At 45.5% G+C, this 144,179-nt stretch overlaps 1 protein-coding gene across 1 annotated transcript; it reads right to left on the bottom strand.

The window, feature by feature from the left end:
• Window positions 1-47,906: 47,906 nt before the first annotated feature.
• LOC148537882 (uncharacterized) lies at window positions 47,907-121,486 on the bottom strand. The gene is made up of 6 exons (XM_088460171.1): window positions 121,410-121,486; window positions 92,683-92,851; window positions 79,878-79,931; window positions 59,088-60,417; window positions 51,774-53,063; window positions 47,907-47,923 (listed from the first exon to the last, which is right to left on the bottom strand). The coding sequence occupies exons 1-5, from the start codon at window positions 121,434-121,436 to the stop codon at window positions 51,803-51,805; spliced, it is 2,841 nt and encodes a 946-aa protein (XP_088316297.1). The 5' UTR covers window positions 121,437-121,486; the 3' UTR covers window positions 47,907-47,923; window positions 51,774-51,802.
• Between the last annotated feature and the right edge of the window lie 22,693 nt (window positions 121,487-144,179).

Here is a 144,179-nt window from a genome sequence, read left to right as displayed (position 1 = left end):
TAAGCCCCGCCCCCTTAACGGAGACCCGCGATTGCCGCGGGTATTCTCCTAATTCTGCCCACTTCACTAGGAAGTTGGCAGAATGCGGGAGAAATGCCTACCCTTCCGGGGGGTTACCCGAAAAATCGGGAGCCTCCCGCGAAAACCGGGAGGGTAGGCATGTATGGTACAACAGTGTCTATGGTGCTTTACAACGTGAACAACAGTGTCTACAGTAATGTACAGCATGAACAACAGTGTCTGCCGTGCTTTACAACATAAACAACAGTTTCTAAGGTGACATACAATATGAACAATGGTTTATAAAACATGCGGTTCAGTGGTGGGTCCTGGGTGGGGCTTCAGCGCTGTCCAAAATTCAAATAGGGGAGCCACACCAACTGCCAGTGAGTCCTGGCCAACTATGTTTGGCAACATTTGAAATGGCAGTTGGTGTGGCTCCCCCTATTTTAATTGTGTACTGCGCTGCAGCCTCACCTCTGGAGCCGCCACTGATAGGGTCTAAGGTGATGTACAACATGAACAACAGTAGGGACACCGATAGGTAACATTCTAACTTGCCGCGGACGCCGGAGCAATTCATCATTGCTCCAGCAAAATCAGGTGCCGCCGCGAGCGGCTTCACTGCTCCTCTCGTGATAGGTTAGCTGGAACGCAGCTAACCTATCATGCTGCTCTACAAAATATATATTGGTTAATCTTACTGAAAACAGGTCACCGTGTTAGAACCAATAGGATCTTAGCGGCCCGATATATACAAATAAACTAGAAGTTTTAACTGGATTTTTGGATCCTGATTAAGTTTTAAAGTAAGTTTTTTTTATTATTATTCATTATGAAGTTTGCCTCCTGTTTTATACTATCAGATAAAATCTTATTTATAATGTATATTTTCTTTCTAGGCATAAATTGTATGTGATTATGGACAGCTGAATGTATTCAACGTTAATGAATAGCCCTACTTAAGGGATATTTCTGATACTATTACACACCTTGAAAAAGCTGTAAGCTAGCAGCAAAACGTGTTTGTGGCTTATACCTGGCACAAAGGCAATTTTGATGAGAAGCTTCTCTTATCGACCAAACTATTGTCTGGAGTTGGGATTTTCAGCATCATATTTCCAGGACTGTGGCTTGCAGGATCCATTGGTCTGCGTTGAACTCCTTGCGATTTGGGAGCACCGATAATTGGGATCCTTGTTTACTTCACCACAAGCCGGTAACATTACCTCACTAGCTGGATCTATACCCACAGGACTTTGCTATATGCACATGAACTGTCTTATTATAGTGCCAAGGTTTCATTTAAGAACAATTATATCCCTTTTTCATGTCTATTGATTTTTTATGTCTATTATGATCTTTTTATATCATGATTTATTATTGTTTTTACTTATTCTGTGGCTTGTTATTAAATAAACAATTTTAATAATTGACATTTAGTGCTGCATGTCGGTTTGTGTATTTGTATAGAGAGACTGAGTATCTCCTATCTCTAGCAACAGCTGGGATAAAACAACACATAGCATCGCCCTATTAACTATTTATAGTTATTCTCTAGATTTGATATCTACCCAGACTCGTGACCAAGGGTGAGAGCACAACTGGATACATTGATCTAATTGGGCGGCATGCGAATAGAATTTTTTAGGACCTCATTAAAATAATGGAAGCTGATAGACCTAATATATCAGCTTCCCTTGTGGAAAACGACAATTCTGCAACTTTAGTCGTTACAGAATATAACTGTGGTGAAAAGAGAATTAGGAATTACTTAAATATTAGGGTCATATTGAGGATGGACCCAATACTGAGAAAGTTTGAAACCCCCCCAAAAATAGATAAGTTAGCTTCAGTGCGTCCTGTACTGCTGCCGCCTCTCCGCCTGAACGCATGCCGTCCTGATGAGTGGGTGGAAGCGCCATGATTGGGGCAACAAACAGTGGCTAGAGCACCCTAGGGATGCTCTGAGCATCTGTACAGGCTGCGTGGCTAGAGCATATGACGAATGTTGCAGCTGGCACTGCCGCACCGATGCTGGCTGCTGGGTGCTGTTCCATGCACCCTGCTAGCCACATGTAGGGGCGGAGTGGCTGCGATGGTGCGCCTCCCTTATGGACCTGAGATACGTTCTTGAAAAGGCTAGAGATCTAAATGACACTATAGCGTCCAGCATGTTAAAAAATATAAAGGACCATAAAAAAGATCCGTTTGGGAAGACAATGCTGGAATGGTTTATATGTACTCACTTTAATGTCTCTCAGCCAGTACGCATCAATAACAAAACTCTAATTCTAATTCTGAAATATATAATATACATCACTTTATGAATTGCCTGATTATGTCTATAGTATACCTACTGAAATGATTTGTCTCCTACAATATATAGGTAAAACTAAGAAGTTATAAATACAAAATCATGCAAGAAACATTTAAAATAAAGTGCATAATCATTATTTTCTAAAAATCAGAGATAACTGTTGCGGTTCCTCCATCTTACATTCGGGGGATGTGTAATATTTGTGAGTACAACTTGAAAACTGGTTTTTCGCAGGATATCCCACAAATATAGTTTGATAAATAGGCCCCAAAGCCTGTATTTCAACCCAAACCAAAGAGAGAGGATATAAATATTCTAATATGGGGCAAGTAAGGATAGGAAGAAATCCTCTATAATCAACTATTAAAAAATAATTATGCTATTACACCAAGCAGTGATTTATAAATATAATTTAATTTGTTTTAGTATGATCAATAATCACTGTACACATTTTATTTATCCTGGCAAAGCAACACTACAGTATTTCTGTATTGCATCTATACATAACTTAAGCCGCAAACATGCCTTGCTTGTATTAAGGAGCCTGACTATTTTCTCTGTATGGTACTAATTGTTAATGGTAGTGCTTGTCTGTACATAACCTCCTAATTCTGCAGAATGTTCTCGTGTTGGTGCTGAGTGTGGCTGACCTTTTAATGCTACTACAACCCATAATTACTGCACATTTGCGGATGCTGAGCTCAGACAGACCCCGGCTAAGATATATATGTACTCATAAGAACACACATCTCACACTGTTCCAATTGCAGTACTTATTGCTCTCCAAATAACTATTTACATCGCTCCTACAAATATTCAGAATTATGTACTCCCTCCGGATATTATCTATACCAATAAGAGAGTGTGAGACAACCAGTGCTATTTATAACGGATGACTAATTATGTACCCTGTTGGAAATATATATTAATTGGTGCAATAGTTTTGTGCCATATAATCAAAAGGTATACTACGTAATGGAAAACACGATAATACTTTTGATGATAGCTGAATCAGTATGATAGTTGTAATATGAAAAATTAATCACAACAATAGCAACAGTAAATAATTCAACACCTACAGCACTATTATTAATTGTCACAAACCTATACTTGTCTTGGTATTTGTATTGCAGAGATCAGTTAAAAAGCATGTTTAGATAACTATATATATATTTTATATATATGTATATATATATATATATATATATATATATATCATTCTGGGACTGTGAGCAGCCACAGAGGAGAGAAGACCGGGACATGGAGGAGCAGCTTGCCACCTGAGCCTGGAGGGGCACAGAAGATGAGTCGCTGTGGGGGAAGGTGAGTCGCTGAGGGGGAGAGGGGGCATTACAGTGTGGCATAATGTGTAAAGAGCATTACTGTGTGTAGCATAATGTGTATAGAAAGGGGGGCCCTTTACTGCACACCCTGAATATATATATAATGGGAGGTGCTACCTGTGGAGACTCTTGTTGCAAACATAAGAAAAGAAAGTACAAGTGCACAACTCCAACATTACTAATTATATATAATACATTATGCAATAAAATTTTGCAATACATAGAGGTTTTAGCATAATCATGGCCATGGTTATGGGCCTACCCACCGCGCCCAGGTAACTCTGAGGGTAGGTCCCTAACTTACTGGGGTTGAAATCTAGAGCACAGGACACCCCCAAACAGGCACAGCTGAGCCACCCCAGGGCATCACTCTAATGAGAGAAGGTGAAGTGTAAGAAAGTGTAAGATAGATAAGAGCAGCAACTGCTGCATATATAAGGTGAAAAGTACGTATATATATATATATATATATATATATTAAACAAACAATAAAGGTGCTAAAAGTGCAAAAAGGAAAATGCGTTTATAATGCGATGCCCTGCAGCAGCCCAACCAAAGCAATCCAGGGGACCCATGCCCCAAGAAATCAATCCATAGCTGCACTGCAGTATACAAATTTTTAGGACTTACCTAGGATTGTGCCTTGTACTAAGGTGCAGTCAAAATTCCAGAATCCCTGCTTAAAACCAATGGGGGAGGGGTGCTAATCTAGGCTGAAGGCGTCTCAAACCTTCATGTGTGTATGGGAGCACACTAAACAGAGTATATAGAAAGGGGGGCCCTAGACTGCACATCCTGAATATACATATAATGGGAGCTGCTACCTGTGGAGGCCATTGTTGCAAACATAAGAAAAGAAAGTACAAGAGCACAACTCCAGCATTACTAATTATATATAATACATTATGCAATAGAATTTTGCAATACATTGTCATCACAGTGATGCCCTGGGGTGGCTCAGCTGGGCCTGTGTGGGGGTGTCCTGTGCTCTGGATTTCAACCCCAGTAGGTTAGGGACCTACCCTCAGAGGTTACCTGGGCACGGTGGGTAGGCCCATAACCATGGCCATGATTATGCTAAAACCTTTATGTATTGCAAAATTCTATTGCATAATGTATTATATATAATTAGTAATGTTGGAGTTGTGCACTTGTACTTTCTTTTCTTATGTTTGTAGCATAATGTGTAAAGAGCATTACTTTGTGGCATTATGTGTAAAGAGCATTACAGTGTGGCATAATGTGTAAAGGGCATTGCAGTGTGGCATAATGTGTAAATGGCATTACAGTGAGACATAACGTGTAAAGGGAATGTTTTTGTGTGGCATTATGTGAAACTTGCAACAATGCAAAAAAAAGCATTCCTATAATGGTACACTCATAGACAGAAAAATATTGTGCTAGATTCCGATTAATCAATATCCATACTTTTCCCATATTAATCAATGACCCATATTGATACTAAAATTAGGAAGTTTGGGACATCATCTTAATGACATCAATTGGAACCAAAATGAAAAGAATACTAATGTTGAAGGGTATTGTTAGGCTGGACACATGAATTACATCAACCCATATATTGAAAATTTACTGAAACATAACTTTTATTTTATCCCTAAAATCGGAACAGCAAAATATTACTATTTTTTATGTTTATTTTCATTTAAGTTTTCTAAAAACATCATGTAGAAGTGAAATAAAATATTGCCACCTCAAATCCACTATTGTGCTTTATTTGTTACTCTTTCAATTGTGACTGATGTAGTCAATCCAATGGGTGTCTCCTGACTAGCAGACCCATATATATATAGAGCTTCATGCGTTTATTTGAATCAGTATAGATATTAGTGAATTATAAGAAGATTCAATGTCCCTCCTTATCATTACAAATCTCTGAGATTATGAGTATATTATTCGCACTTGAGCTATTATGAGTAGCACTATTGAAATGTGGAAGACCTTCTGACCATAATATTGGTTATCTTAATATAACCCAAATTATTACAAGTATGTCTGATGCCTATGTAGTTTTGTGGGCACACAATAGCAATTATCACCTAATTAGGAATCTCAGCAAATCCCAAAAGTATATTATGTGACAGGCAGATCAAGATACTAATCGTTTATTTAGAAATTTAAGCAGATCCCAGGATAATTAGCAAAACAGTTGATCAAAGTTTTAATAGATAATTGTGGCCATTCCTCCATTTATTAGTAAATAGCAGCATATGTTGGATTGTAAACAGATTAGGAATAATGGCAAATCTCACATTAATATTGAAGCGCAATGCTTCATGGCTGTACCGCTGTTATAGTGATAACTTCTCCATATATTATTAGCTGTTATTCAGTAATCAGTATGCTATGTTGCTATATCCTACTGTATCTTTCACTTCTATTGCCAGATTCTATTTAAACAATTGTAGCAATTAATAACATTCCTCAGTGTTACCCATGGGATAACAATGTGTCCAATCTCAGATTCACATTTAGGAATTTATGCAAATCACATGTATTCCCTAAGGGATTTTCAACTCAACACAGTATAGGTCTAACAATGATTGAATAATAATACACAGGATTAATATGTTTATTGCTGGCTCTCATAGAGCTTTTATTTCAAAAGTATTTTATACTGGTGCACTGTCTCCTCTTAATGACTGTTGGTTTGAAACCACACTCATACATGTATCATCACTAGTCAGCCAATACATAAACCGATGTATCCCTTCTCATTCCGATGTATCCCGTATCATTCATTTAGCTGCATGTGCAGACGGTCATACACGGCTGATATTAGATATGGGTCTAAGTGCATATCAGACACCGATTTCAATATAATAGATATCGGTGGTTAATACATATTTGTACTGCATGCATCCTGATGTGCTGATCCGATTTTAGGGATTAAATAAAAGTGATATTTTAGTAATTTTTCCATATATGAGTCGATGTATGTATGTCCAGCCTAACAATATCCTTCAACATTAGTATTCTTTTCATTTTTGCTCCTACAACTGATGTCATTAAGATGATGTCCCAAACTTCCTAATTTTAGTATCAATATGGGTCACTGATTAATATGGGAAAAAGTAAGGATATTGATTAATCGGAATCTAGCACAAAGGCCCTCATTCAGACATTCGCGAGCGGCTGTCCGCTCGCAAGTGGGTCGATGGTCTGCACTGCGCATGCGCACGATGGAGGGAGCTCCGTCGTGCGCATGCGCGAGACGCGACGAGCAAAGGACTTTCCTTTGCTCGTAGTGTCTCATCAAAGGGGGCGTGCTGTCGATGTTGCTTGACAGCACGCCCCCTTTGGTGGGCGTGCCGGGGGCGTGCCTGCCAGACGGAGGCGTTCCCAAGGGAACGCCTACCGTCTGAAGCCGGCCCCACTGACATCACTAGTGATGTCAGTGGGAGTGATTTTGGCTCTGATAGAGTTAAAAAAACACTCCTGGCCTTGCGGTTGAAAAACTCAACCGCAGGCTTCTGCTCGCAGTTTCGATGGTCGCGATGGTCAAGACCATCGCGACCATCATCCTGCACGCTTGTATATGCTGTGGGTGGTGATATTAATGGAGGTGGGCCCTGATTCAGAGCGAGCGCTCTGGTCAGAGCGTCCGGCTCTGAATCAGGGCCAATATTTCTTCGTCTACGAGTGCACCATTATAGGAATACTTTTTTCTTTTGTTGCAAGATTAACATATATTCCTGGTGGCATCTCCCCACTACAAATTAGTCCTATTAAATTGATTTAGATATGGGGAAAAATAGACATTGATTCATTACTTTTGGTCTGTGCAGATAATCCCTCTCTTTTTCGTCTTGTGTGTCATTATATGTAAAGGGCATTACAGTGTGGCATAATGTGAAAAAGGGCATTACTGTATGTGGCATAACGTGTAAGGGGCATTACTGCGTGGCATAATGTGTTATAAGGAGCACTACTACAATGTGGCATAATGTGTATAAGGAGTACTATGTGGCATAACGTGAATGGGACCTGTGTGGCATAACGTACAAACTCTGGCGGAGCCATATTCACAAACTGTACTGCTGTTCTCAATCTCTCCCAGTCTCCCAGAAAGCTGGTGGTCCTGGGCGTGACGTCGTCGCACATGGCATTCTGGGAGCGGCTGCGGGAGAGGATGGAGCACTGCAGCAACGCATCCACTTTCTGCTGGACATGCCCCTAGAGTGAACAACGGGGGTGTCACAAAGCCACACACTCTTTTTGGGAGCAGGCGGCATGCCAGAAGAATACCCTCTTTGATTTTTGACTGTTTTTTGGGGAGGAGGGGGGGTGGGTGGGCAAATGGGAATTCCGCCCTGAGCTCCACAAGGACTAGAACCGGCCCTGTGTGTATCAATCTTAAGTCATGCAGAGTCATATCGGATGAATAATTTTCCTTAGCCATTGTTTCTAGATTAAAAACACAGAATAAAGTGGAGGGACGTGTCTGACCGGGTAAGGGTGACAGGCCAAAATTTGTTATATCTTCCTTACCTGAAGATGTTATTCAGATTCTTTTTCTGAAGATGTTGCTGTTCAGGACCTTATTGGAAGATGTAACCCAAAGTCCTTATCAGTAGTCGTTATCCAAAGTCACTTGAATAAAAAAGGAACTACTCAGAGTGTATTAATGTAAGACACAATTTCACCAGAAAATGGCTGCCAGTAGCTGGACATCCTTTATATAGGGCTGTGACCTGCATTGTGACATCACAATGCATACAGAAAGCAGCTAGAGATGGCCGTAGCTCAGATAATCTTTGGGTCCAATCTGCCACATTTATATAACATCAGTAAATGTTTGTGAAGGTTGGTGAATTCCTGGTAAATCTTTGATCTTCATCAGTGAATCTTGCATGGGGATTTGGGCTTTGCAGATGGAAGGCTGTATCCCTCTGCTGTGCCTACAGATGTTGCGTGCTGGTGCAGGTGCAAAGAATGATCATCAAGCTGGGTCTAGTACACAAATGGATTGCAGAAGGGAAAATCAAGACAAGCCACATGCAGGTATATTTAAGGATACTGCCTTTGAACCTCTATATACCCCTGCCTATACCTTCTAATATCCTTCTTATAAACCTCTAAGGATGACGCTAATTTGCGTACGCAGTCATCCAGTAAATAAAGACTCCAGACTTAGAACATGTGGTTCCAAAGCACAAAGTATTAGTCAAGTAAAAGTACAGCAGTTACACGCTATGATCCTCATATAATCTTAGCGCAAAGAGATTATACAGACCTAAGTACAATTATACATACGCAGCGCTCTCTGGTCCAGATGTTAGGCATCAGCAAGAAACCCCTCGTCAATCAGCATTCTGCACAAAGACTAGGAACCCAGGGTCAGAGCATATTTATACCCCCCAGGAATAAACAACACAATAGAGAAGTTTGTTGCTAATACCATTGGTCGTAACGGAGAGGGCATATGTTACAAGGCATTTAACAGGTTGATTCAAATAGACACAACCCAGCCTCTAACAACTGGGGGTCTCTGGTTTCCTGCCTCATGCAACATTCTGACAGTTGTTCATATAATGTACATTTTGTTGCTTGAAGTCTCTGCGGTCCATAAGTTGAGAATGCATGATGCGATCTCCACACCGATGGTACCGGAATACTGTTGAAAGAGTATGCATCAGTACAATACCAATCACGGCTTACTTATCATGTATAAAACCTTAGTTACCAAATAATCTTTATTTTACAGCATTTATGCTAAATTAACAAACTTAAATCTTATACTTTAAAGCTTATTAAACCTTTTATGTGAATATGTAATGTGTAAGTATGCGGGGTGTGATGTAAAGACGCTAGTTAACTTGGGGCAGATGCATACGCATGAAGCTAATAAACAGAGTTTTCATACAGGATCTTATGCATTCGCTAATATGCGATTAGTTACCAGCGCAATTGTGCGTATTAATATGTGTATGAGAAATGGTGCACTTAAATCTCACTTAAACTAAGTGAACACCTAGCAGTGTGGAATGCTGAGCCTTATAGTTCCACACCCCCCCTCTCTCAGCAGCCCCCACCCTTCCCAGGCTCAAAAGTACAGTCCTTTGTTCTCCCAGGTTCTTGTGTAAATGCAAATTAGCACAGCTACAAGACCCAAACCTCAGATAACACTCTTGGCTTTGAAGGTATTTTATTGTAGGAAGCCTGCTAATGTAAGGTGCTACAAACGACCCTCTTGCTGTATTCGAGCAGGGCCACCTAGAGTGAGAGCAGACGTTATGTCCAGGAAGCTTGTCTACACAAGCTAGTTGTCACATGGCCATTTGCTCTGTTCAACTAATGCAATCCAATTTTGACATACTGTACAGCCATTTCTGAAATATATCCTTTAGGGGAATTATAATAATATACACTTTATCCAGAGCACCCAAACTACTTAAAGTCATGAAATGGGCTTTTGGTGAATCGCTATAACTTATGGCGATGGTCACAGATGCAATCGCATGATGCTAATAGTAATATCACCACATGTACTAAAGTGTGAGTTTATCTAAAATGGCGCTTAGGCGGCCATTTGCAAAATGGCATCTTGCGATCTCATTTCCAAGATGGCGTCTTGCGGCCAGTCGCAGGATGGTGTTGCTGTGATTCAATTTTAAACTAATCTTGTCTAAGCCAATAATCCAGCTTCGACAGCCCACCCTTTGATAGCGAACAACATGCTATCACAATCTGATTTTAAAATATAATTTAGGCTTTCATTTATATACTATTTAGTGTTTGTCAAAGCTGGATAATTGGCTGAGACAAGACCAGTTTAAAATTGTATTGCAGTGACGCCATCTTGCGACTGGCCGCAAGACGCCATTTTAGAAAATGAGATCGCAAGACGCCATTTTGCGAATGGCCGCCTAAGCGCCATTTTAGATAAACTCACACTTTAGTATATGTGGCAATATTACTATTAGCAACATGCAATTGCATCTTTCACCATTTCTCATACACACATTAATACGCACAATTGCGCTGTTAACTAGTTGCATATTAGAGAATGCATAAGACTTTGTATGAAATCGCTGTTTTATTAGCACGCATCTGCCCCAAGTTAACTAGCGTCCTTATATCAAACCCCGCACACTCACACATTACAAATTCACAGATAAGGTTTAATAAGCTTTAAAATACATGATTTAAGTTGGTTCAGTTAGTATAAATGCTGTGAAATAAAGATATTTGATAACTAGGGTTTTATACATGCTAAGAAAGCCGTGTTTGGTTTCGTACTGATGCGTACTCTTTCAACAGAATTCCTGTACTATCGGTGTGGAGATCGCATCATGCATTCTCAACTTATGGACCGCAGAGACTTCAAGCAACAAAATGTATAACTGTTAGGATTTTGCATGGGGGCGGGAGGGCAGAGATCCCCAGTTGTTAGAGGCTGGGTGAGTCTATTTGAACCAGCCTGTTAAACTCTCTGTAACAGATGCTTCCTCCCTGGGAACCAATGACATCAGCAACAAACTTCTCTATTGTCCAGTCCATTCTGGGGGGTATAAATATGTGTGCTCAAACACTGGGTTTTTAGTCTTCTTGCTGAATGCTGAATGATGAATGGGTTTCTTGCTGATGCCTAACATCTGGACCAGAAAGCGCTGCATATGTATACTGTACTTGGTGTCTGTATAATTCCTTTGCGTCTAATTGTGTCTGAATCAATACCGTGTAACTGACTGTACTTTTTACTTGAATAATACTTTGTGCTTTGGAACCACAAATTAGCGTCATCCTTAGAGGTTTATAGGTAGGATTTTAGAAGGTACAGGCAGGGGTATATAGAGGTTCAATTTCAATATCGTTAGTTGGGGGCTCGTGGTAGTGAGGTCACTTACCTACTCACACGGCACATACGGCTATCGATATCCCAGCAAAGGGTGGAGTGGCCACATGCAGGGTTTTCCTGTAACTGCTTTGTGCTGAAAGATCGCTATCCGTTTTCGTGTGAGCAAAAGAAGCTGACTAGAATCCAGGGACAAGAAAGGAAAAAGTCTGTTTTCCTTTGTTGATAGAACCTAATGTTTAAAAGGGGTGCCGCAGTATTGAGTATGCGGTTGAGTCGCAGTTTTGCGCACAGTAAAGACGCACTTTTGCGTACGCAGCTAAAAGGTCATTATACGGTTGTGTGGTACTCGCATTATTGTGTATGCGGCTGGTCGCAGAATAGCGTATACGAACTTCCGGTTCAGCTGCCACGTGTTTAAACAAAGCCGTTGAGGTCTACATTTTTCAATTGTTATCAATATCTGGGTTAACATTTGTTTCTCTGCGCAGGATAAAAGTGTGTAACAGTGAATATTTGTTGGACAAAGTTAAGGGTATCGTATGATCCTTAAGGGCTAGGTGCAAGGGTTAGTCTAGCCACTCGGTAAGTAGCTTTACCGTTCTATACACAGTAGCAGGTGTACATGTTGTCTTTGTTGTAGAGAGGTGTGTGGAAGTGGCCGACATAAACTTCCATAGGTGTGGAAGTTGCCTTACTAAATCTTATCCGGGTGTGGAAGTTGCCTTTTTCAAATCTTATCCAGATGTGTGGGCGCCGCTGACTTAAATCGTCCACAGGTAAGTGAAAGTATCTTGATTGTCTTTCCCCAGTTTAAATCTTTATTGAAAAGCGTAGGATTTTGTCTCAGAATGGGAGCCATGCAAACAGTAGAGATGTTAGACAATGATGTGCTGCTAATGGAGGCGCCGATCGGATCGGCCCGTCGTATTATGCATACTAAGTACGGTACTTATGCAATAAGGTATTGTGATGTATGGTTTAAAATGACGATGAAGAGTGTTAGACCATTTCCCAGAATTGGTAGTTTTGATAAGGATGTATTAGATAATGTCCGGGATCACATCAGTCTGATGCGCTCCCGAGAGAAAATGCTCAAATATTGTGAATGTTTAAAATTGTGGCAGCATGAAGGGGATGCGTGGCTTAAAAATGTGCAAGCGACGCAAACTAGCATTGCGAGCGCATTGCCAGAGAATGCATCCGCAACGCTGAATTGCAATACGGGCGAGCTGCTAATTGGCGTGCACATGCAGCAAGGTAGCATTGTGGAGAGTATTGCCAGCAGTTCACGCTCACCTCCCCCACCTTATGTGGATGGAGGTGCAAGTACAGTTACCAAAAATACCCATAAAAATGTAACAAGCAATTTGTACCCCCTCTTAAGCAACCATAAAGAAAATGTTTATGATGTGTATGATGAGCCTATTGTAATGTCTGCCATTTCCCATGCTGTGCAAATGATAGATGCTGCATCACCACAATCACGAGTGGTGCCACCAACTCCATCGGTAACAGCAAGGGAAGTGTTAACACCCTCTGCACCCGTAGAGGAAGTTGTTCATACCATACGTAGCAGCAGCAGATTAAACCCCCAGCCAGGTAACCAGGTCAGAGGTAGCAATGCTACCGGTCTGCATCCCATTCGGACGATAACTGTTCCGAATGGAAATGCAGATGCGAACGGTGTAGTGCCCATGAGGGAAGTAGTAATGCATTGTCCATGGACAAGAGCAGAACTAAATTCCATCATAAATGATTTCCCCGATCCCAAAAAGGAACTAGCCAAATGTCAAAGATTTTTGAGAAATTTGGGTAGTTCTCATGAACCAACTAATAAAGATTGGCGTGTGGTGTTAAGGGCCTGTCTGCCACGCAATACCAACGTGACAAAATTTATCACGGATTGTGTATTGGATGGTGATGTTCCCTTAACAGACCAAGTAAACCAAGGTAACATTTCCCGCATTGTGACTCAATTGGGTATATATTTTCCAGTAGTAGTTAACTGGAACAAAATTTTCACAATTAAGCAAAAGGAGAGTGAAACTGCAGAAGACTATTGCGACCGGGCTCTGAAGGCTATCACCCAGTACACTGGGATAGAAGACATTAAAGATAGCACTCACCACAGGGGAATGATAGTCACGGTACTCATGGACGACCTGAAGGAGAACTTAAAAACTCGGGTTCAGACCTCACAGCCTGGCTGGAGGGGACTCACAATAGATAACCTCATAGAGTCCGCCATAGAACATGATAAAAACATCTCAAAAAAGAGGGAGATCCAGAGCGAAAAACTAATGGCTGGCAGTAGCCAACAGACACATTCGCACCTGGACACACTTACACCTGCCCTCACTAATCCCACACAACAACAAACACAGCTCTATTCCACTAACCCATTACAACCACAAGTCCCATACTCATATCCCCCACAATACCCTTACCCTCCCTATCCTTACCCATATCCACCACCTTTACCTTCTGCTCAAACCTCACAACAACACATGTTTTCACCTGATCCACGGACATGTTTTAATTGTAAACAAACAGGACACTTAAGTAGAAATTGTACAGTAAAACGAGTAGGAACCCCAAAATCAGGGAAGACCTGGATATCCCCATAAGGGATATGCACAGAGACCAGCAAATGTCCAGCAGGCACCAGCTCCAATTGTGGCCGTAAATGCTTTATTGGAGAATGGTAGCCAACGCTAGGGGTCAGGTCATACCTGTAGTCTACAGATAGTCAGGTTAACGGGAAGTACTAGGGAAGAACTGGTCATGATGGTTGATGTAGCCGGTACTGCATATCCTTTTCTTGTAGACACAGGGGCGACCAGGTCAGTGATGAAATCTCCCGTTAATTTACAGGAGACCAACGAGACAATACCAACAATGGGGGTAACAGGTAAAGTGGAACATTATCCTTTAACAAAGTCCACAGAGGTTACTATTGGGCCGTTGCATACCAGGCATTCTTTCCTTCTGGCTGCTGCAGCTCCTACTAACCTGCTGGGTAGAGACTTGTTATGTAAGATGGGATGTGTTATATACTGCACCCCTGATGGTGTATTTTTAGATATCCCAGAGAGAGTTGCACACAAGGTGAGGGATGTATTGAACACTCCCCAAAGGATAATGTATCACTCTACAAGTTTAAATGAAAATCCATCCCAGGTAGATGAAATGTTGTCCCAAATTCCAGATTCCCTTTGGACTAAGGATGGACAGGACACTGGATTAATGGCAAACGTAAGCCCTGTGATGGTAAATTTAAAAGGCGGTAGGCAAGCTCCAAAAATTCCCCAGTACCCACTAAAACAGGAGTTAGAATTAGGGGTGTTTCCAATAATTGAGCGATTATTGCAACAGGGAATTTTAGTTCGTACAGCTAGTGTAGCCAACAGTCCCATTTTTCCAGTAAAGAAGAGTGGTGGGAGGGGTTATAGGTTGGTACAAGACCTTAGAGGTGTTAATAAGGTAGTAGAGAGCCAATTCCTGATGATACTAAACTTTTGTTGCTTCATTTCTCGCATACAGGACACAAGGTGGCTAAGGACAAACTACAGCCGTGCCAATCCAGAGTAAAATATTTGGGACACTGCCTAACCCAGGGGTTACGACATCTTACAAATGATAGAATCCAAGCCATACAAAACATGACACTGCCGCAGAATCAACAGCAAATTCGTACCTTCTTGGGAATGTGTGGATATTGCAGAATGTGGATCCAAGGTTTTTCTATTTTGGCTTTGCCTTTACAGGAATTAGTCTCTGCCTCAAAGCCCGATCGTGTCATACACACAGAGGAATCAGAGCAGGCTTTCCTTAATCTTAAGTATAGTCTGACAAAAGTTCCTGCATTGGGAATACCTGATTATGAAAAACCTTTTGATTTGTATTGTACGGAAGCCGATGGTTGTGCTGCAGGTGTCCTTACACACAAACATGGTGATGCCAGTAGGCCCGTAGCATACTACAGTGCCCAATTGGACACAGTAGCAAGATCACTCCCCACTTGTCTGAGAAGTGTAGCAGCTACCGCTCTATTGGTGAGTAGAAGTGAGGACGTATTACTGGCCCATGATATGATTGTCTACACTCCCCATGCTGTATCTGCTCTGTTGAACTCAGCTCAAACCAGTCACGTCTCTTTGGCTAGGGTTACCAAATGGAAACTAGCCCTAATCACACCCGCAAACATCACGTTAAACGTTGCAGCACGCTGAACCCAGCAACGTATTTACCATATGTACAACATGATGTACAAAGGGTGGAGGGAGGTGAGTTCTGCCGGACATAATGATACAATAGTGCGTATGACATATCTGAATCAGACCTTTACTGCTAGACCTGACATAAATTACACACCTTTAGAGAATGTGGATGTGAATTTTTATACGGATGGGAGTTGTCATAGACAAACAGACACAGGTGAATTATGTACAGGTTATGCTGTTGAAAATGACACAGACATCATAGAAGCTAAACCTCTTGGTCCTCCTCACTCAGCCCAGGTGGCAGAGTTAGTAGCACTGACTAGAGCATGTGATCTGGCAGCAGGCAAATCTGCTAACATTTACACTGACTCGAGGTATGCGTTCGGGGTGGTACACGATTTTGGGGCTCTATGGCATCTGAGAAATTTTATGACAGCAGCAGGCACACCAGTTGCACATTCCCGACACATAAAACATCTTTTAGAAGCAATCCAACTGCCCAAAGCGGTGGCAGTAATTAAATATAAAGCCCATACATGTGAGGATGACCCGGTGTCACTAGGCAACAACAAGGCCGAAGAAGCTGCAAAATGGGCAGCAGGGTTGAAAATGTTTTCTTCGACTGAAAAAATTATGTCTTTCCAAACAATTGATATGCTGAAATTAATTGAGATGCAAAATTTGTGTTCAATTCAGGAAAAATCCATTTGGAAGTGCAAGGGATGTGGGCAAGGGTCCTTCGGGCTCTGGTGGGACGGACAAGGTAAACCAGAAGCCCCCAAGGCATATTACCCCAGCCTGGCTGAGGCAGCACACAGTCTGACTCATCTGGGAAAACAAGGTATGTGCAAGTTGGTGAGGGCATTCTGGTGTGCACCAGGGTTTTCTTCACAAGCAGAAAAGATAGCAATGTCCTGTCTGACCTGCTTGAGGAAGAACATAGGGAAAGCGATCCCTACTGAACCGTCCCACATTCCACCAACTGATGGACCTTTCCAGGTGATACAAATTGATTTCATCCAATTACCACCCTGCAGGAACCTTAAGTATGTATAAGTGTGCACCTATGTATTTTCTAACTGGGTTGAGGCCTACCCAGTGGCCACTAATACTGCTGCGTTTACTGCCAAGAAAATAGTTCAGGAATTTGTATGCAGGTACGGTATCCCTAGAATCATTGAAAGTGACAGGAGTACTCATTTCACAGGTGATGTTTTTCAAAATATGTGTAAGCTGATGGGTATTAATAGCGGACTTCACACCCCCTACCGACCGCAAGCCAGTGCCAAGGTAGAGAGGATGTACGGGACTATTAAAAATAAGCTAAGTAAAATCATGGCAGAGACTGGACTAGGATGGCCAGAAGCATTACCTTTGGTTCTACATAGCATAAGGACCACTCCTAGACCTCCTCTGAATCTGTCCCCATCTGAAATATTGTTCGGTAGACAACCTAATTTGATTATAAGACCGCAGGAAGACCTGAAAGGTAACAACGAGGTAACTGTAAAGTATCTGATATCAATGAGTAAGCAGTTAAAGCAACAGCAGCAGAAACTGAAATTGTTGTCCCATGATATGCCTGAAACTATCTGCCATAATGTTGAACCAGGAGAATATGTTGTGATCAGAAATTTCTTGCATTCAGGTTGTTTGACTGATCGGTGGGAAGGTCCGTACCAGGTGCTGCTGACGAGTACTACATCTTTGAAGGTGGCCGAGAGATATACATGGGTCCATTCCACTCACTTCAAAAAGGTCAATCAACTGGTGGAGACAAAGCTGATAGTGTGGACCTGTCTCTCGCGAGCTTGTTCCGGGAGGATTGAACAGGTTGTAGTAAGATACCTGAACTAAAAGAAATCTGCAGGTCTTGCTGTGACAATGGACGGGTCTGCTGTGTTCATTTTCATATTCTCTTTTAGAATGTTCACCATCTTGGTCGGTTCGGGAGTATCCAGTTTCTGTGATGGGAGACCGATTGAGGAAATGGGAGCTGATGGTAGTGCTGATGGAGTGGAGTCAGGAGGAGTGCAATGCCAATCAGGGGAGTGTCTGACCAATCCTAGTACTGTTACTGTTAAGAGAGCTATCATTCCGGATACTCAGGGAAAGTGTGGAGGTTTATCGTCTGAAGATTCCTGTATTTGTGAGCTTTGTAGGTCCCTAGTTGATGAGAACTGTATCCAACGGTGCCAACCTAAATATAGCCCGTACTGGGGTGGGTATCCTTTAGAGGATTATCATAGTATGATAGGTAAAGTGTTAAACCAAACTGATTGCTGGGTGTGTTCACATGTGCCACAGGGACAGCATAATGTAGGGTTGGTGCCATTCCCGCTGAATATCACGGAAATTCTAGAATTACAGAAAGGGAAAACATTGGATGGAAAATTCCTAACATCCAAACCACCTCATTTCAAACTCTATCAATTCCAAGTAGATAGATCGCTTTTGTGTTTAAACTAGGGATATGCAGGCTCGGATAGGTTCGAGTTTGCACGTGGAGTTCGGATTTTTCCCTCCAAAAAAACGGAACTCAGAAAGAGGCAAAACGTCATCTTGCATGGATGAACATCATCATTCCTGGACTTTTGTCCAGGAATGATGATGTTCGTCCATGCAAGATGACGTTTTGCCTCTTTCTGAGTTCCGTTTTTTTGGAGGGAAAAATCCGAACTCCACGTGCAAACTCGAACCTATCCGAGCCTGCACATCCCTAGTTTAAACATAACCAACCCCAATAAACCCGGGAGTTGGGAAGTGACGGGGAATAATCAGACGATGACCTTCTCACAAAGAGCTGATAATGAGTCCATAAACCATGATCTGTTACAATCCATTAAGTCTGGTGGGAAACATTTTAGGTATCGGTATACATTGAGTTCCACCAAAGAAATTATTGGTAAGGTGCCAAATGGTTATTGTGCTAAAATAATACAGCCAGAAACTTGCATGTACCAGATAGAAGACCCAGAAATAGGATTGTTTGCAAGGGAAATGTGCTTAATGATAATGATGCATACCATTCCTTATGTTCTCCCTGATAATGTATATTTCATATGTGGAAGAAAAGCGTATAAATGGCTCTCCCCGAGTTCCGAAGGTTTGTGTTACCTGGGAAGAGTAGTCCCAGAAGTTATGTCCCTCACACATGTTGAAATGCTTGGTATACATAAAAACACACTATCACCATATCTTCACACGCAATATGAACACAGAGCCAAGAGAAATATGATACCTGGTGATGTGTATAAAGCCGCTCAGTTAATTAGTGAGACAATTGGCTTTCAAGTTTTAGTGGCACTGGATCCCACCAGGATTTTAGATATATTCAGGAACTTGCTAAATTGATAGATAATATCACCGAGATGTACGATGACACATTCAGGTATACAGGGAGAGAACTGCAAGCGTACAAGAAAGAACTGGTGCAACACAGGCTAGTGTTGAATTATTTAATTGCTATTACTGGAGGGTATTGCGTAACGTTAGCCACCCAATTTGGAGTAAAATGTTGCACCTATATCACCAATGATACCAGCGACCCTAAGGAGGTGATAGACCGGAAGATGGATGAAATCCTGCAGCTAAAGTGGGAATTTCGTAAGAACCATAATGCTTCAGTGGCTGAAGTAGGGGAAAAGATAGAAGGATGGGTGTCATGGCTGAACCCAGTGAAATGGTTCTCAGGTCTAGGGGAATGGGTCCAGGAAGTGATCGCCAGCATAGGCAAATTCTTGATCCTTACACTAATTGTCATCATAATAATTGGCATATGCGTCCGATGAGTTTCTATTGTGTTGAAGTGTGGAAAATGTAAGAATAGAATAAAATGAAAGAATGAAATTATGATGGTGGCCAGTATGAATACCGAGGTAAATGCAGAACTGCATTACAACCCTGAGCTAGGAAATACCATCATTTAATGTACTATATTTAGACATGCATAGAATGCATTATTGAAATGTTATTTTTAAAACACCTCAGATAATGTAAAGTCTCAATTCCCCTTCAAGACTGCTTTTATAAGACTGGTGCATTCCCACACCTTTCACATGATCCTCCAAGATCCGCGGTGTGCGTATAATAGTAGTTTTATGTCCTCACCCAGAGACACATTATTGATGGATTAAGAACCACCTTGTGCCATCCCATAATAACACGAAATAATATGTAAATGTAAGCCTAAGATAAAATTCCAATAACAGATTGTGATAGCATGTTGTTTGCTATCAAAGGGTGGACTGTCAAAGCTGGATAATTGGCTGAGACAAGACCAGTTTAAAATTGTATCGCAGTGACGCCATCTTGCCACTGGCCGCAAGACGCCATTTTAGAAAATGAGATCGCAAGACGCCATTTTGCGAATGGCCGCCTAAGCGCCATTTTAGATAAACTTACACTTTAGTACATGTGGCGATATTACTATTAGCAACATGCGATTGCACCTTTCACCATTTCTCATACACACATTAATACGCACAATTGCGCTGTTAACTAGTCGCATATTAGAGAATGCATAGGACTTTGTATGAAATCGCTGTTTTATTAGCATGCATCTGCCCCAAATTAACTAGCGTCCTTATATCAAACCCCGCATACTCACACATTACAAATTCACACATAAGGTTTAATAAGCTTTAAAGTATAAGATTTAAGTTGGTTCAGTTAGTATAAATGCTGTGAAATAAAGATATTTGATAACTAGGGTTTTATACATGCTAAGAAAGCCGTGTTTGGTTTTGTACTGATGCGTACTCTTTCAACAGAATTCCGGTACTATCGGTGTGGAGATCGCATCATGCATTCTCAACTTATGGACCGCAGAGACTTCAAGCAACAAAATGTATAACTGTTAGGATTTTGCATGGGGGCGGGAGGGCAGAGACCCCCAGTTGTTAGAGGCTGGGTGAGTTTATTTGAACCAGCCTGTTAAACTCTCTGTAACAGATGCTTCCTCCCTGGGAACCAATGACATCAGCAACAAACCTTCTCTATTGTCCGGTCCATTCTGGGGGGGTATAAATATGTGTGCTCAAACACTGGGTTTTTAGTCTTCTTTCTGAATGATGACGGGGTTTCTTGCTGATGCCTAACATCTGGACCAGAAAGCGCTGCGTATGTATACTGTACTTGGGGTCTGTATAATTCCTTTGCGTCTAATTGTGTCTGGATCAATAGCGTGTAACTGACTGTACTTTTTACTTGAATAATACTTTGTGCTTCGGAACCACACGTTCCAAGTCTGGAGTCTTTTATTTACTGTGTGACTGCGTACGCAAATTAGCGTCATCCTTAGAGGTTTATAGGTAGGATTTTAGAAGGTACAGGCAGGGGTATATAGAGGTTCAATTTCAATATCATTATGTTGTTATGGGATGGCACAAGGTGATTCTTAATCAATAAATAATGTGTCTCTAAGTGGGGACATAAAACTACTATTATACGCACACCGCAGATCTTGGAAGATCATGTGAAAGGTGTGGGGATACACCAGTCTTATAAAGGCAGTCTTGAAGGGGAATTGAGACTTTACATTATCTGAGCTGTTTTTAAAAATAACATTTCAATAATACATTCTATGCATGTCTAAATATAATACATTAAATGATGGTATTTCCTAGTTCAGGGTTGTAATGCAGTTCTGTATTTACCTCGGTATTCATACTGACCACCATCATAATTTCGTTCTTTTGTTTTACTCTATTTTTACATTTTCCACACTTCAACACAATAGGAGCACACCGGACACATATGCCAATTATTATGATGACAATCAGTATAAGGATTAAGAATTTGCCTATACTGGCGATCATTTCCTGGATCCATTCACCTAGACCTGAGTACCATTTCACTGAGTTCAGCCATGAAACCCATCCTTCTATCTTCTCCCTTACTTCAGCCACTGAAGTGTTATGGTTCTTACAAAACTCCCATTTTAGCTGCAGAATTTCATCCATCTTCCGGTCTATCACCTCCTTGGGGTCGCTGGTATCATTGGTGACATAGGTGCAACATTTTACTCCAAATTGGGTGGCCAATGTAACGCAATACCCTCCAGTAACAGCAGTTAAATAGTTTAACACTAGCATGTGTTGCACCAGTTCTTTCTTGTACGCTTGCAATTATCTCCCTGTATACCTGAATGTGTCATCGTACATCTCAGTGATATTATCTATCAATTTAGCAAGTTCCTGAGTATATCTAAAGTTTAATGTACCCCGAGCGATCCTGGTGGGATCCAATGCGACTAAAACTTGAAAGCCAGTTGTCTCACTAATTAACTGAGTGGCTTTGTGCACGTCACCAGGTATCATATTTCATTTGCCTCTGTGTTCATATTGTGTGTGAAGATATGGTGATGGTGTGTTTTTATGTATACCAAGCATTTCAACATGTGTGAGGGTCATAACTTCTGGGACTACTCTTCCCAGGTAACACAAACCTTCGGAACTCGGGGAGAGCCACTTATACGCTCTTCTTCCACATATAAAATATACATTATCAGGGAGAACATAAGGAATGGTATGCATCATTATCATTAAGCACATTTCCCTTGCAAACAATCCTATTTTTGGGTCTTCCATCTGGTACATGCAAGTTTCTGGCTGTATTATTTTAGCACAATAACCATCTGGCACCTTACCAATAATTTCTTTGGTGGAACTCAATGTATACCGATACCTAAAATGTTTCCCAATAGATTTAATTGAGCGTAACAGATCATGGTTTATGGACTCATTATCAGCTCTTTGTGAGAAGGTCATCGTCTGATTATTCCCCGTCACTTCCCAACTCCCGAGTTTTATTTAAACACAAAAGTGATCTATCTACTTGGAATTGATATAGTTTGAAATGAGGTGGTTTGGATAAGAGAAATTTTCCATCCAATGTTTTCCCTTTTTGTAATTATAAAATTTCCATGATATTCAGCGGAAATGGCACCAACCCTACATTATGCTGTCCCTGTGGCACATGTGAACACACCCAGAAATCAGTTTGATTTAACACTTTGCCTACCATGCTATGATAATCCTCTAAAGGATACCCACCCCAGTACGGGTTAAATTTAGGTTGGCACCGTTGGATACAGTTCTCATCAACTAGGGACCTACAAAGCTCACAAATACAGGAATCTTCAGACGATAAACCTCCACACCGTCCCCGAGTATCCGAAATAACAGCTCTCTTAACAATAACAGTACTAAGATTTGTCAGACACTCCCCTGATTGGCATTGCACTCCTCCTGACTCCACTCCATCAGCACTACCATCAGCTCCCATTTCCTCAATCGGTCTCCCATCACAGAAACTGGATATTCCCGAACCGACCAGGATGGTGAACACTTTAAAAGAGAATATGAAAATGAACACAGCAGGCCCGTCCATTGTCACAACAAGACCTGCAAATTTCTTAGTTCAGGTATCTCACTACGACCTTTTCAATCCTCCCGGAATAAGCTCGCGAGCAACAGGTCCACGCTATCAGCCTTGTCTCCGACTTGCTTCTCCACCAGTTGATTGACCTTTTTGCAGTGAGTGGAATGGACCCAGGTATCTCTCTCAGCCACCTTCAAAGATGTAGTACTTGTCAGCAGCACCTGGTACGGAACTTCCCACCGATCAGTCAAACAACCTGAACGGAAGAAATTTCTGATCATAACATATTCTCCTGGTTCAACTTCATGACAGTTAGTTTCAGGCATATCATGGGACAACAATTTCAGTTTCTGCTGCTGTTGCTTTAACTGCTTACTCATTGATATCAGATACTTTACAGTTACTTCGTTGTTACCCTTCAAGTCTTCCTGGGGACTTATAATCAAATGAGGTTGTCTACTGAACAGTATTTCAAATGGGGATAGATTTAGAGGGGGTCTAGGAGTGGTCCTTATGCTATGTAGGACCAAAGGTAATGCTTCTGACCATCCTAGTCCAGTCTCTGCCATGATTTTACTTAACTTATTTTTATTAGTCCCTTTCATCCTCTCTACCTTGGCACTGGCTTGCGGTCGGTAGGGGATGTGAAGTCGGCTATTAATACCCATCAGCTTACACATAGTTTGAAAAACATCACCTGTGAAATGAGTACCCCTGTCATTGTCAATGATTTTAGGGATACCATACCTGCATACAAATTTCTGAACTATTTTTTTGGCAGTAAACGCAGCAGTATTAGTGGCCGCTGGGTAGGCCTCAACCCAGTTAGAAAATACGTCTGTGCACACTAATACATACTTAAGGTTCCTGCAGGGTGGTAATTGGATGAAATCAATTTGTATCACCTGGAAAGGTCCATCAGTCGGTGGAATGTGGGATGGTTCGGTAGGGATCGCTTTCCCTATGTTCTTCCTCAAGCAGGTCAGACAGGACATTGCGATCTTTTCTGCTTGTGAAGAAAAACCTGGTGTGCACCAGTATGCTCTCACCAGCTTGCACATACCTTGTTTTCCCAGATGAGTCAGACTGTGTGCTGCCTCAGCCAGACTTGGGTAATATGCCTTGTGGGCTACTGGTTTACCTTGTCTGTCCCTCCAGAGCCCGGAGGACTCTTGCCCACATCCCTTGGACTTCCAAATGGACTTTTCCTGAATTGAAAACAAATTTTGCATCTCAATTAATTTCAGCATATCAATGGTTTGGAAAGACATAATTTTTTCAGTGGGATAAAACATTTTTAACCCTGCTGCCCATTTTGCAGCTTCATCGGCTCTGTTGGTGCCCAGTGACACCGGATCATCCTCACATGTATGGGCTTTACATATAATTACTGCCACCGCTTTGGGCAGTTGGATTGCTTCTAAAAGATGTTTTATGTGTCGGGAATGTGCAACTGGTATGCCTGCTGCTGTCACAAAATTTCTCAGACGCCATAGAGCCCCAAAATCGTGCACCACCCCAAACGCATACCTCGAGTCAGTGTAGATGTTAGCAGATTTGACTGCTGCCAGTTCACATGCTCTAGTTAGTGCTACTAACTCTGCCACCTGGGCTGAGTGAGGAGGACCAAGAGGTTTAGCTTCTATGATGTCTGTGTCATTTACAACAGCATAACCTGTACATAATTCACCTGTGTCTGTTTGTCTATGACAACTCCCATCCATATAAAAAGTCACATCCACATTCTCTAAAGGTGTTTCGTGTATGTCAGGTCTAGCAGTATAGGTCTGATTCAGATATTCCATACAATCGTGCGTATCATTATGTCCGCTGAACTCACCTCCCGCCAGCAACTCGCCTCCCTCCACCCCTTGTACATCATGTTGTACATATGGTAAATACATTGCTGGGTTCAGCGTGCTACAACGTTTAACAGTGATGTTTGTGGGTGCGATTAGAGCTAGTTCCCATTTAGTAAACCTAGCCAAAGAGACGTGTCTGTTCAACAGTGCAGATACAGCATTGGGAGTGTAGACAATCATATCATGACCCAATACTACGTCCCCACTTTTACTCACCAATAAAGCGGTAGCTGCTACACTTCTCAAACAAGTGGGAAGTGATCTTGCCACAGTGTCCAATTGGGCACTGTAGTATGCTACGGGCCTACTGGCAACACCGTATTTTTGTGTAAGGAAACCTGCAGCACAACCATCGGCTTCCATACAATACAAATCAAATGGTTTTTCATAATCAGGTATTTCCAATACAGGAGCTTTTGTCAGACTATCCTTAAGATTAAGAAAAGCCTGCTTTGTTTCCTCTGTGTGTATGACACGATCGGGCTTTGAGGAAGAGACTAATTCCTGTAAAGGCAAGGCCAAAATAGAAAAACCTGGGATCCACATTCTACAGTATCCACATATTCCCAAAAAGGTACGAATTTGCTGTTGGCAGTGTCATGTTCTGTATGGCCTGGATTCTATCATTTGTAAGATGTCATAACCCCTGGGTTAGGCAGTGTCCCAAATATTTTACTCTGGATTGGCACGGCTGTAGATTGTCCTTAGCCACCTTGTGTCCTGTATGCGAGAAATGAAGCAACAAAAGTTTAGTATCATTCAAATATGACATAAACGAGTCAGAACATAGCAATAAATCATCCACATATTGAATTAGAACAGATCCATTGGCAGGTTGAAAAGATTGTAAACAGTCGTGCAATGCCTGGGAGAAGATACTGGGGCTGTCTATGAAACCTTGGGCAACCGTGTCCATGTGTATTGTACACCTCTGTATGTAAATTCGAATAGATACTGACAGTCAGGGTGGAGTGGCACTGAGAAGAAAGCAGAACAGAGGTCAATGACAGTGAAATGGGTTGCATTCGGTGGGATCTGCATCAGGATGACAGCTGGATTTGGCACTACAGGGAATTGGCTCTCTACTACCTTATTAACATCTCTAAGGTCTTGGACCAGCCTATAACCCCTCCCACCACTCTTCTTCACCGGGAAGATGGGACTGTTGGCTACACTAGCTGTACGAACTAAAATTCCCTGTTGCAATAATCGCTCAATTATTGGAAAAACCCCTAATTCTACCTCCTGTTTTAGTGGGTACTGGGGAATTTTTGGAGCTTGCCTACCGCTTTTTAAATTTACCATTACAGGGCTTACGTTTGCCATTAATCCAGTGTCCTGTCCATCCTTAGTCCAAAGGGAATCTGGAATTTGGGACAACATTTCATCTACCTGTGATGGATTTTCATTTAAACTTGTAGAGTGATACATTATCCTTTGGGGAGTGTCCAACATATCCCGCACCTCGTGTGCAGCTCTCTCTGGGATATCTAAAAATACACCATCAGGGGTGCAATATATAACACATCCCATCTTACATAACAAGTCTCTACCCAGCAGGTTAGTAGGAGTCGCAGCAGCCAGAAGTAAAGAATGCCTGGTATGCAACGGCCCAATAATAACCTCTGTGGACTTTGTTAAAGGATAATGTTCCACTTAACCTGTAACACCCATTGTTGGTACTGTCTCGTTGGTCACCTGTAAATTAACGGGAGATTTTATCACCGACCTGGTCGCCCCTGTGTCTACAAGAAAAGGATATTCAGTACCAGCTACATCAACCACCATGACCGGTTCATCCCTAGTACTTCCCGTTAACCTGATTATCTGTAGACTACAGGTATGACCTGACCCCTAGCGTTGGCTACCATTCTCCAATAAAGCATTTACGGCCACAATTGGAGCTGGTGCCTGCTGGACATTTGCTGGTCTCTGTGCATATCCCTTATGGGGATGTCCAGGTCTTCCCTGATTTGGGGTTCCTACTCTTTTATACTGTACAGTTTCTTCTCAAGTGTCCTGTTTGTTTACAATTAAAACATGTTCGTGGATCGGGTGAAAACATGTGTTGTTGTGAGGTTTGAGCAGAGGGTAAAGGTGGTGGATATGGGTAAGAATAGGGAGGGTAAGCGTATTGTGGGGGATATGAGGTTTGTGAGTAGTATGGGACCTGTGGTTGTATAGGGTTTGTGGAATAGAGCTGTGTTTGTTGTTGCGTGGGGTTAGTGAGGGCATATAACTGTTCAGTTGTAAGTGTGTGTGCAGATGCGAGTGTGTCTGTTGGCTGTGATGTTACCATCATTCCCTCCAGAGCTTGTATACTGACAGCCATTCATTTTTTGCTCTGTGTCTCTCTCTTCTTTGAGATGTTTTTATCATGTTCTATGGCAGATTCTATGAGGGTATCTATTGTGACTCCCCTCCAGCCAGGCTGTGAGGTCTGAACCCGAGTCTTTAAATTCTCTTTCAGACCGTCCATGAGTACCGTGACTATCATTCCCCTGTGGTGAGTGCTATCTTTAATATCTTCTAACCCAGTTTACTGGGTGATTGCCTGCAGAGCCCGGTCGCAATAATCTTCTGCAGATTCACTCTCCTTTCACTCAATGGTGAAAGTTTTGTTCCAGTTAACTACTACCGGAAAATATATACCCAATTGAGTTACAATGCGGGAAATGTTACCTTGGTTTACTTGGTCTGTTAAGGGAACGTCACCATCCAATACACAGTCCGTGATAAATTTTGTCACGTCGGTATTGCGTGGTAGACAGGCCCTTAACACCACACGCCAATCTTTATTAGTTGGCTAATGAGAACTACCCAAATTTCTCAAAAATCTTTGACATTTGGCTAGTTCCTTTTTGGGATCGGGGAAATCATTTATGATGGAATTTAGTTCTGCTCTTGTCCAGAGACAATGTATTACTACTTCCCTCGTGGGCACTACACCGTTCGCATCTGCATTTCCATTCGGAACGGTTATTGTCCGAATGGGATGCAGACCGGCAGCGCTGCTACCTTTGACCTTGTTACATGGCTGGGGGTTTAATCTTTTGCTGTTACGTATGGTATTAACAACTTCCTCTACGGGTGCAGAGGGATTAGCACTTCCCTTGCTCTTACCGATGGAGATGGCGGCACCACTTGTGATTGTGGTGATGCAGCATCTATCATTTGCACAGCATATGAAATGGCAGACATTACAATAGGCTCATCATCCACATCATAAACATTTTCTTTTTGGTTGCTTAAGAGAGGGTACAAATTGCTTGTTACATTTTTATGGGTATTTTTGGTAACTGTACTTGCACCTCCATCCACATAAGGTTGGGGTGGTGAGCGTGAACTGCTGGCAATACTCTCCACAACACTACCTTGCTGCACGTGCGTGCCATTTTGCGGCTCGCCCGTATTGCAATTCAGCGTCGGGAATGTATTCTCTGGCAATGCGCTCGCAACGTTAGTTTGCGTCACTTGCACATTTTTAAGCCACGCATCCCCTTCATGCTGCCACAACTTTAAACATTCATAATATTTGACCTTTTTCTCTTGGGAGCGCATCAGACTGATTTGATCCCGGACATTATCTAGTACATTTTTATCAAAACTACCAATTCTGGGAAACGGTCTAACACTCTTCATCGTCATTTTAAACCATACATCATTGTCTAACATCTCTATTGTTTGCATGGCTCCCATTCTGAGACATCTCCTATGCTTTTCAATAAAGATTTAAACTGGTGAAAGACAATCAAGATACTTTCACTTACCTGTGGACGATTTAAACGGCAGCGCCCACACACCTGGATAAGATTTGAAAAAGGCAACTTCCACACCCGGATAAGATTTAGTAAGGCAACTTCCACAATGGAAGTTTAAGTAGGCTACTTCCACGCACCTCTCTACAACAAAGACAACATATACACCTGCTACTGTGTATAGAACGGTAAGCTGCTTACCGAGCGACTAGCACTTAGCCCTTAAAGTTCATACGGTACCTCTAGCTGTAGGGAACAAGATACCCCTACCAACAAATACTCACTGTTACACACTTTTTCCTGCGCAGAAAAATACACGTTAACCCAGATATTGATAACAATTGAAAAATGTAAACCTCAATGGCTTTATTTAAACACGTGGCAGCACAACCGGAAGTACGTATACGCTATTGTGCTACCAGTCACATTCAAAATAATGCGACTACCACACAACCGTATGACAACTTTTTAGCTGCGTACGCAAAAGTGCGTCTTTACTGTGTGCAAAACTGCGACTCAGCCACGTGCTCAATACTGCGGCACCCCTTTAAACGTTAGGTTCTATAAACAAAGGAAAACAAACTTTTTCCTCTCTAATCCCTGGATTCTAGTCAGCTTCCTTGGCTCAAACGAAAACGGATAGCGATCTTTCAGCACAAAGCGGTTGCAGGTAAACCCTGCATGTGACCACTCCACCCTTTGCTTAGATATCGATAACCATATGTGCTGTGTGAGTAGGTACGTGACTTCACGATGAGCCCCCAACTAAGGATACTGCCTTTGAACCTCTATATACCCCTGCCTATACCTTCTAATATCCTTCCTATAAACCTCTAAGGATGACGCTAATTTGTGTACGCAGTCATCCAGTACATAAAGACTCCAGACTTAGAACATGTGGTTCCAAAGCACAAAGTATTATTCAAGTAAAAGTACAGCAGTTACACGCTATGATCCTCATATAATCTTAGCGCAAAGAGATTATACAGACCCAAGTACAATTATACATACACAGCGCTCTCTGGTCCAGATGTTAGGCATCAGCAAGAAACCCCTCGTCAATCAGCATTTAGCACAAAGACTAGGAACCCAGGGTCAGAGCATATTTATACCCCCCAGAAATAAATAACACAATAGAGAAGTTTGTTGCTAATACCATTGGTCGTAACGGAGAGGGCATATGTTACAAGGCATTTAACAGGTTGATTCAAATAGACACAACCCAGCCTCTATCAACTGGGGGTCTCTGGTTTCCTGCCTCATGCAACATCCTGACAGTTGTTCATATAATGTACATTTTGTTGCTTGAAGTCTCTGCGGTCCATAAGTTGAGAATGCATGATGCGATCTCCACACCAATGGTACCGGAATACTGTTGAAAGAGTACGCATCAGTACAATACCAATCACGGCTTACTTATCATGTATAAAACCTTAGTTTCCAAATAATCTTTATTTCACAGCATTTATGCTAAATGAACAAACTTAAATCTTATACTTTAAAGCTTATTAAACCTTTTATGTGAATATGTAATGTGTAAGCATGCGGGGTGTGATGTAAAGATGCTAGTTAACTTGGGGCAGATGCGTGCGCATGAAGCTAATAAACAGCGTTTTCATACAGGATCTTATGCATTCGCTAATATGCGATTAGTTACCAGCGTAATTGTGCGTATTAATGTGTGTATGAGAAATAGTGCACTTAAATCTCACTTAAACTAAGTGAACACCTAGCAGTGTGGAATGCTGAGCCTTATAGTTCCACACGCCCCCCTCTCTCAGCAGCCCCCACCCTTCCCAGGCTCAAAAGTACAGTCCTTTGTTCTCCCAGGTTCTTGTGTAAATGCAAATTAGCACAGCTACAAGACCCAAACCTCAGATAACACTCTTGGCTTTGAAGGTATTTTATTGTAGGAAGCCTGCTAATGTAAGGTGCTACAAACAACCCTCCTGCTGTATTCGAGCAGGGCCACCTGGAGTGAGAGCAGACGTTATGTCCAGGAAACTTGTCTACACAAGCTAGTTGTCACGTGGCCATTTGCTCTCTAATGCAATCCAATTTTGACATACTGTACAGCCATTTCTGAAATATATCCTTTAGGGGAATTATAATAATATACACTTTATCCAGAGCACCCAAACTATGTAAAGTCATGAAATGGGCTTTTGGTGAATCGCTGTAACTTATGGCGATGGTCACAGATGCAATCGCATGATGCTAATAGTAATATCGCCACATGTACTAAAGTGTGAGTTTATCTAAAATGTCGCTTAGGCGGCCATTCTTGCGATCTCATTTCCAAGATGGCGTCTTGCGGCCAGTCGCAAGATGGTGTCGCTGCGATTCAATTTTAAACTGATCTTGTCTCAGCGAATAATCCAGCTTTGACATATTGAAAGAGCTTAGTAGTTTCCCAAAAGAGGTGGTGTAGATAGAACAGTGATTCCCAACCTCGGTCCTCAAGGCACACTAACAGTCCTGGTTTTAGTGATATCCAGGCTTGAGCACAGATGGTTAAATCAAAATAACTGAGGTACTAATTAAGTCACATGTGCTCCTGTATGGCTATCCTTAAAACCTGGACTGTTAGTGTGCCTTGAGGACCATGGTTGGAAACCCCTGAGATAGAAGAAAAGCAGTACCTAGGACAGAGCCTTGTGGTTCTCCAAATGACAGAGGAAGCAGAGAGGTTGTGAATCAAGTGAAGTGAACTCTGAAAGAGAGATTTGATAATTATTCTGAGAATCAGGATAAGACAGTGGGGCCTAATAATCATACTAAATAATATATGGAGATAATTAGGTTTAGAACTCGCATGGAGTTCTACCTAATTACCAGAGGATTTCATCATTCCTCCTCTCCATTCCCGAAAAGCAGACATTTTTGTGATGACAGCTTTTAGGAAAATATATACTTTTCCTTGCCTGCTTCTTTCTTACCGCAGCTGGAATCATTGCTGTGCATGCGCCTCTTCTATTCAGAGAAGCAGCGCAACACTGACTACAGCTGCGTTAATAGAATATATATATAGCCTTTTAAGTTAACATGTTTTTTTATTTGCTAACAAAACATCACACAGGCCGTTCTATGTTCTCCCCGCCGCTGCATACTGCTGACGGGAAGCAACTCCCCTCTGTCTGTTCCCTGGTGGCACTTGTAAGTGCTTTTTCAATTATTAAGTTTACTTACAAGTGTCACCGGGAAAGAGAGGGGAGAACCTGCCCATTAACAGTAACATGCACCGGCCGGAAGAACACACAAGTACTGCCGGTGCTGGAGAAGGGAGCTGGAGGGGCACGGAGGAGGGTGTCGGAAGGACACGGAATTGAGAGCCGGAGGGGCACGGAGGAGGGTGCCGGAAAGACACAGAGGAGGGAGCTGGAGAGGCACAGTGGAGGGAGCTGAAGGACATGGAAGAGGGAGCCAGAGGGACACGGTGGAGGGAGCCAAAGAAGAAACCCAGAGTAGGAGCCGGAGGGACCTGGAGGATTGAGTCAGCAGAGGGACCAGTAGGAGAACACAATGGAGGAGAACCTGCTCACGCTGAAAGCAGGTACTGTATGTCCCTTTCCTACACAAGCTGATGTGTAGACGGCAGCTTGTAAACACTAACGGGGGCTGTATGGCATCTGAGGATGGCATACAGGAACACCATCAAATTCCACAAACACTTAATTTTGGGAATTTGATGAATAGCCTAATTTCTACATCCCCATGCTAAAGTATGGTGAGTGTGGAAATTAACACAGACGAACTTAACTAGGAGATTTCAGTGACATCTCCTGCGTTAAGTGTGTTAATGAATATAAGAAAGAAGTAAATTAAGGAAAAAACACTATGAAAAATTATATTTAAGTTTTGATGAATAGGCCCCAGTGTCCTCAAGATCTAGGGATTGTAGCTTTTGTATGAGAAGAGAGTGGTCAACAATGTAAAATCATCAGGTTTGCTTACAACTCTGAATCAGGTTCTAAAGGCTGGAAATAAGATACATCATGACAGGCCTTATTCCCCATTAATGTGATCTTGCAATCAACAAAATTCAAGTAAAAACCACACTAATTTTTTCAGGAAGAAAATGAAAATAAAAAAGAAACCAGTGTATTGCAGGTTTGTGTAGTTCACTTATTTTTCTTAAATGTCTATTTGTGTTTCTCTTGAATTGACATGATTCGTCTTGAACTAAGGATTTAAGTCCCAAAAACCTACAATATCAATAAGGATGTGTAAACAATTTATATATCCACTTTACAGATCCAGCCCCGGACTTTTCATAGCCAGTCCTGGTTGTCTAAGTACAGGGAAAAATTGCGTAAGGTTCCACTGTACTTAGTACAACCAGCACTGGGCTCTGAGAACCAGTGCTGGTTCTGGAATTACAGGGGAAAAAATTGCGTAGGGCCCCCCTTTAATTACCAGAACCAGTACCAGACCCTTTCTAGCGGGGGGGGCTGATGCCACAGCCAGGGGAGCCCTATCACCGGGCCCCCCAGCTGCAGCATCAGCCCTGACCACTTGTCAGCCCAAGCCAGGGATCCCTGGGGAGTTGAAGACCCCCCAATAAAGGGGTCCCCCTCTCCAGGGCACCCTTAGCCTAGGCTGATAGCCCAGGGATATCCCCGTCACCCCTGGGCAGTGGGTGGTGGGTTGATAGTGTAGGTGTAGCGTGTTTGAATTAGTTTAAAATATTGTCTTTTGCTGTGGAACTGCAAGTCCCAACAAGCCTCCCCTGCATGCTGGTACTTGGAGAACCACAAGTACCATCATTCGGGGCATTATGGGCCCGCTGGTACCTATAGTTCCTCCGCAAAAGCAATATTAAAAAAACACAGGACACACACACCGTACACAGTATAAGTGTATTAAACATACATGCACTCACACATGTACACACACATGCACACACACATGCACACACATGTACTCATACTCACCTATGTATCCCTGCAGCATCGGTCCCCTACTCCAGTAGATTATCCACAGGGTACCTGTGGTAAAAAAAACATACTCACCTTCTCCTATGCATGGATCTGTCCTCTTCATTCCAAAGTAGGCATCCATGGTCTTCTTAAAAAGAAAAAACAAATAAAACGAGCCATGCAACCATGCAATAGATAACTAAGATGGTTGTTATCTCCCGAATGAAGCGCTCAGACGCAGCGCTAGCCTTTGTAGAGCCATATCTGAGCATTCATTGGCTGAGAGAGGTCAGCCCCCACCTCTCTCAGCCGGTGAAAGGGCTCCCCTGGCTGTGGCATCAGCCCCCCGCTAGAAAGGGTCCGGTGTAAATTATGGAGATTACAGGGGGTCCCTACGCAATTTTTTTCTCCCTGTAATTCCAGAACTAGGACTGGTTCTCAGAGCCCAGTGCTGGTTGTACTAATTACAGTGGAACCCTACGCAATTTTTTCCTTGTACTTAGACAACCAGGACTGGCTATGAAAAGTCCGAGACTGGTTCTGTTTTAGAGGGGACCTCACGTCATTTTACATTTCTTTTAACTCTTTCTAAGCTTTTTACATTAAGATACATGCAGGCATCTCACTGATGTCTGCATGTATCTGTGTCAAAACGAGCTGCTCGTGCTGAAAACGAATGCATGAAGTTCTTCAATTCATTTGGGGATTTGCTGTTCGAGTCTGAGTTCATTTTCCATTCGATTTACAAATCGAATGTTAGTAAATTAAGGGATCTTATTGTCCTCTATGTGAAAACATCGATGGTTTTAAGAAATTCGATTTCATTTCAAATTCATCTTTCTGTTCGATTTGGGCTTAAGTAAATCCTTTCATAAAAAAATCGAACTGAAATCGAATGCAAAATCGAACAGAAAACAAAATCGAACTTTAGTAAATTTATCCCAGGTGACTGGCTCCATATGTGGTGACTCTGGGTCTGATTCAGAGCCGGACGCTCTGAATCAGGGTTGTTTTTTTTGTGGCCTCCTGGCCGCTCGCTAAGCTGTGGGTGACCACCCACAGCTGTTGCGAGCGGCCAGGTGATGGTCGTGATGGTCGCGACCATCGCAGCTTGCGATGAGACCCTTGTGGTAGGGTCTCGTCCGTCGCAAGCCCCAGAGAGCTTCCTGCTCTAACAGAGCAGGAAGCTCTCCACTGACATCACTGGTGATGACAGTGGTGCCTCCCACAAACGGCAGGTGTTCCTTCGGGAATGCCTCCGTTTGTGTTGCCACCCCCCTCCCCGCCTACAAAACGGGGCGAGCTGTCGATCAACATCGACAGCCGCCCTTTTGGTAGTGAGTCCCGAAGCGAGAGAATTTCTCTCTCGCTCCGGGGATTGCACATGCAAGCGCCGCGGTGTGCGCAGTACTCCACCATCGACCCACTTGCGAGCACGATGCACTCGCGAGCGGGTCTGAATCAGGCCCTCTATTCCTATAGTGAACTTTGTATCCGGAACCAAAGCTTACTTATTTGTAGAGATGTGCGGGTTTGGTTTTATTCAGTTCGCCAAATTTTCTCAAGTTCGGATCTCTTTATTGGCTATCCAAAACGCGATAGCCGGATAGCCAATATGATGCAGTTTTTCAGATCTGAAAATATCAGAGTAAATCCGAGTAAAACCGAACTGCACATCTCTACTTATTCCCATCTAGGATATCAGGGATCGCCCTAATGATGTTTGCTGTTTGCCATGGTGGAGCAATATATGCTATTTTACCATTTGTTTTATTGTAAGTGCAATGTATAATTAAATACCATCTTTTAAAGAAGATCTCTGCATTACTTTGTTTCTTTTCTATTTCTCTTCCAATTCGCCCGTGATGCTGTGAGGGAAGGAAGACATATATTTTGCAGATTTGCTAAAAAGCTGAGGATCAAAGTGTGATAAAAAGAAATAAATTTTTCAATCTCTGACAGTTGGAAATAACTAATTCTTTTAAGAATTTCATGGTGATTATTCTAATTCTATTTGTGTGCTACACCTACGGTGTCATAATTAATCCTGGTGTTATACTTACCTATTTGGAGTGTTTATATTATTTGTTAAGCGTGTTTATTGTTGTAAATATTCTAGGGGTCTATTTACTAAGCCTTGGATGGAGATAAAGTGAACAGAGATAAAGTACCAACCAATCAGCTCCTAACTGTCATTTTTCAAACACAGCCTGTGACATGGTAGTTAGGAGCTGATTGGCTGGTACCTTATCACCGTTCACTTTATCTCCATCCAAGGATTAGTAAATAGACCCCTTAATCAGATAAGCCCCTTAATACAATACAATTCACATTGATGTTGTATGCAGTAACGGATTATTATAACAAGTTGGGTACGCGATCCTGGCGCACACAATGCAGATGGTGGAAATCCCGATGCCTGCAGGTAAGTAATTTATCCCTTCCCCTAATCCTCCCCTGCAGCAGCCTAACCCTCCCCTCCCGTAGCATAACCCTAACCCTCCCCTCCCGCAGCCTATCCCTAACCCTCCCCTCCCGCAGCCTAACCCTAACCCTCCCCTCCCGCAGCCTAACCCTAACCCTCCCCTCCCGCAGCCTAACTCTCCCTTCCCCTCCCGCAGCCTAACCCTAACCCTCCCCTCCCGCAGCCTAACCCTAACCCTCCCCTCCCGCAGCCTAACCCTCCCTTCCCCTCCCGCAGCCTAACCCTAACCCTCCCCTCCCGCAGCCTAACCCTAACCCTCCCCTCCCGCAGCCTAACCCTAACCCTCCCCCTAGTGCCTAGCCCTAACCACTAACCCAAAACCTAATTCTCACCATCGGGATCGCAGCTGTCGGGATTCTGAGTGCCGACATTGTGTGTGCCAGGATGCCGACTACATCCTATTATAACATGACAACTTTTACAGATCATAGCATATTACTGCTGTCCCATGTGACGTTTGGCAGCATATTCAAGAAACACATACAAAACTAGCAAAACCTTGTGTGTGTATATTAGGGGTGAGCGGGTTCGGATTTCTGAAATCCGAGCCCCCCCGATCCGAGGCCGATCCGAGTCAGGCTCGACTTTTCCCGCCTGACTCAGATCTGAAATCGAGGCAAAACATCATCATCCCGCCTTCCGGGTCTCGCGGGTTTTGGATCCTATATAAGGTACCCGCGTCGGCGCCATTTTCTCACTCGGCAGTGGACAGTGAAGAGGGAGGGTGGGAGTTAGGGCTGGCTGGGCTGTGTAGTGTAGTGCAGAGTAGTGTTGTGCTGCGCTGTGCTGCTGTTGTCCATAGGGGCTGTGTCCACTACTTCAAAGTCCATAGGGGCTGGCTGTGTTGTGCTGTGCTGCTGTTAATAGGGGCTGTGTCCACTACTTCAAAGTCCATAGGGGCTGGCTGGACTGTGTTGTGCAGTCAGTTCTCCATAGGGGCTGTGTCCACTCCAAAGTCTTGTGCAGTGTCCCAGTCCTAAAGGGGTGCTGTAGAGTTGTCCAGGGGGTGCTCTGTCCATCAGGGGTGCTCCCCCCAAGTGCTAAAAAAATAATATATTTTCTGTGTTTGTGAATTGTGTGCGCAGTAGCCGCACGTGCATCAACAAAGTAGTGCCAAGCGTGCGCCTGTGTCATAAGTAAAGGGCCGGCTGGCTTGACCGTTAAAGGGTGCTGAAACCCCCAAAGTACACACCAGTCCAAAAAAAAAAAAATATTTTCTATGTTTGTGAATTGTGTGCGCAGTAGCCGCACGTGCATCAACAAAGTAGTGCCAAGCGTGCGCCTGTGTCATAAGTAAAGGGCCGGCAGGCTTGACCGTTAAAGGGTGCTGTAACCCCCAAAGTACACTCCAAACCAAAAAAATATATATTTTCTGTGTTTGTGAATTGTGTGCGCAGTAGCCGCACGTGCATCAACAAAGTAGTGCCAAGCGTGCGCCTGTGTCATAAGTAAAGGGCCGGCTGGCTTGACAGTTAAAGGGTGCTGTAGCCCCCAAAGTACACTCCAAACCAAATAACAAATTATTTTTTCTGTGTTTGTGAATTGTGTGCGCAGTAGCCGCACGTGCATCAACAAAGTAGTGCCAAGCGTGCGCCTGTGTCATAAGTAAAGGGCCAGCTGGCTTGACCGTTAAAGGGTGCTGTAACCCCCAAAGTACACTCCAATCCAAAAAAAAAATATTTTCTGTGTTTGTGAATTGTGTGCGCAGTAGCCGCACGTGCATCAACAAAGTAGTGCCAAGCGTGTGCCTGTGTCATAAGGGCCGGCTGGCTTGACCGTTAAAGGGTGCTGTAACCCCCAAAGTACACTCCAAACCCCCCCAAAAAATATTTTCTGTGTTTGTGAATTGTGTGCGCAGTAGCCGCACGTGCATCAACAAAGTAGTGCCAAGCGTGCGCCTGTGTCATAAGTAAAGGGCCGGCTGGCTTGACCGTTAAAGGGTGCTGTAACCCCCAAAGTACACTCCAGTCCAAACCCAAAAAAAAATTATTTTCTGTGTTTGTGAATTGTGTGCGCAGTAGCCGCACGTGCATCAACAAAGTAGTGCCAAGCGTGCGCCTGTGTCATAAGTAAAGGGCTGGCTGGCTTGACCGTTAAGGGTGCTGTAACCCCCAAAGTACACTCCAAACCAAAAAAAATAATATTTTCTGTGTTTGTGAATTGTGTGCGCAGTAGCCGCACGTGCATCAACAAAGTAGTGCCAAGCGTGCGCCTGTGTCATAAGTAAAGGGCCGGCTGGCTTGACCGTTAAAGGGTGCTGTAACCCCCAAAGTGCACTTCAGTCCAAACCAAAAAAATATATATTTTCTGTGTTTGTGAATTGTGTGCGCAGTAGCCGCACGTGCATCAACAAAGTAGTGCCAAGCGTGTGCCTGTGTCATAAGTAAAGGGCCGGCTGGCTTGACCGTTAAAGGGTGCTGTAACCCCCAAAGTACACTCCAAACCAATAAAATATATATTTTTTCTGTGTTTGTGAATTGTGTGCGCAGTAGCCGCACGTGCATCACCAAAGTAGTGCCAAGCGTGCGCCTGTGTCATAAGTAAAGGGCCAGCTGGCTTGACCGTTAAAGGGTGCTGTAACCCCCAAAGTACACTCCAAACCAAAAAAATATATATTTTCTGTGTTTGTGAATTGTGTGCGCAGTAGCCGCACGTGCATCAACAAAGTAGTGCCAAGCGTGCGCCTGTGTCAAAAGTAAAGGGCCGGCTGGCTTGACCGTTAAAGGGTGCTGTAACCCCCAAAGTACACACCAGTCCAAACCAAAAAAATATATATTTTCTGTGTTTGTGAATTGTGTGCGCAGTAGCCGCACGTGTATCAACAAAGTAGTGCCAAGCGTGCGCCTGTGTCATAAGTAAAGGGCCAGCTGGCTTGACCGTTAAAGGGTGCTGTAACCCCCAAAGTACACTCCAAACCAAATAACAAAATATTTTTTCTGTGTTTGTGAATTGTGTGCGCAGTAGCCGTACGTGCATCAACAAAGTAGTGCCAAGCGTGCGCCTGTGTCATAAGTAAAGGGCCGGCTGGCTTGACCGTTAAAGGGTGCTGTAACCCCCAAAGCACACTCCAAACCAAATAACAAAATATTTTTTCTGTGTTTGTGAATTGTGTGCGCAGTAGCCGCACGTGCATCAACAAAGTAGTGCCAAGCGTGCGCCTGTGTCATAAGTAAAGGGCCGGCTGGCTTGACCGTTAAAGGGTGCTGTAACCCCAAAGTACACTCCAAACCAAAAAAACAAATATTTTCTGTGTTTGTGAATTGTGTGCGCAGTAGCCGCACGTGCATCAACAAAGTAGTGCCAAGCGTGCGCCTGTGTCATAAGTAAAGGGCCGGCTGGCTTGACCATTAAAGGTGCTGTAACCCCCAAAGTACACTCCAAACCAAAAAAATATATATTTTCTGTGTTTGTGAATTGTGTGCGCAGTAGCCGCACGTGCATCAACAAAGGAGCAGCGCCAAGCATGCGCCTGTGTCCCATAAGTTAAGAGCCGGCTGGCTCATTTCTTAAAGGGTGGTATAACCCACAAAGTGCACTACTCTCCAGCAAAAATAAAAAAATATTTTCTGTGTTTGTGTGCAAATTAGCCGCACGTATATATCAAATCGATATAACATAAATGGAGGACCAAACTTTCTCCGATAAAAATAAAATAGAGAAAGATCAAGAACCACTTCCTCCTAGTGCTGAAGCTGCTGCCACTAGTCATGACATAGACGATAACATGCCATCAACGTCGTCTGCCAAGGCCGATGCCCAATGTCATAATAGAGGGCACATACAATCCCAAATGACAAAGTTCAGGAAAATGACCTTGAAAAAAACATTTAAATCAGCTGAAGAGAAACGTAAACTTGCCAATATGCCATTTACGACACGGAGTGGCAAGGAACGGCTAAGGTCGATCCCTAGTATGTTCATGACTAGTGGTTCAGCTTCACATGACGATGGAAGCCCTCCTCCCACTAAAAAAATCAAAAGAGTTAAGCTGGCAAAAGCACAACGAAGAACTGTGCTTTCTAAGAAGATATCACAAATCCCCAAGGAGAGTCCAAGTGTGGTGGTGGTTGCGATGCCTGACCTTCCCAGCACTGGACGGGAAGAGGTGGCTCTTTCCACCATTTGCACGCCCCCTGCAAGTGCTGAAAGGAGCACCCACAGTCCACTTGCTGATATGCAAATTGAAGATGTCACTGTTGAAGTACAACAGGATGAGGATACTGGTGTAGCTGGCGCTGAGGAGGAAGTTGGCGAGGAGGATTCTGATGGTGATGTGGTTTGTTTAAATCAGGCTCCGGGGGAGACAGTTGTTGTCCGTGGGATGAAAAAGCCCATCACGGTCATGCCTGGGCAGAAGACCAAACATTCCACCTCTTTGGTCTGGCAATATTTCTATCCAAATCCGGACAACAACTGTCTTGCAATATGTACCATATGTAAAGGTGAAATAAGTAGGGGTAGGGACGTCAACCACCTAGGAACATCCTCCCTTATACGGCACCTGCAGCGCGTTCATAAAAAGTTACTGTCAAGTTCAGAAACTTTGGCTAAGACCGTAAGCAGTCCAGGGACACCTAAATCCCGTTGTCCTGTTGTATCCAAGCGCCTGCAAACCACACCGTCAACTCCCTCCTCATCAATTTCCTCCTTAGTCAGGATCGGAAGTAGTCCTGCAGGCCATGTCACTGGCATGACTGACTCTCCTATCCGGGATTCCTCCGGAGGATCCTGCATTGCTACGCCTCCTGCTGCCGCTGCTGCTGTTGCTGCTGCTGGGAGTCGTTCATCATCCCAGAGAGGAAGTAGGAACACCACTACTTTTACTAAACAATTGACCCTCCAACAGTCCTTAGCGAGGAGGATGAAGTACGACAGCAGTCATCCTGAAGCAAAACGTATAACTGAGGCCTTGACTGCTATGTTGGTGTTAGACGTGCGTCCGGTATCCGCCATTAGTGCAGTGGGATTTAGACAATTGATGGAGGTAGTGTGTCCCCGGTTCCAAATCCCGTCTAGATTCCACTTCACTAGGCAGGCGATACCGAGACTGTACAGAAACGTCAGAAAAAGTGTCCTCAGTGTCCTGAAAAATGCCGTTGTACACAATGTCCACTTAACCACGGACATGTGGAGAAGTGGAACAGGGCAGACTAAGGACTATATGACTGTGACAGCCCACTGGGTAGATGTATCACCTTATGCAGCAACAGCAGCAGCGTCACCAGTAGCAGCATCTCAGAAACGCCAGCTCGTTCCAAGGCAGGCTACGCTGTGTATCACCGGTTTCAGTAAGAGGCACACCGCCGACAACCTCTTAGAGAAACTGAGGGAAATCATCGCCCAGTGGCTTACCCCACTTAGACTCTCCTGGGGATTTGTGATATCTGACAACGCCACCAATATTGTGCGGGCATTACATCTGGGCAAATTCCAGCACGTCCCATGTTTTGCTCACACAATAAACTTGGTGGTGCAGAATTTTCTGAAAAGCGACAGGGGCGTGCAGGAGACGCTTTGGGTATCCTAAGCAACCCGCTGGTGGTGATGCAGGGCAGACAGGACCAAGTTTGGACATCTGGTCCGGACTGAAGGACCTGGCAACAATTTCTGACATGTCTACTGTCATATGATACTGTCACCATTGACAGAATGGTGGAGGATTACATCGGTGACAGCATCCAAGGAGGCATGTCAGACAGTCCATACCTGTACTGGCAGGAAAAAGAGGCAATTTGGAGGCCCCTGTACAAACTGGCTCTATTTTACCTGAGTTGCCCCCCCTCCAGTGTGTACTCCGAAAGAGTGTTTAGTGCAGCCGGGAACCTTGTCAGCGAAAGGAGGTTGCTTCCACAGAATGTGGAGAAGATGATGTTCATCAAAATGAATTATCAGCTCTTCCAGGGAGACCAGCCTCCAGAACGTACAGAGGGACCTGTGGCGGTGGATTCCAGTGGGGACGAGTTAATACTCTGTGAGGATGAGGATGTACACACTGAGGAGGGTGAGGAATCGGTGGATGAGGAGGATGAGGATGACATCTTGCCTCCGTAGAGCCAGTTTGTGCAGGGACAGATTAATTGCCAGCTTGTTTTGTGGGGGCCCAAACGAACCAATCATTTCAGCCACAGTTGTGTGGCAGACCCTGGCGCTGAAATGATTGGTTTGTTAAAGTGTGCATGTCCTGTTTATACAACATAAGGGTGGGTGGGAGGGCCCAAGGACAATTCCATCTTGCACCTCTTTTTTTTCTTTGCATTATGTACAGTTTGGGGCCTAGTTTTTCAAACTGCCATCCTGTCTGCCACTGCAGTAGCACGCCTAGATGGGTCACGTGTTTGTGCCGCCCACTATATATATATATGGCAGTGTTATATATGAGTGCTCTGAATGAAAATACCATTTATTCGCAGAGCATTGTTGTTAAAAGCCACAGAGAAGGAAGACCGTAGCATTTAGGTTCACCCAGGGCAGTCTGCACTACTTTACACATGCACAACTGGAAGCGTGCTCCTTTTAAGGACTGATAAGTTGGCAGCTAACACTAGAGCAACGATTTGCTGTTTATCAGAGATTACAGTAATATCTCTTACGTCAAATGCGTGAGTCACGGGCTGCAGTACAATAGTGTGCCAGCTTTCTGGCACTGTCACTGGCATTTTCTGCATTGCAATGAGTTCAGAAGCTTTCTTCTGTTGTAACATATTGTTAGGTAATTGCTTGAAAACATTGGAAATGACCGAGGATGAGACAAGTGGTGTTAACAAATGACAGAATGCGGAGGCGTACAATAAAAAAAAATCAATAAAAAGAAATGACAGCCATCAAAACCTTGAGCTAGTGCAGCTGCACTTACCTACTTCACTGCTGCATTATATGAATGGGAGGAGGGGGATCCTAGGGAAACTCTATTCATTCATGCCTTACCTTGAGATTAAAGGTTTTCCAGCACATGACAGTAGCCAATGAAGAATGGCATTTCCTGCAAAGAGAATTTCATAACTGGTGATATCATTTCCGAATTCCACTTCTGCGTCACTATGCTTCTTATAAAGTAACATAAATAAGTAGTTAAAAAATGGGCAACATGCATAGACTTCCCCTGATACTGATAGCCAGCCTCAAGCTAATCACTGCATAGCTGGTGCCTCCATACCAGGGATATTCAACCTTGGGCCCTCCAGCTGCTGTGGAACTACACATCCCAGCATGCCCTGCCACAGTTTTGCTACTAAGGCAAGTTAGAACTGTGGCTGGAATGAATAGTCCCACAGCAGATGGATGGCCGGTAGGGGGTTTCCAAATGCCATGCCCGTAAAGAAGGCATAATTAGCACATAAAGAGATATAGGGTGGGATCAGAGCCGGCCCTAGGCATAGTCAAATGCCTAGGGGGTCTATTTAGTAAGCAGTGTTAGGAGAGAGTGAAAAGTAATAAGAAAGTGATAAGGTGCCAGCCAATCAGCTCCCAACTGTCATCTCACAGGCTGTGTTTGAAAAATGACAGTTGGGAGCTGATTGGCTGGCACCTTATCACTTTCTTATCACTTTTCACTCTCTCCTAACACTGATTAGTAAATAGACCCCTAGGGCCGGCGCCAGCGGAGGTTTGGGACACGCCGCGGGGACCTGCTGGTTGCGGGCAGCTGGGAGACTCACTGCTCTGGCGGGCGCAGCTACCGTACCTGCGGCTACAGCGATCAATCCAATCGGGCAGCTCAAACAGGCCGGGGAGCAGAGACAGTCAGTGGGGCAGCAGGTAACAACAAAAATGGACAGGTCCAGCAGCAGCAGCTCCTCCTACCATGGGCTTTTGCAGAGTCCAGCAGACAGAGCGCCTGCACTGACTCCTCTCCCTGCCAGTGCCAGGCACCCCCACAAAGTACAGCTCTGGGTGGGCCCGCCGGACCGGAAGCATTGCACAGCCAGACAGGTAATGGGTGCTGTGCTGGGAATTGGGTGTTGTGATGGATGCTTTGCTGGGAGAGGTGTGTTGGATGAAGGGTGCTATGCTGGGAGAGTGGTGCTGGATGAGGGGTGATAGCTAGGGGATGAGTGCTGTGCTGGGAGAGGGGTGCTAGATGATGGGTGCTGGGAGAGGAGTGCTGCATGAGGGGTGCTGTGCTGGGTGTGGGGTGATCGGTGGAAGCAGTGGTGGAGCTCCCAAAGACAATGAAGGGGGCACCCGGCTCCATTGTCACCCGGCCGTTCCGTGTCGACCTGTTGTCTCAGTGCTGAGGAGCCGCATGGAGAAGGAGCGCCGCTGCTGATTGGTGCTTCACCTCCATGACCTGCTGCTGCCGGAGTGCTCTATGGTCACAGATGTTAGGTGCATGTGACCGCCGCGACCCGCCTGTGTACCATACGCGTACGCAGGGGGGGTTTTCTGAGTAAACATAAACCCTCCCTGCCAGGCGATCAGTAACAAACACGCCGCCGGCGATGTGTTTGTTTTAGTAACCAATGAGAGTCAGACAAACTCACTAGCTGCTGTATCCACGGAGGGAGTCGGGCGGAGCTCACTCATGAGCTCTGCCTTCCGGCTCCCGCAGTGGTGATGGGAGAAACGTCATGTCGTTGCTCCCATAGTGCCGAGCGGGAGAACAGAGGAGAGGACGGTGGCGGGAGCAGGAACGGGGATCCAGGTAAGTAATCTATGTGTTTTGTGTAATATCTATAAGGGGCACTGCATAGAGGGGACCCACTACTGGGGGCACTCAATAACGGGCACTGTATAAGGGGCACTGCATAGGAAGGGCCACTACTGAGGGCACTGTATAAAGGACACTACTGGGGGCACTGCAAGGGGGACCACTACTGGGTGGCACTGCATAGGCGGTCACTGCATAAGAGGCACTGTATAAGGGGCACTACTGAGGCATGTCATGTGCACGTGGGGATGTCTAATGCATGTCAAGAGCATGTAGAGATGTCTGGTGGTGGCTAATAGAAGAGGTCTGATGGCATGTCAAGAGCATCTGGGGATATCTGGTAGCATGTCAGGGGTATATGAGGAGGTCTGATGGCATATCATGAATTGGAAAGGGGGTATTTGGGGCAGTTATGTGAATAGGGCACCTAGAAAACTTGCTTTGACCATGACCCTTGTATGGCACTTATACATTAGCAAACATTCATGAAATGCTGTGGCCACTGACTACATAACATACAGTAGGATAAGTTTGTATTTCAATTTTCTCTACATTATTGTATGAAACAAACAAGTACTACATTCCCTCTTATGGCTACCTAGGATTCATCGCCCCCAGATAGTTTCTTCTCACCCTATAATTTCCTGTTATTTAGCAATTTGGCATTTAACCATTAGATGTTTTAAGTTAGCTCCAGGCCCGTCCCCTTTGATACCATTACTTCACAATCCCATTTTCCCTCCAATTTATGCAAATCATCCCTTACTGCCTGGTCATCGGGTAATATCTACTATGTAAACGATATCACTATAGATACTAATTTTCCACAATTTTCTGAAATCCAGGATAGACTAGCAATTCCATCCAAAGAATTTTTTTCGGTTCTTACAAATTAGACACTTCCACTCCAAAATTAGCTCGATTTTGATTAGCAGACCTTTGACTTCTTTTGAGTCTATATGTTGGAGACGACCCTCCACTAGGGGTCTTATTTCTACTATTTACTCCTTATTAAGGGAAGAAGTAAGTCCTAATCGGGATTCTCATTAATTGGCGTGGGAACGAGATTTGGGACACTCTATAGATGCTGAGGATTGGACGGAAATTTGGGACAACGCCGCCGCCAGTTCTATTTACGTCAAAATTAAGGAAATATTCACAAATTGCTATATCGATGGTATTATGGCCCTCATTCAGAGGCGGTCGGAGGATGCAATCGGTCGCTCAGAAACTGGGCGGCCGCTTGCATCCTGACCGCCCGCCTGTTTCGGTCGTTAGGCTGTGGGTTTACACCCACAGCTCTAACGACCGCTCGGGTGATGGTCGTGACCGTACGGCCGCCTCTGAATAAGGTCCTATGTGCCATCGCGGCTTCATGTTATGTTTCCCGATGCTTCGGATAGATGCTGGAGGGGATGTAGTGACGAGGGCACTTTTTTGTACATCTGGTGGACTTGTCCCAAACTAGCCAGTATATGGCAGGAGGTTGTCGATCTCCTCTCGCGCCTCTTTGAGACCACGATTCCCTATGATCCTCAGTATTTTCTCCTTCCCTTATATTTGCCCTGTATCAGAATAAGTTATTCCGACACATAGTATCTGCTATGACCTGCCAAGTAGCAGCGGATTGGAAAAACCCTAATCCTTCTCCTATGCAGGCAATATTATCACGTATCTGGTCTGTATACAGGATGGAATACATGACCGCTTTACTAAGCAATACATCAAAATTTTTTGATAAAATATGGTCCCCTTGCTGACATACCAAAATATTTGCTCTCCATTCAACATTTATTTTTTTTTCTTTTCTACTATATATAGATTGAAAGAGAGTCTTCGTACTTAGGGGTAAATTTACTAAAGTGAGAGTTTTTAGACGTGAGATTTAAAAGTGATGTTGCCAATAGCAACCAATCACATTCTAGCTATTATCCTCTAGAAGGTGCTAGTTAAATGTTAAGTAGAATCTGACTGGTTGCTATGGGCAACATCACTTTTAAAACTCACTTCTAAAAACTCTCACTTTAGTAAATTTACCCTTTAGAGTCTACCCACCCTTCTCTCCTCTTATTTTCCCTTGTTCTTCTTATGGTTTTTCTCTCTCTTTTTCTCTTTTTTACTCTTCGACGGTTTGCCACACCGTTGCTGCAAGATATTTTTCTTGCTTCTATACTTTTATTTTCTTATACTGAGAAAATTAATCACTATATTATTATTTTGAAATGTTACAGTTTTATTTTAAAAGCATATTGGCCCTCATTCAGAGGCTGTCGCTAGAAGCGATTGCTGTCTCTGAATGAGGGCGGCCGCTTCTTTTTTTTAGTGCGGCCTCCTGGTCGCTAGCTAAGCTGTGGGTTACCACCCACAGCTTAGCGACCAACCAGGGTGATGGTCACGATGGTCAAGACCATCGCGACCATTGGGGCTTGCAACGAGACCCTAAGGTTGGGTCTCGGCAACCGCAAGCCCCAGGGAGCTTCCTGCTCTGATCGAGCAGGAAACTCCCCACTGACATCACTGCTGATGTCAGTGCGGCCGCCCACAAAACGGCAAGCGTTCCGTTAGGAACGCCTCCGTTTGTGTAGCCACCCCCCCCGCCCCGCCTACAAAATGGGCCGAGCCGTCGATCAACATCGACAGCCGGCCCTTTTGTAGTGAGCTCCGCAGCGAGAGAGTTTTTCTCTCGCTCCAGGGCTTGTGCGTGCGCAGGACCAAAACATCAACCCGGTTGCGAGCGCTCAGCGCTTGCGACCGGGTCTGAATGAGGTCCATTATGTGCTGTAATTTATTTTTGAATGTTTGACTGTACTATTTCATTGTGATTTGCTCAATAAAGAGCTTAAAAAAAGAGAAACAAACAAGTACATACAGTATGTTAATAGAGATCTTAAGTGATATAGAAATGCCCAGCTAGACAAATAAAACCATGCTTTATATGTATAAACGTAAAGCTTATATCACAGGCTGTAACTATTTGTAGCACAACCATTACATACATGGCATCATGGGATATGTAATTCAGCATCTGTTACATTACTTTGTCTATATCTTGATATATTAAGTTGTTAGTCTGATTTAACATAGGAAAAGTAAATTGGATTGAATTCCATTTATTGATAGTACAGATTGCCTAAAATGGCCTGAGATCCTGAAGAGGTGTAAATCTGAAATAAAATAAAAAAACAGAAAATATTTTGTTAGTTGTCTGCTAAAATATTTCACACCCACTATATAATGAAGCAAACACATTATATTTGAGGACTTAATATATATTTTTTTTCACTTTAATCCTTTGTGAAAATCACTGTCAGACTGAGTTTTATTTCTAAAATATCTTACTTTTTTTTTTTTTACTATTTCTGCCACTCATTGCCCCAAAACCTGTTTCTTCCAATCTGTAGCAACAAAAAAATGTAAATAATCATTTTGTGCCTTTAATATTAAGAAATTGTATTTAACAAATACTGTATTAAGTGTTGTAATTCAATGAAATCATAATGTATAAAATCAGAGGCCACTTTAATACACCTGCTCATTAATATAAAATATCTAATCAGCCAAAAATGTGGCAGCAACTCAATGAATAAAATCATGCAGACATAGGAGCTCATTCAGACCCTCTCGCTAAGATGCATACTCTCGCTGCTGCCAATGGTATGCAGTGTGTATGCATTGTGTGCGTGCGCATACCTTAGCGAAAGTTCACAATGCACTCGCTCGCTGCACAAAGACAGCCCAGCAGAGTGAGTGACAGGAGAAGCTGTTTGTAGTTGATAACAGGGGCTGGCCATTAAAAACGGGGGAGTGGAGGTGCAAACGCAGGCGTGCCTGAGCATCTCAACAACGTGTTAGGGGTGTGCATAATTATAGGACAGCATCATAATACACGTCACCTGGCTTGTTTTTAAACTGAAGTGCTCGCAGTAGGGTATGGTCAACCTCAAGCGATGCGATAGCATCGGATGTTACCCGATGTATCGATGATTGCATACACTTCCTGGACATGACGTGCACTAGTGGGCGTCTTAAAACAGGCTGGTGGGTGTCTGCATACACTATGTGATCGCTCTCTAAGAAATACTGGGCGTGCTAATGCATTGCTGTGCGATAGCACTGCCTACGCAATTTGCATACACATCGTGCGTGCGGCTCTGAATCAGACCCAGGGTTCAGAAGCTCAGTTGTTGGTAAGACGAAACCACAGAATGGAGAAAATACAGACATGGACAAATGGTGAAACTGTGAAAAGAGATATTATTGTTTATTCTCCAAAGAAATTCTAAATGGGCAGAACAGATTTGTTGGTATCACTTAGAAAAACTAATAAATGATTGTATTATAGTGATATTCCAAACTAAGGGCCTGATTCAGAGCCGGACGCTATTTGCGCTCGCTCGTTCAGAAAAAGGGACCGGCTATTTAAATTGAGCGCTCGCTCTTTGCGGTTTGTTGACGCCTCTATGTCTGAGCGAGCGAACGAATCATGCGCTCGCTATTTTGTAAAGACGCCCCCTGGCCGCTCGCATCCTACGTCATCTCCGCTATTTATTTGATTAATCGAGTACATCGAAAGGCATCTGAACTGCTCGCAGTGCTTGTGGTAGGATTTTCATGCGAACAGTTCAGGCTAAGAAACAACCAAGTGACGTGGTCGATGACGCCGCTTTGTTAATTATGCACACCCTTAAAACGCCCGCTTTGACCATTTGGCACGCCTGCGTTCGGATCTCCACTCCCCGTTTTCAAGCACCTTCCCCTGTTACCACCCACAAACGCCTCATCCTGTCACTCAAATTAGCAGGCACTCGCTGTTTTGCGAGCACTCGATTTCCGACCGCAATGACTGGTTGGCGCATGCGCATTACAACCCATACGCATGTGCGAACATCACTTGGAGCGAACGAGCGGCCGCTTACGAGTGGCTCTGAATCAGGCCCTAATTGCTTTTTTGAATTACACGTCTGCAATCTTATCAGTCATTCAGGTTAATTAAATGGAGAAAAGTAGGGACTCTGCTGTTTGGTATTATCGTGTGCACCAAACTGAACATGGACCACAGGGCCCGATTCAGACACATTAGCTTGGCTGCGTTCGCACGCAGCTGTATGATTTTCGCTATCTGCGCATGCGTAAAAGATGCAGAGCGTGTGCGTGAACCAGTCACTGCGATCAGGAACAGCTCGCTCGCTAGAATGAGTGACAGGACGAGCCTTTTGTGGGTGGTGACAGGGGAAGGTCGATGAAAACGGGGGTGTGGTGGTGCAAACGCAGGCATGCCCGAGTGTCATAACGTCTTTTCAGGGGCACGCAGCGTCATAGTACAGGTCATCTGGCTGTGTTACACACTGTAGCGTTCGTAGTGCTTGCGGTAGGGTATGGTCAGCCGCAAGTGCTGCGTATGGGTCCGATGGTACTCGATGTTACCGATTGTTGCATACACTTCCTGGAGATGGCGTGTGTTACGAAGAGAAATTGGGCGACTCAAGACTGGCTAGTGGGCATCTTAAATAGAGCGAACGATCGCACGCTAAGACATAGAGGGCCTACTAATGTCTTGCCGTGCGATCGCGGGATTGTATACTTTAAGCAGCTGACGGCTGCGTGCAAACGAATCTAGCGAGTGGGTCTGAATCAGGCCCAGAGAACGCAAAGGAGAGAGCTGTCTGAGGAGATCAGAAAGAAAATGATACACAAGCATGTTAAAGGTAAAAGGCTAAAGGACTATCTCCAAGCACATGACGTTCCTGGGACTACAGCTGCAAAAATTATTAAGAAGTTTTTAAAGTCCATGGGAATGTAGCCAACCTCCCTGGAAGCGGCTGCTGGAGGAAAATCGACCCTAGATTAAACAGAAGGATAGTGAGAATGTTACAAAAAGAGCCAAGGAAAACTTCCAAAGAGATACAAGTTGATCTCCAAGGTCAAAGTACGCCAGTGTCTGATCGCACCATCCAACGCTTTTTGGGCAAGTGGGCTCCATGGAAGAAGTTCCAAGAGGAATCCATTTTTGAAAAAATTAAAAACCATAAAAAAGCCAGACTGGAAATGCATTTTGACAGGCCACCATAATTCTGGGAGAATGTTCCTTGGACATATAAATCAAAACTGGAGCTTTTTGGTAAGTTATATCAGCTCTATAGGCCTGATTCAGAGATGGAGTCTATGCCGATGTTTACCCAGTTGAGCCATTATTGGTGATCTGCGTATACATATGAGTCGCTCTGCACATGCGTCAAGTTTCATTACTGTTGCCGCTCACAGTGAGGATTTATTCGCAAAGTGATTGACAGACAGGGACAGTTTGTAGGTGGCAAGCGATTGTTTCCTAACACGCAACGCCTCACTGTGCAGCAATTGTTTTGCGACTACGTTCGTATAGAGGAACCATTTGCAAAGGTAGTGACAGGGAGTCAGCAATTGGGGAAGGTAATGGGGAGATGGGGGTTAGAAGAACGCAGGTGTATCTGACCATTTAAATTCCGTTACATGGACGTGCATATATTGTGATCTCCTGCGCGGTACGAGAGTTCACTGCATGTCAGGAGAGCTCCCGAGTCTGCCGCTGGTCAGACGTGCCACATACTGTATGCAGCATGGCTGCCCGATGTGAGTCGATGGTACTGATGTCTGCGCTGTTGCACGTTGTCGTATGGATATGAGAAGGCAGCAGCGGGCGCCCCTATGCTCGGCTAAGCTTTGGAAGCATATTTTAGCAACTGTGACCGTGAGAGAATGCAGTTGCGATTGAATCAAGCCCACTATCCCTGCCACTCTGCAGCAGTCCCTATATGTGCTTCATCTAACAGCATGTGCTGGCTATATGTGGAAACTTGGAAGTGAAGGAAAGTTTTATTCCTGGGTAAAGATGACATTGGGTGAGGATCAATAAATGCTCTCAGATACACATTAAAATCATTTTGAATCAAAGTCCAAATTTAGAGGTATTTTAATGCATTTGAAAAGCCTACTACCATTTTTGTATTATTTATTCCTCATATTATCAGTTATTCTTACCTTGGAATTCCAGGTTTCTGTTTGTACTTTTAAAGCAGATGTTTATTCAGTTTCTCAGCCACAGATGGTCTGTCATAATCTGTATCATGTGCCCTCTGCTGACCTGTCATGGTGTTATTTGCTGCATTAGTAACAGGAGCTTCCACAAGGTAATGGGCAGATCCTGCCTCACCATAGAGAGAGTGGGTGCCAAACAGTCTTTGTAACTCATCAACTCTAATCATGACTGAGACATACATCGGAGCCTTTTTTTGGGCGCCCTCATCCAGCATTTGATTCAGAGGAGTGTGGGAACGTCCATCTGTGGTAACAGGCAACGAGACGAGTGTCTGTGGTAAATTCTGATTAATGTGAGGAGTAGTATTCACCACTTCTTTGGCCTCATCAGCCACCATATAAGTAGGAGTTGTGGCTGCTATTGGCTGAACAGGTTGTTCCATACATGAATAAAGTTGGGATTCCACATTCTTTTGTTCCCAAATTACTTGTGCTATTCCTTGAGCATATGGTGTACGCACGGTTTGGTCTGGGTGCTCTGGTCTTGAGACATACATTGGAGCCTCTTGGGCGCCCTCATCTAGCATTTGATTCAGAGAAGCGTGGGAACGTCCATCTGTGGTAACAGGCAACGAGACGAGTGTCTGTGGTAAATTCTGATTAATGTGAGGAGTAGTATTCACCACTTCTTTGGCCTCATCAGCCAGCATATAAGTAGGAGTTTTGGCTGCTATTGGCTGAACAGGTTGTTCCATACGTGAATAAAGTTGGGATTCCACATTCTTTTGTTCCCAAATTACTTGTGCTATTCCTTGAGCATATGGTGTACGCACAGTTTGGTCTGGGTGCTCTGGCCTTGAGACATACATTGGAGCCTCTTGGGCGCCCTCATCTAGCATTTGATTCAGAGAAGCGTGGGAACGTCCATCTGTGGTAACAGGCAACGAGACGAGTGTCTGTGGTAAATTCTGATTAATGTGAGGAGTAGTATTCACCACTTCTTTGGCCTCATCAGCCACCATATAAGTAGGAGTTTTGGCTGCTATTGGCTGAACAGGTTGTTCCATACATGAATAAAGTTGGGATTCCACATTCTTTTGTTCCCGAATTACTTGTGCTATTCCTTGAGCATATGGTGTATACACGGTTTGGTCTGGGTGCTCTGGTCTTGATAATTCCTCATTCCTCAAAAACACATTGCTACTCTGTTCAGGTTTTTCCAGAAAGGTTTTTTGTTGGTTCAAATCAGCAAGTCGATTTATTAAAGACGTGTTTACTGTTTTTATCTCACCTAAAAGTAAAATGTAAAATTATTTTAGTGTTACATATTACATTATGTCTAAGCTAATATTATATTCCACATATGAATACATTTTATTTTATCACATTGTAGATCAATAAAAATGAAGAATGTAGTGACCTGATTTTATCAGGCATATTTATCACAATCAGTGTTTGTGACGTGATACATTAGACCAGAGATTCCCAAACGCGTTCCTCAAGGCTCCCCAACAGTTCAGGTTGAACACAGGTGACTTAATTAGTGCTTCAGTCAGTTTGATTTAACCACCTGTGCTCAACCAGGGATACCTCTAAAACATGACCTGTTGGGGAGCCTTGAGGACCACGTTTGGGAACCTCTGCGTTAGACTAAATTCATATCGCAATATTTGATATGAATTTATGAATTTGAAAATGTTGCATGAATATATTAAAATTCGGGTGCCGGGACAGAGCTTTCGAGAAAGCTCTGTCCCGGCAATGTGTCTGCTACAGGCTTGTTCTATTGTGAAAGCCTTCACTTGCGGGATCACACTCGGCACATGCCCAGTAATAGAGTGGAGAGTGTGGAGACGAGCATTCAGCATGTGTTGGATAGGTCTCTGGCTGTATGCAGAAACAAATAAATGTTTGTTACAGAAGATAAATAAAAAATAGCTTACCTACATCCAGGGATTGGTAATTGGTGAGCTCCTTCTGTAACCCGGTCAGCTGAGCTGTGTGGTAAACTGATAGGTCTGCCGGGAGTAGCTCAGATAACCGAGTTGCAGAAGGAGCTCACCGATCACTGGGTGCAGATAAGCTATTTTTTTTAATTAATTTTCTATTACTAACATTATTTTCTTTCCTCATGTAGCCGGGTGTCCCAATGGTATGCAATCGGGAAGCCGACTGCCTAAATACCGGCAGCCGGCTTCCTGACTGTCATATCCCGGCAAGGGTGAAATGCCGGGCGTCTAGATGTAGACGTCCGGCATTTGCCCGACGCCGGGAGACCGGCACCCAGCATCCCGATCGTAGTGATGCCGGGCGCCGCGAGCAGACAGCCGCGGGGGGGGAGGGTTAGGTTTAGGGCTCCCGGGGGGGACTTAGGGTTAGGCACCCCCCCGGAAGGTTAGGGTTAGGCTAGGGGGAGGGATGGCTAGGGTTAGGCACCCCAGGGGGGGACTTAGGGTTAGGCACCCCCCGGGGGACTTAGGTTTAGGCAGCGGGGAAGGGGGTGGTTAGGGTTAGGCACTTAGAGGGGGGATTAGGGTTAGGCACTTGGAGGGGGGAGGTTAGGGTTAGGCACCCCTAAGGAGAGTTAGGGTTAGGGGGGTTAGGTTAGACAATACTTACCTATCCACGATCGGGATTTCCAGCGCTGTCGGGCTTCCGCTGCCGGGATCTCTGCTGATGTCGGGCTGCCGCTGCCGGGAATCGAACCGCCGGCGGCCGGCGATATTTCATACCAGTTCCGTCCCAATCTGTTGTGTGGGGGATGGGTGACTCGCTGGACGGCCTCCTTGCAGGTCACTCATCACTCACTGTGACACCGGTTCTGCTCTGCTGTGCATAGCAGAACAGGAGAACAAGGGAGGGATCTCCGGTATAATTTTACAATTTTACTGCAAATTTTCAAAGCTGTATCTATAATAAAATTTGAGTTGTGAGCATTTAGGCATTACTTTTTGAACAACCCTCGCACCTTTAGTAAATCTGAAAGAATCGTCAGGTATGGGAAATGCAATGTGTATTCTAAAATGATGTAAATTTTAGGGCATGGAGGAAAATTTTTCTTCAAAACCATTCATGCATTTCAGCGATACTAAAAAAGATGTGAAAAGGGTGTGAAAACATCATACAATCCGCATTTTGAATGCAGATTGTAGTGTGATATTACAGACTGAATTCGCATTGCGAATTCAGGCAATATCACAGGGACTTACTAAAAATCTCTTGCAGGGACAGAGCTTGCGATAAAGCTCTGTCCCTGTGAATCCCCTCCGCACACTTATCATGGTATTTTTGCAAAAAATACAGTGACAAGTGCCGACGCATGCGCCGACCGGTCGCTAAGCCCCGCCCTCTGGTGCTAAGCCCCGCCCCTCATGATTGCGTACCCCCCCGCGACTCCCCTCCCTTAATTACAATTACCTGCAGTGATGGGTGCTTTGGTGATGTCCTCCGTGGCTCCGGTCAGCTGACATCCCATTCTGCACTGGGACCCGGTCAGGTGACGACCGGGCACCAGTGCAGGCTGGGAGACCAGCTGACCAGAGGGGAGACATCACCGGAGCCCCGATCTTCGGTCCCTGGACTCAGGTAAGTTTTTTTTTTTTTACAGTGTATCAGTGTGTGGTCAATTTATTTTTAGTAACTTTGGTCGGATCACATTTCCCATTACAATTATGGGAAATGTGATATCTGCTTACTAAAAATAAGTGATAATTAGGGGTTGGAGTAGAATTTTACGAATTCTACTCCAATTGCCCTTTAGTAACTTTAGGTGATACTAAAACCCTTTTTCACTTTATTTTAGTAAAAATAATGTTAATAAATAGAGCCCCATGTGAGGAAAACTTTTGATAAAAGATTACTTTGGAGATATGGGGGCATATACATGTATGTACATATACATTTTTTGCTAACATAATGTGAAAACTGATGTTTTCACACCCTTTTCACATTATTTTAGTATCACTGAAATATATAAAAGGGCTCTCCCTCTCTCCCCTGCTCAGCCAGATTCTGGGTGTTTTCTCAATCCATGCTGCTTCAATCCCTTGAGGCAGTTGTTTCAGAAGTATTGTTTTTGTTTTAAAATACCTTTATACTATACTTACAGCCATCATTTTATTTCATAATTGATTGCTGCCATTATGTAAATACATTTGCATGCAGCAACGGCTCTGCTCTTTGCTGCTGCACATGGCCACTGTAATTCCGGCGCATGCTCAGTAACATTCTGTGGATGTGCAGTCTTTCGCATTTGCGATAAACGAGAAATGCAGGGAAGGGGATTTGCCAGGACAGAGCTTTCTTGTAAGCTCTGTCCCGGGATATGAATTTTAATACATTCATGTAACATATTAAAATTTGCAATGCAAATTTAATCAAATTTATCGTATCACAACCGCATTTGAAATGTGGACTGTGATAAATATACCTGTTCATTTGGAAAGATAGGTAGGTTTTTCTATCACACTTAGGGGCCTATTCATCAAAATGCTCATTTTCACCTGCAATTCTAAAAATTAAGTTATCGGGCCATTCATCAAGGAGGTAAAGCAGGAGATAACACAGATATGGCCTGCTGTCCCCATACACTAGTATCACAGATATCTCCTACTTACCTTCCTCTTGCGGAATGGCCCGCTGTCCCCATACACTAGTATCACAGATATCTCCTACTTACCTTCCTCTTGCGGAATGGCCCGCTGTCCCCATACACTAGTATCACAGATATCTCCTACTTACCTTCCTCTTGCGGAATGGCCCGCTGTCCCCATACACTAGTATCACAGATATCTCCTACTTACCTTCCTTTTGCAGAATGGCCCGCTGTCCCCATACACTAGTATCACAGATATCTCCTACTCACCTTCCTCTTGCGGAATGGCCTGCTGTCCCCATACACTAGTATAACAGATATCTCCTACTTACCTTCCTCTGGCGGAATGGCCCGCTGTCCCCATACACTAGTATCACAGATATCTCCTATTTACCTTCCTTTTGCGGAATGGCCTGCTGTCCCCATACACTAGTATCACAGATATCTCCTACTTACCTTCCTCTCGCGGAATGGCCCGCTGTCCCCATACACTAGTATCACAGATATCTCCTACTTACCATCCTCTTGCGGAATGGCCCGCTGACCCCATACACTAGTATCACAGATATTTCCTACTTACCTTCCTCTTGCGGAATAGCCCGCTGTCCCCATACACTAGTATCACAGATATCTCCTACTTACCTTCCTCTTGCGGAATGGCCCGCTGTCCCCATACACTAGTATCACAGATATCTCCTACTTACCTTCCTCTGGTGGAATGGACCGCTGTCCCCATACACTAGTATCACAGATATCTCCTACTTACCTTCCTCTTGCGAAATGGCCCGCTGTCCCCATACACTAGTATCACAGATATCTCCTACTTACCGTCCCCTGGCGGAATCGACCGCTGTCCCCATACACTAGTATCACAGATATCTCCTACTTACTTTCCTCTGGTGGAATAAACCACTGTCCCCATACACTAGTATGGGGACAGAATTCATCAAGCTCTGAAAATATTATATTTTCGGAGCTTGACTGCTACTCCTGCTCTGGGATCACAATCTGCTCCTTCGCTACGGGAAGGAGGTCCAGGTTGCGATGCGGGATCCTTTTGAATCCCTCCACCCCTGTCCGGCTTCTTCTGCCGGATGTCGAGGAGCAGTGAGGCCGCTCGTGGGGGTAGCTGATATTGCTTCAGCTGTCACCGTGCCGGAGCAATGATAAATTGCTTAGGTAGCCGGGGCGAGTCAGAATGTTAATTTTGGGGTCCGTTCGGAACCCCAGTAATTGACATCATGAATAGGCCCCTCAGCCCCTCTGTTGTGGTGTGTTCTATGCTGTGCTCTGTCTGGTGTGATGTGCGCGGTGGGTTTGTGAAAAAAAAAAACAGGTTGTGTTGCAGATGAAAAAAGTGCTTTATTGATTGCACCCAACCACAACTTGTTTTTTTAACATCACACCAGACAGACCACAGCATAGAACACACCACAACAGAGGGGCTCAGCGCCATAGATAAAACCTACTTATTTATTCATTGGTTGGGCTACCTCTGCTATCAGCAGCACACCCACACCATTGGTCTAGTACACCAGTGCGCAGGGAACCCCAGTATTTTTGTTGTTAGTTTAGAAATGTGCAAACAATTCTGCCATAGATTTGGTGTCCCCTCAATGAGAAGTCTATTTTACATATCTGAAATACACGAAGTCAGACTTAGTACAAATAGGGCAGCTCTGACAAACCAAGCTATATCTGTATGTTTACAAGAATACAGTCTATATATTTTTCTCTCTTGAAAAAACAAAGGCAAAGGGGCCTATTCATCAACACTAAAATAAAGTTTTTAAGGACATTTTCCTTAATTAACATTATTTTAGTATTCATGAAGAGACTTAACACAGGAGATATCACTGATATTTTCTGGTTAAGTCCCCCTGCATTAAATTCCACACTCCCCATACATTAGTACATTAGTATGGAGATATGGAAATTATGGTATTCATCAAATTCCGAAAATTATGTATTTTAAGAATTTGATTGAGTTACTATCCGCCACTGTGAGGTGGCGAATAACAGGTAAAACTTACCTGTGTCAGCGTGTGCAGGTCCCCCGGCGTCTCCCTCCGGCGCCCTGGTCCGTCCTCTGGCTCCTGTGGCTGGTCTGACACGTGTTCTCCCAGCAGAACACAACAAAGTTTAGAAAAAAATACTGTATATATATATATATTTTTTTATATACTGTACTGTGGGCTGCTGGGAGTACACGTGTCAGAGCAGACATCGGAGACGGAGGCGGCTGCAGCGGCCAGGTAAGTGCAGGGACTGGGGGGAGGTGAGCGAAGGGGGGTTGAGGGGGACACAGAATTACCGCAGCTGTCGGCAGTGCTGCGCATGCGCTGGTTTTACGGATGTAACAGCGCATGCGCAGCACTGATTACAGCTGCGGTAAGTTAGTGTAGAGAGGGAAAACTATCTATTTCTCGGAAAGCTGTCATCGCAAAAATGACAGCTTTTCGGAATAGATAGTTATGGAGAGGAGGAATGATGAATTCCTTCTGTAATTAGGTAGAACTCCATGCGAGTTCTAAACCTAATTACTTCCATCTAATTTTTAGGTATGATGAATGGGCCCTTAAAGCACAATAACATTTTTCACATTGTCTTTTTCAAGTTTATACATAATTTTAAATGTCATAAAGGATCAATGTTTAATAAAATTACATTCTACTCTCTTACTTTGACTGTCCAGTATGTTCCAATGCTTTTCATCAGTAGTTTCAGGTGACTCAGGAGTTGTACATTCACTTGAATACTCTGCAATGTTTTTCTCATAGACTTGTAGTGGGCTTGACAATCTTTTGGGAACACACTCCTTCCTAAATTCAACCACGCTGAAGGCTGGAGGCTGCTGTTGCACAGTAGGTGGGAACTCCTCGTACAGATGCTGACGTTTGCTTCCAGATTGTGAAGGATCCAATATATTTTGTGGAACATGCTCCACATTAAATGGACCATACTGCCCTATGACTGAGGTATACTGAGAAGGATCTTGAGAAGAGACTGGAAGCTCAGTTGTGACTTTGGCATCTTCTGGTAGATGAAAAGTGATTCTGTTTTTTGGTTCTGCTCCAATATAGGTAGATACTTGCTCAGAGAAAAACATTTTAGGCTTGGTTATGCCAGTGGTTGCATTAATAGTGTGAGCCATAGATACATCCTGAGTAGAGTTATATACAGTCTTATCAGGCATTTCATCTATTGGCCTGTTCCCCTCTAATTGTACATTATATAAGAGGGTAGATGGAATCTCAGCAGATTGTGTCTCTCCAGATATCTGGGTTGTCTGAGTTGAAGGAATAATTGCTGCATCATTATTGTATGACTTTGAACTCACTTTTTGCCTTGGTGTAAACATTGTCGATTTTAGATCCGTTGACAGCAGTCCTGCAGCATCTGCGTTTGTGGTTATGGCTGCTTCAGGTAAAACCTGTAAGGTACTGGAAAGAATATTGTCAACAGGCCCAGACACATTATTTTGGAGTTTAGAAATTACACTTTCATGAGGGTACTCTTCTTCCATTTGGGTATCGGTCAGGACACCCCAGGGTCTTGAATATTGTCTATTGAGTATTTCTTGCGATGCAATGGTGTTTACACAAGCCGGCTCGTCGGACATTATTGGTTCCATTCTGTTTAGCATTAGAGGAGGTGTGCTTGGTAGAGCAGTTGCTTTTTCCACAGTGATTTCTGTTGTAAGTGGTTGTGTTGTTGATAACACATTGAGTTTATTCTCAGCAGTATTTAAATAGGCATCAGCACTTTCTTTCAGAGATCCGACCACTCCTGAGTTGTTCTGTTCCTGTGGTTGGTACTTCTCACTTTCCTTACACACTACTATTTCCTGTCCTGGACCATTTTCTGCTGCTGGCTGCTGGAAGCTTGGGTCTGATAAAGGCTGGTGCAGAGAAAGCCTTCTTGCAGCTTGTACAGGAATTAAGTTTTGATTGATGTCTTCTGTAGTTTGAGATGCTTTGTTTTCTAGAGTTATGTTGTTAGAAATGTTTGGTTTTGATTCCTCAGCAGTCCCAGACTTAGGCCATGCATATACTACAGTTCATTAAAAAAAAAAAGAAAAAATTATTATAAAGTCTATTAGATAAGACAGAGTCTATGGACTTCAAATTCTTACCGCCCCACAAAATTTGACACCAGGCCTATTACTCTCCTAAAAATCTATACATAATTGCCTCTGAAAATGTCTACCCAAAATATGGTTTCAATGATGCAGGCTTGTATCACTGTCTCTGGTAACGTCTTGTCACCTGACACTTCTGTGAGCGACCTTTATATAAGGTTCTTTTTATACAGACATATACAAATACTGCAGAGCAGCCCCCCAACTTTTGCCATACAGGGAGGATACGGGTGGATCTTGCGTGTACTGTAGCAAACATATTACTGGGCAGCTTTGTTTTTACACCAAACTTTAGAATAGAGCCAGGTAGGAGTTAGACCAGCAACTCCCCTGCAGTGCACCATGGTTTTGTCTAGGTGCAGATTTGCTCCTTTTTTGCTCTGCTCCCAACTCTGCATAAGGCCAATATTGCATAAAATAGCACAGTTTACACATGCTAGACTAGTAAACACATAACATGCTAATATTACATTCATTTAACTCTAGTATTGGTTAATAATTAGCAAATTCTGTTTGGATGATGTTTCTCCTGTCCTGTCCAGGGGCTGGGGGAACAGGAGATCATGGAATTCTGAAGCCTCAACTCAATTGGGCAAAACAATACTGTGGTAATGGAAACAGCACTGATCCCATTCGTACACACCTGCCCGATGAACTCTGAATACTACACTAGCGATGAACACTGAATACTACACTGGAACGTTTTTGAACTGTCAATGTGAGTAGGGCTGGATTACCCAAGAGGCAGGGTAGACAAACTCTTACGGGGCCTGCCAGCCACCATCACCAACCATTTAAATTTTTTTATATTTATTTTTTGAAAGAAAATCTTACTTATGAGCAGGCAGAGCACAAGGACCAGATGAGGAGGAGTCTGCAAATTCTAATTGTGCCCAGGCCAGCCCTTAAAGGTTTAATGGAACGGGAAAGACGCTGGCCTAACAACTATAAATAGAGTGCAGCAGGGGCTGTTATTCCTGCTGCAGTAGTGTCTCTATTAGCTGAATCACAGGCTGAGTATCAGGGGTCAGGGGAGTGTGTGCTGAGCAGTGGCGGAACTCCCGGAGACAATGGAGTCATTTGCCGCCGGGCTCCGGCCCTTAGGGGGGCACCTGGCTCCATTGTCCCCCGGGGCCGTTCCGGGCACTGCTATGGAGATGGAGCGTCGCTGGTCGGCGCCGGGGACGGAAGGCAGCAGCAGTGGAGCGGGGCTTCAGGTAAGTATTGTTTTTTTTTTTATGTGTGTGCGCTCGCGGGGGGGCTCACTACAGGGGGGCATTACTGGGTGCTCATTACTAGGGGCTCACTACAGGGGGCATTACTGGGGGCTCACTACTGGGGGCATTACTGGGGGCTCACTACAGGGGGCATTATTGGGGGCTCATTACTGGGGGCTCACTACAGGGGGCATTACTGGGGGCTCACTACAGGGGGCTCACTACAGGGGGCATTACTGGTGGCTCACTACAGGGGATATTATTGGGGGTTCACTACAGGGGGCATTACTGGGGGCTCACTACAGGGGGCATAACTGGGAGCACTACAGGGGGCATTACGGGGGCTTACTACAGGGGCTTACTACAGGGGGCTCATTACTGGGGGCATTACAGGGGGCTTACTACAGGGGGCATTACTGGGGGCTTTCTACAGGGGGCATTACTGGGGGCTTACTACTGGGGGCACTACAGGGGCCCTTACTACTGGGGCACTGCTTTGGGGGACCACTACTGGGGGAACTGCTTTGGGGGGCCGCAGCTGGGGCTGGCATAGGTGCTGGGGGGGTACATTTTAATTTTGGGGGGCACCAACATTTATCTTGCCTCCGGGCACCTGGGATGAAGTTACGCCACTGGTGCTGACCCCTGATTGATAGGAATTATTACCTCTGTAGCTGTAAGGAAGATGTTCTTAGAACTGTTCACATTATGGTTTACAACTGGACAAATTGTGTAGAACTGCACACTACATTCTCACCTGTGAGGGGCTGACGGGATGTCTTCATAATATCGACATTTACAATGTCAACAGCTATGTTATTGGCATTCCTAAAATGTCAACATTGAACATGTTGGTGTGTGCAGAATGTCAACATGTTCACATGCAGGAGAAGATGTGGGTTAGGCTGTGGGAGGGAAGGTAAGGGTTAGGCTGCAAGAGGGAAAGTTAGGGCTAGGCTGTGGGAGGAGAGGTTAGGGTTAGGCTGCGGGAGGGAAGGTTAGGGTTAGGCTGTGGGAGGAGATGTGGGTTAGGCTGTGGGAGGGAAGGTTAGGGTTAGGCTGTGGGAGGGAAGGTAAGGGTTAGGCTGCAAGAGGGAAAGTTAGGGCTAGGCTGTGGGAGGAGATGGGGGTTAGGCTGTGGGAGGGAAGGTAAGGGTTAGGATGTGGGAGGAGATGTGGGTTAGGCTGTGGGAGGAGAGGTTAGGGTTAGGCTGTGGGAGGAGAGGTTAGGGTTAGGCTGCGGGAGGAGATGTGGGTTAGGCTGTGGGAGGAGAGGTTAGGGTTAGGCTGCGGGAGGAGATGTTGGTTAGGCTGTGGGAGGAGATGTGGGTTAAGCTGTGGGAGGAGAGGTTACGGTTAGGCTGTGGGAGGAGAGGTTAGGGTTAGGCTGTGGGAGGAGAGGTTAGGGTTAGGCTGTGGGAGGAGAGGTTAGGGTTAGGCTGTGGGAGGAGATGTGGATTAGGCTGTGGGAGGAGATGTGGGTTAGGCTGTGGGAGGAGAGGTTAGGGTTAGGCTGTGGGAGGAGAGGTTAGGGTTAGGCTGTGGGAGGAGAGGTTAGGGTTAGGCTGTGGGAGGAGAGGTAAGGGTTAGGCTGTGGGAGGGGAGGTAAGGGTTAGGCTGTGGGAGGGGAGGTTATGATTAGGCTGTGGGAGGAGAGGTTAGGGTTAGGCTGTGGGAGGAGATGTGGGTTAGGCTGCGGGAGGGAAGGTTAGGGTTAGGCTGTGGGAGGGAAGGTTAGGGTTAGGCTGTGAGGGTAGAGGTTAGGGTTAGGCTATGGGAGGGGAGGTTAGGATGAGGCTGTGGGAGGGGAGGTTAGGATTAGGCTGTGGGGGGGAGGTTAGGGTTAGACTGTGGGAGGAGAGGTTAGGGTTAAGCTGTGGGAAGGGAGGTAAGGGTTAGGCTGTGGGAGGAGATGTAAGGGTTAGGCTGCGGGAGGGAAGGTTAGGGTTAGGCTGTGGGAGGAGATGTGGGTTAGGCAGTGGGAGGGGAGGTAAGGGTTGGGCTGCGGGAAGGAAGGTTAGAGTTAGCCACCAAGGGGAGGCTAAGGGATAGAGGTTAGGCATACTCACTGTGCCGCTGAAACCACCAGAAGACATCGCTGGAGCGCCAAACCAAGTAAGTCCACCAGGAATGTTTTGTTGACATTTTAATCATGTCAACATTTAATCAGTGTTGACATGATGAATCCAACAAAATATTATGCACCTTGGCTGACTAGATACAGTAGCAACACTATTGGTATACCCAGGTTTTTTTTTTTTTACTATGAATAAAGGTGCAGGTACTGAGAAAAGAGGCTCTGCTACATTACTCACCTAAAGATACAAGTTGGTACAGGGGAAATCCCTGATGGGCCAAATGGCCTGACTGCCCCACCCCCACCCCCTCCACCAGCACCTCTCCCCTAAATTTAATGCCTCCTCCAGAAGTCTCCTATGTAAATAAACCACCTCTACTCTCCCTTTCCCTGTAATTCATTCTCTCTCTTTTTCCTGGTATTTCATATATCTATATTCCAGCAGAAGGTGCACACTGGATATAACACACCATACTACTGCTCTGGGTCTGTAACAAGCTATGAGCAAGCACAAAAGTGGAGAAACATAACTGGAACGTCCATAGCCAATCAATGGATAATTCTTGGAAAAACTGATAATATTGTGCCATATGTAGATTATATCACTGCAGATTTTACCAGTATAATAGTATTAACAGTTGAGACATTATACAGCTCAGCAAACCATCTTCAAGATCAAAATGGAAAACCAAACCTGTAGTAAACACAAATTGTTTTGCTTGCAAGAGCTAGGGGCCTATTCATCATCTGATAAATGGCCCGGTAACCATGCGGAAACGCATATTTCGGTTACCGGGCCATTCATCATCAGGGGTCGGAATAGGACCACCTGATATTCAGCAAACTCTGAAAACTGCAAGTTTTCGGAGTTTGCCTGCGAGAACAAGTGCCATCTTCAGATGGCTCTTGTTCTCGTAATCCCGCTCATTCTTATGGGAAGGAGTTCCAGGGATGCGAAGAGGAATCCTGCAGATCCCTCTGCCACCTTCTCACTGACTCCTCGGCGGCTTTGCGCATGCGTGACCTCAGGTCACGCATGTATAGTAGCCGGCCATGGGGACAGGTAAGTAACACAGCTACTTCTGTAGCGGCGCTACTATCGCGGTAACAGCTGCTTTTTTTTGTTTAGTATCCCCCGCAGCGAGTTGACTATGGCCCCCGATGATGAATAGGCCTCCTAGAAAGAACATTGTTACTGCCAGCATACATGCACAAGACCTGTGGGTAGTGGGCACACAACACAAAGCGGCCATTGTCATTGCCACCGCCTTGGTTCACCATAATTAGTACTATCACATGGAGCACTTTCTGTTCCCATTTTATTTGTTTTTTTAAGCAAAGGCAACTGTGTTTCCTTGCACTCAACAGGCAGCATAACCTCTAAGAATCTGTTACGCTATTTAAGAACGAGTCATAACCCCTATAGCACTCATTTCTGAGTATGACCGCAATCCTATATTTAGCGAACAGCAGTAAGCTTAGCTTATCGCTGCTTTTGAAAAAACCTTACTTCGTCTATAGATAGCATAAGAGGTATGGTCCACAATGCTGGCAATGGAAACCCAGCAAAGCCTCTCTTTGTTCGGCGAACCATTCCAGGCACAACATTTTTCCCCCCTCCCCTAATGGTGTGTGGCCATGCCCCTCTTCCCCGGACTGGCTCTCTATGGCCCTGTTGGTGTATTAAGTTCTTTGGTAATTGTGCCTTTATATAGATTTTATTTTACTTTTAGGTCTCAGAATTAAAAAGCTGTTGTTTTGCAAAATTGTACAGCGAAAGCATGTTCAAGTAATTGCGACTGAGGCAGACCCGCACACAGATGCAGATATGCCTAGCAGTATTCTTATTACTTGCAGGTGGTCAGGACTGCGACTATTTCAGTACATAAAAATAGACTACTTTTGCCAAAGTTCCATTGTGGTCATTGGAGGCGCTATCCTGCTTGCTGGCATGCTTCTCATTCAGGGGATAGAGTGTTAAAGTGATCATCTGTTTCCCAGGTGTCGTCAGGTTGTGGGATTCCTAGATTGCTCATTATTTCAAAACTGATTCCATTTGGGTCACATGTTCTGAAACTTTCTATGGATCACAGACCTCTAGTATAAAGCCTGTTACTAACTGTGTCTCAGTGTCTGTGCAACGTTGCTTTCAGGTCTTTTCTTGGACTCCTGCCAGATCCCCGCTGTGCCTGTGGATTGCTGTGGACTTTGACATCAGAAGTTCATCTGGAATACAACAGTCGCCCGCTGCACTACAGGGTCCAACATTCCTATTGCCTAAGTATTGCTGATTGCTCCATCACTGCACTTTCACCATTTTGCTGCACTATTTACTTTGCCTGTTGTCTTTCCGTTTCTGTGGATATTGAACTTATCCTTGTTACAGTTGTCAACTGCACCGTTACAGTGTCATCTCTGCATCACGGGGCTCAACCCCGCCCCGAACCCTATCCACACTACAGGGCCCAACCCTGCTACAATTTTCTCCGCATCACGGGGCTCAACCTCGCTACAATCTTCTCCACATCCCGGGGCTCAACCCCGCTACAATCTTCTCCGTGTCACGGGGCTCAACCCCGCTACAATCCTCTCCGCATCACGGGGCCTAACCCCGCTACAATCTTCTCCGCATCACGGGGCTCAGCCCCGCTACAATCCTCTTTGCATCACAGGGCTCAACCCCGCTCTGAACTCTAGCCATGCCGCAAGGCTCAACCCTGTCCTGGAATCTAATCGTCTTACAGGGCTTAACCCTGCTCCGACTTCACTACTCCACAAGGCTCAAGTTTTCTACATCTATCACTGCACCGCAGGGCTCGGTCCTGTCCCAGAACTATATTATTATTGTGCAGGGCCCGCTCTGCTCCGGATTTCCATTACTACAGTGTTCTACCCTGGCAAAGGTCATTAATGTCATCCTGAGGTGTTAGCCTCATTCTGGACTCGGGGTTCCCTACCACGTTAGTTCCTATATGCTAAAGACTGCTTATATATATTTGGGGATTCTCTCCTATACATATTATTGCATATGTGAACCTCTGTGCTGTTTGAGACTTTAGTTGAGACCTTGCTGTTTATAATTCTTATGTGAATAAATTCTATTTTACTTTTATCCTGTGCTACTGAGTTTCATGAAAAGGTCATTCCTAAGACCACCCCAGTTTATTGTGCCTAGTAGGCCTGCCTCCCTCCTGGAGTCTCAAGTGTCGGCAGCTGTGGCAGTTTGCACAGACCTAAAATTAATCCGGGTCTGGAACAGGCTACTGGGGTACAGGTGCTGCAGGGTTTGACCGCCCGTTTGGAAGTACAGGAAAATACTCAAGTTCAAGTTTTACAGTGTCTACAGGATCTTTCCACACGACTTGATAAACTTAAAATTCCTGTAACAAGTACATCTGGGGTTTCTGCTTCTCATTTACGCCTACCAACTCCTACCTCTTATGATGGTAATCCAAAACATGTAGAGGTTTTCTCAACCAATGTGAGATTCATTTTGAATTGTTACCTCAGAGTTTTACCACCCCTCGTGTCAAAGTGGCTTATATTATGTCATTATTGTCTGGTACTGCTCTTGTGTGGGCCTCTCCTTCATGGGAGAGAAATGATGCCTTAATGTCTAATTACCAAGCTTTTGTTTCTACTTTTAAAGGATATTTGATGAACCTGGAAGATCAGTGGCTGCATTTGTGGACATTTTACGAGTAAAGCAGGGAGCAGCTCCAGTTGGTCAGTATGTGGTTCGTTTTCAAACTATAGCCACAGAACTTAAGTGGAACAATGAGGCATTAAGAGCAGCATATTGGAATGGTCTCTCTGAGAGACTTAAAGATGAGTTGGTGACTCGGGATCTTCCTAAGAGTTTGGATAAGTTAATTTCATTGACTATTAAAATTGATCATGCGTATGCGAGAACGAGGGGTTCAGAGGAATCGCACTGAGTGTTCTAAAAATTCTCTTCCCCAGTCTTGCTCTGTTCATGGTAGATCTGATGAGCCTATGCAAATTAATAAAGCCAAATTGTCTGAAGTGGAGAAGCAATTTAGAAGGTGTTCTAATCTGTGCTTGTATTGTGCATCCTCAGAACATTTTTTGGCTAAATGTCCAATAAGGCCGGGAAACGGTCGTCCCTAGTTGATGGAGGGGGAAGTCTAACTAGGGGTGCTTTCTATAGTTTCCCCCAAAAAGATTGTTTAATTTCTGTGAGCATTCCTGACTTTGGTTCTTCATGTCAAGAGTTTTCTGCATTGCTAGATTCTGGAGCAGCTGGCAATTTTATTTCATTGTCTTTGGTTCAAAAGTTGAAAATTCCTGTTGTCAAATTAACCCATTCTTTTTCCCTTTCTGCAGTAAATGGGACTACAATTTCTAATGGATATGTTACACATCAAACAAAGTCTGTGAAGTTGAGGGTAGGAGATTTGCATGAAGAAAGTTTAGAGTTTTTGGTATTACCTATTTCTATGTATGATATAGTTCTTGGTTTACCATGGTTAACTCTTCATAACCCTCATATTGATTGGACTTGTTCTCAAATTCTTTCTTGGTGTCCCAAATGCAAATTAAATTGTTTGATTCCTGTGGTACGATTGGCTGAAGTGAAAGTAGATGTTCCACCCTCTCTCCCACAGCCTTATCATGATTTGCTGATGTCTTTTCTGAGCAGGCGGCACAAACTCCCACTGCATTGTCCCTGGGATTGTCCTATTGAACTTATCCCTGGTAAAATGCCACCTAAAGGTCGAGTATACCCTCTCTCTGTTCCTGAGACTCAAGCCATGTAAGAGTATGTACGAGATAACCTACGAAAGGGGTTTATCAGCCCTTCTTCATCTCCTGCTGGAGCGGGCTTCTTTTTGTAAAGAAAAAAGATGGTGGTCTTCGTCCATGTATCGACTTTAGAGGTCTAAATGAGATTACGGTAAAAAATAAATATCCTTTACCTCTCATTATGGAATTGTTTGATAGAGTTAAGGGTTCTCAACTATTTACTAAACTTGCTCTAAAAGGAGCTTATTACTTAAGAGTTAAAGAGGGTGATGAGTGGAAAACTGCGTTTAATATGCGAGATGGCCATTATTAGAACCTTGTCATGCCTTTTGGTTTATGTAATGCTCCTGCAGTGTTCCAGGAGTTTGTGAATGAAATTTTCCGAGATATACTTTACCAGTTTGTTATTGTTTATCTTGATGATATTTTGATTTTTTCCAGGAATCTTTCTGATCATCGTACCCATGTTAAAGAGGTATTAAGTCGTCTTCGAGCTAATAAGCTTTATGGTAAGATCTCCAAGTGTGTTTTTGAAGTTCCGGTTATATCCGTTTTGGGGTATATCATCTCCGGTTCTGAGCTTCAGATGGACCCTGAAAAGTTAAAGGCTATTCAAGATTGGGTTTTGCCCACTTCATTAAAGTCTATTCAGAGATTTTTAGGCTTTGCCAATTATTACAGAAAGTTTATCAAAGCGTTTTCAACGATTGTAGCCCAAATTGCTGCTATGACAAAAAAAGGGGCTAATCCCAAAATATGGTCCCCAGAGGCATTGAATGCCCTTCAGATTCTTAAAGATGCATTTTCTGCGGCCCCCATTCTAGTTCAACCTGACGTTGAGAAACCATTTATGCTAGAAGTGGATGCTTCCACTTATGGAGTTGGGGCTGTTTTGTCTCAAGTGGCTGCAGATGGGAGAACAGTGGCTTGTGGATTCTTTTCACGAATGCTTTCTAGTGCTGAGAGTAATTACTCCATCGAGGACCAAGAACTGTTAGTTATTAAGTTAGCTTTCGAAGAGTGGAGATATTTATTAGAAGATGCAAAACATCCTGTTACAACAAATTTTTATGGTCTGTAAAAATAGTATTTGAAGACTGGCCATTGCCTGAACCCACGACAAGCTCGTTGGGCACTCTTCTTTTCTCATTTTGATTTTGTCCAAATTCTTTGAATAAAAAGGCAGATGTTGGAAGAGAAAGAACAAAATGAGGATCAAAGGTACCCTATAATAAACCCTCTGGCCTTTTCTTCAATTTCCATCTCTCCTGATCCTCCTCCTGGGAAGATATTTGTGGCACCTGAGTTACGAGGTAAACTTCTTTCCTGGGCTCATAAATCTCGTTTCTCTGGACATCCAGGGGTTCGTAAAATGTACTCTTTTTTGCAACGTTCCTATTGGTGGTCTTCCATGAAAAAAAGATGTCCAAGAGTTTATACGTTCTTGTTTGAAGTGTGTACAACATAAGTCCTCCCGGCAGTCTCCAGTTGGTCCTCTCCATCCACTACCCATTCCCACCCAATCATGGACCCATCTTTCCATGGATTTTATTACAGATCTTCCTGAGTCTAGGGGGTGTAAAGTTATTTGGGTAGTGGTGGATCGTTTTACCAAGATGGCTAATTTTTGTCCTTTGGCTCGAATTCCATCAGCCCCCAAATTAGCACAAATATTTATCAAAGAGATATTTCGTCTTCATGGACTTCCTTCTGAGATAGTGTCTTATCGGGGTGTCCAGTTTGTTGCTCAGTTTTGGAGGGCTTTGTGTTCATCATTGCAAATTAAATTACAGTTTTCTTCTGCATATCATCCTCAGTCAAATGGACAAACTGAAAGAGTGAACCAGGAGTTGGAGACCTTCTTAAGAATGTATATTTCTTCCTCCCAAGATGATTGGATGGATTTTTTCCCTTGGGCTGAGTTTGCTCATAACTTTCATTATTCGTCTGCTACAGGTGTAAGTCCTTTTTTTGCCAATACTGGTCGACATCCTCGAGTTCCTGAGCTTCAGTCAATTCCTACTGTGGACATCCCAGCAGCTAAAGCTATCCTCCAACATTTTTCTGGAATTTGGAACCAGGTACATAAGTGTCTTAGGAAAGCCTCTCACAATTATAAAACCGTTGCTGATAGAAAATGTTCAGCTGTTCCTACAGTAAGTATTCTGTTGGGGATCATGTCTGGTTGTCTACTAGAAATCTTCGACTTAAAGTACCTACCATGAAGTTTGCTAACCGGTATATTGGTCCTCTTCGTATTATAAAAATTATCAACCCAGTGGCAGGTAAGTTACAGTTACCTCCAACTATGCGTGTACCTAACTCCTTTCATGTCTCCTTGCTTAGACCATTGATTCTTAATCGATTTCATGACAGCTTGTGTAAAGTACCTCCCATAACAACTGCTCGAGGTGTGGAGTTTGAGATCGATAAAATTCTGGATTCACGTACGCATCAAAATCAATTGCAATATCTTGTAGACTGGAAGGGTTATGGCCCAGAGGAGAGATCTTGGATTAAAGCTTCTGATGTCCATGCTCCTAAATTGATACATAATTTTCATGCTAAATTCCCTTTCAAACCTGGTGGGTGTTCACAGACCACCCAAAAAGGGGCGGGGCGGGGGGGTACTGTCAGGACTGCGACTATTTCAGTACATAAAAATAGACTACTTTTGCCAAATTTCCATTGTGGTTGTTGGAGGAGCTATCCTGCTTGCTGGCATGCTTCTCATTCAGGGGATACAGTGTTAAAGTGATCATCTGTTTCCCAGGTGTCGTCAGGTTGTGGGATTCCTAGATTGCTCATTATTTCAAACCTGATTCCATTTGGATCAGATGTTCTGAAACTTCCTATGGATCACAGACCTCTAGTATAAAGCCTGTTACTGTGTCTCAGTGTCTGTGCAACGTTGCTTTCAGGTCTTTTCTTGGACTCCTGCTAGATCCCCGCTGTGCCTGTGGATTGCTGTGGACTTTGTTGTATTCCAGATGAACTTCTGATATCAGTCACCAGCTGCACTACAGGGTCCAGCATTCCTATTGCCTAAGTATTGCTGATTGCTCCATCACTGCAGTTTCACTATTTTGCTGCACTATTTACTTTGCCTGTTGTCTTTCCGTTTCTGTGGATATTGAACTAATCCTTGTTACAGTTGTCAACTGCACCATTACAGTGTCATCTCTGCATCACGGGGCTCAACCTCGCTCTGAACCCTAGCCACACTACAGGGCCCAACCCTGCTACAATCTTCTCCACATCACGGGGCTCAACCTCGCTACAAACTTCTTCACATCACGGGGCTCAACCCTGCTACAATCTTCTCTGCATCATGAGGCTCAACCCCACTACAATCTTCTCCGCATCCCGGGGCTCAACCCCGCTACAATCTTCTCCGCATCCCGGGGCTCAACCCCGCTCTGAACTCTAGCCACACCGCAGGGCTCAACCCTGTCCTAAAATCTCATCGTCTTACAGGGCTTAACCCTGCTCCGACTTCACTACTCCACAAGGCTCAAGTTTGCTTCATCTCTCACTGCACCGCAGGGCTCGGTCCTGTCCCGGAACTATATTATTCTGCAGGGTCCACTCTGCTCCGGATTTCCATTACTACAGGGTTCTACCCTGGCAAAGGTCCTCAATGTCATCCTGAGGTGTTAGCCTCATTCTGAACTTGGGGTTCCCTACCACGTTAGTTCTTATATGCTAAAGACTGCTTATATATATTTGGGGATTCTCTCCTAAACATATTATTGCATATGTGAACCTCTGTGCTGTTTGAGTATTTATTTGAGACCTTGCTGTTTATAATCCTTATGTGAATAAATTCTATTTTGCTTTTATCCTGTGCTACTGAGTTTTATGGAAAGGTCATTCCTAAGACCACCCCAGTTTATTGTGCCTAGTAGGCCTGCCTCCCTCCAGGAGTCTCAAGTGTCGGCAGCCGTGACACAGGTGCCTGAGGGCTGGTGTAAATTAGGGATGGACATCGGAAGCTCACCATCAAATAATGGCTGGGAACCACCCAATGAAACTCTCAATGCAGTGGTAACTACTGTAACCAGTGGTCTATCTATAATGGGTGCAGTGTGTGCAGGGCACACGGGCTCCCGGGTCCAGGGGGGCCCTGCACCGCACACACTTCACCCATATTTTTGTAAACTTACCTATCCGTGGTGCCACATCGGGTGTCAGCGCTGCTCAGAACACTGTAAAAATGGCCGCCGCAGCCATTTTACGGTGTTCTGCTCTAGCGCAGTAAACTCCAGGTACTAGAGTGTGCCCGGAGTCTACTGAGCATGCACAGAACACCGGAAAATGGCCACCGCGGCCATTTTTCCGGCGTTCTGCACATGCGCAGTAGACTCTGGGCACACTCTAGTGCCCGGAGTCTACTAATGCTCCGGTGGCTGGCCAGCCGCGTTAGTCGGCTGCCAGCCACCGGGGAGAGAGGAGGACACGGGCCGCCTCCTCTCTTAAGACGCCCCTGGCTGTAACCATCGTATTGAATGAATTCTATGGTAAAAACTATTTATGTGATGTGCGCATGCGCAAAAACCGTGCAGCTCAGTTAGTGAGGGGTGGGACCGGGGGTGTGACAAGGGGCAGAATTGGGGGCGGGGCCCGGATCTGGAGCAACAGCAAACATACATAATGACATATTGTCTGTCATTGTGACTGTACTCTCTATGTAGCAGCGCTGCTGCTGCGGGGAACTGGACGGTGGGTACACACTACTACATATACATAGGGGCATATTCAATTGGGTGCGAGAATAGCAAAAAGCCCGTACCTGCGAGGTTTTTCCTTCAGGGGCGGGCTTTTTGCTATTCAAATAGGTTCGGATTTTTTCTTTTTTTACGCATCGGGAGGTTTTTATTCTCGCACCTCCTGAGCAATTGTGATTTTCCTAAAATCTATAATATAATTAGGAAAAATCACTGTGACTTGCTCTGGCACCCCAGCAATACCCCCCCTGAGGACTAATTAAGGAATTGGAAGTATCCAATTAGCTTAATTAGTCCTTAGTGACTTACCTGTTGCAGCGATGTATTCTGCATCCAGTGTCGGGAGCCGGCTCTTCTACAGCAGGGTGAGTATGCCAGTGTGTGTGAGTGTTTGTAAGTGTGTATGAGTGAATGAGTGTGTGTGTGTGACCCAAGGTTTGTGTGTCTGTGTCCCCCCCGGAATGGGTGCTGGTTGAACTACATCTCCCAGCAGCCCTTGCCCCTCCCACCAGCCCCTGGAGCCTCCTAGCAGCCCCCAGGACTCCCAGCAGCCCCCTCTCCAGTAAGAAGATAGAGGGGAGGCCACCGGGAGCTGCGGAGACCACTGGAAACCCCTAGGCAGGTAAGTGATGAATTATTTTTTCTTTTTTTACGCGGCGTGGAGTTTTCAGAGCTGAAAATCCTGCGACCAATTTTTTTTAATAGGATACCGTGGGTATCGGGAGCGCGCATACCCGCGGTAATCCAAAATTGGGCGCAAGGTTTTTTCCTTGTTAAACCTCGTGCCCAATTGAATATGCCCCATAGTAACATATACAGTGACTGTCCAGCTCCCAGCTAATCAATGGGACCTGCTCAGTGACATTAGCTTACAGTGAAGGCTGCGTGCGGTTTATATATACTGGTCCAGCACTGGGCGTACCCTTGGTACATACTACTCCATAAAGGGCCGGTGGTACCATTAGGAAGCTGCCTAAGGATGCAAGCCATTGGAGTCCACAAAAAAATAGAGAATGATGTCTCTTTCAATTCTGGCAAGGACTACTGATGACCAGGGCAGATGAAGGAACTCCCCCAGCCCCTGGCACTGCACTCTCACCTGTCAGCAGCACTGGTAGCCGCCCCTCCCTTCCAGTCCTCTCCTTCCCTCTGGGTGCCAGCTTGTCACTCACATAAGAAGCTCCGCTCCCCTAGACAACACGATGAACTGCTAATGCTGCTGAATGGAGCCTGGCAAGGTATATTAAAACTTTTTGGTGATGAAAAAGGATTGATGGGTGGGTGAGTGTGTGTGTAGGGGACGGGGGACTTGTGTGTGCGTGTAGGGGGTGGGGCATACTTGCCTACTCTCCAGAGGTCTGCAGGAGGCTTCCGATTTTTCAGGTAACCCACCACACCCCTGGAAGAGTAGGCACTTCTCCTTCATTCTGCCCACTTTATAGTGGCATAGTGGGCAGAATGGGGATAAGTTTCTCAGGGAATGGCAGTTTGCTGGTAGGGGACAGAGCTTAATTATGCAAACCGTCTGGGTCCGCCCCTATCACCGTGCAAACTGCTTCTCCTCTTCGGGCTTCTCCCAGGGAGGATTAAGAGAAAGTAGATAAGTTTGGGATGTGAGGCTTGTGAATGTTAATGAGGGCAAACAGGCTTAGTGTGTGTGTGGGAGGTTTAATGAGTGCGGTCAGGGGGATTGTGTGTGTGTGGGGTAAATGAATGCTGGCAGGATGAGGGTAAGTGTGTGTGTGTGTGGGTTTAATGAGTGTTGGCAGGGTGAGTTTGTTTGTGAATATGTGCGCGGGGGTGTTTAATGAGTGTGTGTGTGGCGGGGATAGGTTTAATGAGTGCTGTCAGAGTGAGTGTGTGGGGGTGGTTAATAGGTGCTGTCAGGGTGAGTGTGTGTGGGGTTAATGAGTGCTGGCAGGATGAGTATGTTTGTGTGTGGGGGGATTTAATGAATGCTGGCAGGGTGACAGTGTGTGTGGGTTTCTTTTTTTTTTTTAAATCTATTTATAAAGGTAGATACTAAATAAAAATATATACAGCAAAATTAAATAAAAAATAATGTAGCATCAAATAGTACAGTCACAATTAGACAAAAGTACATAATAACAACATAATATAAAAAAAATAAAAAAACGTCAAAATACCACAATTTTTTTTTTTTTAATCAAAATATATAAACCTACAATTCTAATAAACAGAAAAATAGATTGATAATAAAAAACATAATTGTGGGTGTGGGAAGGGGGAACACCAGGCAGCAGACTCGCAAGGGTACGGGGAATATAAGCAACCTTAGTAGAATATATAGAAGTGGCAAATAATTCCAATATTCTAAAATGAGGTTCACTCCAGGCCCGGAAGGGTTCTATTAAATGTAAGAACCAAGGGTTTCAAACTTCATGGAATTTTGAAACTTTATCATGGAGGAGAGCAGTGATATATTCCATAGTGGTCAGGGCCAGCTCTAGGGGTGTTCAACCAATGCGGGTGGTCAAATCGGGAGGTTGGGGACCCCCATCGCCGCGGCTGTGCGGCAGTGCCAGACCCTTGGAGTGTGAATGGATGCCATGCGCATGCTGGGGGAAGCACAGCCAGTGACAGAGGGCTGAGTTTTACCCACAGCCTGACGTTATTTGGAGGCGTGCCATGCAGGCACGCCTCCAAATAACATTACTTAGGGGGCGTGACCTATGGTAATGAGGCCACGCCCCCAATTTTGCAGCGCGCGATTGCAGGGCGCTGTCTACCGGGTCGGCACAGGGTGCTCAAGACCCCTGGATCCGGCCCTGATGGAGGTGGTACACCAAAGTCTGTTAATTAGTGCTGTAATAGAAGGTGCAGTTGATGTGTGTGGGGGTTTAATGAATGCTGGCAGGGTGAGTGTGTGTGTGTGTGTGTGTGTGGGAGTTTAATAAGTCCTGGAAGAGTGAGTGTGTGGGGGGTTAATAAGCACTGGCAATGTGTGTGTTATGGAGTGTTAGCAGGGTGAGTGTATGTGCATGTTTGTTAATGAGTGTTGAAAGGGTTAGTGTGTGTGTGAGTGTGTGGGGGTTAATGAGTGCTGGCAGGGTGAGTATGTGTGTGTGGGGGGTTAATGGGTGATTACATATTTTAGGGCACAGATGTCTGGCATAAATATGTATTGGGGCACAGATGTGTGCCATAATGTATTGGGTTACAGTTGCGTGGCATATAAAGAATGTGTGTCATATTATGAATTGGGAGCAATGTTATGAGACACAGTTTGATTTTTGGGCTCTGCTGTGTGGCATATTTGGGACACTCCTGGGGGCATATTATAAACTAGGGTCACTGATGTGTGACATATGATGAATTGGAGGGAGCAGGGGTGTTGGGAAAATGGTTGCCTAGAGCACCCAGAAACCATGCACCAGCCCTGACTCCATCACTTGGAGTAGTGCTGTGTGAGTGACTACTGTGGGCTGCACACTGATTGGCCGGGTAATCAATCAGAGCTAACACTATGCCCTGTTGCCTAGCAGCAGCCTAGAGAGAGGGGAGGGAGGGACTGAGGATCACATCTCTGAGGCAGTGAAAGACAGCTTCCAACTAGGGATGGACATCGGAAGCCCACCATCAAATGATGGCTGGGTTTCCACCATCAAAACATTCAATGCAATGGTAAGTAACAATCGCATCAAAAGTATTCAATGAAAAAAACTATTATTTTTAATGGCGTATGCGCAAAAGACCCTGCTTGCGCATGCGCAATAACCCTATAGCACGGCTGGCAGGAGACTGGGGGTGAGACGTGTGGGATCGGGGGCAGCAGGATCTGGAGCAGATTCTGTGACAAGATGCCAAATGCTGAGAGCTGCAGTAAGGGACAGTGCAGCTGTCAGCATTAAAAAAAATAAAAAGTAACATTCAGAACACGAACAAATCATTACCATTCGATAGTGGCAAACATCGGAATGTTGCCATCGAATAGTAAAAATACTAACATCACAAAATAAACATACATTTTTCGATGTTTATCCCTACCTCTAACGAACCCAGCATGAACCATGCATGAATGAACCATGAAGATTTTCAGATGCAGAGACAAAGCACACAGCAGCCAAGGGAGGCATAGCTATTAGTATTTAAAGAAAACAAGCCACCATCAGGACTTCATCGAGTGATTAACATTCGATGGCGGGAAACATCAGAATGCCTCCATCAAATGGTAAAAACACTACCATCGTCAATGGTCGGCAAACATCGACCATCGATGTCCATCCCTAGTATAAATATACACTGAGGATGACGATGATGGTCGCCAGCACTTGCTAACCACTTCTAATTGGCTGATTGCAATAAATCCTTTGCTATCAAAATAAATGTTAAAAAACTGATTTACAATTGGGCAGTCACAGAACATTCGCAATCCACAAATGGGTTGAATTGGATGTAAGGCTGATCAGGTGTACGTGTGACATAAAGCTAGTGCATTTGCAATTGGTCCTGTTGTGCATATCTGCGTAGCAATGTTATTCTTACATGCATTTTTTGGATACATCCAATTCAGCCACAGTCCGACAGAGCTTCATTCGTAGACATATAAAATGATCTTTAAGCAGTAAAGGATATGAAACTTATTTGAAGTTGAACATACATACATATTTATTTACACATTTCCATACTGCACATGTTTCAAAATGCATTTGTCTCTAGATTTGTACGTGTTTTCAGAGTCTGGGAAGAGTAAGTTTAGTACCAGTTAAGAACAATCACATACTATACCTCCCAACTGTCCCGATTTCATTCCACTGCTCCTGCCGGCCACCCCGCGGGCCACAATGTCCCCCGTCAGTCAGGAGGACACTCTGCCACAGCTACTCTGCATAGGTGGGCAGCAGTGAATAGATGCCGGGTGCATGCGCCAGGCATCCATTAAGTGCTAAGAGAATGCCCGAGTGCTAGGCTCCGCCCCCCAGTGTGATGTGAAATGGGGGCATGAAATACAGTCACAACCCCAAAATGTCATACTGCTGTGGACGTGAGTAAAAAGTCCCCCTTCAGAAAATTTCCATGTTGGGAAGTATGCAGTCAGGTGTTCACATAAATGTGGCGTGACAAGTGGAGAGGTGACCCTAGGAAGCATATCTTTCGCAAGTATTAGAGTCCAAGGGGTAAATTTACTAAGATGAGAGTTTTTAGAAATGAGAGTTTTTAGAAGTGGAGATGTTGCCCATAGCAACCAATCAGATTCTAGCTATTATCTTCTAGAATGTGCTACGGTAGTTAAATGTTAAGCAGAATCTGATTGGTTGCTATGGGCAACACCTCCACTTCTAAAAAATCTCATCTTACTAAATGTACCCCCTGGTGTAAAGATACAGTATGTGGTGGTGATAATGGTGACCCCTGACATCAGATAGGTTGCTTGCATCCCCTGCAGCATATAGTACTTCAGCCAATAGCGTTGTGGCTATATTAATAATATCAATCACAGATGTCTGTCTGGACTACTGCAGGAAAAAAGTTGGATTATTAAAGCTGGAAAGGAGGCTTGTATTTCATTACCTGTTGTATGGGAAAGGCAATTTTCGCGTTTAAATTTTTTACATCATAAAAGAATTCTCTCACCATATTGGGCCAAATGTAATAGGGTGAGAGTTTAGCAGTACTTTTTAAACTCGGCCAATGTAATAAAGACCGAGAACATGCAAACTTGCATGTTTTTAGACTCCAAAAACTCTCACCATTTAAACTCTAAAGGTGCTCATCCACTAGCAGACATGAAAACGACTGCACGATTACGACATTGTAATCGTGCAGTCGTTAGTCAGTCTGTGATGAGCCTGCACTGAACGAGCTGTTGTTCAGTGCAGGCTCATCAATCATCTGCAAACATGCTCAACCGTACGTTATCGTCAGATTGCCCAGCATGTTTGCCCGATGATAGATGACTAAACGACCAGCAGGCACGCGCATCGCTGGTCGTTTTAGACATTTTTGCAAACGATTTGCAAACGATTTATGAACGATTGAACGATCGTTATCTTTCAATCGCTCAACTTAATCGTGTAGTGGATTGGCACCTATTCAGATTTTTTTCCATTTTGAAGATAAAACTCGACCAATGTGAGAGATTACTGCTAAATTCTCACATTTTCTAAACTCTCACTTTTTACATTTGGCCCATTATATGGTGTGTGCATACAGCGTGACACTGCCTTTATCACCAACAATGCAGTTTGTGCATTTTAATGCATGACGTACACCTGATGCAGAATTATGTTGTGTATTGCGTTAGATGCATATTTGAATACGTGTGACTCTACAAGCACATCCAAGTATACTCCATGCTTGCCTACCCTCCCGATTTCTGCACGTGTCGCTTGCTACTTCCGCACATGATCTCCCACAAACTACTTTTCAAAAGTAGGCAAGTATAGTATACTCTTTGTGGAAGAAAATGTACAAGTATTTTTGCAGCGCAATGTGCGTCAAACTCTGGATGAGGCCCTATGGACCCAAAGAAGTGCAGGAAACGCAAGCAATGTAAATATAATACATTATTCTCCCTGTAGTGTAACACCTCCGTAGAATATTTAGAATTACTGTATCAGTACCTTGTAGATGCTGAAATTCTCTCACAAGATCCTTGATGTCCAGATCAGGGTTTACTGTAAATAACACAAAGAAAGGAAAAGTGGCATGAAATGTGTACAGTAAATTAATAAAAATAACATTTGTCAGAGCTACGGTAAAATCCAAAGCAAAATAGTCTGCAGCTCCATGCAGGTCAGGCTTTAACCAGTTCACTTTTGTGCACAACCAGCCTATAGGTGATTACTATATCAGTAGATAATGGGTCTGACTCTGGGACGGATCCATGTGCGACTGCTTTTGTGGCCGCAATACCATGCTTCCTAGTGGCGACTCCGGAGTTGGGACTGCAGTACAGTCCAAAATTTAAATAGGGGAGCCACACCAACTGTCCTTTCAAATGTTAACAAACATTGCCAGCCGGGACTCACTGGCTGTTGGTGTGGTTCCCCTATTTGAATTTTGGACTCTGCTGCAGCCCCACCTTTGGAGTCGTCACTGGTGCTTACTAGTAACTAGGGGTGTGCACCGGCCACTTTTCGTGTTTTGTGTTTTGGTTTTGGATCTGGATCTTTCTTCGTGTTTTGGATCTGGAATGGTTTTGCCAAAACCACCCTTCCGTGTTTTGGGTTTTGTGTTTTGTGTTTTGGATCTGTATTTTTTTTTTAAAAAAAGCATAAAAACAGCTAAAATCACAGAATTTGTGGGTTTTTCTGCTCCTATGCTATTATTAACCTCAATAACCTTAATTTCCACTCATTTCCAGTCTATTATGAACACCTCACACCTCACAATAGTGTTTTTATGTCCAAAAGGTTGCACCGAGGTAGCTGGATGACTATGCTAAGTGATACGAGTGGGCGGCACAAACACGTGGCCCATCTAGGAGTGGCACTGCAGTGGCAGACAGGATGGTAGTTTGAAAAACTAGGCCCCAAACTGTACATAATGCAAATGCAAAGAAAAAAAAGAGGTGCAAGATGGAATTGTCCTTGGGCCCTCCCACCCACCCTTATGTTGTATAAACAGGACATGCACACTTTAACAAACCAATCATTTCAGCGCCAGGGTCTGCCACACAACTGTGGCTGAAATGATTGGTTTGTTTGGGCCCCCACAAAACAAGCTGGTAATTAATCTGTCCCTGCACAAACTGGCTCTACGGAGGCAAGATGTCGTCCTCATCCTCCTCATCCACCGATTCCTCACCCTCTTCAGTGTTGTGTACATCCTCATCCTCACAGAGTATTAACTCGTCCCCGCTGGAATCCACCACCACAGGTCTCTCTGTATGTTCTGGAGGCTGGTCTCAGTGGAAGAGTTGATAATTCATTTTTATGAACATCATCTTCTCCACATTTTGTGGAAGCAACCTCCTACGCCTTTCGCTGACAAGGTTCCCGGCTGCACTAAACACTCTTTCGGAGTACACACTGGAGGGGGGGCAACTCAGGTAAAATAGAGCCAGTTTGTACAGGGGCCTCCAAATTGCCTTTTTTTTCCTGCCAGTAGAGGTACGGACTGTCTGACATGCCTACTTGGATGCTGTCACCGATGTAATCCTCCACCATTCTGTCAATGGTGACAGTATCATATGCAGTGACAGTAGACATGTCAGAAATTGTTGCCAGGTCCTTCAGTCCAGACCAGATGTTCAAACTTGGTCCTGCCTGCCCTGCATCACCGCCAGCGGGTTGCTTAGGATACCTAAGTTTTTTCCTGGCAGCCCCAGTTGCGGGAGAAAATGAAGAAGGAGCTGTTGACGTGTCACGTTCCGCTTCAGCTGACAGTGTTTTCACCAGCAGGTCTTTGCACCTCTGCAGGCTTGTGTCGGCCGGAAAGAGAGACACCACATAGGCTTTAAACCTAGGATCGAGCATGGTGGCCAAAATGTAGTGGTCTGATTTCAACAGATTGACCACCCTGGAATCCTGGCAAAGCGAATGAAGGGCTTCATCCACAAGTCCCACATGCCGAGCGGAATCGCTCCATCTTAGCTCCTCCTTCACTTTCTCCAGCTGCTTCTGCAAAAGCCTGATGACCTCACTCAAGCTGGCAGTGTCTGAACTGACTTCACGTGTGGCAAGTTCGAAGGGCTGGAGAACCTTGCACAACACAGAAATCATTCTCCACTGCGCTTGAGTCAGGTGCATACCCCCTCCTTTGCCTATGTCATAGGTGGATGTATAGGCTTGTATGGCCTTTTGCTGCTCCTCCATCCTCTGAAGCATATAGAGGGTTGAGTTCCACCGCGTCACAACCTTTTGCTTCAGGTGATGGCGGGGCAGGTTCAAGAGTGTTTGCTGGCGCTCCAATCTTCGGCACGCAGCCGCTGAATGGCAAAAGTGGCCAGAAATTTTTCGGGCCACCCAAAGCGTCTCCTGCACGCCCCTGTCGCTTTTCAGAAAATTCTGCACCACCAAGTTTATTGTGTGAGCAAAACATGGGACGTGCTGGAATTTGCCCAGATGTAATGCCCGCACAATATTGGTGGCGTTGTCAGATATCACAAATCCCCAGGAGAGTCTAAGTGGGGTAAGCCACTGGCAATGATTTCCCTCAGTTTCTCTAAGAGGTTGTCGGCGGTGTGCCTCTTACTGAAACCGGTGATACACAGCGTAGCCTGCCTTGGAACGAGCTGGCGTTTCTGAGATGCTGCTACTGGTGACGCTGCTGCTGTTGCTGCGTAAGGTGATACATCTACCCAGTGGGCTGTCACAGTCATATAGTCCTTAGTCTGCCCTGTTCCACTTGTCCACATGTCCGTGGTTAAGTGGACATTGGGTACAACGGCATTTTTCAGGACACTGAGGACACTTTTTCTGATGTTTCTGTACAGTCTCGGTATCGCCTGCCTAGTGAAGTGGAATCTAGATGGGATTTGGAACCGGGGACACACTACCTCCAGCAATTGTCTAAATCCCACTGCACTAATGGCGGATACCGGACGCACGTCTAACACCAACATAGCAGTCAAGGCCTCAGTTATACGTTTGGCTTCAGGATGACTGCTGTCGTACTTCATCCTCCTTGCTAAGGACTGTTGGAGGGTCAATTGTTTAGTAAAAGTAGTGGTGTTCCTACTTCCTCTCTGGGATGATGAACCACTCCCAGCAGCAGCAACAGCAGCAGCGGCAGCAGGAGGCATAGCAATGCAGGATCCTCCGGAGGAATTCCAGATAGGAGAGTCAGTCATGCCAGTGACATGGCCTGCAGGACTACTTCCGATCCTGACTAAGGAGGAAATTGACGAGGAGGGAGTTGACGGTGTGGTTTGCAGGCGCTTGGATACAACAGGACAACGGGATTTAGGTGTCCCTGGACTGCTTACGGTCTTAGCCAAAGTTTCTGAACTTGACAGTAACTTTTTATGAACGCGCTGCAGGTGCCGTATAAGGGAGGATGTTCCTAGGTGGTTAACGTCCCTACCCCTACTTATTTCACCTTTATATATGGTACATATGGCAAGACAGTTGTTGTCCGGATTTGGATAGAAATATTGCCAGACCAAAGAGGTGGAATGTTTGGTCTTCTGCCCAAGCATGACCGTGATGGGCCTTTTCATCCCACGGACAACAACTGTCTCCCCCGGAGCCTGATTTAAACAAACCACATCACCATCAGAATCCTCCTCGCCAACTTCCTCCTCAGCGCCAGCTACACCAGTATCCTCATCTTGTTGTACTTCAACAGTGACATCTTCAATTTGCATATCAGCAAGTGGACTGTGGGTGCTCCTTTCAGCACTTGCAGGGGGCGTGCAAATGGTGGAAAGAGCCACCTCTTCCCGTCCAGTGCTGGGAAGGTCAGGCTTCGCAAACCACCACCACACTTGGACTCTCCTTGGGGATTTGTGATATCTTCTTAGAACGCACAGTTCTTCGCTGTGCTTTTGCCAGCTTAACTCGTTTGATTTTTTTAGTGGGAGGAGGGCTTCCATCGTCATGTGAAGCTGAACCACTAGTCATGAACATACTAGGGATCGACCTTAGCCGTTCCTTGCCACTCCGTGTCGTAAATGGCATATTGGCAAGTTTACGTTTCTCTTCAGCTGATTTAAATGTTTTTTTCAAGGTCATTTTCGTGAACTTTGTCATTTGGCATTGTATGTGCCCTCTACTATGACATTGGGCATCGGCCTTGGCAGACGACGTTGATGGCATGTTATCGTCTATGTCATGACTAGTGGCAGCAGCTTCAGCACTAGGAGGAAGTGGTTCTTGATCTTTCCCTATTTTATTTTTATCGGAGAAAGTTTGGTCCTCCATTTATGTTATATTGATATATACGTGCGGCTAAGGCGCACACAAACACAGAAAATATTTTTTTATTTTTGATGGAGACTAGTGCACTTTGTGGGTTACACCACCCTTTAAGAAATGAGCCAGCCGGCCCCTTACTTATGGGACACAGGCGCACGTTGGCGCTGCTCCTTTGTTGATGCACGTGCAGCTACAGCCCACACAATTCACAAACACAAAAAAATATATATTTTTTTATTTTGTTTGGAGTGCCCTTTGGGGGTTACAGCACCCTTTAGCGGTCAATCCAGCTGGCCCTTTATTTATGGGACACAGGCGCATGCTTGGCACTACTTTGTTGATGCACATGCGGCTACTGCGCACACAATTCACAAACACAAAAAAATATATATTTTTTTATTTTGTTTGGAGTGCCCTTTGGGGGTTACAGCACCCTTTAGTGGAAAAGCCAGCTGACCTTTTACTTATGGGACACAGGCGCACGCTTGGCGCTGCTCCTTTGTTGATGCACGTGCAGCTACAGCCCACACAATTCACAAACACAAAAAAATATATTTTTTTATTTTGTTTGGAGTGCCCTTTGGGGGTTACAGCACCCTTTAGCAGTCAATCCAGCCGGCCCTTTATTTATGGGACACAGGCGCACGCTTGGCACTACTTTGTTGATGCACGTGCAGCTACTGCGCACACAATTCACGAACACAAAAAAATATATATTTTTTTGTTATTTTGTTTGGAGTGCCCTTTGGGGGTTACAGCACCCTTTAGCGGTCAATCCGGCCGGCCCTTTATTTATGGGACACAGGCGCACGCTTGGCACTACTTTGTTGATGCACGTGCGGCTACTGCGCACACAATTCACAAGCACAAAAAAAAATATTTTTTTATTTTGTTTGGAGTGCCCTTTGGGGGTTACAGCACCCTTTAGCGGTCAATCCAGCCGGCCCTTTATTTATGGGACACAGGCGCACGCTTGGCACTACTTTGTTGATGCACGTGCGGCTACTGCGCACACAAAATAACCAACACAAAAAAATATATTTTTTTATTCTGTTTGGAGTGCCCTTTGGGGGTTACAGCACCCTTTAGCGGTCAATCCAGCCAGCTCTTTATTTATGGGACACAGGCGCACGCTTGGCACTACTTTGTTGATGCACGTGCGGCTACTGCGCACACAATTCACAAACACAAAAAAATATATTTTTTTATTTTGTTTGGAGTGCCCTTTGGGGGTTACAGCACCCTTTAGCGGTCAATCCAGCCGGCCCTTTATTTATGGGACACAGACGCACGCTTGGCACTACTTTGTTGATGCACGTGCGGCTACTGCGCACACAATTCACAAACACGAAAAAATATATTTTTTTATTTTGTTTGGAGTGCCCTTTGGGGGTTACAGAACCCTTTAGCGGTCAATCCAGCCGGCCCTTTATTTATGGGACACAGGCGCACGCTTGGCACTACTTTGTTGATGCACATGCGGCTACTGCGCACACAATTCACAAACACAAAAAAATATATTTTTTTATTTTGTTTGGAGTGCCCTTTGGGGGTTACAGCACCCTTTAGCGGTCAATCCAGCCGGCCCTTTATTTATGGGACACAGACGCACGCTTGGCACTACTTTGTTGATGCACGTGCGGCTACTGCGCACACAATTCACAAACACGAAAAAATATATTTTTTTATTTTGTTTGGAGTGCCCTTTGGGGGTTACAGAACCCTTTAGCGGTCAATCCAGCCGGCCCTTTATTTATGGGACACAGGCGCACGCTTGGCACTACTTTGTTGATGCAAATGCGGCTACTGCGCACACAATTCACAAACACAAAAAAATATATATTTTTATTTTGTTTGGAGTGCCCTTTGGGGGTTACAGCACCCTTTAGCGGACAAGCCAGCTGGCCTTTTACTTATGGGACACAGGCGCACGCTTGGCGCTGCTCCTTTGTTGATGCACGTGCAGCCACAGTGCACACAATTCACAAACACAGAAAAAATATTATTTTTTTTGCACTTGGGGGGAGCACCCCCTGGACAACACAACAGCACCCCTTTAGGACTGGGACACTGCACAGGACTTTGGAGTGGACACAGCCCCTATGGACAACTGACTGCACAACACAGTCCAGCCAGCCCCTATGGACTTTGAAGTAGTGGACACAGCCCCTATGGACAACAGCAGCACAGCACAACACAGCACAGCACAACACTACACTGCACTACACTACACTACACAGCCCAGCCAGCCCTAACTCCCACCCTCCCTCTTCACTGTCCACAGCCGAGTGAGAAAATGGCGCTGACGCGGGTACCTTATATAGGATCCAAAGCCCGCGAGACCCGGAAGGCGGGATGATGACGTTTTGCCTCGATTTCAGATCCGAGTCAGGCGGGAAAAGTCGAGTCTGACTCGGATCGGCCTCGGATCGGGGGGGTTCGGATTTCAGAAATCCGAACACGCTCACCCCTACTAGTAACTATCTATCAGCTATGCTAATTCAATGTCCATGTATGCCAAATGCATGTTGAATGCTATCGCACCAACTGTTTTTCCATCTCTAGCTGCAGCCATCATCATTAGTAACTAGACACGACCCATGCCATGCTGGGTGCAAACGATCAGATCAGTCTGAAACAGGGGTTCCATCTCACACGCTACTGAAGTTGGCTAACACGTCTACAATACTATACGGAACAATTTTGAGGGTGAGATTCAATTATTTTTTGGCACCGCAGCTATTCCATTCTTGCTCTGATCGGGCGTGAGTGCCGTTGGCACCCTTTATGTTTGCTTGAAAGAGTAAAAAGTCAGAAAAGCCCAAAGTCCATTTTAGCAGCGTGCCGAACAGTGACGGGACGGGGTTAGCCGATTTACACAGCTAAACATGGTACATTTGGGCCCGACAAGCGCAATAAATAATGGGCGCTGCGGCATTCGTTCTCACCAGAACAACAATTGAAAAGCTCCATCATACACCCATTACTTTTGGACATACAAAAGACAATTGAAGTCCCCACGGAGTGTCCGCGTGGTTGCTGCACAGTTACCGCTTTCACAGAAAGTATGGTACGATCAATTTGTATACACTTACACTGGTCACCTGTGTGCGTATGTCAGTGAGGACAATTTCCTTCTACAGTACATGAACAGTACTTTGAAATCTGTGAGATTGTGCCTGTAAACCCACTATCATCCTACTCAGAATCAAGGGCCTGATTCAGACCTGGTCGCAAGCGCTGTGCGCTCGCAACCGGGTCGATGGTGGGCCAGTGTGCACTCACTACAAAAGGGGCGGCTGTTGATCGACAGCTCGACCCCTTTTGTAGGCGTGGCTGGGGAGTGGCTTCACAAACGGAGGTATTCCCAAGCGAACGCCTGCCGTTTGTGGGCGGCCTCACTGACGTCACCAGTGATGTCAGTGAGAGAGCTTCCAGCTCTGTTTGAGCCAGAATCTCCCTGGGGCTTGAGACCCTACCACAAAGTTCTCGTCGCAAGCCCGATGGTCTTGACCATTGCGACCATCATCATGGCCGCTTGCATAAGCTGTGGGTGGTAACCCACAGCTATGCGAGCGGCCAAGAGGCCGCAACTTAAAAACCAAGTGCCCGCCCTGATTCAGAGCGAGCGCTTGCTTTTTGCGAGCGCCTCTGAATCAGGCCCCCAAGTCCGTTGTGAGTGCAATAACATATTTTCTGGATTTTATGGTGAATAAAAAAAAGACATCTGTATCTCTTTATATTTCTCAGCATCCAGAACCCACCACATGCTATGTAAGTAGCAGAAGATAATTCGAACTCTCTTCAAATAAACACAAATTATTTATTGATTGTAGTGTTAAATAAAAAAGACAAAATGGCTGGTAGCTTACCATATGTTTGCAAATGTATGTAATCAACATCTCTACATTACTATTATCATGTATGATGTTTTTGCTGGTCCATTATGGTGTGCTGGGGGGATTTGTTTGTTTGTTTTTTCTAGTCTAGATTAACCCCTCCATTAAGTGCACAAGCGAGTGACCAATAACTTGATTTGAGCAACTACCATTCTGTGTATCACTGGGTATGTAAAAGTAAATGTTAAGTATACTGAACATATATAAAATATAAATGTTGTATCAAAGGCCAACATATTGAAAACCACTCTAAGCTCCAAGACTTTTACTGTAAACTTTGACTCCTATGGAGCCCAAAGATCCTGCAACCAGGACTAAAGAGCTGACTGGTCAAGTTCTGGAACCCCCACAATAAAATTGAGCAAATTGCACTGTCTCAAAGGCAGACACTATCTTTCCCAGGGCAGTCATGCAAAGACAAACAGACACCTTTCTGCGTGAGAGCAGGATCCTCACCATTTCTGGCTGCTGTAAGAACACCCTCTGCTTATGGCACAGGAATATAGGAATCCTTGAAGTAGAGAATCCAACTGTGAGACTTCAGAGTTCAAGCTGCCAAAACAACATGGGTCTGCAGCAAGGCTAAATAGCTTGCCTTGATCAGCCAATTGTACAGGAAAAGGAGGACCATAACTCCATAGGTCAGAGAATGTCAGCCATAACTGCCAGGACCATTGTGAATACCCTCAGCGCTGTGGACATGCTGAAGGGTAGGATCCCAAACTGAAAATGATTTGGCTAAGAGCTAAAGAAGCACTGGTGTCCCTCTCAGATCTTAACATATAAGTAAGTGTCCTTCATGTCCATGGATACCATAAACTTGTCCAATACCATGTTGTTGGTGACTGTCCACAAAGGCCTTTCAAGTCCAGAAAAGGTCAAAAGGAACAATCTGGTTTCTTGACCAGAAAAATTTGAGTAAAAACCCAAACCTCTCTACTTTTTTTGGATTAGAGTTCCTGTGGATAATAGGAAACTGAATGACAGTCCTGACAGTTTTGTTTTGTCTCCTGGAGCACTAGTAGTGAAAAAGCAACTGGACAGGGGTATCAGGAGAACTATTATGCATCCCCGATTTATGATGACTCTCACGCAGGCATTTGTGGTGGGAAAAATAAAAACATTGGACACTGAATAGATTCAAACGGGCTACCGCCAATGGGTCACCTTCATGCTATGCTGTTTATCAGGGGGCTTGGAAGCTAGCCATCTTCCCGTTCAAGCCTGGTTACCTCTTTGCAGCACTCCATGAGGAGTGGAGAGCTGTACCATGGAGGCTTATCTACTCACGTTCCCATAGGGTCAAAAGTAGCAAAACCCTTGGGTCTAGTGGCATTGACAGGTAGAAAGGAACTTCCTTAGTGGCATGGGAAACACTCCAAACCAGTTTGGGACCAAACAGAGGAGAGTATGGCAACAAATCCAGAGTCATCTTGGACTCCTTTTCCGCCACCTAAATGCAAAGCTAAAGTGCCCAGCATTCTAACCTAAATGAGTATCATAGCAACAGTAGTTTCCCCACAACCTTCATAAGCCTCACAGGTACAGTAGGCCCCACCAGCATTGGTCTGTCAGAATCCAGAACAAGCCAAGTCTAAGTGCCCTGCTGTGGTGTAGAAACTTGTCCCAGGCTGGCACTGTGATTATAGTAGCTAAATTTGAAGGTGAGCGCAGTCATTGGTCCTCTGCCTCACACATTGCGCACAGAGGGGGCTATTCTGTGGTTTGACAGAAATAGCTACCATCTAAAGGAGCCAGTAGCTAATTCAATTGTTTGTATGATTAGCCCAGTGCTGGTCACAACAGATGCATTCTTGCGTGAGAATGCACTGGATATGCCGCATAAATGAAGTGCCAGGATAGAAAACAATACAGCCTAAGGTAAGTTAGCTACTGGAGTGCTGTGGGACCACAGTATAGATAGAGAAGAAGGAGGGGGGGGGGAATGGGGGGGGTTTAAACAACACAGTAGGGAAATTCAGACACTGGGGCACAATACATTACATATGGGTGGTTAAGAGTCACTAATAAATTTATAGATGGGGCTGGGGCACAATAAGGAACATACTGAGGCATTACGTACACAATAATGAATATACAGATTGGGATGCAGAAAAGGGGAGCACACTACAGAACATGGAACAGAAGGCAGCACAATAAAGACCATATAGGTGGGACGGAATACAAGACATACTGTAGAGGGTCACATATGGACATAGAAGCATTTACAGACATACAAGGTCACATCTGGACATATAGGGGCACATACAAAATTACAAATATAAAGAGGCACATCCAGATATATAGAGGCACATAAGGACATAAGAGGGGCACTTAAAGACATAGAGGGGCACACAAAGACAGAGGGACACAGACAGAGGGGCACAGACATAGAGGGGCACACAAAGACAGAGGGGCACAGACAGAGGGGCACACAAAGACAGAGGGGCACAGACATAGAGGGGCACACAAAGACAGGGGCACACAAAGACAGAGGGGCACATACAGATATATAGAGGCACATTAAGACAGAGAATATTGTAAAATTAAAATAATAATTCAAACCGAATATATATTATGATTACATTACTAATGTTAGTATAAAATATAGGCTACCTAATGAAATATATCAAAGCATCAAGGTAAACAGGGTCTGTATATAGAATAGATAAATGACAATTACTAATGTAAATATCCTTTCTAACTACAGAACTCATTTACCTTCTCTATAAGATGTTTAGAGATTAATACTGTATGTTAGACAGCTATTATACTAACTTTTCCAATCAACATAACTATTGCAGTCATGTTATTTATTCAATTTATGTGTATATTTAAAAAAATTTTGTCATTGCTTTTTTTGAAACACCCCTCTGCTGTTTTTACCAAGGCTGGTGCTGGATAGAGCAACAGCTTCAGAGAAATGGAGTTCTATTAGGAGGCATGACAATGTAATTAAAGAAATAAAAACATTTTCTGTAAGTTTTTTTTTTCCCGGGGAAGTGTGGGGGAAAGAGCAGCTCTATGTAGGTGACATCCTTGTGACTGGGTATGTATTTCATCATAGTAATTCCTGAGATCTAGGGGTAATATATTACATTAGGGCTATCTGACGACTCTCCTAGGTCCTGAGAAAGTCAAAGAATAGCCCTAATTTAATACATGAAGCGCTTACAATAGGCCCTTTTTACATTTCAGCTCCAGGCCTATGTGGACCTTAATCTGGTACTGCCCGGCACTTGCGCCCAGCCCCAAAGCCCTTATTTACTCAGAATTCTGGTCCTGATTCAGAGCCGGACACTCTGACAGAGTGCTCGCTCTGAATCAGGGCCGGGCAATTATTTTTTTTAGAACGGCCTCCTGGCTGCTCGCATAGCTGTGGGTGACCACCCACAGCTATAGCGAGCGGCCAGGAAGATGGTCGCGATGGTCTAACAGCCGAAATCTCTCCCACTGACATCACTCGTGATGTCAGTGGGGCCGCCCCCAAACGGAGGCGTTCACATGGGAACGCCTCCGTTTGGGCAGCCACTGCCCCGGCCCACCCACCAAAGGGGGCATGCTGTCACTCAACATCGACAGCACGCCCCCTTTGGTACGAGACCTGGAGCGACGGATTGCCCGTTGCTATCCGGGTCTCGCGCATGCGCACGACAGAGCCGGCTCCGTCATGCGCATGCGCTCTGGGCCACCATTGACCCGGTTGCGAGAGCTCAGCGCTTGCGACCGGGTCTGAATCAGGCCCTCTGCTCGTACCTCAGGAGGGTGCAAGCAGACATCGGTGATAAGTGGTGCCTCTGGGCTGGTCACCCAAAATAATTGAAAGCTCCTGGCCACTTTAGATGGGAGTTAATTCTATCAAACAACATTTTTTTAAGAAATGGACTAGACAGCTGCAGTTGTACAAAACAGGAGGATATTTGACTGTAAAATACACATGCCAAAGACAGAGTAGAACCCACTGAAAAAACCCAGCACCCAATACAACTCTCTACTATTTCCTTGTAAATGGGGATAAGTAGCTGCTGCTACCAGAAAATGGCCGTTAAATATGTTATAGCTTGCCAAGTGGGTAGTAATACCAGGGAGGAAGTTCCAAAGGTACGGTACCTCCCACCAAATCTCAGCACTGGTTGCCTTGCACCCTCCTACTGTACCTTGTGCAAGGGCTGAATAGTAGCTAACATCTGGCTTTCCACTCCATGAGGGGTGGGTGGCCCCTTACCTGCTGCGCCTCTGGTGCATGGTCCAGCACTGGTCTGGCCATATGCCTGAGAGGCAGAACCTGTGATTGAATCCTTCCCAGAAGGGACCCAAGGGAAGAAGTGAGTTCTAAGCAAGGAGTAGCTGGGCACTTACGCAGCCCGCTCTAAGAATCCTCAAAACAGAAAAACAATGAAACTGTAATACAAAATAAAACTGCTTTCAGCAGTCATAAAGAGGCCCCTAGCTCTGGCATGCAAACTGATGTTCCCAGGAGTTAATGGGGTGTAGAGGCAGTGCAGTTTGAGCTATTTGATGGTACAATTAAAGTACCAAATCTGTTCACTATACTCTATACCCAATGATACATCAGTGTCCCCAATGGGTGAATAAAGAAATTAGCTTAAATAAACAGGAGACAGGTAAAAAAAAAGCTCTGCTAAGAAAGTCTGGAAGGAACTTACCTTTTCTGTACTGCATTAACGCAGTGAAGTACAATGATGCAAACTGAGCAAAGTTCCGAGGCTGATTTATCATTACGGCTCGGCTCAGGCCCTCAATCAATGTTTTGCCATCTAGTACAAGACTCCTAGGTTTTGTGGGCACCATTTTTGTAATGTTTAACAGCAGAAACTGGAAGGAGACAGATAGATAGGTCATACAATATGTAACTGTTTGTTACCATTAATTGGCATTGCAATGTTGACTGTGCAGGTCTAAAAACAAAGTATGCGTACAGAATTATCTATGTAATTTACCAATATTTGTCTTGTGTAATTAATGTTTTCCAACTCAGTTTACAAGGTATCCTGTCAGAGAATGGATTCTGATGACGACACGCAACACCTTCTCAATAGATAACCAAAGCGTTTAAATTCCAGAACTTTTCAGCAGTCACGATACGAAAAAAATATAGAAGCTTCAGTAAATAACCAGACTCTTACATCAACTGTTGGTGCTTCCCATTTCAACTGCAGGGGGTATATTACTAAAGTGCAGGCTTTTAGAAGTGGAGATGTTGCCCATAGCAACCAGTCAGATTCTAGCTATAATCTTCCAGAAGGTGCTAGATAAATGTTAAGTAGAATCGGATTGCTTGCTATGGGCAACAACTCCACTTCTAAAAACCCACACTGTAGAAAAATATACCCCAAGTGTCTAATGAGACAAAATAGCTATGTGCTAAAACTTTAGATCAAGTCCAACACGTCAAGGAGAAATTATTGAGCATCTCTACAAATACTGGCACTTTGGCTTTGATCCACTTCCCATATGCTGCATATTCCTTTTGTGGGTTACATCTTTCCAGCATTACGTTGAAACAGAGCCGGCCCTAGGCAAGATTTTGGTTGGTGGGTGCCCCTTAGCAAGCAGAGATATATGCAGATGTGTATGTATATACCTGAGTCCTTCACTGTCTGTAGCGTGTAAAAATGTGCTAAAGCCTGTATTTTGTGATCACTGCTGAACCGTCATATTAAACAGATTGTATGTCAAACTTGTTTGGAGAGTGCTAGTCTTTTATTTAGTTCATTTGGGAACAACTTCATACAGTATATAATAGGGGTGAGCGGGTTCGGATTTCTGAAATCCGAACCCCCCCGAGCCCCCCGATCCGAGTCCGATCCGAGTCAGGCTCGACTTTTCCCGCCTGACTCGGATCTGACATCGAGGCAAAACGTCATCATCCCGCCTTCCGAGTCTCGCGGGTTTTGGATCCTATATAAGGTACCCGCGTCGGCGCCATTTTCTCACTCGGCTGTGGACAGTGAAGAGGGAGGGTGGGAGTTAGTGCTGTGTAGTGTAGTGTAGTGTAGTGCTGCTGTTGTCCACTACTTCAAAGTCCATAGGGGCTGGCTGTGTTGTGCTGTGCTGCTGTTGTTAATAGGGGCTGTGTCCACTACTTCAAAGTCCATAGGGGCTGGCTGGACTGTGTTGTGCAGTCAGTTCCAAAGTCCTGTGCAGTGTCCCAGTCCTAAAGGGGTGCTGTAGTGTTGTCCAGGGGGTGCTCTGTCCATCAGGGGTGCTCCCCCCAAGTGCTAAAAAAATAATATATTTTCTGTGTTTGTGAATTGTGTGCGCAGTAGCCGCACGTGCATCAACAAAGTAGTGCCAAGCGTGCGCCTGTGTCATAAGTAAAGGGCCGGCTGGCTTGACCGTTAAGGGTGCTGTAACCCCCGAAAGTACACTCCAGTCCAAACCAAAAAAAAAATTATTTTCTGTGTTTGTGAATTGTGTGCGCAGTAGCCGCACGTGCATCAACAAAGTAGTGCCAAGCGTGCGCCTGTGTCATAAGTAAAGGGCCGGCTGGCTTGACCGTTAAGGGTGCTGTAACCCCCGAAAGTACACTCCAGTCCAAACCTAAAAAAAAATTATTTTCTGTGTTTGTGAATTGTGTGCGCAGTAGCCGCACGTGCATCAACAAAGTAGTGCCAAGCGTGCGCCTGTGTCATAAGTAAAGGGCCGGCTGGCTTGACCGTTAAAGGGTGCTGTAACCCCCGAAAGTACACTCCAGTCCAAACCAAAAAAAAATTATTTTCTGTGTTTGTGAATTGTGTGCGCAGTAGCCGCACGTGCATCAACAAAGTAGTGCCAAGCGTGCGCCTGTGTCATAAGTAAAGGGCCGGCTGGCTTGACCGTTAAGGGTGCTGTAACCCCCGAAAGTACACTCCAGTCCAAACCTAAAAAAAAAATATTTTCTGTGTTTGTGAATTGTGTGCGCAGTAGCCGCACGTGCATCAACAAAGTAGTGCCAAGAGTGCCCCTGTGTCATAAGTAAAGGGCCGGCTGGCTTGACCGTTAAAGGGTGCTGTAACCCCCGAAAGTACACTCCAGTCCAAACCAAAAAAAAATTATTTTCTGTGTTTGTGAATTGTGTGCGCAGTAGCCGCACGTGCATCAACAAAGTAGTGCCAAGCGTGCGCCTGTGTCATAAGTAAAGGGCCGGCTGGCTTGACCGTTAAAGGGTGCTGTAACCCCTGAAAGTACACTCCAGTCCAAACCAAAAAAAAATTATTTTCTGTGTTTGTGAATTGTGTGCGCAGTAGCCGCACGTGCATCAACAAAGTAGTGTCAAGCGTTCGCCTGTGTCATAAGTAAAGGGCCGGCTGGCTTGACCGTTAAGGGTGCTGTAACCCCCGAAAGTACACTCCAGTCCAAACCAAAAAAAAAATTATTTTCTGTGTTTGTGAATTGTGTGTGCAGTAGCCGCACGTGCATCAACAAAGTAGTGCCAAGCGTGCGCCTGTGTCATAAGTAAAGGGCCGGCTGGCTTGACCGTTAAAGGGTGCTGTAACCCCTGAAAGTACACTCCAGTCCAAACCAAAAAAAAATTATTTTCTGTGTTTGTGAATTGTGTGCGCAGTAGCCGCACGTGCATCAACAAAGTAGTGTCAAGCGTTCGCCTGTGTCATAAGTAAAGGGCCGGCTGGCTTGACCGTTAAGGGTGCTGTAACCCCCGAAAGTACACTCCAGTCCAAACCAAAAAAAAAATTATTTTCTGTGTTTGTGAATTGTGTGCGCAGTAGCCGCACGTGCATCAACAAAGTAGTGCCAAGCGTGCGCCTGTGTCATAAGTAAAGGGCCGGCTGGCTTGACCGTTAAGGGTGCTGTAACCCCCGAAAGTACACTCCAGTCCAAACCAAAAAAAAAATTATTTTCTGTGTTTGTGAATTGTGTGCGCAGTAGCCGCACGTGCATCAACAAAGTAGTGCCAAGCGTGCGCCTGTGTCATAAGTAAAGGGCCGGCTGGCTTGACCGTTAAGGGTGCTGTAACCCCCGAAAGTACACTCCAGTCCAAACCTAAAAAAAAATTATTTTCTGTGTTTGTGAATTGTGTGCGCAGTAGCCGCACGTGCATCAACAAAGTAGTGCCAAGCGTGCGCCTGTGTCATAAGTAAAGGGCCGGCTGGCTTGACCGTTAAAGGGTGCTGTAACCCCCGAAAGTACACTCCAGTCCAAACCAAAAAAAAATTATTTTCTGTGGTTGTGAATTGTGTGCGCAGTAGCCGCACGTGCATCAACAAAGTAGTGTCAAGCGTGCGCCTGTGTCATAAGTAAAGGGCCGGCTGGCTTGACCGTTAAGGGTGCTGTAACCCCCGAAAGTACACTCCAGTCCAAACCTAAAAAAAAATTATTTTCTGTGTTTGTGAATTGTGTGCGCAGTAGCCGCACGTGCATCAACAAAGTAGTGCCAAGAGTGCGCCTGTGTCATAAGTAAAGGGCCGGCTGGCTTGACCGTTAAAGGGTGCTGTAACCCCCGAAAGTACACTCCAGTCCAAACCAAAAAAAAATTATTTTCTGTGTTTGTGAATTGTGTGCGCAGTAGCCGCACGTGCATCAACAAAGTAGTGCCAAGCGTGCGCCTGTGTCATAAGTAAAGGGCCGGCTGGCTTGACCGTTAAGGGTGCTGTAACTCCCGAAAGTACACTCCAGTCCAAACCAAAAAAAAAATTATTTTCTGTGTTTGTGAATTGTGTGCGCAGTAGCCGCACGTGCATCAACAAAGTAGTGCCAAGAGTGCGCCTGTGTCATAAGTAAAGGGCCGGCTGGCTTGACCGTTAAAGGGTGCTGTAACCCACAAAGTACACTCCAGTCCGAACCAAAAAAAAATTTATTTTCTGTGTTTAGCCGCACGTATATATCAAATCGATATAACATAAATGGAGGACCAAACTTTCTCCGATAAAAATAAAATAGAGAAAGATCAAGAACCACTTCCTCCTAGTGCTGAAGCTGCTGCCACTAGTCATGACATAGACGATAACATGCCATCAACGTCGTCTGCCAAGGCCGATGCCCAATGTCATAGTAGAGGGCACATACAATCCCAAATGGCAAAGTTCAGGAAAATGACCTTGAAAAAGACATTTAAATCAGCTGAAGAGAAACGTAAACTTGCCAATATGCCATTTACGACACGGAGTGGCAAGGAACGGCTAAGGTCGATCCCTAGTATGTTCATGACTAGTGGTTCAGCTTCACATGACGATGGAAGCACTCCTCCCACTAAAAAAATCAAAAGAGTTAAGCTGGCAAAAGCACAGCGAAGAACTGTGCTTTCTAAGAAGATATCACAAATCCCCAAAGAGAGTCCAAGTGTGGTGGTGGTTGCGATGCCTGACCTTCCCAGCACTGGACGGGAAGAGGTGGCTCTTTCCACCATTTGCACGCCCCCTGCAAGTGCTGAAAGGAGCACCCACAGTCCACTTGCTGATATGCAAATTGAAGATGTCACTGTTGAAGTACAACAGGATGAGGATACTGGTGTAGCTGGCGCTGAGGAGGAAGTTGGCGAGGAGGATTCTGATGGTGATGTGGTTTGTTTAAATCAGGCTCCGGGGGAGACAGTTGTTGTCCGTGGGATGAAAAAGCCCATCACGGTCATGCCTGGGCAGAAGACCAAACATTCCACCTCTTTGGTCTGGCAATATTTCTATCCAAATCCGGACAACAACTGTCTTGCCATATGTACCATATGTAAAGGTGAAATAAGTAGGGGTAGGGACGTCAACCACCTAGGAACATCCTCCCTTATACGGCACCTGCAGCGCGTTCATAAAAAGTTACTGTCAAGTTCAGAAACTTTGGCTCAGACCGTAAGCAGTCCAGGGACACCTAAATCCCGTTGTCCTGTTGTATCCAAGCGCCTGCAAACCACACCGTCAACTCCCTCCTCGTCAATTTCCTCCTTAGTCAGGATCGGAAGTAGTCCTGCAGGCCATATCACTGGCATGACTGACTCTCCTATCCGGGATTCCTCCGGAGGATCCTGCATTGCTATGCCTACTGCTGCCGCTGCTGCTGTTGCTGCTGCTGCTGGGAGTCGTTCATCATCCCAGAGAGGAAGTAGGAACACCACTACTTTTACTAAACAATTGACCCTCCAACAGTCCTTAGCGAGGAGGATGAAGTACGACAGCAGTCATCCTGAAGCAAAACGTATAACTGAGGCCTTGACTGCTATGTTGGTGTTAGACGTGCGTCCGGTATCCGCCATTAGTGCAGTGGGATTTAGACAATTGATGGAGGTAGTGTGTCCCCGGTTCCAAATCCCGTCTAGATTCCACTTCACTAGGCAGGCGATACCGAGACTGTACAGAAACGTCAGAAAAAGTGTCCTCAGTGTCCTGAAAAATGCCGTTGTACACAATGTCCACTTAACCACGGACATGTGGACAAGTGGAACAGGGCAGACTAAGGACTATATGACTGTGACAGCCCACTGGGTAGATGTATCACCTTACGCAGCAACAGCAGCAGCGTCACCAGTAGCAGCATCTCAGAAACGCCAGCTCGTTACAAGGCAGGCTACGCTGTGTATCACCGGTTTCAGTAAGAGGCACACCGCCGACAACCTCTTAGAGAAACTGAGGGAAATCATCGCCCAGTGGCTTACCCCACTTAGACTCTCCTGGGGATTTGTGATATCTGACAACGCCACCAATATTGTGCGGGCATTACATCTGGGCAAATTCCAGCACGTCCCATGTTTTGCTCACACAATAAACTTGGTGGTGCAGAATTTTCTGAAAAGCGACAGGGGCGTGCAGGAGACGCTTTGGGTGGCCCGAAAAATTTCTGGCCACTTTCGCCATTCAGCGACTGCGTGCCGAAGACTGGAGCGCCAGCAAACACTCTTGAACCTGCCCCGCCATCACCTGAAGCAAGAGGTTGTGACGCGGTGGAACTCAACCCTCTATATGCTTCAGAGGATGGAGGAGCAGCAAAAGGCCATACAAGCCTATACATCCACCTATGACATAGGCAAAGGAGGGGGTATGCACCTGACTCAAGCGCAGTGGAGAATGATTTCCGTGTTGTGCAAGGTTCTTCAGCCCTTCGAACTTGCCACACGTGAAGTCAGTTCAGACACTGCCAGCTTGAGTCAGGTCATTCCCCTCATCAGGCTTTTGCAGAAGCAGCTGGAGAAAGTGAAGGAGGAGCTAAGACGGAGCGATTCCGCTCGGCATGTGGGACTTGTGGATGAAGCCCTTCATTCGCTTTGCCAGGATTCCAGGGTGGTCAATCTGTTGAAATCAGACCACTACATTTTGGCCACCGTGCTCGATCCTAGGTTTAAAGCCTATGTGGTGTCTCTCTTTCCGGCCGACACAAGCCTGCAGAGGTGCAAAGACCTGCTGGTGAACACACTGTCAGCTGAAGCGGAACGTGACACGTCAACGGCTCCTTCTTCATTTTCTCCCGCAACTGGGGCTGCCAGGAAAAAACTTAGGTATCCTAAGCAACCCGCTGGCGGTGATGCAGGGCAGGCAGGACCAAGTTTGGACATCTGGTCCGGACTGAAGGACCTGGCAACAATTTCTGACATGTCTACTGTCACTGCATATGATACTGTCACCATTGACAGAATGGTGGAGGATTACATCGGTGACAGCATCCAAGTAGGCATGTCAGACAGTCCATACCTGTACTGGCAGGAAAAAGAGGCAATTTGGAGGCCCCTGTACAAACTGGCTCTATTTTACCTGAGTTGCCCCCCCTCCAGTGTGTACTCCGAAAGAGTGTTTAGTGCAGCCGGGAACCTTGTCAGCGAAAGGCGTAGGAGGTTGCTTCCACAGAATGTGGAGAAGATGATGTTCATCAAAATGAATTATCAGCTCTTCCAGGGAGACCAGCCTCCAGAAGGTACAGAGGGACCTGTGGTGGTGGATTCAAGTGGGGACGAGTTAATACTTTGTGAGGATGAGGATGTACACACTGAAGAGGGTGAGGAATCGGTGGATGAGGAGGATGAGGATGACATCTTGCCTCCGTAGAGCCAGTTTGTGCAGGGACACATTAATTGCCAGCTTGTTTTGTGGGGGCCCAAACGAACCAATCATTTCAGCCACAGTTGTGTGGCAGACCCTGGCGCTGAAATGATTGATTTGTTAAAGTGTGCATGTCCTGTTTATACAACATAAGGGTGGGTGGGAGGGCCCAAGGACAATTCCATCTTGCACCTCTTTTTTTCTTTGCATTATGTACAGTTTGGGGCCTAGTTTTTCTAACTGCCATCCTGCCTGCCACTGCAGTGTCACTCCTAGATGGGTCACGTGTTTGTGCCGCCCACTCGTGTCGCTTAGCATAGTCATCCAGCTACCTCGGTGCAACCTTTTGGACATAAAAACACTATTGTGAGGTGTGAGGTGTTCAGAATAGACTGGAAATGAGTGGAAATTAAGGTTATTGAGGTTAATAATAGCATAGGAGCAGAAAAACCTACAAATTCTGTGATTTTAGCTGTTTTTATGCTTTTTTTCAAAAAAATACAGATCCAAAACACAAAACCCAGAACCCAAAACACGGAAGGGTGGTTTTGGCAAAACCAATCCAGATCCAAAACACGAAGAAAGATCCAGATCCAAAACCAAAACACAAAACACGAAAAGTGGCCGGTGCACACCCCTAGTATATAATTCATACTTGCCTATTTTTGAAAAAGCATTTCAGGGAGATTGTGAAAGCAGCACCTATGAGCGCGTGTTACAGTGGGCGTGTACTGATAAATCTGAGAGGCGTGTCCTAAACCTGACTTACATCCAAATGTAAACCAGCCCAAAAGCAGTTAGTAAGATCTGTTTGTTGATGAAAACACACTAATACTTTGCAGAAATTCATAGGGATCATTGTGCCTATAATAACCAATGCAGGGAAATTACACTAACGATCCCATTGGAATGTATATATCTCTATTTTTTTAATATAACAGCTTCATAATGGGGGAAAGGATGAAATGAGGGAGATAGCTAGACTCTTCAGGGAGACAGGGAGATTGCTACTATTTGAGGGAGTCTCTCTGACAATGAGGGAGAGTTGGCAAGCATGATATAATTTAGTCATATTCCCTGTAAACAATAAAAAAAAGTGTGTACATAGTGAGGAACAGCTGTCCATGGGGACTGAGTGGCGATCATTATAAAGAAAGGCAGCCATGAGTCACACAGGCTGAGCTGACATCCCCTCACAGAGCTGGCTCAATGGAGAGAAGCAGCGTAGGAACAATGGCCACTCTCAATCACCAGTGCTAGCCCGCGGCAATATCCAAGCGGTGGCCACCGAGGGGTAGGAGACGGGAGGAGGGCGGTTGGGAGGGCTTGAGCAGAGATTGAACAAGGAACTCTGCCTGCTGGTGATTGGTTGGGGAGATCTCACTTTGTGTCCTGTAGGTCCAGCGGCATCTTCCTCGTCTCCTCCGACCTGGCTGTCAGTGACATCAGAGTCACCTGACCAGCTGGGCAGACCTTTGTGCTGCCAGATCGGAGCAGCAGCGCATGGGGGTGGACGCAGAGCCGTGGAATGCCCCTAGGCATTCCAGATGCCCTAGGCATTTGCTTAGAATGCCTTTGCCTAGGGCCGGCTCTGCGTTGAAACTTCCTGTTGGAGATTACAGTGGTCAACGACATGCAGTTTGCAGGCACATGGAGTTCTGTGCCTGAGATGCTGCAGGTTCCATACACAGTGGAATATTGCCTTGCTAGCAGGCACCTGTTAGCTAACAGCGTGATTTGGACACATTCTAAGGGTGACTCACTTGGGTATTCCCTAGTGATCGGGACTGTTAGCACTGTCTATCATCTTAAAAAATTAACCTGTTTTGATGCATTATAGCTGCTGTGTTATATATAAACTAAAAGAATTTGGAGACATTTCTTTGGTGTTAGGGGCGTATCTATAATGGGTGCAGGGTGTACAGGGGAGCCCGTACCGCACACCCTGCACCCATATTATCTAAATCTTACCTCTCCGAGATCCCGCATCGGGTTGTCTCAGTGCTGAACAAAACACTGAAAAAAGGCGACCGCGCCATTTCCCCGGCGATCAGTGCATGCGCAGCAGACTCTGGACACACTCTACTGGTCAGAGTCTACTGATGCTGCGGTGGCCGGCCAGCCGTGTCCAGTAATGGATTAAAAATGTACAGATGATGTTCAAATACAGTGTATACATATTCAAATATCAATAGGACTGAAAACACCAAGGCCAGGGGCCCCCACACAGTCAAACCAAAAAGTACATTAATGGAGGTCAGAACAGCATTTTGCTACCTGCGCTCCAGTTCTCATCCATGACTCAGCAGTTTAGTGCGCCGGTCCCCCACCCTCAGCAGCAGCGGCCGGTGAGCAGATCGGCAGAGAGGCCACAGCACACACACCCCTTCACAGACTCCGCGCTCCTGAATGACTGCAGCTTTTGCCGCTCTCGGGCTGATGACAGAAGTGCCCCAATACAGGCTCTGAAGTGCTTCCGCTCTACTTTCATGGTCAGGAGCCATGCCCGATGGAGGAAGCGGATTTGCTGGACAGATCGATGAAGAAGAGGAGATGGAGATCCCCTGCAGTGCTCCAGCCACTAACCAGTAAGTATATGGTCATTTCGGGGCAGTGCCTGCTGCAGCTCTCCTGTGACAGGCATCCGACCCCCAGCCATAGCCACTCACCACACTAACTTTCTGCTTCATTGGGACTAATAGTGTTCACTCTAGCTCCGGCGGCAGGCAGGGCGCCGAAGCTAGAGAGGGCATCCGATAAGGGGGCATGGCCATTGAAAAGGGGGGGCGTGTCTATAAGATGCGTCACCTTTTTGTCACTCTTCGGGGCGTGCCCGGCACTTACGGACACGCCGACGGTAACACGGTCACCGCACATTTCCCCACCCGCGGGACACTGCGACCCGTGGGTGAAGACAGCACCCGCAGGCTATGAGGGCAGGGAGCTTTTTGCCCTCCAGAAGGAGGGCAGGGCACAGTGCCCTGCTAAAACAGCCTAGCGGGAATGCTAACTAAAATCTTCCCTATAGGACAGCAGGTTTTTGTAATCCTTCAACAGCCGGAGATATACACCAGTCAATGCATCATAGTGTCTATGCGCTTGCTCTTCAGGACAGAGACACTTACTTGCGTATAGATGCTCTGATGCGTTGACTGATGATGCCGCATGATTTAACAAATATGCTGTGAATATGGCTATGTATGGTCCTATTGGTGTTTGAATATATACACTGTATTTGAAAATCCTGTGAGTGACGCAAAGTATACTGTATGCGTATATTATACATACATACATACAGTACCTGTACATATACACACATGTACACATTAGGGGTGTGCACCGGCCACTTTTCGTGTTTTGTGTTTTGGTTTTGGATCTGGATCTTTCTTCGTGTTTTGGATCTGGATTGGTTTTGCCAAAACCACCCTTCCGTGTTTTGGGTTCTGGGTTTTGTGTTTTGGATCTGTATTTTTTTGAAAAAAAGCATAAAAACAGCTAAAATCACAGAATTTGTAGGTTTTTCTGCTCCTATGCTATTATTAACCTCAATAACCTTAATTTCCACTCATTTCCAGTCTATTCTGAACACCTCACACCTCACAATAGTGTTTTTATGTCCAAAAGGTTGCACCGAGGTAGCTGGATGACTATGCTAAGCGACACGAGTGGGCGGCACAAACACGTGACCCATCTAGGAGTGACACTGCAGTGGCAGGCAGGATGGCAGTTAGAAAAACTAGGCCCCAAACTGTACATAATGCAAAGAAAAAAAGAGGTGCAAGATGGAATTGTCCTTGGGCCCTCCCACCCACCCTTATGTTGTATAAACAGGACATGCACACTTTAACAAATCAATCATTTCAGCGCCAGGGTCTGCCACACAACTGTGGCTGAAATGATTGGTTCGTTTGGGCCCCCACAAAACAAGCTGGCAATTAATGTGTCCCTGCACAAACTGGCTCTACGGAGGCAAGATGTCATCCTCATCCTCCTCATCCACCGATTCCTCACCCTCTTCAGTGTGTACATCCTCATCCTCACAAAGTATTAACTCGTCCCCACTTGAATCCACCACCACAGGTCCCTCTGTACCTTCTGGAGGCTGGTCTCCCTGGAAGAGCTGATAATTCATTTTGATGAACATCATCTTCTCCACATTCTGTGGAAGCAACCTCCTACGCCTTTCGCTGACAAGGTTCCCGGCTGCACTAAACACTCTTTCGGAGTACACACTGGAGGGGGGGCAACTCAGGTAAAATAGAGCCAGTTTGTACAGGGGCCTCCAAATTGCCTCTTTTTCCTGCCAGTACAGGTATGGACTGTCTGACATGCCTACTTGGATGCTGTCACCGATGTAATCCTCCACCATTCTGTCAATGGTGACAGTATCATATGCAGTGACAGTAGACATGTCAGAAATTGTTGCCAGGTCCTTCAGTCCGGACCAGATGTCCAAACTTGGTCCTGCCTGCCCTGCATCACCGCCAGCGGGTTGCTTAGGATACCTAAGTTTTTTCCTGGCAGCCCCAGTTGCGGGAGAAAATGAAGAAGGAGCCGTTGACGTGTCACGTTCCGCTTCAGCTGACAGTGTGTTCACCAGCAGGTCTTTGCACCTCTGCAGGCTTGTGTCGGCCGGAAAGAGAGACACCACATAGGCTTTAAACCTAGGATCGAGCACGGTGGCCAAAATGTAGTGGTCTGATTTCAACAGATTGACCACCCTGGAATCCTGGCAAAGCGAATGAAGGGCTTCATCCACAAGTCCCACATGCCGAGCGGAATCGCTCCGTCTTAGCTCCTCCTTCACTTTCTCCAGCTGCTTCTGCAAAAGCCTGATGAGGGGAATGACCTGACTCAAGCTGGCAGTGTCTGAACTGACTTCACGTGTGGCAAGTTCGAAGGGCTGAAGAACCTTGCACAACACGGAAATCATTCTCCACTGCGCTTGAGTCAGGTGCATACCCCCTCCTTTGCCTATGTCATAGGTGGATGTATAGGCTTGTATGGCCTTTTGCTGCTCCTCCATCCTCTGAAGCATATAGAGGGTTGAGTTCCACCGCGTCACAACCTCTTGCTTCAGGTGATGGCGGGGCAGGTTCAAGAGTGTTTGCTGGCGCTCCAGTCTTCGGCACGCAGTCGCTGAATGGCGAAAGTGGCCAGAAATTTTTCGGGCCACCCAAAGCGTCTCCTGCACGCCCCTGTCGCTTTTCAGAAAATTCTGCACCACCAAGTTTATTGTGTGAGCAAAACATGGGACGTGCTGGAATTTGCCCAGATGTAATGCCCGCACAATATTGGTGGCGTTGTCAGATATCACAAATCCCCAGGAGAGTCTAAGTGGGGTAAGCCACTGGGCGATGATTTCCCTCAGTTTCTCTAAGAGGTTGTCGGCGGTGTGCCTCTTACTGAAACCGGTGATACACAGCGTAGCCTGCCTTGTAACGAGCTGGCGTTTCTGAGATGCTGCTACTGGTGACGCTGCTGCTGTTGCTGCGTAAGGTGATACATCTACCCAGTGGGCTGTCACAGTCATATAGTCCTTAGTCTGCCCTGTTCCACTTGTCCACATGTCCGTGGTTAAGTGGACATTGTGTACAACGGCATTTTTCAGGACACTGAGGACACTTTTTCTGACGTTTCTGTACAGTCTCGGTATCGCCTGCCTAGTGAAGTGGAATCTAGACGGGATTTGGAACCGGGGACACACTACCTCCATCAATTGTCTAAATCCCACTGCACTAATGGCGGATACCGGACGCACGTCTAACACCAACATAGCAGTCAAGGCCTCAGTTATACGTTTTGCTTCAGGATGACTGCTGTCGTACTTCATCCTCCTCGCTAAGGACTGTTGGAGGGTCAATTGTTTAGTAAAAGTAGTGGTGTTCCTACTTCCTCTCTGGGATGATGAACGACTCCCAGCAGCAGCAGCAACAGCAGCAGCGGCAGCAGTAGGCGTAGCAATGCAGGATCCTCCGGAGGAATCCTGGATAGGAGAGTCAGTCATGCCAGTGATATGGCCTGCAGGACTACTTCCGATCCTGACTAAGGAGGAAATTGACGAGGAGGGAGTTGACGGTGTGGTTTGCAGGCGCTTGGATACAACAGGACAACGGGATTTAGGTGTCCCTGGACTGCTTACGGTCTGAGCCAAAGTTTCTGAACTTGACAGTAACTTTTTATGAACGCGCTGCAGGTGCCGTATAAGGGAGGATGTTCCTAGGTGGTTGACGTCCCTACCCCTACTTATTTCACCTTTACATATGGTACATATGGCAAGACAGTTGTTGTCCGGATTTGGATAGAAATATTGCCAGACCAAAGAGGTGGAATGTTTGGTCTTCTGCCCAGGCATGACCGTGATGGGCTTTTTCATCCCACGGACAACAACTGTCTCCCCCGGAGCCTGATTTAAACAAACCACATCACCATCAGAATCCTCCTCGCCAACTTCCTCCTCAGCGCCAGCTACACCAGTATCCTCATCCTGTTGTACTTCAACAGTGACATCTTCAATTTGCATATCAGCAAGTGGACTGTGGGTGCTCCTTTCAGCACTTGCAGGGGGCGTGCAAATGGTGGAAAGAGCCACCTCTTCCCGTCCAGTGCTGGGAAGGTCAGGCATCGCAACCACCACCACACTTGGACTCTCTTTGGGGATTTGTGATATCTTCTTAGAAAGCACAGTTCTTCGCTGTGCTTTTGCCAGCTTAACTCTTTTGATTTTTTTAGTGGGAGGAGTGCTTCCATCGTCATGTGAAGCTGAACCACTAGTCATGAACATACTAGGGATCGACCTTAGCCGTTCCTTGCCACTCCGTGTCGTAAATGGCATATTGGCAAGTTTACGTTTCTCTTCAGCTGATTTAAATGTCTTTTTCAAGGTCATTTTCCTGAACTTTGCCATTTGGGATTGTATGTGCCCTCTACTATGACATTGGGCATCGGCCTTGGCAGACGACGTTGATGGCATGTTATCGTCTATGTCATGACTAGTGGCAGCAGCTTCAGCACTAGGAGGAAGTGGTTCTTGATCTTTCTCTATTTTATTTTTATCGGAGAAAGTTTGGTCCTCCATTTATGTTATATCGATTTGATATATACGTGCGGCTAAACACAGAAAATAAATTTTTTTTTGGTTCGGACTGGAGTGTACTTTGTGGGTTACAGCACCCTTTAACGGTCAAGCCAGCCGGCCCTTTACTTATGACACAGGCGCACTCTTGGCACTACTTTGTTGATGCACGTGCGGCTACTGCGCACACAATTCACAAACACAGAAAATAATTTTTTTTTGGTTTGGACTGGAGTGTACTTTGGGGGTTACAGCACCCTTTAACGGTCAAGCCAGCCGGCCCTTTACTTATGACACAGGCGCACGCTTGGCACTACTTTGTTGATGCACGTGCGGCTACTGCGCACACAATTCACAAACACAGAAAATAATTTTTTTTTGGTTTGGACTGGAGTGTACTTTCGGGGGTTACAGCACCCTTTAACGGTCAAGCCAGCCGGCCCTTTACTTATGACACAGGCGCACGCTTGGCACTACTTTGTTGATGCACGTGCGGCTACTGCGCACACAATTCACAAACACAGAAAATAATTTTTTTTTAGGTTTGGACTGGAGTGTACTTTCGGGGGTTACAGCACCCTTAACGGTCAAGCCAGCCGGCCCTTTACTTATGACACAGGCGCACGCTTGGCACTACTTTGTTGATGCACGTGCGGCTACTGCGCACACAATTCACAAACACAGAAAATAATTTTTTTTTGGTTTGGACTGGAGTGTACTTTCGGGGGTTACAGCACCCTTTAACGGTCAAGCCAGCCGGCCCTTTACTTATGACACAGGCGCACGCTTGGCACTACTTTGTTGATGCACGTGCGGCTACTGCGCACACAATTCACAAACACAGAAAATAATTTTTTTTTAGGTTTGGACTGGAGTGTACTTTCGGGGGTTACAGCACCCTTAACGGTCAAGCCAGCCGGCCCTTTACTTATGACACAGGCGCACGCTTGGCACTACTTTGTTGATGCACGTGCGGCTACTGCGCACACAATTCACAAACACAGAAAATAATTTTTTTTTTGGTTTGGACTGGAGTGTACTTTCGGGGGTTACAGCACCCTTAACGGTCAAGCCAGCCGGCCCTTTACTTATGACACAGGCGCACGCTTGGCACTACTTTGTTGATGCACGTGCGGCTACTGCGCACACAATTCGCAAACACAGAAAATAATTTTTTTTTTGGTTTGGACTGGAGTGTACTTTCGGGAGTTACAGCACCCTTAACGGTCAAGCCAGCCGGCCCTTTACTTATGACACAGGCGCACGCTTGGCACTACTTTGTTGATGCACGTGCGGCTACTGCGCACACAATTCACAAACACAGAAAATAATTTTTTTTTGGTTTGGACTGGAGTGTACTTTCAGGGGTTACAGCACCCTTTAACGGTCAAGCCAGCCGGCCCTTTACTTATGACACAGGCGCACGCTTGGCACTACTTTGTTGATGCACGTGCGGCTACTGCGCACACAATTCACAAACACAGAAAATAATTTTTTTTTGGTTTGGACTGGAGTGTACTTTCGGGGGTTACAGCACCCTTTAACGGTCAAGCCAGCCGGCCCTTTACTTATGACACAGGCGCACTCTTGGCACTACTTTGTTGATGCACGTGCGGCTACTGCGCACACAATTCACAAACACAGAAAATAATTTTTTTTTAGGTTTGGACTGGAGTGTACTTTCGGGGGTTACAGCACCCTTAACGGTCAAGCCAGCCGGCCCTTTACTTATGACACAGGCGCACGCTTGGCACTACTTTGTTGATGCACGTGCGGCTACTGCGCACACAATTCACAAACACAGAAAATAATTTTTTTTTTGGTTTGGACTGGAGTGTACTTTCGGGGGTTACAGCACCCTTAACGGTCAAGCCAGCCGGCCCTTTACTTATGACACAGGCGAACGCTTGACACTACTTTGTTGATGCACGTGCGGCTACTGCGCACACAATTCACAAACACAGAAAATAATTTTTTTTTGGTTTGGACTGGAGTGTACTTTCAGGGGTTACAGCACCCTTTAACGGTCAAGCCAGCCGGCCCTTTACTTATGACACAGGCGCACGCTTGGCACTACTTTGTTGATGCACGTGCGGCTACTGCGCACACAATTCACAAACACAGAAAATAATTTTTTTTTGGTTTGGACTGGAGTGTACTTTCGGGGGTTACAGCACCCTTTAACGGTCAAGCCAGCCGGCCCTTTACTTATGACACAGGGGCACTCTTGGCACTACTTTGTTGATGCACGTGCGGCTACTGCGCACACAATTCACAAACACAGAAAATAATTTTTTTTTAGGTTTGGACTGGAGTGTACTTTCGGGGGTTACAGCACCCTTAACGGTCAAGCCAGCCGGCCCTTTACTTATGACACAGGCGCACGCTTGGCACTACTTTGTTGATGCACGTGCGGCTACTGCGCACACAATTAACAAACACAGAAAATAATTTTTTTTTGGTTTGGACTGGAGTGTACTTTCGGGGGTTACAGCACCCTTTAACGGTCAAGCCAGCCGGCCCTTTACTTATGACACAGGCGCACGCTTGGCACTACTTTGTTGATGCACGTGCGGCTACTGCGCACACAATTCACAAACACAGAAAATAATTTTTTTTTTGGTTTGGACTGGAGTGTACTTTCGGGGGTTACAGCACCCTTAACGGTCAAGCCAGCCGGCCCTTTACTTATGACACAGGCGCACGCTTGGCACTACTTTGTTGATGCACGTGCGGCTACTGCGCACACAATTCACAAACACAGAAAATAATTTTTTTTTAGGTTTGGACTGGAGTGTACTTTCGGGGGTTACAGCACCCTTAACGGTCAAGCCAGCCGGCCCTTTACTTATGACACAGGCGCACGCTTGGCACTACTTTGTTGATGCACGTGCGGCTACTGCGCACACAATTCACAAACACAGAAAATAATTTTTTTTTTGGTTTGGACTGGAGTGTACTTTGGGGGTTACAGCACCCTTAACGGTCAAGCCAGCCGGCCCTTTACTTATGACACAGGCGCACGCTTGGCACTACTTTGTTGATGCACGTGCGGCTACTGCGCACACAATTCACAAACACAGAAAATATATTATTTTTTTAGCACTTGGGGGGAGCACCCCTGATGGACAGAGCACCCCCTGGACAACACTACAGCACCCCTTTAGGACTGGGACACTGCACAGGACTTTGGAACTGACTGCACAACACAGTCCAGCCAGCCCCTATGGACTTTGAAGTAGTGGACACAGCCCCTATTAACAACAGCAGCACAGCACAACACAGCCAGCCCCTATGGACTTTGAAGTAGTGGACAACAGCAGCACTACACTACACTACACTACACAGCACTAACTCCCACCCTCCCTCTTCACTGTCCACAGCCGAGTGAGAAAATGGCGCCGACGCGGGTACCTTATATAGGATCCAAAACCCGCGAGACTCGGAAGGCGGGATGATGACGTTTTGCCTCGATGTCAGATCCGAGTCAGGCGGGAAAAGTCGAGCCTGACTCGGATCGGACTCGGATCGGGGGGGCTCGGGGGGGTTCGGATTTCAGAAATCCGAACCCGCTCACCCCTAGTACACATACACCCTCTCAGGTGCTGACATCACTGACACTGGTGGGAGGGGTCAGAGTTCAGTCCAGCTGTCAGTAATGGTGGGTACACGCTGGGCGATATTACTGAGCGACTGCACGATTATGGCATCGTAATCATGCAGTCGCTCAGTAATCGTGCACAAATCGTGCACTTTTATGTCGGAAACGACCAGCGATGCGCACTCCCGCTGGTTGTTTCCGACATTGTCCATCGCCTGAACATGCAGCACAATCTGACGATAACGACAGATTGGCATGTTCAGGAATGATGGACAGTGCCTGCACTGAACGACTGATTGTTCAATGCAGACACTACAGGGGATCAGGAACTATGGTACGATTACGATGTCGTAATCGTACTGTCTTTCTTGATCGCCTAGTGTGTACGCACCTTAAGTGTAATGCGGCTGTTGCTTAGTAACAGTGTTATTAGGTTACTCCTTTCATTAGCCCTAAGCATATAAAGAGACAGTGGTCAGATGGGGAATATCCAGGAGACATTTTTCAGAAATACATTGTGCAATCCTATGGCCACCTACCAGCCTACATAACAACTGACCTCAACAACAGTGATCGCTCCACTCACCCATTACATCTACACACATATATTTACACCACCGGGTCAGCTTGGCAAGGCCACTCATCCATCTTCCCCACTAACATATCCAATCATTAGCCTGAAAATATGCTTTATATGTGCTGAACTGTGTAACCGCTTTGGGGCTCTTTTACAGAAGTAAATGTTATAGCCCACCTAATGTATTACGCCATGCATCTGCACCCAACTCAGCACTGCCAAAGTGGAGGAACAGAGGGCCTGATTCAGAGCCGCTCGTAAGCGGCCGCTCGTTCGTTCCGAGCGATGTTCGCACATCTGTGCATGCGTACGGATTGTAATACACATGCGTGAACCAGTCAGTGCGGCCGAAAATTGTGTGCTCGCTAAATAGCGAATGCCTGCTATTTTGAGTGACAGGAGGAGGCATATGTGGGTGGTAACAGGGGAAAGTGCTTGAAAACGGGAGTGGAGATCAGAACGCAGGCGTGCCAAACGGTAAAAACGGGCGTTTTAAGGGTGTGCATAATTAATAAAGCAGCGTCATCGACCACGTCACTTGGTTGTTTTATAGTCAGAATTGCTCGCATGATTGCGGTAGGAAAAACCAACCACAAGAATAGCGAGCAGTTCATACGCCGTCCGATGTACTCGATTAATCTAATAAATAGCGGACATGACGTATGATGCGAGCGGCCAGGGAGCTTTTTTTTCAAAATTACGTCCGCATGTTTTGTTCGCTCGTTCAGACATAAAGGCGTGAACAGACCGCAAAGAGCGAACGGTTAATTTAAATAGCCACCCCTATTTTCTGAACGAGCGAGCGCAAATAGCGTCCAGCTCTGAATCAGGCCCAGAGCCCTTAAAGTGGGTCTGCTCTGCCTAAATCATTTGGGAAGTGCACTATAGGTGCATGGGTTGTCGCTGCTGTGGGACCCACCTTCCCTTTGCCATAAGCACCATACTGTATGTAAATGTATATTTTTAACCATTGGACAATACTTACAAAATTTTGCTGTAGAGCCAAAAATATCTAGTTACACCGCAGGCTCTGTATATTAATGCAAATATTGGTGCTCATATACCGTATTGAAAGATAATATGTGTAATCTCAGTCAGGGCATATGTATAACCAAGGGCAATTATAAGGGGTAAATTTACTAAAGCCTGAGTTTTTACAATGAGTTTTAAAAGTGATGTTGCCCATAGCAACCAATCAGATTCTACTTAACATGTAACTAGCACCTTCTAGGAGATAATAGTTAGAATCTGATTGGTTGCTTTGGGCAACATCACTTTTAAAACTCACTTCTAAAAACTCTCACTTTAGTAAATTTACCCCTAAGTGTCTTAAATATACACTTGAAACAATAATACTACATCAGTGTTATGCTATGAGATGCACAGTAACACGTAACTACCACCAATACCCTGACTTACATGCACTAGGTGTGGCAGGGCTATCAGCCAGGCAGTGGACTGTTGTTCCTCCACTCTCCCCTGAAGTGACTGTTAAGCAGCTAGTGCACCCGGGGGGGGCGGCTACCAACTGCTACCTTAGCTTGCCGCTTGCACACTGCCTCTCCCACTAGATTGATAGAATACGTATCTCTTAGGATCTGCGGTTTTAATTGCCATTGAGACACTGCATTTAATCCTGTCTGTTTGCTGATCACATGTGTTCAGTAATTAACTGTCTGCTTGTGTGCAGTACCAGCTGCTCACTAAATTTATTTGTCAGTGTGCATAGGCCAGCTGCACACTGGTCTGTCATTAGGGAGGCTTACAAGGCTTCCTCTGATTGGACTTTGTATCTGTTAAATTACAGCCAGCCCTTCACTCCATGCCGGTGATAGAGTTTCTCGTGCTTCCGGTTGTTCCAGTCTCCCAATTCTCAGTCGAGTTCCTGTGCCAGTTTTACTGTGTTTGTTTGCTGCCATTTGTACCATCCAGGTGGCACAGTCTGCATTCCACCTGCTCGTGTCGCTTGTGTCATCTAGGCGGCACGGTGTGCTTCCTCCTCCTTAAGCGCAAGTCTAGCCCGGCGGCTTGTGTCAACCCGGCGACATAGGCCGCAGCTCAGCATTCCAAGTGCGCAATCCTGTGCATTGTCGCCAGTGTCATCCCGGTGGCATTAACAGCAACTTTGTGTCCCCAGTGCGCAAACCAGCGCACCGTCGCCAGTGTCATTCCGGCGGAACTGGTAGCTACTCAGCGTTCTATGTGCGCAAACCCGTGCACCGTCACCAGTGTCATCCCGGCGACATTGGTAGCAGCGCTACGTCTTTCGTCTACGACCCATCAGCCAAAGGCTGTATCTAACCCTGGGGCCCCAGGTCACAATGTGCCATGACAAACCAGCCCTCAAGGCTGCTCCACCAGCCCAAAGGCTGCATCTTGCTTCGGGCCCTCAGGCCACTGCCAGTTTGGGCAAATCAGCCCTCAAGGCTGCTTTTCCAGCCCGAAGGCTGCATCTTGCTGCTGGCCCTCAGGCCGCTACCAACCCTCAAGGCTGCTTCAACAGCCCATTGGCTACATAATACCTTTGGTCCATTGGCTGCCACTACCTTCATCTAAATCGTCCCTCAAGGCTGCTCCAACACCCCAAAGGTTGACTCTCACCTCTAGCCTTTCGGCTTCCACCAATTCATGCATATCAGCCCTCAAGGCTGTTTACACCAGGTCTAACCAAGACTAATCCTCAGTCCTTAACAGTATCTCCGTGTAATCCCCACCAACACTTTTTTTTTAATGTGCTAAAAGAAATATCCTGCAATCTGACTAGTAACATTTGACAAATTAAGTTAACAAAACTTGTGCAATAGCATGGTGCAGGGATGATATAGGCATGGTGCAGGGATGGTATAGGCATGGTACAGGGATGGTATAGGCATGGTGCAGGGATGGTATAGGCATGGTACAGGACTGATACATGCATTGTACAAGTGCAGTTAGGACTTATATAGTGACATATGATAAAGCAAAGCTTATTACGAATTCAAACTGATTCAGAGCAGCATAGATTAATTTCGTGCAGAGCAGTAATTGGGGGGACGGACCCCATAACAAGCACATGGCTACACCATACTTACTGACTTTTTATGTCTCCTCTCCAGGAGAAGCCAGGAGAGGAGATGCAGCTGGCTTCTTTCATTCAGCCCGCCCTTCACAGCAAATTGCCGCAAATTGTGGGACTGCGAGGAGGGAGCAGGACTAAATTACATGTTTTCACATCATTTAGCCCCTTCCCCTCCATACGGAGCTGCAATCCCCGGCCACTATCTCCCCATCCTGCCCTCTTCAGTAGAAAGTGGGTGGGAGGCAGGAGATCCAGACACTCTTCCAGGGGTGCTGGGGGCTACTTGAAGAGAGTAGTAAGTATGATTTAACCCACAGCATGCAGTCATGCATAACTTTCCCCCAATAAATATATATATATATATATATATATATAGCCTCCCCTGTCATAATGAGTAAAATAATACAAAGATGTTACTTCATAAATATCTGCTTTGCATTATTCTATAATTCTCTAGAATTAAAATCAGTCGGGAAGCAGCGAGAACCCTGCCTCCCGCTGACAATAGAAAAGCGCAGAAGCGGGGGGAGGGACCATGCCACAGGCTGTAAAAGCCCATTGAAAACATAGTGCAAAGCAGCACCTATAGAATGCCTCATTGACAGGGATGTACTTTCAGCCCACATGAAAGCACGCCCCTGTCAGTCAGGCAGATGTGATTGGAGAGGGTATCGGACATATGTGCCAGAGACGTGGGCGTTAGCGGAACCAAACGGAGCTACCTAGCATGGCGGCAGGCCGGGATCTAAGAGGATATAGGGCCTGATTCAGACCCACTCGCGAGCGGACAGCGCTCGCCAGCAGGTCGATGGTGGGGTACAGCGCCCGCACAAGCCCCGGAGCGAGAGAGAAATTCTCTCGCTCCGGGACTCACTACAAAAAGGGCGGCTGTCGTTGTTGATCGACAGCTCACCCCGTTTTGTAGGTGGGGAGGGGGGTGGCTACACAAACGGAGGCGTTCCAGAAGGAACGCCTGCCGTTTGTGGGAGGCACCACTGTCATCACCAGTGATGTCAGTGGAGAGCTTCCTGCTCTGTTAGAACAGTAAGCTCTCTGGGGCTTGCGACGGACGAGACCCTACCACAAGCCGCGATGGTCGCGACCATCACCTGGCCGCTCGCAAAAGTTGTGGGTAGTCACCCACAGCTTAGCGAGTGTCCAGGAGGCCACAACAACAGCAACAACAAAAAAAACCGCCCTGATTCAGAGAGAGCGCTCTTAAAGAGCGTCCGGCTCTGAATCAGGCCCATAGTCCCTGCCAGCCAGGGGCGTATTAACTATGGGTCAGGGGTGTATTAACTATGGGTGCAGGGTGTGCAGTGCAGTCAGGGGCGTAGAGAGCCATGCGGGGGCCCTGGTAAAGAGGGGGCGTGGCCTAATTTCAGAAGGCGTGGCCACGCCCCCTTGAAAAAAATAGTGTTTTGCAGCGCCGCTTCGCCGGGGAGGGGGCGCTGTGAGCCCCTCAGCCCGGCGCAAAGATCACTGTGATCGCTCCCCTCTTCAGGCATAGGATATTGCTGTGGCTGCTACTTAGCAGCCGCAAGCAATCTCCCGCTGCAGCCCAGCACACGCTGTGTGCTGGGCTGCTGCAGAGGGAGGGAGAAATTGAGGGGGGGGTGGCGCCAGACCCGGGCCCCCGCCGGGCCCCTCTGGAAGCCCGGGCCCGGGTAAACTGTATCCGCTCCCCCCCCTCTCGGCGCCTCTGAGTGCAGTGACGGAACTCCCGGAGACAATGTAATCACAAACCCAGCACCCATTCAAAACATAATTATATCGTATAAATGCAGTACATAAGAGCAAATATAAAGATAGATGTCTTTATAGAAGGAGTAAATCCCACACTCGAATCTCAAGTCCCATACGCTGGGGTGCTTACTCAAGGGCCACAAAACTAAAGTCCATACATAAATACTACACCTGCATATTGGAAGAAAAGAGAGCACTCACCAGACTTCAATATAAATTAATTCAGTGTTTTATTTTCATGCCAGTCAGCCAAATGAAATTAGAATCCATTAATTAATTATGCACGCTGTTACAAGGGCGTGCATAATTAAGCCCCTGCGATTGTATACGCTGGCAGAGGTCTAGATGGCTACAGGAAGTTTAGCAGTTTGTGAGGCCAGGTCAGGTCAACCACAACTGTGCGAATGGTTCCGATGTTTCCGATGTTTTCGCTTACTTGCGGATGCATGTCATGGCAAGTGGGCAGGCTTTATACAGTGATGGGCGTCTTGGTATAGTGCTGTGGTTGCCGTGTGATTGCATTCATTAGCATATTTTCGCAGGTAGCGTGTGCGTGCGAACGCAGCCGTGCGATCCCTGCTGAATCAGGCCTTGAGATCACATCCCGTGTATCAAAAATAATGACTGAAATGCTGCCCATCTGGCTGGTGGACACTCTAGGCTTCCCGCCCCAAACAGTCCAACATGAAATCAATAACAATCACATTTAATAAGTACTGAAGGCCTCCTATCATTAAATTATTAGTCCCCACAATTAATGTGGAAACCCTGTGCTGAATTATAGATCCTACAATATATTAATAGCCCTAATCGACCCAACATTTAAAATTTTAGACCCAATATTAAACTGGTAGACCCTACCTGCTGTTAGTGTACATTATTAAATAGCCATTGTAACCCTCACTACATTACACTAATTGCCCCACTTTATATTACTACCACTCAAAAACTCCCACTTGACATTAATGGCACAAAACAACATGAATAGCCTTTTCCTGCCCAAACATTACATTAATAGCCCCACTACATACAAGTAATAGCTCACTGTACATTACATTCATGCCTCATACTTCATGTCATTAATACCTTAACTCTCACATTACAATACCCCCACCCAGGGTCGGATTAAGGGGGGGGGGTGACAGGGGCGGTCGTCCCTGGGCCCCCACACCCGGAGGGGCCCCCACTAGCAGCGGTGCAGCTGGTGACTTGCACCCGCCGCTAGTGTCCCCGCCGCTAATGTTAGACCGCAGTGAGCGCGGTCCACACTACGCAGTGACAAACACACAGCCGCCGGCGGCAGCTGTGTGTTTGTTATAGCAGCCGATGAGAGTCTGACAGACTCTCATTGGCTGCTGCGTCAACGGAGGGAGCCGGCTGCTCACACATGAGCTCAGCCTGCCGGCTCCCCCCGCAGCGTGTGATGATGGGAGAGACGTCATGACACTGGCGTCTCTCCCATAGTGCAGGAGAAGAGCGGGACTTGGAGCAGACAGGTAAGTTATTTTTTTTTGTTTTTGTGTATGTGCATGTGTAAGGGCACTGCATAGGGGGGGCCGCTACAGGGGTCACTGAATAGGGGGGCCGCTTCATGGGGGCACTGGGGGGGCACTACTAGTGTCAATGCATAGGGGGGACAACTACTGGGGGCACTGTATAGAGGGGGCTACTACTGGGGGCAATGCATGGAGGGGACTACTACTAGGGGCACTGCATAGGGGGCCCTCTACTGGGTCTGGGGGCACTATATAAGGGGCACTAACTGGGACACTGTATAGGGGACCACTACTGGGGACATTAATAAAGAGGACTGCATAGGGGGACCACTACTGGGGGCACTGCATAAGGGGCATTACTACAGGGGGGCACTGCATAGGGGGGACTACTACAGTGGGCACTGCATATGGGGTGACCATTACTGGGGCACTGCATAAGGGGCACTGCATAAGGGGGGCACTACTAAGGGGCACTACTACAGTGGGCATTACTACTAGGGACAAAGGTGAATAAACAGGAAAAAAAATGTTCCTAGGGTGACAAGAAACGGTGGTATATAGGGGCCCCCAAAACTTTGTTGCCCAGGGGCCCACACAGGCCCTGATTCAGAGCCGGTATCTCTGACAGAGCGCTCGCTCTCAGAATCAGGGATGGGCTTTTTTTAAATTGGATCGGCCTCTTGGCCGTTCGCATAGCTGTGGGTGATCACCCACAGCTATTGCGAGCGGCCATGATGATGGTCGCGATGGTCAAGACCATCGCGACCATTGGGCTTGCGACAAGACCCTTGTGGGTCTCATGGCCACAAGCCCCAGAGAGATTTCGGCTCTAACAGAGCCAGAATCTCTCGACAGACATCACCCGCTACTATCGTCGTGCCATCCTCTGCTACCACGCGCAATAAAAGTGTGTGATAGGGGGACCGCTTGACCGCCGGCTCTGCCTTCTACTGTCTGTATGCTCCGCTTCCTACTGCCAGGCAATGAAGTTACTTTTTGTGAGCCGGCTTTTGTAACATCATAATGTCACACTGCTGAAAGAGAGAGGAGCCACTGCGCCTGAAGGCGGAGTAGTCAGAATATGAAGGAGGTAACAGGTGTGTGACTTGCATGTCATTTGGATACAGGGGCTGGCAAGGGCTAGAGAGTGGAGACAAGAGGAAAAGCAGGGCTGGAGGGACAGAAGGGGACTGCCCAGGGTTAGGGAGACACCGCAGGGCTAGAGAGACAGAAGGGTGCAGCACTGCTGGCTGGGGTTAGGGAGACACTGGGGTTAGGGAGAGGCTACTGTGTCTGCATCAGGGCATCTTCATGGGTTCGTTGGAGGCTGTCTCTCACTCTCTATCTGCCTCAGATGCAACCCTGCTCAGTCCCTCACTCCCTCCCCTCTCTAGGCTGCTGCTAAGCAACAGTGCATATTTCTAGCTCTGATTGGCTCTCTCTCTCTCTCTCTTAGAAAGCAGTCTTCAACCCCTGCAGCAGCAGCAATCAATCACTCACACAGCACAACAGTTTTTTCTGTGACTTGCTTCAGTAAAATCATAACTGCTAAGCTCCTTTTTGTCACAGATTAATGGTTCATACACCTAAACCTTCCTCAACCAAGGTTGTTTAGAATAGTGAAACCCCCATCAAAATCCATCCCATGGTTCAAGAGATTAGCCCAAATGAACAGACAGACCCTTAAACAAGGAACTTTATTTTATATATACTGTATATAGAGATAATCTTCACATCTAAGTACTGACTAAGGTGAATAGTGCTCATCAAATGCTTATTCACTACAATCTTCCAGTTCTGCTTTTGCTTTGACATTCTATGGAATGACCAACTTACAGAACAAAGATGGTACAAAGATAGTGTCAAAGCACCCTCCTCTTGTGTTGGGGTTTGGGAAACAAAACTGATAGGTAGGAATATAAATATAATTCTGTAGTGATTACACTACACTTCCTGGCGCTGGTTATATATAGTAAATAATATTTTGAACACCACCAACTGCAAGTAAAGGGTCTAGTTAGGACCCAAAAAATGGCAGAAACAAAAAAGTCTTTTATTTTACCGGGATTTGGATACTTTGTGGGGCCGTGTCCATTGCAGTGAATTGATATACACAGGTGGAAACCTGTATGGCTATTGGATCGAGGTAACCCATTATTCAACGGCAGAGACATTGTGAGTATCACTGGGACAGTTGATTACTCACTGCTGCGGAGTATTATTCACAGGCTGATTTGTGAGAACAATATTGTTGCTACATTTTTGTTTTTATTGCAACTCATTTGCTTTTTACCACAGCAATTTTGTACCTTCCTCCGTGTATGATTTTATTTGGGAACATCAATCCATTTATCCCAAGAGTGAGAATTTACTAGCTTTGTATGCATACAAGTTTAATATACTATTTCACCAGGCTATTTATTGTACTAGAATTTATATTCTTTTTATACCAATGTGATCATAGAATTGTATTCAATGTAGGTGTCTACTATTATTCAGATTTGATTAAACTATTTTAGTTTTATATATGTAAGCCTCCTGTGTATTATTAGCAAGCTAACACCAGATCTGTGTATCAATTTGATTATCAAATGTTATTTGCATACCACTATGCGCAGTAAATAAAAAACTGATAGGTAGGAATACCTCACATACAAACTTGGCTAGCACTGCACACTTACACCTAATATTTAACTGCCATGCAGAAATATGGGAATATTAAGATGTTTACTAAGAGGCCTTTTTACCGCAGAACTTTGAGGTTTTGAAATCAATGTAATAATAATCATGGATGGCCTGTACTGAGTTTGACTTGATGAGCGCCCACCTTCCCTGCCTGCCTCGCACCCCACTCCTGACATTGACCCCCTGCACCACAGGGTACAGAGAGTCTGATTCGGAGCTAGACATAAAGGCGATTATGCACGCAGATCGAGCTATTGTTTGCCATGGTGCGTGCACATAAGCCACACTGTGCATGCGCAGCGGTCGCATTGCAACTACGGGCGCACAGAGGAATCCATCGCAGAGCGAGTGACAAATTGTCAGCATTTGGGAGTGGTGACAGGGGGTGGTCTGAAAAACGCAGTCGTATCTGTCCATTTGAACGGCGTTTCATGGGCGTGCATAATTTAGCCACTTCGATTGCTTACGCAGCTCTGCGTGTCTGAAGAGCTCCCAAGGGTGTGGCAGGTCAGATGGCTGCTCGATGTGCATTGATGTTACCGATAATTAAGCAGGTAAGCGATGTTGTACGCATATGAGAAAGCAGCAGTCGCTTACCTGCTTAATTATCAGTAACATCGATGCACATCGAGCAGCCATCTTGCCCCTGTGGCAGGTCTGACCTGCCACACCCTTGGGAGCTCTTCAGGCACACAGAGCTGCGTGTCTGTCTTTATGCTCAAGTAAGCTTTGAAGCCATAATTTTGCAGCTGCGATATGTACAAAATCGCAGCTGCGATCGCATTAGCATCCATCTCTGAATCAGGCTCCGTGGGTAGGTTGGGAGCCAGCTAGCAGAGTTTGCGGCTGGGGTAAGTGTAGGATGGGAAGGGAAGAGGAGAAACCGGGTCCAATATACTAGTATATGAATAATTTATTATAGACATTTCAAACTGCAATTATGTAGGCCAACTTAGACACTTTGGCCATGATTCAGAATTTTGTGTCTATTTATCATTTTGTGGAAACGGTACAGATTATCCAGGTCATACATGTGCTTATAACAGACTTTGGATTCCAATAGCAGTTTCAATGAAAAAAAATTGTATACAGCAAAGAAACATTGTCAAAGAATATAAAATAAAAATATTTCAGAATAATTTCAAAAATGCTTTCTTTTAATAATGCAGCATATTTCATACCCAGTCAGCAAATATAGATTTCGGCATCCCTCTTGCAGGAGAGAGATTTTATGATCCTTTTCAGCTGAAACTGTCAGATTCCCCGAAGGAGTCTTTCACAAATGTGACTTCTCCAATATGCCGGAGACTGTCAGTAAGTGCTGCAATTATTAATACAGTCTCTTAAAATCACAGAATTAGGTTGTCATATTAACAAATAACAGATTTTGGTATACAAGTATACACAGCACCCAATTCCCTTCATAGCATAGCACCAAAATCACCTCACAGCACCCTGCATTCTTCATAGCACATCACCCTATTCCCCTCAAATCACAGCACAGCTCCCCTCTCCCATCGCAGCTCCCCTCTCCCATCACAGCAGCCTTTTCCCATCATAGCTCCCCTCTCCCATCACAGCAGCCTTTTCCCATCATAGCTTCCCTCTCCCATCACAGCTGCCTTTTCCCATCATAGCTCCCCTCTCCCATCACAGCAGCCTTTTCCCATCACAGCTCCCCTCTCCCATCACAGCAGCCTTTTCCCATCATAGCTCCCCTCTCCCATCAAAGTTACTCTCTCCCATCCCAGCTTCCCTCTCCCAGAACAGCACCACTCTCCCATAACAGCTCCCCTCTCCCATCACAGCTCCTCTCCCATCACAGCTCCCCTTTCCCATCACAGCTCCCCTCTCCCATCCCAGCATCCCTCTCCTATCACAGCTCCCCTCTCCCATCACAGTCCCCTTTCCCATCACACCTCCCCTCTCCCATTACAGCTCCCCTTTCCCATCACAGCTCCCCTCTCCCATCACAGCTCCCCTCTCCCATCCCAGCTTCCCTCTCCCATCCCAGCTTCCCTCTCCCATCACAGCTCCCCTCTCCTATCACAGCCCCCTCTCCTATCACAGCTCCCCTTTCCCATTACAGCTCCTCTCCCATCACAGCTCCCCTCTCCCATCCCAGCTTCCCTCTCCTATCACAGCTCCCCTCTCCTATCACAGCCCCCTCTCCTATCACAGCTTCCCTCTCCCAACAGAGCTTCCCTCTCCCATCCCAGCTTCCCTCTCCTATCACAGCTCCCCTCTCCCATCTCAGCTTCCCTCTCCCATCAGAGCTTCCCTCTCCCATCCCAGCTTCCCTCTCCCATCACAGCTCCCCTCTCCTATCACAGCTCTCCTCTCCTATCACAGCTCCCCTCTCCTATCACAGCTTCCCTCTCCTATCACAGCTTCCCTCTCCCATCCCAGCTCCCCTCTCCCATCCCATCTTCCCTCTCCCATCCCAGCTTCCCTCTCCTATCACAGCTCCCCTCTCCTATCACAGCTCCCCTCTCCTATCACAGCATCCCTCTCCCATCAGAGCTTCCCTCTCCCATCCCAGCTTCCCTCTCCCATCCCAGCTTCCCTCTCCCATCACAGCTCCCCTCTCCTATCACAGCTCTCCTCACCTATCACAGCTCTCCTCTCCTATCACAGCTCTCCTCTCCAATCACAGCTCCCCTCTCCTATCACAGCTTCCCTCTCCTATCACAGCTCCCCTCTCCCATCACAGCTTCCCTCTCCCATCCCAGCTTCCCTCTCCCATCACAGCTCCCCTCTCCTATCACAGCTCCCCTCTCCTATCACAGCTCTCCTCTCCCATCACAGCAGCCTTTTCCCATCATAGCTCCCCTCTCCCATCAAAGTTACTCTCTCCCATCCCAGCTTCCCTCTCCCAGAACAGCACCACTCTCCCATAACAGCTCCCCTCTCCCATCACAGCTCCTCTCCCATCACAGCTCCCCTTTCCCATCACAGCTCCCCTCTCCCATCCCAGCATCCCTCTCCTATCACAGCTCCCCTCTCCCATCACAGCTCCCCTTTCCCATCACACCTCCCCTCTCCCATTACAGCTCCCCTTTCCCATCACAGCTCCCCTCTCCCATCACAGCTCCCCTCTCCCATCCCAGCTTCCCTCTCCCATCCCAGCTTCCCTTTCCCATCACAGCTCCCCTCTCCTATCACAGCCCCCTCTCCTATCACAGCTCCCCTTTCCCATTACAGCTCCTCTCCCATCACAGCTCCCCTCTCCCATCCCAGCTTCCCTCTCCTATCACAGCTCCCCTCTCCTATCACAGCCCCCTCTCCTATCACAGCTTCCCTCTCCCAACAGAGCTTCCCTCTCCCATCCCAGCTTCCCTCTCCTATCACAGCTCCCCTCTCCCATCTCAGCTTCCCTCTCCCATCAGAGCTTCCCTCTCCCATCCCAGCTTCCCTCTCCCATCACAGCTCCCCTCTCCTATCACAGCTCTCCTCTCCTATCACAGCTCCCCTCTCCTATCACAGCTTCCCCCTCCTATCACAGCTTCCCTCTCCCATCCCAGCTCCCCTCTCCCATCCCATCTTCCCTCTCCCATCCCAGCTTCCCTCTCCTATCACAGCTCCCCTCTCCTATCACAGCTCCCCTCTCCTATCACAGCATCCCTCTCCCATCAGAGCTTCCCTCTCCCATCCCAGCTTCCCTCTCCCATCCCAGCTTCCCTCTCCCATCACAGCTCCCCTCTCCTATCACAGCTCTCCTCACCTATCACAGCTCTCCTCTCCTATCACAGCTCTCCTCTCCAATCACAGCTCCCCTCTCCTATCACAGCTTCCCTCTCCTATCACAGCTCCCCTCTCCCATCACAGCTTCCCTCTCCCATCCCAGCTTCCCTCTCCCATCACAGCTCCCCTCTCCTATCACAGCTCCCCTCTCCTATTACAGCTTCCCTCTCCCATCCCAGCTTCCCTCTCCTATCACAGCTCTCCTCTCCTATCACAGCTCTCCTCTCCTATCACAGCTCCCCTCTCCTATCAGAGCTTCCCTCTCCCATCCCAGCTTCCCTCTCCTATCACAGCTCTCCTCTCCTATCACAGCTCTCCTCTCCTATCACAGCTCCCCTCTCCTATCACAGCTTCCCTCTCCTATCACAGCTCCCCTCTCCCATCACAGCTTCCCTCTCCCATCACAGCTCCCCTCTCCTATCACAGCTCCCCTCTCCCATCACAGCTCCCCTCTCCCATCACAGCTCTCCTCTCCTATCACAGCTCTCCTCTCCTATCACAGCTTCCCTCTCCCATCACAGCTCCCCTCTCCCATCACAGCTCCCCTCTCCCATCCCAGCTCCCCTCTCCCATCACAGCTCCCCTCTCCCATCACAGCTCCCCTCTCCCATCCCAGCTTCCCTCTCCCATCACAGCTCCCTTTTCCCATCACAGCTCCCCTCTCCCATCACAGCTCCCCTCTCCCATCACAGCTTCCCTCTCCTATCACAGCTTCCCTCTCCCATCCCAGATTCCCTCTCCCATCACAGCTTCCCTCTCCCATCCCAGCTCCCCTCTCCCATCCCAGCTTCCCACTCCCATCCCAGCTTCCCTCTCCCATCCCAGCTTCCCTCTCCTATCACAGCTTCCCTCTCCCATCACAGCTTCCCTCTCCCATCCCAGCTCCCCTCTCCCATCCCAGCTTCCCTCTCCTATCACAGCTTCCCTCTCCCATCACAGCTCCACTGTCCCATCCCAGCTTCCCTCTCCCATCAGAGCTTCCCTCTCCCATCCCAGCTTCCCTCTCCCATCACAGCTCCCCTCTCCTATCACAGCTCTCCTCTCCTATCACAGCTCCCCTCTCCCATCACAGCTTCCCTCTCCCATCCCAGCTTCCCTCTTCCATCCCAGCTCCCCTCTCCCATCCCAGCTTCCCTCTCCCATCCCAGCTTCCCTCTCCTATCACAGCTCCCCTCTCCTATCACAGCTTCCCTCTCCCATCAGAGCTTTCCTCTCCCATCCCAGCTTCCCTCTCCTATCACAGCTTCCCTCTCCCATCACAGCTTCCCTCTCCCATCACAGCTCCCCTCTCCCATCCCAGCTCCCCTCTCCCATCACAGCTCCCCTCTCCCATCACAGCTCCCCTCTCCTATCACAGCTTCCCTCTCCTATCACAGCTTCCCTCTCCCATCACAGCTCCCCTCTCCCATCACAGCTCCCCTCTCCCATCCCAGCTCCCTTCTCCCATCACAGCTCCACAGTTTGGGTGTGTTTTCTGTGCGTGCCTTTATCATGAGGCCTTACAATAGACAATAACATGACCAAGAGTTAGTTCTGTTATCATACAGTGTAGGGACCACCAGTTATCAAAGAAGCCGTGCAGATGGTCTGGCAGCTTACCATGTATTTGCAAATGCATGCAAAAAATATCTCCGAATTTCTATTACCATATAGTATTCAAGTATTGTTGCAGGTACAACTTAGTGTGCTGGGTGACAAATGGGGAACACCCCCTTCGTTCTGTTTTTTTGTTTAGAATGACCCCTCTATTTCATGCACCTGAAGAGTATTGCAAAATTGATTTGAGCAACTTCCACTTTGTTATAGATACGTATAGCACAAAGATGCATCTGTCATCGTCAATTTACTCGCACCAGGTCAACGGGATGAGTAACGATGCGACTTCTGAAAGCAGGACTGCTGAGATATGCGCAGGGCCCGGGTACTGCGGGAGCATGGACTAATACAGGAAAAATTAAGGTAGAATACTTTGCACCATGTCACCACAGCAGCTGGCCCGGGCCCCCGCTGGGCCTCTTTAACAGGCTCAGATCAAGGCACTTAGGGCTCGATTCAGACCCGCTCGCTAGATGCGTTGACATGCAGCCAAAGTATGCAAATCCCGCGATCGCACAGCAAGGCATTAGCACGCCCACTATGTCTTGGCGTGCGATCGCGGTGTGTATTTAGACGCCCACTAGCCTGTCTTAAGATGCCCACTTACGCACGTCATCTCCAGGAAGTGTACAGCACCCATCGTAGCATCGAGTACCATCGGAAGTGTACGCAGCACTTGTGGTTGACCATACCCTACCGCAAGCACTGCGAGTGCTTCAGTGTGAAATTCAACCAAGTGAAACGGCGTTAAGACGCTCAGACACGCCAGCGTTCGCACCACCATGCCCCCGTTTCCATTGACCAACCCCTGTTACCACCCACAAACGGCTTGTCTTGTCACTTGGTCTAGCGAGACGTCTATGCTTAAGGGGTAATCACTACACGATTGCATGGACTGGTTGGCGCACGCGCGCTGCGTTTGCATCCGCACATTGCAAACATCGGCTGGCTGCGTGCGAACGCATCCTAGCGAGCGGCTCTGAATCGGGCCTTTAATACCTGCCACTCCCCCTTTCTGCACCTTAAAGATGCTGTTGACTTGCATCTCCACATCCTTACTGTACTAACTTCTATATTAATGTCCATGAATTGCCTTTCGAAGTGCAAGTATAAGTTACTCTCAACTGAAAATACGGGTGTAAGTTGCCCGCCATATCCTGCATTTTGTTTGGTGTACGCAATCCCAACTCTAGATAAGATCCCTTTGCCGTTCTCCTGCTCCCTGCATGCCTTGCTAGCCTGTATCTAGTAAGAATCACATTATCTACATTTGCTGTAGTGTTCTGTCTACTCTTTCTTCATTCATATTACTGTATGTACTGCCTGTGTAATATCATCCATGCAAATGGCCTATTTTTAACTCCTGAGGTTTGCAGAATCAACTCCCGGGAAGGTCATTCACATTCCTCAGTGAAATGTGCCAGATGGGATCAAAATGGACTAAAGTATTTCCGGTATTTCTCTTGGATCTCAGCATATTATTTATAGCCAGACATAAAAAATGACTTGGAAGCCTCTTCCCAAGGAGAGAAATAATGTAAAAGGACCAAAATAGGATAATTTCCGCACAGTACATAAACTGTGGCCTTTGCAAGGTCTGAATGTTTATGTTCTCAGTGTGTGGGAAAATCATATATATCGCCAGCAATCAGATCAACGTTTTTTCCCACCACTGAGCTACGTCCTCCATGCATAGACCCAGCATTGGTACCTTGACTGCTGCAGAAGGTTGTGCCACCTACAGTATGGAGCTATTTAGTAATATGGAGTTGTGGAGTGTACAGAAATGAATGAAACATGTTGTTGGATATTATTCGAAATAGCCATAAAATGACTCCACCTTTATATAAATGTACTGCAAATTACCAAAAGTAAGAAAAAACAACTCTAAATGGTAAATTTACTAAAGTGAGAGTTTTTAGAAGTGGAGATGTTGCCCATAGCACCCAATCAGATTCTAGAAGGTGCTAGTCAAATGTTAAGTAGAATCTGATTGGTTGCTATGGGCAAAATCTCCACTTCTTAAAACTCTGGACCTCATTCAGAGTCGGTCGTTGCGGCCACCTCGGTCGTACGCCACCGATGTTCGCTAAACTGCGCATGCGTAAAGTTCGCAATGCGCGTGCGCAAACTAGCAGCTAGGATCAGAAATTTCTCTCTCCTTGAACACAGCCAGGTCGGTAGTTTGAGTGACAGAATGAGGTGTTTGTGGGTGGTAACAGGGGAAGGTGCTTGAAAACAGGGGAGTGGAGATCCGAACGCATTCGTGCCTAATTATGCTAACGGCGTTTTATGGGAGTGCATAATTAACAAAGTAGTGTCATGGCACACGTGACATGGGTGGTTTCTACACTGACCTGATCGTAGTGCTTAAGAGAGGGTATGGTCAACCTTAAGCTCTACGACCAGTTCCGATGGTTACCGATGGTCTCGATTAATCCTTATATGGCCGGAGATGACGTGTAATGCGTACGAGAAGGGGGCGTATTTTTTGTCTTACGGCCGCATCCTCCCCTTGGTCGGCCAGCTAACGATCCGATCTTAAGGACGCAACTTGCGAGTGCATCATTTGCATATGCGGCCCCTTTTCCCTTACGACCGTGCGGCCGCAACGACCAACTCTGAATGAGGTCCTCTCTCTCTAGTAAATATACCCCATACATTATAAATAATTGTTTGAAAAGTTTAATTGTTTTTCTAAAAAAATAAAACTTTTTTTTTACTTAAAAAAGTCTTTTTAATAACACAATCACTTTTTTAAGACCTATTTAGTAACACTGGGGCTGACTTTTTAACCCATCAAGAGGCAATTTGTGGTTGTTATTATAGGCTGGTCAGACCTCTTGTCACATAGCTGTCTCAGATTTATATTTTAAAATGATTGGAGTTCTTGGGGATGATTCGGAGTAGAGATGAGCGGGTTCGGATCTCAGAGATTAAAACCCACCCGAACTTAGCGATCTGAGCCGGGTTTTCCCACCTGACTCGGATCTGAAAACGAGGCAAAACGTCATCATCCCGCTGTCAGATTATCGCGGGTTTTCGATTCTATAGAAGGTCCCACAATCACTACCATTTTAATTTTGGCTGTGGAGGGTGAAGAGGAAGGAGGGGGCTGTGATTGCTGTGCTGTGCTGTTGCTGTGTGTGCGCATCGAGGCTGGCTACTGTTGTCACTTATCAGGGGCTGGCTGCTTAATGTCCATACTGCATAGGGGTTGGCTGGCTATTGTCACTTGTTATAGGGGCTGGCTGGCTGTTGTCCAGGAATTGGTATAATTTACCACCGGACCCCTGACAGGCAGCCTGACAAGGATAAAAATCCAGATCGTCCCCAGGTAAGTATTCACTGACCTATTCTACACCCTAACTCTCCCCCTTAGGGGTGCCTAACGCTAACCTTCCCCCCCAGTGCCTAACCCTAATCCCCCCTCTAAGTGCCTAAACCTAACCCCCCCTTTCCCGCCGCCTAAACCTAAGTCCCGCCCGGGGGTGCCTAACCCTAACCCTCCCTCCCCCTAGCCTAACCCTAACCTCCTGGGGGGTGCCTAACCCTAAGTCCCTAAGTACAGCACACTCCGGGTCACAATGACCTGGAGTGCGCTGCTAGCCGGCCGATTTGTCCAGCTTCAGTGGCGCTTGGAGATGACGTCAACTCCAAGCGACCACTTTCACTCCGGAAAGACCCGACTCCGGTGTGAGCGGCGCCGGCAAAATTCCGGGTCTGATCCGGATAGGAACTTTGGGCCTGATTCAGAGCCGCTCGTAAGCGGCCGCTCGTTCGCTCTGAGCGATGTTCGCACATCTGCGCATGCATATGGGTTTTAATGCGCATGCGCCAACCAGTCATTGCGGTCGGAAATTATGCGCTCGCAAAATAGCGAGGGCCTGCTAATTTGAGTGACAGGATGAGGCGTTTGTGGGTGGTAACAGGGGAAGGTGCTTGAAAACGGGGAGTGGTGATCCGAACGCAGGCGATCAATCAATGTGTTTTTTTCTGTGTGTGTTTGTGCGCATTAGCCCCACTTATCACCATCAACATAGCTGCGCAGTGGTGCTGTCTGTGTCATTTATCAAGGGACTGCTGCCTTGTTTAGGGGTGCTCTCTCCCCCAAGTTCCCCCAAAAATGAATCCAATCAATCAACCAATGTGTTTTTTTTCTGTGTGTGTGTACGCATTAGCCCCACTTATCACCAGCAACGTAGCAGCGCAAGGTTGCTGCCTGTGTTTTTTAACAAGGAGCTTCTGTGTCATTCAGGGGTGCTCTCTCCCCCAAGTGCCAAAAAAAAATGAATCCAATCAATCAATATGCTTTTTTTTGTTTGTGTGAGTGTGCGTTAGCCACACTTATCACCAGCAATGTAGCTGCGCAGGGGTGCTGCCTGTGTAATTTATCAAGGGGCTGCTGCCTCATTCAGGGGTGCTCTCCTCCCCAAGTGCCAAAAAATTAAAATTTAATCAATCAATCAATGTGTTTTTTTTTTCTGTGTGTGTGTGTACATTAGCCCTACAAATCACCAGCAATGTAGCTGCACAGGGGTGCTGCCTGTGTTGTTAATCAAGGGGCTGCTGCCTTGTTTAGGGGTGCTCTCCCCCCAAAGTACCAAAAAAAAATGAATCCAATCAATCAATGTGTTTTTTTCCTGTGTGTGTGTGCGCATTAGCCTCACTTATCACCTGCAACGTAGCTGCACAAGGGTGCTGCCTGTGTTGTTTATAAAGTGGCTGCTTCCTCGTTCAGGAGTGCTCTCCCCCCAAGTGCCAAAAAAAGAATGAATCCAATCAAACAATCAATGTGGTTTTTTTTGTTTGTGTGTGTGTGCGCATTAGCCACACTTATAACCAGCAATGTAACTGCGTAGGGGAGCTGCCTGTGTCATTTTTCAGGGGGCAGCTGTCTCATTCAGGGGTGCTTCCCCCCCAAATGCCCTCCAAAAATTAATCAATCAATAAATGTTTTGTTTGTGTGTGTGCGCATTAGCCACACTTATCACCAGCAATGTAGCTGCATAGGGGTGCTGCCTGTGTCTTTTATCAAGGGGCTGCTGCCTCGTTCAGGGGTGCTCTCCCCCCAAGTGCCAAAAAAAAAAATTAATCCAATAAATCAATCAATGTGTTTTTTTTTTGTTTGTGTGTGTGCACATTAGCCACACTTATCACCAACAACGTAGCTGCGCAGGGGTGCTGCCTGTCTCATTTTTCAAGGGGCAGCTGTCTCATTCAGGGGTGCTCTCCCCCCCAAGTGCCAAAACGAAATGAATCCAATCAATCAATGTGTTTTTTGTTTGTTTGTGTGAGTGCACATTAGCCACACTTATCACCAGCAACATAGCTACGCAGGGGTGCTGCCTGTGTCATTTTTCAAGGGGCTGCTGCCTCATTCAGGGGTGCTCTCCCCCCAAGTTCCAAAAAAAATGAATCCAATCAATCAATCAATGCGTTTTTTTTCTGTGTGTGTGTGCGCATTAGCCCCACTTATCACCAGCAACTTAGCTGCACAGAGGTGCTGCCTGTGTCATTTATCAAGGGACTGCTGCCTTGTTTAGGGGTGCTCTCCCCCTCAAGTGCCAAAATTTTTTAATCCAATCAATCAATGTGTTTTTTTTTCTGTGTGTGTGTGCATTAGCCCCACTTATCACCAGCAACATAGCTGCACAAGGTTTCTGCCTGTGTTGTTTATCAAGGAGCTTCTGGCTCGTTAAGGGGTGCTCTCCACCCCAGGTACCAAAAAAATAAATGAATCCAATAAATCAATATGTTTTTTATTTATTTGTGTGAGTGTGCGTTAGCCACACTTATAACCAGCAACGTAGCTGCGCAGGGGTGCTGCCTGTGTCATTTTTCAAGGGGCAGCTGTCTCATTCAGGGGTGCTCTCCCCCCCAAGTGCCAAAACAAAATTAATCCAATCAATCAATGTGTGTTTTGTTTGTTTGTGTATGTGCACATTAGCCACACTTATCACCAGCAACATAGCTACACAGGGGTGCTGCCTGTGTCATTTTTCAAGGGGCTGCTGCCTCATTCAGGGGTGCTCTCCCCCCAAGTTCCAAAAAAAATGAATCCAATCAATCAATCAATCAATCAATCAATGCGCTTTTTTTCTGTGTGTGTGTGCACATTAGCCCCACTTATCACCAGCAACTTAGCTGCACAGGGGTGCTGCCTGTGTCATTTATCAAGGGACTGCTGCCTTGTTTAGGGGTGCTCCCCCCCAAGTGCCAAAAATTTTGAATCCAATCAATCAATGTGTTTTTTTTTCTGTGTGTGTGTGTGTGTGTGTGTGCATTAGCCCCACTTATCACCAGCAACATAGCTGCACAAGGTTTCTGTCTGTGTTGTTTATCAAGGGGCTTCTGCCTCATTCAGGGGTGCTCTCCCCCCCAGGTACCAAAAGAATAAATCAATCCAATCAATCAATATGTTTTTTATTTATTTGTGTGAGTGTGCGTTAGCCACACTTATAACCAGCAATGTAGCTGCGCAGGGGTGCTGCCTGTGTAATTTATCAAAGGGCTGCTGCCTCATTCAGGGGTGCTCCCCCCCCAAATGCCCCCCAAAAATTAATCAATCAATGTGGGGTTTTTTTTTTGTGTGTGTGTGTTAGCCACACTTATCACCAGCAATGTAACTGCGCAGGGGTGCTGCCTGTGTCATTTATCAAGGGGCAGCTGCCTCATTGAGGGGTGCTCTCCCACCCCCAAGTGCCCCAAAATATGAATCCAATCAATCAATGTGTTTTTTTTGTGTGTGTGTGTGTGTGTGCGCGTTAGCCACACTTATCACCAGCAACGTTGCTGTGCAGGGGAGCTGCCTGTGTCGTTTATCAAGGGGCTGCTGCCTCGTTCAGGCAAGTTTTGTTTGGGGTAGCTAGTGCTCACCTTATGGAAGAAAATATGTATAAATAGAAATCACTGCGAGGAGACTCACACAGACAGACTGACATATTACTCACGAGGAAACATGGAGGGGAGGGAGGGAATGACGGTGAGGAGATAGAAGTTGTTTAAAAATGTCTAAAAGCCTTTTTGGAAAAGGTAATTAGAGTACAAAAAATTGAATAAAAATTATAATGAAAATTGTAATGAAATTTTTTTTTAAAAATTTGGGCATGTCATTAACTTATCACCAGTAAAGTAGCTGCATAGGAGTGCTGCCTGTGGCTGCACCAATTATCAAGTATCAACTATTCTTCAGCCAGTGGCTGCACCAATTATCAAGTATCAACCTTCTTATTTCAGCCAGTGGCTGCTCCAACTATCAGTTCTTCAGCCAGTGGCTGCACCAATTATCAAGTATCAACTCTTCTTACTTCAGCCAGTGGCTGCGCCAACTATCAATTCTTCAGCCAGTGGCTGCACCAATTATCAAGTATCAACTCTTCTTACTTCAGCCAGTGGTTGCGCCAACTATCAACTATCAATTCTTCAGCCAGTGGCTGCACCAATTATCAAGTAACAACTCTTCTTACCAGTGGCATAACTATAAATTTTGCTCCCCCATGCCAAAAAAGTTTCAGCCCCCCCCGCCCAAAAAACAAACACACCCAAAGATGACGTTTAAGGTGTGCGGTTTCATGCTCATGATACAGTTATGTGCCTTACACATTATGACACACCAAGTAATGCCATTTATAAAACATTATGCCGTACCGGAATGCCCCAATAACATATTATGCCACACAGCAATGCACCTTACACATGCCACAAAGTAATGCCCTTATAACAAATTATGCCATGCCGTAATGCCTCTTTCACATTATGCCACATAACACATTATGCCACACAGTAATGCCCCTTATACATTATTCCCCTTATAACACATAATGCCACACAGTAATGCCCCTAATAGCACATTGTGCACACAGTAATGCCCATTACACTTTATGCCACACAATAATGCCCATTACATACCACCCTGACAGATCTACTTCATCAACCCTCCTCTCTGCCCCCTGTAGCTGTGCCCATATGCAGTGGCCCCATAACTGTGCCCCTTAAAGTATTTCCCCTGTAGTTGTGCCCCTTCAAGTAGTGCCCCTGTAGTTGTGCCCCTTCAAGTAGTGCCCCCTGTAATTGTGCCTCATATGCAATGCCCCCTGTAATAGTGCCCCTTATGCAATACCCCCTGTAGTAGTACCGATTATCCAGGACCCCCAGTAGTTGTGCCCATAGGCAGTGCCCTCTGTAGCTGTGTCCCTGTAGTTGTGCCCCTTCAAGTATTGCCCCTATAGTTGTGCCCCTTCAAGTAGTGCCCCTGTAGTTGTGCCCATTCAAGTAGTGCCCCTGTAGCTGTGCCCCTTCAAGTAGTGTCCCTGTAGTTGTGCCCCTCAAGTAGTGCCCCCTGTAGTTGTGACCCTTATACAGTGCCTCCTGTAGCTGTGTCCCTTAAAGTATTGACCCTTGTAGTTGTGCCCCTTCGATTAGTGCCCCTTCAAGTGTGCCTCGGTACTTGTGCCCCTTCAATTAGTGTGCCCTGTAGTTGTTGCCCCCCTACTTACCTGACTCCATGCAGGCTGCAGCTGTCTTCCGGGCTGTCTCTCCCGACTCCCGCACTGACGTCATGATGTCAGCCGTGCAATGCATTACTGGGAACGCTGGCCTCTGAAGTGATCGGAGGCTTCCTTAGCCTCCGATCACTTCAGAGGCCAGCGCTTACAGTTGCAGTGGCATAACCACTGCTCCCATCACCCCCAAGCTACCCAGCACCTCCAAGCCAATGCGGGGCTGCGGGGGCAGTAGTTACGCCACTGCTTCTTACTTCAGCCAGTGACTGCGCCAACTATCAATTCTTCAGCCAGTGGCTGCACCAATTATTAAGTATCAACTCTTCTTACTTCAGCCAATGACTGCTCCAACTATCAATTCTTCAGCCACTGACTGCACCAATTATCAAGTATCAACTCTTCTTACTTCAGCCAGTGGCTGCGCCAACTATCAATTCTTCAGCCAGTGGCTGCACCAATTATTAAGTATCAACTCTTCTTACTTCAGCCAGTGGCTGTGCCAACTATCAATTCTTCAGCCACTGACTGCAGCAATTATCAAGTATCAACTGTTCTTACTTCAGCCAGTGGCTGCGCCTACTATCAACTATCAATTCTTCAGCCAGTGGCTGCACCAATTATCAAGTATCAACTGTTCTTACTTCAGCAAGTGGCTGCGCCAACTATCAATTCTTACTTCAGCCAGTGGCTACAACAATCATCAACTATCAATTCTTCAATCCTCAAGGGGTACCCCAACTATCATCTTTGCACAGTCCTCAACTCTATTTATCACTCAGTTTTGACCCTTAACTAGATGAAAAAAATCTATATTGTGAGCTGTAAGATGGTCAAAATTGACTAGAAACGAGTGGAAATAAATGTTATTGAGATTAATAATACTGTAGGAACAAAAACAGGCCCATTTTATGTGATTTTAGCTGATTCTATAATTTTTTAAGAAAAAATCCAGATCTAAAACCAAAAAACAAAACATGGAAGGGATGTTTTGGCAAACCAATCCAGATCCAAAACTAGAGGAGATACAGATCCGAAACCAAAACACGGGGGTCGTCACAAATCTCTAGTTCTGAGTGGCTGTATTTGCAATGTAGTGGGGTAGGATCCCGGTGGCGGTTGGAGGCCGGACGGCTGGTCTGGATCCCAGGGGATCCAGCCTCCGTTCGGCCTGGTAGCAGCCTGGGATCTGGATGAGTCCCAGTCGCTTCCGCAGCGGGTTCCGTCGACAGGGTAACCGGATCTAGGGGGATCCAGCCTCCCTGGCGGAAAGCGGCAATGGGCACAGGGACAGCGACAATGGCCCCCTTCCGAGGCTGCCCCATGTGGGGAATGGTGGCATGCCTCAATCCGCAGGGATGAAGGACCCGACAATCCCAACACAGTGCGCTCAGTCTGGTGCTGGTTGTGAACCAATCCTGGCTAGCGCCTTGGCAGGCCAGTCAATGTTCTGCCACCTTGCGCTGGCTTATAACTGCCAGCAGGAAGAGTAGGACGCGATTACGGTGGCCGAGAGAAAGCAGAAAAGAGCTCTTGAAGAAAGAAGAAGGAAGACAGCAGTGGAAGCCCTAAGAGGGCGGCAGCCATTTTAAAAGAGCTTAAACAGGCCATTGCCTGCCGGGTGAAGAGCCGACGCCCACCTCAAGTGGGGTCGATGAAGATGCCAGAAACCCCTTGGATAGCAGTGGCCATTGCAAAAGAGCTACTGCTGGCCACCGCCCCATGGGTGAAGACGGCGGGAAGCCCAAAAGTGGTGGGAGGTGACCCAACTCTGGTCAAAGACGTAGCCATGGGTGTGGCTGGGAAAGGGTTGACTAAGCCGAAGACTGCAGGAGTGGTAAGTTCCTTGCCTCCCTAGACTACAAGGGTATGGGCACAAGTCCTGTGGGTCACAACCAGGCATTAGGCCTGTGGCATAAAAGGAAGGCACTAAGCCTAGCCGGCATCAGAGGGCACTAGGCCCATATCGCAGGAAATGCCCTATACAGGCTGGCACTAGGCCCAGGGCATTAAGGGCACTAAGCCCAAGTAAAACCGAGGGCACCAGGCCCTACATAGGCAGGTGGGCGCTAGGAAGAGTAGTAGGTCTGGAGGAGAAAGGGGCTAGGCCTCTATGTAGATACAGTCAGTGCATAAATATTGGGACATTGACAGAATTTTCATATTTTGGCCTCTATTCACCACCACAATGGCTTTGAAATGAAACAAACCAGATGTGCTTTAACTGCAGACTTTCAGATTCAATTTGAGGGTAATTACATCCAAATCAGGTGAACGGTGTAGGAATTACAACGGTTTCTATATGTGCCTCCCACTTTTAAAGGGCCAAAAGTAATGGGACTATCAACTCAAAAGCAATTTCATGGACAGGTGTGGGCTATTCCCTTGTTATTTCATTAACAATTAAGCAGGTAAAAGGTCTGGAGTTGGTTCTAGGTGTGACATTTGCATTTGGAATCAGTTGCTGTTGACTCTCAATATGAGATCCAAAGAGCTGTCACTATCAGTGAAGCAAGCCATCATTAGGCTGAAAAATCAAAACAAACCCATCAGAGAGATAGCAAAAACATTAGGTGTGGCCAAATCAACTGTTTGGAACATTCTTAAAAAGAAAAAATGCACAGGCGAGCTCAGCAACACCAAAAGACCCGGAAGACCACGGAAAACAACTGTGGTGGATGACAGAAGAATTATTTCCCTGGTGAAGAAAAACCCCTTCACAACAGTTGGCCAAATCAAGAACACTCTCTAGGAGGTAGGTGTATATGTGTCAAAGTCAACAATCAAGAGAAAACTTCACAAGAGTGAATATAGAGGGTTCACCACAAGATGTAAACCATTGGTGAGCCTCAAAAACAGGAGGACCAGATTACAGTTTGCCAAACAACATCTAAAAAAGCCATTACAGTTCTGGAACAACATCCTATGGATAGATGAGACAAAGATCAACTTGTACCAGAGTGATGGGAAGAGAAGAGTATGGAGAAGGAAAGGAACTGCTCATGATCCAAAACATACCACCTCATCAGTGAAGCATGGTTGTGATAGTGTCATGGCGTGGGCATGTATGGCTGCCAATGGAACTGGTCCCCTTGTATTTATTGATGATGTGACTGCTGACAAAAGCAGCAGAATGAATTCTGAAGTCTTTCGGGCAATATTATATGCTCATATTCAGTCAAATGCTTTAGAACTCATTGGACGGCGCTTCACAGTGCAGATGGACAATGACCCAAAGCATAATGCAAAAGCAACCAAAGAGTTTTTTAAGGCTAAAAAGTGGAATGTTATGCAATGGCCAAGTCAATCCCCTGACCTGAATCCGATTGAGTATGCATTTCACTTGATGAAGACAAAACTGAAGGGAAAATGCCCCAAGAACAAGCAGGAACTGAAGACATTTGCAGTAGAGGCCTGGCAGAGCATCACCAGGGATGAAACCCAGCGTCTGGTGATGTCTATGTGTTCCAGACTTCAGGCTGTAATTGCCTGCAAAGGATTTGCAACAAAGTATTAAAAAGTGAAAGCTTCATTTATAATTGTTTAATTTGTCCCATTACTTTTGGCCCCTTAAAAAGTGGGAGGCACATATAGAAACTGTTGTAATTCCTACACCGTTCACCTGATTTGGATGTAATTACCCTCAAATTAAATCTGAAAGTCTGCAGTTAAAGCACACCTTGTTTGTTTCATTTCAAAGCCATTGTGATGGTGAATAGAGGCCAAAATATGAAAATTCTGTCAATGTCCCAATATTTATGCACCTGACTGTATATATATATATATATATATATATATATATACACACAAAATGCCCTATAATTGCGCAAATGAGGATTCAAAATACACACAAATAAAGATATGAAAGCTCTTCACACCAGTTGCACCTCTCTATTTGCCCCCTGTTAGATAAGCCTTTAGAAAAATGTAGACGTAAAAATGAGAGGGCACTTTAACTTAATTAATGAATCACTTCATATAAACTTTTCGATGTACAATAAAAATTAGACCATAATAATTAGTCCATAAAGAACAACTTTAGGAACAGATCAGGTCTGGGTGGATAATGAAGCACAAAAGTGATTTCTTGAAATAAACTCAAAAGGTACCCTTTGAGTTTATTTCAAGAAAGGAATTATGGCAGAGCAAAAGCAGTAGGACTAAAGGGCCCAGTTCAAGTGTTGCCTCAATCAGTTATCATCTAATTAACTGCACCTGTTATCTGTCTTTAAAGCTGTGTCAGTGTAGTTCCACAGTGATCCTGACGGTGAAGTAGTCACCCAGGTTATAGGCCTGGGGGTAACTAGTGTTAGGGATCCTGGACCTGAGAGTCCACTAACACCTCTTTTCCACCAAAAACCCGGGTCCGACCTGGGTTTTTGGACATGGTTCCAACCCATGAAAATTAAATCACAACCTTGGGTGCTGCTTCACACAGCTGCAGAAATAAAATTATGTGACAATTCACCAGATTTGTCTAAAATACATGTACATGAAAAATATAATCTTACAGTTCCGCGCTTGTCTGTGTTCCAACACTGAGAAAGACTCCAAATATCCACGTATCAGTCCATACATAGGAAAAAGGACAAAAATAGGAAAAAGGAACTCAATAAATGAGAAACTTAAATTGTCAAACACCCCTGGTGAGGGTTAAATCGTAGATGGTGATGAAGTCCAGTATTCAGAGAAGTTTTCACACAGTCCAAACTTCCAAAGAATAGGCACCCCCACACGTGACTTGATATTATTGATGATATGTGCTTACATGTATGCTTACTTTTAAATAGCTTGGTAAGTTCATATAATGGTTTCTTTAGGTCCACTTTCAGCGTTTCCTCTATTGGAACCTCATGTCCAAATCAATAGGACCCCAGGTAACCAAAAAAACAATATATGGGAATCACCAAAATAGAAGATATGATACTTCTGGACTTTATTATAAAACCTTAGAAACAGGCACATACCCTATTGTATGACAACATATACTGCGGCATAAGATGGATCCTGGGTATACCACCTACAGTTATATTGAATCCAAATGGGTTTGTGAAGATCTTAAAATGGAGACACTACCAATGCATTTCAACGCTACTGCGGCGTCTTTTTCAAGATATGTGTCTCTGCAATCTAAATAACTGAACAAATAAATTCTAATAGGAATATGTATAAATTCTATTCAAACGTTGTCCCATTCAAGGGATACAACTTACCCAAACAACCGGAGAACTCCGTTATGCGGCCGCCATTTTGGATCTGAAAACTACAGATCCCATGGGGCCATACGGGTATTTATGCATCTTCCGGTTTCCGGCGACTCTGCATATCAGCAGAGCCAAAAATAAAATAAAAGATCCATTCTATTTTTATGTGGATGGCAAAGTAACATACTTCAAAAGACACTCGCCATCAAACACAGGGATGAGTTTAAACTTAATTTCCAAACCACATGTATAATAGGTCCGGGTCACGTGACCTAAACTCCCGATCACATGACCCAACAAAATGACCACCCCACAGCATGCACTGGAATGACATACTTCCGCAACCACCTGTCATCCAGCGCTGCTATAAATATAAACAAAGTGGTCAAATACCCATGTGCCATGGATCCATGTCATGTGACACATTTCCAGTCACATGACCCAAAGTGTATAAATATAAAATGGTATACATGGATCCAACTTGTACAGACCCTATAAGATGGACACAATAAAAACAATAATAACCAATAAATTAACAATAAATGCAATTAATACAATTACATTAAGATATAATAAAAATATAATATTATCTAAAGAAACCATTTAATTTCGAACTCACTATTAAGCCCATATGGTTTTAAAGTACCCAATTCATAAATATGACGCATTTCAGTTTTCGCCAATCTAATATCCCTATCTTTAGTGCGCCAGTTGTCCTTCACCCATCCAATTCCACAACATTGTTTCAAACCTTTTACCGAACTAGAATGTTTCTCCTTAAAGTGTGCTGAAAATGGATGTTTATCGCAACCTTTCAGTATATTACGTACATGTTCGGCCCAACGGATTTTGGTTTTACCAATGTATGCTAATTCACAGGTACATATAATCACATACACAACATAATTTGTTTGACACGTGATAAAATCTCTGATTTGGAAATTTTTTCCATTAATATGGACTTCTGTTATTTTAGATTGTGAAACCTTACTTGCCTTGCACATTTTGCAGTCGCCACACCTAAAAAACCCTTATTCCTGGGTAAGAGACGTATACCATCCATGGGTAGAGCACTACTTACCACTTTGTCCTTAATGTTTGGGGCCTTCCTATATATCATAGTCGGTTTAGAAGGTAAGATCTTCTTCAATACATCATCTTTAAGTAAGATGCCCCAATTTTTTCTGAGAATATTCTCAATAAGTTTATACTTTTTATAAAATTCTTAACTTCAATGTGAGTAACCAATTGGTACATTTCTTGGATTTAGTGGTTGAAGTAGTGAATGGAGGTATAGAAACTAGTAATTATACGAAACCCACGGACTGTAATACATATATAGATAAAAGTAGCAATCATCTTCCGTTCTGGTTAGACAATGTCCCTAAGGGACAATTATTAAGGTTGAAAAGAAATTGTTCTCAAGATAAGACATATCAAATCCAGGCGAAAGACATGACTAAAAAATTCCTTAATAAAGGATATAGTTCATGTAAGCTAAAAAAGGATTTAGAACAAATAGATATCATTGATAGAGATATGTTGCTGGATGAGTCTAAAAAAACAGATAAACATAAAGGTGTGAATAGTTTTAAAATATCATTCAGCACACAATTTAATAAAAAGTATAAACTTATTGAGAATATTCTCAGAAAAAATTGGGGCATCTTACTTAAAGATGATGTATTGAAGAAGATCTTACCTTCTAAACCGACTATGATATATAGGAAGGCCCCAAACATTAAGGACAAAGTGGTAAGCAGTGCTCTACCCATGGATGGTATACGTCTCTTACCCAGGAATAAGGGTTTTTTAGGTGTGGCGACTGCAAAATGTGCAAGGCAAGTAAGGTTTCACAATCTAAAATAACAGAAGTCCATATTAATGGAAAAAATTTCCAAATCAGAGATTTTATCACGTGTCAAACAAATTATGTTGTGTATGTGATTATATGTACCTGTGAATTAGCATACATTGGTAAAACCAAACGACAGTTAAAAATCCGTTGGGCCAAACATGTACGTAATATACTGAAAGGTTGCGATAAACATCCATTTTCAGCACACTTTAAGGAGAAACATTCTAGTTCGGTAAAAGGTTTGAAACAATGTTGTGGAATTGGATGGGTGAAGGACAACTGGCGCACTAAAGATAGGGATATTAGATTGGCGAAAACTGAAATGCGTCATATTTATGAATTGGGTACTTTAAAACCATATGGGCTTAATAGTGAGTTCGAAATTAAATGGTTTCTTTAGATAATATTATATTTTTATTATATCTTAATGTAATTGTATTAATTGCATTTATTGTTAATTTATTGGTTATTATTGTTTTTATTGTGTCCATCTTATAGGGTCTGTACAAGTTGGATCCATGTATACCATTTTATATTTATACACTTTGGGTCATGTGACTGGAAATGTGTCACATGACATGGATCCATGGCACATGGGTATTTGACCACTTTGTTTATATTTATAGCAGCGCTGGATGACAGGTGGTTGCGGAAGTATGTCATTCCAGTGCGTGCTGTGGGGTGGTCATTTTGTTGGGTCATGTGATCGGGAGTTTAGGTCACGTGACCCGGACCTATTATACATGTGGTTTGGAAATTAAGTTTAAACTCATCCCTGTGTTTGATGGCGAGTGTCTTTTGAAGTATGTCACTTTGCCATCCACATAAAAATAGAATGGATCTTTTATTTTCTTTTTGGCTCTGCTGATATGCAGAGTCGCCGGAAACCAGAAGATGCATAAATACCCGTATGGCCCCATGGGATCTGTAGTTTTCAGATCCAAAATGGCGGCCGCATAACGGAGTTCTCCGGTTGTTTGGGTAAGTTGTATCCCTTGAATGGGACAACGTTTGAATATGATTTATACATATTCCTATTAGAATTTATTTGTTCATTTATTTAGATTGCAGAGACACATATCTTGAAAAAGACGCCGCAGTAGCGTTGAAATGCATTGGTAGTGTCTCCATTTTAAGATCTTCACAAACCCATTTGGATTCAATATAACTGTAGGTGGTATACCCAGGATCCATCTTCTGCCGCAGTATATGTTGTCATACAATAGGGCATGTGCCTGTTTCTCATGTTTTTATAATAAAGTCCAGAAGTATCATATCTTCTATTTTGGTGATTCCCATATATTGTTTTTTTGGTTACCTGGGGTCCTATTGATTTGGACATGAGGTTCCAATAGAGGAAGCGCTGAAAGTGGACCTAAAGAAACCATTATATGAACTTACCAAGCTTTTTAAAAGTAAGCATACATGTAAGCACATATCATCAATAATATCAAGTCACGTGTGGGGGTGCCTATTCTTTGGAAGTTTGGACTGTGTGAAAACTTCTCTGAATACTGGACTTCATCACCATCTACGATTTAACCCTCACCAGGGGTGTTTGACATTTTAAGTTTCTCATTTATTGAGTTCCTTTTTCCTATGTATGGACTGATACATGGATATTTGGAGTCTTTCTCAGTGTTGGAACACAGACAAGCGCGGAACTGTAAGATTATATTTTTCATGTACATGGTTCCAACCCAGGTCAGACCCCATTTACACTGCACCTTCGATCTGGGTTACTCCCAAGTCAGTCCTGTTCACACTGAACTCAGGTCAGCCCTGCTAAACCTGTGAGGTCATAAAATGTGGGAGGTGACTGCTCCACAACCACCAATCAGCATGTCCCAGGTTGGGTAACCTGGGTCACACCATTTACACTGCACCATTACCCGGGTCCATCCTGGGTCCAACCCTGGTAGCTACCTGGGTTAGATTGCCAAGTCACTTGACCCGGGTTATTTTTCAGGGACCCTTTTACATTGAGCTGCCACCCGGGTAGATCCAGCAAAAACCCAGGTTTTTGCTCTGGTGCAAAAGGGGTATAAGAGAACTGTATTGCTGTTTGGAAGGTTCTGTGTATTAGCCTGTAACATCTTGCTTGTGAACACTGCACCGTCCTGTATACCTGTCTGTGGTGAGAAAATAATTGTCTGTTGGATTTTACCTGGTTTATGTGAATTTTGTCACATTTGGCGCCTGAACAGGGACCTTGCTGGTACTACTACGCAGCAAGAGCCTGGATACAGTGACCAGAACCACCCACAGCGGCAGTGAGACGCATTGCAGGATGCTACCCGCTGCACAGCGGCTTGGTGAGTCTGAGTCGTATTACTAGCAGCTGAGTAGGTGAGTGTGGCAGCCCAGCCATAAAATGGCAGTTGTTCACAGTGATAATCTGTCCATGTGTACATGCAAATTGTGCACAATATAAAACTGCTTAATTCCTGTGTATGGGGCTGGGAGCCCAGGGTAAGTAGTGCAGTTTTAAGGGAAGCAAGCTGATATAGATTGCTGGGAATCTGGCTTGCAAAAGAGAAGTTATAAAGCCTCCTAAATTTGTCCATATAGGGATAAAGCAATGTAATATGGAGGAGCTTTTTATAAGTTTTGCTGAGTTAGCTGCAGGACAGCAAGCACAGGTGCAAGGACAGCAAAATTAAAGTAAACTGAATAAGAAAAGGTAAGCATGAGCGAGAGGTGTTACAGTAGCTTACCCCATCTGATGATGTCGATGCTTTTCTTTGCACCTTTGAGCATACTGCTGCATGTTTAAAATGGCCTGATTGGAGTGCCAGACTTGCTCCCTGTCTCACAGGGGAACCTCAGAGAGCATATGTTGATTTAAACGTAACTGAGGCAAACTCCTATTCTCACTTGAAAAAGGCCATACTCGCAGCGTTGGAGTGACTGGCCCTAGCAAAGCTCAGGAGTTTCAGGAATGGCGGCTGAACCTGTCTGGCCAAATTAGCCAGGCCGAGTAGCCATGGTTGCAGCCAGATAATAACCCTGCTCAGCGTATAGTAAAGATGGTGTCTTTGGACTATG

Source organism: Taudactylus pleione, unplaced genomic scaffold, assembly GCF_031769625.1.
Source record: "Taudactylus pleione unplaced genomic scaffold, aTauple2 ptg000043l, whole genome shotgun sequence".
Taxonomy (NCBI): Eukaryota; Metazoa; Chordata; class Amphibia; order Anura; family Myobatrachidae; genus Taudactylus; species Taudactylus pleione.
This window is presented reverse-complemented; position numbering and strand designations above follow the sequence as displayed.

Excerpts from the sequence above, each read along its gene's own strand:
- LOC148537882 (XM_088460171.1), bottom strand. The coding sequence starts at position 121,436 with ATGCCGAAATCTATATTTGCTGACTGG. Across the intron at positions 79,932-92,682 it reads GTTAATGCAGTACAGAAAAG|TAAACCCTGATCTGGACATC; the intron begins GTAAGTTCCTTC and ends TGTTATTTACAG. Across the intron at positions 60,418-79,877 it reads AGAATTTCAGCATCTACAAG|TATATGCATGGCCTAAGTCT; the intron begins GTACTGATACAG and ends AATGAACTGTAG.